Here is a 108254-nt window from a genome sequence, read left to right on the forward strand (position 1 = left end):
TATAAACTAAGATAAACAATAACAATCAAAAGATACACATAAATGGAGTGTGACAAAGAAGTGCTATTCATCATTGTGTGTTCTATATTACACAACCGGTTTATCAGAAGGACTGATCAGATTAAAGTTACCCAGCTTCAGTAATGTCTGGGAGAAAAAGCCTGAGTGAATGAAAAGCTCGTTTTCAGATGTAAACCCTTGCTTTTAGAGCACTTTTGGGAAGTAATTCTATAGGTGACTCATTGTGCAATACATTTTTTTCCTTTCACGAAATACGGTACAAGTTGCTCTTTTTACAAAATGCCTTGTTCAAAAAGGGAAATTAGGTAATAAAGTTAGACTTTACCACGACGAGATCTTCAAATCATAATTTGTGCATGATATAAACAATTATATTAAAAGAACATTCTTATTTGTCGTTTTTATTTTTATACATATACAGTACTTTATACCTACAGTAACTTAACCTCGCATTTCGCAATAAGAATGCATACGACAGTCGCAACTGACATACACATAAGGTATATTTGTTTAACCTCAGCATGCATTGGTGTTTACTGACTCATACTGTGATATGACATTCTGCACCCCCAAGATACACTGTATCCCGAAGCGACCAGCGAAACGGCCGCGAAGCTGATGTAGCTCTGAAGTGACTAAATATTCCTTACCATTTTGGAAATGGAGGGTTAGAATAATCCAATGTATTGCTCCATGGTTTGAACCAGGTTATGCGCTGTGCCGCACTAGCCCAAAAGTTTGCAGGATCACGGAGAGAAGTTCTGAAGGCTTCATCATAAACTGTGTTGTCAAAACGACGATTCGAGCCTGTTGCATCGTGTGTACTTCGAGTGGTTACTTTATATTGCAACAATCCCGGCGAAGTTCTTGAAAAGCTGCTGTCAGCGTGTGTTACTTTCCAGGTACTCTTGAAGACAGCTCGCAAAATCGTGCTTTTCCTACCTAAACTATTTTCAATACATAACCCATTAGATCTTTTAAAAGGAATAAAATGTGTCCCACGTTTGGCTTTAGTGACTGTTCTGTTATTCAAAAACAAATTATTGAAAATGCTTGACTGCAAAAAACGCATCTTTTTTGCATGTATGTTTTCAGCTGAGTTACAACTTGCCAGCGCTCTGTAATCATATAGAGCTACTTGCAAATCGCGTACAATAAATTACGTAATTGCGTTACGAAATCCCAGATCTGCAAAGGTCTGGACAAGCTGTACGAAAGTTTTATCCTTCGACGTTATAGAAGTAGTAGGAGGAGAAAACTGGCACACACTTCAAGTTGGTTTTGAGAACCTGATACTCTTCCAGCTGACCTATGAACTGGATATGAAATCATGTACTAGCTAAACCTTAAGTAAAGCATATCTTTAAAATAATAGAAATACAGTATCAAAGGACGGGTGAATGTGATCTCACACGAGACAAAGGGTTTTTTAGCATTGTATTATTTTGCACAATTGTGTGTTTTCCGTACATTGTTGTTTTCAAGAAACAAAACTTTCAAAGTAAGGAAATGCACATGAAATGACAAATGTAAGACGTTAACAGTTTTCGTTAGTTTAATCGTAAATAGGACAGCATTATAGCATTATACTGAATATACAGTACATACGAGATGACTGCTGTAATTCTTATATGTATCACTGAAAAATCATCTGTTATTTTGAGTCTAAAACAACTCTTATACTGAGCAAACATTACGAAAAATTACTACTGGCAGTTTCATGTTGCATTAATCCAAGAACATTTATGCGAAATATACCTTGCTTCATTAGAACAATACATTCACGAATCTTAAATCGAATTTACAGTTTTATTAATGTTATCACATAACTAATTACATTAACTAATCAAAAGTTTGAAGGCTGTCTTGAGAGGAGGTTAAGCTTCAATTTAAATATTTAAAATGAGACCTTCACTATGGTTACACGTAAATTTTAACAATGCAAAGTTGTTCATATTCCAAAAATGGATAAAATTAATAATGGACACTTAACATTTGACACAAAAATGTAGAAATATTAAGCCTGTAAGCATTCTGTTTTACATTTTAAAATAATGTCTTAAGTTCACGATAAGAAAAACTGTCCATTAACTTTCTTTTGCCATGTACTGTGCATAGCACCAAACCTGACCAGCTAGGTTTTCCTGGGTTCAGTTGTCTTAACACACTGAATGTCAATAGCCATTCATCTGTACTTTGGGCATTTATGCTGGCTTCTATGGCTCTGTAATAATTTTAAAATGCTCTTAACATTTAACCTTGTTACAAGTCATAGTGTCATAACATGTCCAAGGGAAAGAGGATAATTGTAGCTCACTGGAATTTTTTTGGGATAGCATTTTTACTGATAGATTAATAACCTGTAATCTGTAACAAAATTCTGTAAGCCAAGAGAGAAACCATATTCTTCATTTATTCAATAATTTGGATTTTTAATAAAGCAAAGCATAAAACAGGATGCATTTGTTTTCACTAACATGTAAAAAGACATTGTAACAATAGCTGCTTCTAAATTTCTCAGGAGTATTCTTGTCCACATTTTCTGAAAGGCAATGCTCAAATTATATATATACTGTACATTTATCACTCTTTTTACAGCAGGAAGCAAACAGAAACCTCAGTTCACTGTTATCAAGTTCTGTTTCAGTTCCAACTAACTCATTAACTCCTGTTAAACCATATCAGCGCTGCAGTATATCTTAACCTAGTCTTAGATTATTGCAGTCCAACTTTAAGGCCAAAATACATAACAGTAAAACAACTGTAACCAATCTTATATTCTGTCCCAGGATTTAGCAGCAAAACAATAAATTTGATGCAATTTAAAATGCAATTGCTTTTTATCTGTTTTAAGGCTTATATTATTTATATTCTACATTCTTGCCTGTACATTCATGCACTCACTTTATATTCTTATATATAATTCAAGCCTACCAGCATATTTATATTAGGTGTCATGTTAATTAAATCCATTATTACACATCTTGATCTTTTGGGAAAACAAATCATAATTTTGACTAAGGGTTACACAGAGAAGCAGATTAACATTGCACACACATCTGGATCAGAAAATACTTCTCAATCCTGAGAAAGAGAGCAGGAAATATGACAAGGAAGAATGATGCCAATTATATTGTTGTTTCATGCAGCCTAAAAGAACTGTCTTTTTTAGTCTTGAACAGACATATAATCAGACCTAATTAAAGTATTCCAAAACCTCAAAGGATTTGCTCAACTCAATCCAAAGGTCTTCTTCAGAATCAACAGTTAAACATAAACAAGTGGGAAATACATGGACGTTTATTATAAACTGAGAACAGGAGACATGTTTTTGCTGTGGGGGGCTTGAACAAGATACCCAGCCCAATTGTCAAATGGAAACCCTGGCTTCTTCTAAGCAACCGAACAAACTATAGTGGGTGGGCCAAATGTCCATCAGTCATCAACAACATTAAAGGATAAAGACATGTAAACTGTGACACCAAAAATTCTTAGTTCTGAAGTTAAGTTTTTGTCTTCCTTTTTCTCACTGCTCCTCCTCATGTTGTGAAATAGTAGTTCTCCTGATAAGTGTTCACACAGGTTTTTATTGCACTTCATATTGAATTTGTACAGGCAAATCTCTCTAGGTTGCAGATGCTCAAAGAGACTTGTGTGGCCATATCCTACACACAGCAATTTAGTATTAGGTCAAAATATTATTTTTGTTTCTCTAATGCTATTGCGATTTATTAACCTAACATTATTATTTTAAATTCGGTTTATTTGATACTCCTATAACGAAAAATGGATCTTAGTTTACTAGGTAAAATGTTTTTGCTTTCCTTTTGTGTCAGTGTGAATTTATAGCAACTGTGCATAAAACAAATGACATACAACTTCATCATGATGCCTGAATTCTTACAAGTGGAACCTTCCCAGTAATCAATGGGGTCAATACGCAAATGCTGTCTTTCCATTAAAAGGAGCTCTAGGGTGTTTTCTGTAGGAAGCAGAAACACATACTGTATCCTGTCCCCAGCATTTCTTTCTTTCTCTAGCTGGTATATAGAATCCTACACTCTGATATTAAATGGTTTTCTCCTTCAATATATGCTGCTGGCTACAATTATCATTTGTTATAATGCAAGAGTGGCTACATTCTGACAAGCGTAATTCAAACATCTCACTTGGGACTTGACTATGGGGTGAATTTCAAAGCTTTTTTTGTTCCTGAACACATTTTGCTCTCATTTTCTGAAAGTGAAAGTTTACAGGCACAAGACTACTAGGAAGTAATATAAGAATAAAAAAACGCCTTGATTCCAAAAGGTACATTTTGATTAAATTTAAGATGGATATCACACCTTTGAAATTACTCTCAAGAGCACTTCTTGTTTATGGCCTTTTCTATTTTAAAATTAATACCTCATTTGGACCACAGTACATACAGTATAGGTTTTTCAAACAACATGGAATTCATTTGGAATATACGTTTGTACTGAGCCAAAAGCTTTACAGCCCAGTTCGTTACTTTAGAATCCCAACATGCATGATTCATGGATATCTGAAATGTGAATTCATTCAATTTACAGCCTTTAAATGATTATAATAAAACAAATATCCAGACTCTGCTAGCATTTATTTGTAAGAAAATACTCTGAAGGGTTCGGTGTCAAAGGACTTTGATGGATGTACAGTAGCTTATACTGTATACGTGTGGTAAAAAAGTAAGTACACCCCCTTAAGATTTTATGGTTTAACTTATTTAGACATATTTGATCTTTACCAAGTCCTCATCAAGTGCTAATGATCCAGTAGGTAATACCAACTTTATTCAACAAATAACACAAAAAATCAATTATTTGTCATAAATTAATGACAAATAATTGTCATTATTTATGTTAAACTTCAGTATCTTTGTGTGACAATTAATGTAAGTGCACTCCAGTAACTTGTGGCACCCCTGTTAGAAGCAGGAACTTGAATTAAATGTTTCCCGTAATAGCTGATCTGTCACACATCGCCTGGGAGGAAGTTACGCCATCTCTGTGATGTTTGAAGGCTTTCTTGTGTGCACAGCCCTCTTTAGGTCCTGCCACAGCATCTCTGTGGGATTTAGGCCTGGACTTTGACTTGTCCATTCCAAAATTCTGAATTCCTTCTTTTGAGCCATTCTGTCATAGATTTATTTGTGTGTTTTTCATCATTGTCCTGTTGCATGATCGGCTTTCAGTTCAGCTTTGGTACCATACAGATGATCTCACATTTTCCTCTAGAATACTCTGATAGAGTGTAGAAGACTCAATGATACAAAGGCATCCAGGTCCAAAGGCAGCAAAGCGGGACCAAAACACCATCCCTTCACCACCGGACTCGGTGGTTGGTATTAGGTTCTTATGGTCACAGGCGGTGTTTGGTTTTTTCCAAACATGATGTTTTGCATCATCGCCATACAGCTCCACTTTTGATGCATCTATAATAATAATTGCTTACACTTATATAGCGCTTTTCTGGACACTCCACTCAAAGCGCTTTACAGGTAATGGGGATCCCCTCCACCACCACCACCAATGTGCAGCATCCACCTGGATGATGCGACGGCAGCCATAGTGCGCCAAAACGCTCACCCCACATCAGCTATTAGTGGGGAGGAGAGCAGAGTAATGAAGCCAATTCATAGAGGGGGATTATTAGGAGGCCATGTGGTAAGAGCCAATGGGAAATTTGGCCAGGACACCGGGGTTACACCCCTACTCTTTTCGAGAAATGCCCTGGGATTTTTAATGACAACAGAGAGTCAGGACCTCGGTTTTAATGTCTCATCCGAAGGACGGCACCTGTTTACAGTATAGTGTCCCCGTCACTATACTGGGGCATTAGGACCCACATGGACCGCAGGATGAGTGCTGGCCCCACTAACACCTCTTCCAGCAGCAACCTTTGTTTTTTCCAGGAGGTCTCCCATCCAGGTACTGACCACGCTCACACCTGCTTAGCTTAGGTTGCCAGTTGTAAGTTGCAGGGTTTTATATCCAAAGCACGTTGTTCAAGAAGTCTTGGTTTTCATTCAAGTGCTTAAGCAATGTTTTATTTTCTCTTGGAGAACAGGGGTTTCCTCCTATCACTCCTTCTGTGAAAGCCATTCTTATTCAATCTTTTCCTGATGGTGGACTCATGAGCTCTGACATTTATTAGAGTGAGAGAGGCCTGTAGGTCCCTAGATGCAACTTTGGGGATCTCTTAGATTTTCAGGAGCATTATATGATCCGATGGGTAAATTGGTAACAGTCTTGAATTGTCTCTGTTTGTAGATTATCTTTCTAACTGTGGAATGATAGGCATCATATTGTCTGGGAATGGCTTTGTAACTGATAAGCAGTAACAATTCTTTCTCTAAGACTGTCACAGATTTCTTTTGATCTGAGCATGATGTGTTACCACAAACATGAGTGCTTAAGACCAAACTGACAAAGTTTCATTTTTTTATATATATACAGGTGAAATTACTTCCTGATGATCACCTAATCATTTGCACATGTTTAGGTACACCTGGTTCTACATACCCTCTTAATTGAAATGGTAGAACTAACCGGTGCACTGATTTTTCACAGGAATATATGATTTAGATTGATTTTGATTTTTTTTTAAATAATCACAAAGTAGAACATTTGCATGTTGATTGTCAAATGAGGTTAATCTACTATTAGGATCTAGTGAGTAGTACGGTAGGTGAAGGTCAAATACAGTATGTCTACATAAGACATACTGTACATAAAATCTTAAAGTGGTGTACTTACTTTTTCAACACACTGTAAACAGCAAACATAAGTGAGTGCTTTTGTTTAGCACAGGATACAAAGGTGGAGGTACAATAAAACTATGTAATACAATTCCTTGTGGCAGCATTTCTGAAAACAGTGTCTTGGCATTCTTTCAATGTAATGTGTCTAAGATTCAGCTTGTCAAAAAAGCCAAGCCTGTAATGGAGAAAAGTCCTACCCAGAAAAGTAAACATTTATCTGGTTAAAAATTAACAGTTCAATTAAATCTTTTATGTTGTAATAAAGATATGGTGTGAAAGAACAGTCTGTCACTTAGAAGAATAGACACAAAGGTAAGTTGTCAAAAAGAAAATATTTTATTCCATGTATAAATATATTATAAAATAATTCAGGTGGGTAGCGGCGTAGGCTGCAAAGGAACAAGTAATAGGTTTATTCCATGCTGAAAAGAGGAGAAAGACAACATAACATTTTGGCCATGGAGCTGAAATGTTGTGTTTTCTTTCTTGTCTTTTCAGCATGGAATAAACCTATTATTTGTTTGTTATTATAAAATAAAGATAAAATACTAAAAATACACATGTAAAATAATGGTAAAATACTAAAAGACACTACAATGCAGTCAGTAGTGAGAAAAATATTTTTTGTACAGTTTTCTCAGAGTATTTAAAACAAAATAGAGAGCTCAGCCCAAAAGTGAAAGAATATAACAGTTTTTTAAAAAAATATTTGACTGACCTTTAAAAGCTATACATTTTACACAGTTTTACAGTCATGTTTTTTTACTTTTAAATTTCTTGTAAATTAACATTTATTTCACAACAGAATTCTCAAATACCATGATGTTAAGGACAGAAGATGTTTTCTTTTTGCTTTGTGAAGTGTATTAAAAATTAGTATTTTCATGCTGTCTAATTTGTTATTAGTAGTAATATTCCTTTCATTAAATAAGAAATACCAGATAACAGAACCACGTTGTGGAAAAAGTTCAATAAAATGTAAGTTAACATTATAAGATCTTACTCATGAACCGACAAGCTTCTTTTGTTTGAGAAATCTGTGACTTGTTCGAGACCATGAAGGGTTGAAAAAGATCACTTCAGAAGACACATAAACCTCCCTAAATAAAATAGAATTCAATATTCTGCTGATCTTGCTAAACTGATGAAGCTGTATGATCTGCAATGAAGGCCAGAAGTATTTAAAGATAATTGACAATAATTCTGCAGTGCCTGGGGAAATGAGATAATGACTATATATTTTAGTTGTACAGGTAGCATTTGGATATAAGATCAAAATGCCTGTAATGAACTCAAGTCTTTAATCAGCTAAAGTGCTGTATAACCTGTTTATGCCTGGAAACAACATGATGTTTATCTGACTAATGACTAAAAAAATGTCCCATAATCATAGTAGTGATAAGTGAAAAATGGCCAAGGAGGCAACTTATCCAGTAAATTAGGCTCTCCCAATGATGATGTATGAACTTAATCAAACACCCCGCAGTCAGACTACAGCAGTTTTACATAGAACACATCTGTGCCCAGATTCCTTGTTATTTATTTCTTAAACCTTAGTTTTGGCATCAAAAACGTCAGATCCATGATGTCAGATATGTTGGATTTGTAGCTTTCTAGATAACATACAGCGTGTATTGAAGAACTACTGCATGATGTATTCCTACAACAAAATGAACCTAGTTTTCTAAACTGGCTACTTTATACAAGATACAGTATCACATTTCCATCCTCCTGCAAGCAACAGTAACAGTGACAGCCAGTCTTTTGACATAAGGGACATTAAAATGGGGATCCAATAGACACATTATTTATTCCTCTGTACTTGTGATCTGACACAAATATAGAACTGAAGACAAAGCAACAAAAACTCTTTCTGCAGGCATGATAGAGTTCTGAAGCTTTAGAGTGAATTCTTAGTCTTAGTCCATCCATTTTCTAACTGCTTTATCCAGTACAGGATAGTGGGGGAGCTGGAGCCTATTCTGGCAAGCAATGGGCACAAGGCAGAATACACCCTGGATATAACTCCAGTCCATGACAGAATGGACACAGACACAAACAGACATACACACACTCACACCAGGGCCAGCTTTCCAATTAACCCACAAGTGTGTCTTTGGACATATGGGTAGTTGGTTATTTGCTGATTTTTCAAATTTGGATTTATAGTCCCATAAGTCTATATTTTGCTTGCTTAGCCTTCTTTGGTTGAAAAGTACAAAGCAAAAGCATGCCTGTTTTGCATTTGTGTGGCCGGTACTGAAGGTTTAGTAATAAGGCCATTCCAGCACTTAACGAGGATAACTTTAAATGGTCCTCAATTTCTGCAGAATACTGTATAATCAGAAACTGCATAGGACACACATATCGGTTATTATATTGTCATTTTGATTGACAAAATATACGTTGAATGGTTCTGTTCCCTGCAGGGAGAATTGTGAAGATGATATACTGTATAAAGTCAAACAGCTGTGACTGTGGAACATAATCTCATAGGGATTACTGAGAGGCAACTTATCTTTCTATGCTATTTTAAGAAAAAAGAAATCTTGAAATTAGTTATTGATTAAGAACTCTTATGTTTCAAGGAACCCCTGTATTTTAACACTCACTTTTGCTTGAATCAATTTTTTTAACTGACTGCCTAACAGTGGTATTTAGGTATATTGAATTGATATTTCTTAGATACATTGAACTTGCTTATTATAAAAATGTGTACTTTATGTGTAAACACAGGAATATTCATATATCAAATAGCAAACCTATAGGAAATATTTTCTTTTTATGTATTAATTTCTTGATTAAACATTCAGCATTTAACATTTTTGCAATGCCATACTGTATATAGAAGAAGAGAGTGTGTTGTTTTTGACACTATTTGAAAACTACTATACGCTTGAATTTTAGCCTAGTTGATATACAGTAAGTTAACCCCCCACCACCACCTTTCCCTGAGTAGCACATTAATGTGAATTCTGTTCTGCGTGTGGGTTTTTTACTCAACATGAAATATTTCACCATGATTTATGTATGGAAACATTAGAAAATAAAGAATTGTTGAGACCATGAGAGGACATTCACTGTCTGTAGAATGAAGAAGTTCATAGCATGGAACAGAAAAAATCAATAAACACTTCACAAATTGAAAGGGTCAGGTGAAACAGCTACTTCATTCCAGTTTTAATGGGAAGGTTCAGGGTAAATCCAGTTCACGAATGTCTACCTTTGTTGGAACCAAGGTTACATTTGCTATGAATGTATGCCATGGTCATAGATCAACTTTTTAAAGCTACCATAATTTTCATTCTTGTATCTGCCTTTGTGATTGGGGCAGCATAGTGTAGCAGATACAGTAAATCTCTGCACTCATGAGTAGTAGGATGTGGTCTCTCTGGTCTCTGCTGCAAATACTGCTGTTGTAACTTGAGTGATTTTGCCTCGATTGCTCCAGTCAGCCAGCTGTATTAAATGGGGTAGGCTCTGCAATGGAGTGGTGTCACATCCAGTGGGGGAGTCATATGCTCCCTTTTATATGTTAATTGCCAAGGTCTAGACCAATGAGCTGTGGTGGCTCTAATACAGAAATCACCTACTTTCCTTAGATCCCTGACATTTCAGCTTTAGAGGGAATTTAAATGTTGTTTATTGCTCAAATTCACATCTAGGGAATTCTGTTTCACAATTTAACATGATGCACAATGAAAAAATAACAGTCAAAATTTTACATCAGTAGCTCATTGGACACACGCATGATGTTATTTACAGTGCCTTGAAAGAGTATTCAACCCCTTCCTACGGTGTTCCACTTGGGGAAATTACAAAATGATGTGTACACATTTTTAACACTTAATATTTTATTCAAAAACCGAATACTCAGATTGAAGACTTCTAAGGATAAGAAAGTTATAGTAAATGGCAACAAAAACTAAAGAGAAGAAATGAATATGTTAATTGTATAAGTAGTCAAACCCCTGAACTGTACAACCGTGGTAGCCATTATGGCTGTCTTTAACACATTTATACATCGGCTTTTGTTCAAATTTCACTGGTTTTACAGATTTGCTCAAGCGCTCTCACGTTGCAGCAGTTTTCAAGTCTGTCCTTAGATTCTGAATATGCCACTCAAGAACATTCTGTTTTATATTCTGAAGCTACTTCAGTGTATCTTTGGATCAGTGTCTTGTTCTAATTTTGCTCCAGTTTTAATTCTTTAGCTGACTGAAACAGATTTTACCCTAGTATTTGCTTTTGCTTTTCCCCATCCATTTTTCCTTCAGTCTTAGCAAACATTCCAGTCTCTGCATTGGGGAAGAATAATTATAAAATAATATTGCCTCCATCATGCTTGACTGTGGGGTTGCTGCTCAATGTGAGATGTGCTGTGTTGGGTCTGCTTCAAACCTAATACTTTTCACTTAGACCAAAAAGTTCCAAGGTGGTCTTATCTGACCACAACACTCTTTCTCACATTGCCACATGAATATCACTCAGGTGCTTTGTTGCAAATCCCATGCAGGATATTAGATGTTTACCATGCTGTCACGCTCGTAAACCCCTCCTCTGAAGGACGCTCCAGCCCTTCCTAGTTTTGTACTTATCTCCTGCACCTGCCTCCGGTTCCTGCCCCCCGTCCTATAAAAGCCAGACGTTCCTGCCAATCTGGGCTCAGCTTTGGAAGATGGACGTCCGGAACCCCGCCTATCCACGAGTCCTGGAGCGACTCGATGGCATCAGCTTCACAACGGCGTCCTGACCATCTGGGTCTGGGACTGGAGCGTCTGCTCCCATTACTCCCCTTTTATTCCCCCGACCCTTCGCCGGATCCCGCTCCAGCTTTTAACTCTGTGTCTGGATGGATCTCCCGATTTTGGTCATTGGATCATTCTTGGATTTGCTACAGACTCCCTTGGATTGTTTGCCTCGGACACACCCCCCTGAACACCAGCGCACCTTGGACACGTCCCCTGTTTTCCTTCCAGTCTCTTTGCATGCCTTTTCCCCCGTGTTTTCCTCACTCCTCCCTGGATTGTGCTGTCTGCACAGGGTCCTGAAAGAACACTTCGTCACACATGCATGCCAACTTTGTGGAGTGACTGGGATATTGTTGACTGTCCATTTTCTCCAATCTCACCACTGAACTCTATATCTCTTTCAAACTTGTTTGTGGCATAAATGGATCTTCATGACTGAGTAGACTATGCTCAAATGGATACTTTTTCTTTACCATTGATATTTTTGTACCCTTCTTCTGCTTTGTGCTTTCAATGGGTTTTTCCCTGACTTACTTTTAAAGCTCTTTAGTTTTCACAATTCAGTTTTTGTCTGGAATTCATAACCTAAACAAGAGTGAGGTTTAGGTAATCATCTGTTAGCATCAGGTGTTTTTAAATCTGATTTCACAGGCCACTATTTATGAACACAGACGCCACTCAACTAATAATGTGGCTTGTTGAAGTAATTGTGTGCACCATAATTAATTGAGGATTTGAATGTTTATGCAATCATGATTTTTCCATTTTCTTTATTATTATCCACTGTATTTACTACTTTCTTTTTGTTTTGTTCCTTGCTAGTATGAAGCAGGTTGTGTATACTATGAAATTAATATATGAGCTATAGGATGCATGCTTTAAAGCATCAAAATGTGAAAACTGTGCAAGACAGTGTGAATTTGTTGTTTGTTTTAGATTGTTTCATAGTGTTTTATTCACCAATGAATGTTGACCTGCCCTTGATAGAAATGATGGAAAACAATGCTTTTCTAGACTTTGTGGCGAGTGCTATTTTGACTGTTGTATTGCACAAGTCAAAAGCGACTGGTCAACATTCTCCAGAAGCATAGAAATAGTGACATATTCCACAGCAGTTTGTCCACGGGCTGATCAGATCTATGCATCAGTGCCACCAGGACTGTGTCAATGCTGTGCTCAGAGAGTTTCTAGCTGATGCCAACTTTGAAATGTGTTTGTTTTGACAGTGTGCCATGTGTCATTCTGAAAACATATCATGATGCTTTAATCTGTATTTTTTGGCATCCTTGTTTGATATGAATATATTTATCCCAGTGTTGCATTTATTTTAGGCACCAATGAAAAAGTGTGGCAGATATTAAATCTTTCCACAATTCCTATTTCCAACTTTCAGTAAGTTTCAGTATGAAAGAATAAACATATATGCCTTTTTTCACATAGTCACAAAATATTCCCCAAAAAACTATTTGTATTATAACTATATGTTAGAACTTATTATAACTTATTTCCATTTGCTCACACATATAAAACTACTGGTGTTAAGAAATTCTAATATTTTCATATTTATCATTTCTAAACCTACTGTAGTGTATTATTAATCCCAGTCCACAACAAAATTTCAAATTTTCAAAATAAGACTAAGGTACAATTCAATTATATGCAAGTTTGTAAGTTTAATAAATAATTTAGTTCTAACTCTAGCAAAGGGTATACGATAATGCAGTCTGAAAATTCCAGTCCATGTCTTTGATTTAACCAACAGCTTAATCATATAATTGAATTAATTACCATGTCAACGATTTAACAGTTATACAAATTACAAGGTTATTATCAATTTCCCTCTTATTCACCCAAACCAAAAAGGAGTGATCATGTACTGTACATTTGCACAATTCAATAATGTCCTACACTCACCAGTTAAAAGAAGTGAACATTTTTATTCTACAACAGAGAAGAGCTATGAGAGGACTTGATTCAAATACTGACAAATTCAACAAAAGAGACTTCTTAAGAATCACTAATGATACATCATCTCAAAGACACAATATTACTTTTTTATAATGCTTTCCATTTCATAGGATCCCAAAGGGCTTCAAGTACAAGAGAGGATCAACTTCATCCACTACTGAAGTGCAATTGATTATGTGCAGTCATTATGCACGAACAGCCTCACACAGAGCAGGTGGAGCGTGGAGAAATTACTTGACCAGTTGTAATGAAGTAGTAATCAGCCTGGAGACTAGAGTAAGTACACCTACTCTTAAGAACAGTGATATAGACTCTTTGATGACCCAATAGTCTGGAGCTTGATTTTTAACATCTAATTTGAAGGACAGTGCCTCCTACAGTACAGTGACTCCTGCCAGCATAGGCTTTGTTTTTCTGGAAAGTCTTATCTAGAGGGTAGAATGCCACCTACTGGTCCAACAACACCACTTACTAAAGGTTCCAAGGTGATAAAGGTGTGCACAGTGTAATCACAATAAGTAATTTTTTATTTAGATGGTTGTAGAAAGTTAGAGAAGCAATCAAACCATATTTGTGAGGCTTGTTAGCCTTTGAAACATTTATTGATGAGATCCTCACTTTTCTTATCTCATAGGAACCAAATGAGCTAGTTGTGTGAAAAGGCATTCTCTCTTTTATTCTATTTTTAACGTTGATCTTCTAAATATTTTGTTATCTCCATACAATATGTTCGTAGAGGCACAGTATGTAACCAAGCAGAGTACAGTGCTACTGTATGTGTCATAGAGGTATTAAGGATAACTATGTAGAATACTGTAAACATTCTGCTGAACATTATAATTACTCCTCAGTTGTTCATTACAAGCCTGTCTTACTTACTTAATGACTTTTTGCCCAGCTGTTCCTTTATTTATTTAATACACAGTACACAACACACACCCAAACAATTTATAGTATTCCAACAGCTTTCAATTATTCGTTCCAATCCTAATCAATGCATAAAATGTGCACCGGCCTGAAAACACATAAACATGACATGAACTTTCAATTCAGTGAGTGGATCTGGAGAGCTATAAATGCTATTTTCCCCCCTTCGGTTATTTTTTTGCCTTTTTAATAATCTGCATGAAAATAATTCTTAAAAGGATAAACATAAAAGGAGAAATGTGACAGAGTAAATTTCAGAATGGAGCGGAGCAGTGGGGTTATAAGTGTACAGCATTATTATTTAGTGTAAACATTCTGTTGAAATCCAGCACAAATAACGAAAATTACAGACTCTGTCCTCTTCTTTTATAAAACCATGCTTGTATATTATCACCTGCCTTCTCTTGAGTGAAAGGCTAGAGCAGGTTTATGAGGACCAAACTGCATAGATACATTATATTGTAATGTTATGATAGCTTTTAATTGTAAAAACTATTTTATAGTTTAAAATTAATACACAGTATTAAGAATATCAATATATGTGAAAATGTCTGTTTGTAAGGCCTGCAATAATTGTAAATCTGTAAAACGTTTACTTGACCATTAGAATTTCACAGATAGGTTTGTCTCATTTTTATGCACTTGGGTCTTGTAAGCTGTGATCACCAACACTTTAATCAAAGCACTCAATCTGAGCAATTAATCCACCCCAGAACATATTGCTTCTGTAGAGCATTTGGAAAACCTCAATTTGTTTCTTTCACAACAAGTCAAAGCACACTTATCTCCTGAGGCATCATTCTTTACAGCAAATATGCACAAGATTTAAACCAGAAATGACACCTTCCTCTGCTCACCTGCAAATATACTTTTAAATTAGTCTGGAAACAACAAAAAGAGTAAAATCATACAAATGTGACACACAAGGGGTCTATTTTTATTTTGTAATGTGTCTGCCTCAATGTATATTTCACCAGCATGCTTAAATATTGCATAACATTGTATCTTTCAGAAGAAATTTATATTTCTTCTGAAAAGGTGAATGGAATTTTAAGTGACCTTTCAATGCTTAAATAGATACTTGAACTAGAAGAAAAGGTGTTCCAGACAAATACTAGAATGCAATCATTTCAATGTTTTTTTTTCATAGACATGATATTGAAGCATAGTTTGTTAGTGCTGCTACCTCACTGCTCTGGAGTTGTGGGCTAGGATCCTGCCTGGAGTGTGTTCTCTGTGATATTTGCTTGACCCCCCATAGTAGTGTTTGTTTTTACCAGGTGCTCCAGTTTCCTTCCACTGTGCAAAGACATATTGTCTAGGTTAATTGGTGTCTTTAAATTATCCTTTGTGTGTGTTTTCTGCAATGGACTAGAGTCACATCCAGGGTGAATCCTGTCTTGCATCAGTTGTCTGATAGGCTAGGCTCTAGCTCTTCTTTGGCTAAGTGGTTATTAAAAATGTATGTATATTCACAATTGTGACTTTGTATTAGACTTTATACTGATACCATGATACAAAGATAAGAATGTGATGCTTCATGACATCTGTATCAAGGATGCAACAGAAGATCAATGCAATAGAAGATAAAATAAATCAGCAGTTTCTTTGATTATAATATTTCATATAATATGTGACTATTGTGTATTTTCTTAAAAGAAGCTATCAACAACTTAATTTCTGACTGTGTAGCCTCAAGTAAAGGATGCCTACCTGCAACAAAGATGGACAGCCTTAAACCTTAATGCCCAGAGCATTTTTCTTTTACGGCGCTTCTGATTTTTCATGTGAAACCAGAAAACAGTGCAGCCATACTGTAAGACCAATTCCTGAGATCCTACACTTAGTTCTGCTAAGTCTTCCATAACAACCTTGCAGGTTGTGAAATTGAAAACCTCATTCACATGGATTGCACTCACAGAAAGCAATCTTCCCTTTCAAAACTGTTTTATTTTTCAGGAAATCTATCCCTGTGAAATACAAGTATTTTCATAGCCAAGTCAGAAAGAAAACTGATATATAGCACAAAATGTGCATACTGTAAATATGGTGTATCGATAAAACAACACATCAAGATATTAGTCAGTATTCATCATTTTTCCTACTTCATACATTCTTACATTCAATGTGAAAAATATATTCCCATAGGCCTACTTTATAAAGAGAAATAAGGTATCCCTCCTTCTCCTCTTCTTATTCAGTCCTTGAATAAGTAAATCATATATTTAACAAAGGCATATACACAATATAGGGCATAGTTCCTTGTACATAAAAATCTATGTTGAAATCCAAAAAGATAGCTCAACAGTAAATATTTTCTTGTACGTGTTTTGATTATAATTGAAATCAGAATTTAGTTGTTCTGTTCTGGATTTATTTTGCCTTGTGACCACTAGGGACTGAATGATACAATGAATCACCGATACTGTAGATGGACGGATCCAATTGCTTAGAGCAGTGTTCCCAGTCCAGATCCTGGATTGCCAATGTGTCTTCTGGCTTTCATTTCAGAAGAGCCCTTTATTTATTTAAGTTTATTGAACCCTTAATTAAACTATTTATTTTTAGGAATTAGCATGAATCCTGTGCAAGGTTTCAGAACCCCATCGCATTGAGAATTATGATCAGGCAGCGTTTAACTGCCTATATATACTGTAGGTCTATACATTACTCATTACTAAGAATGTCTATAAAATGAGTAGTTGCATAGGGGCGTTACAACCTGATTTCTCCTGAAAAAGCTTTGAAAGAGAAATATTTTGAAATCATGTTATAATATATGTGCTGTATTTCTTGGAAACAAGACATAAAAATGGTTGCAGAAAACAATCATATCAAGGGACGAGATATTTAACTAGATAAAACTAGAACTAGAGGAACTAGATATAAAAGAGTTATAAAACTAACAGTATTATAATTTTACATGTGCTCAAAATCTAGCAGAAAATTTCAAACAAGCACAGTAGAATGTTTTGCCTTCAAATACATACATTTGGAATAATGGAAGACTTTTTTCCATCCTTTCACACCTTTGCGATTGAAGTTCCCAACTCAGCCCGTCACTATATGCTTGGCAAGAAGACAAGATAATATATGTACTCTGAGTCTGGAATGTGAACAGGAGTAGGACAGGCTTTACCCTTGTTGATAATTCCACAGATCAACGGGTACCAATTGACAACTACATTTCCCAAGACCGATTCAAAACCTTCCCAAATGTTGTGGCACTTAAACATTTGTGGACTAGTCTCCAACATCTGTTTCTATCACCAGTTTTCAATTAAATCACCTTTTATTTCCCTATTTTAAATCTTCCCTCAAAAATAAATCACACTATTAAGCATCTCAACTTCATCCCTACAAGCCTTCTACTTCTATGCACATAGAATGAGGACCTGTTCACTCACTCTAATGACACACCCAAATATGGGATACACGTCTTATTTAATCCTATTTAATAATTCCTTACACTTACACAATGGGAAATTTGGCCAGGACACAGGGGTAACACCCCTACTCTTTTTTCCCAACTAGTGGGTTGCTAGTTGAGAGCTGCAGGGTGATATGGCTGCTGGTATTTATTTGACAAGGTGTAAACCCCACAAATGATATCCTAGACGTATTCCAATGTGACTTTCAGGAGTATTTACAATGTTTGGAGGAGAAGTGCACCCCTGGCTACACTGAATTCATGATGGCAAGTCCCAGAGGAAAGCCAAGGATTAGCCCAGATGTCATCTCGGCCCTGGTGGTGCTCGGCCACTTGTGCTTTACCATAGTGGATAATGACAAAGCCCAGGTGGACTGAGCGATGACCAAGTCATTTTGCCTATAACCAATACTTTAATTCCTAATATTTGCTCATTTGTTTCAACATATCTACAATATTGCAGTCGGCAATATTGCAAGTTTCTCATACTGTCACAAGTGTGGTGTAATTTATAAAAACATTTTGACTGAGAAACCAATTTAATTATAATACTATGAGCACACTAGTATAATACCAAATGCAAATAGCACAAAATGTTGCTCTGATGTTTTATAAATGCCAGGACATCATCCCATATGGCCACAAATACCTAATCTCTTCATGTCCTCTTTATCGCAGACTCTAAGCTATTTCTCCAACTCATTACAGACAACCATTTGCTGTTAGTCGTTCAGCTAGAATAACCCATCTCTTAATTCTTCAATGTCGACAATGTTGTATCAGCTGTCAACTGGATGCACATCCATGGAAAAAAAAAACAGTGTTGGCTTCTGCAAAAGTGAAGGATGGCAATAACGAATCCTTTAATTAACATTATAAAACAAATCTGATGATAATGGATTTGGTTTTCTAGTTCTTGCAAGAACAGCTAATGCCCTGTTATGCAGGCACATGAATTAATATGTAGTATGCAATTTCTTGGATAGATGGGTTTGTAATGTTTCCATCGTTATGTTTTTTATCAATTATTTCATTTGTTAAATAAATGAACTAAAAGTTTCAGAGTTTGTTTATTACTTGTGTAAGGATTTTCTGTTTTACTTCTTAGTTAGCAGAACAAGCATCGTTTAAAATATAATGAATGTAAATAAGAATAGGTGGAGTACCATAAAAATGACTATTTACAGTGTTCTGATGCATTTCAGCAAGATGGAAAGTTTACACTTATAAGTGTCCGATGGAGCCTTAGAATGTGCGTGGGGTTAAAAAATGCTTAACATTTGTCAGTAAATATTTTACTATTTCTGTAAAATTGCTGGAATCAATTAGAATTTCCCTTTTCCAGATCTACTATGCTTGCTTTGTTTAATATCACAAACTTGAGAGTGAGAGGCCAGAAATTTATGGCAAGTGAGGGAGACTTCATTTTCTTTAAATTGTCCTGACATACAGTATAATGATTTTCTACAAACGTTCCAGATTATTTTCTTACCATAACAAAAATCAATACCAATTATAGAGATTGATTGTAGTACTAACATCAAAGCTAACACGATGTATTACGCAGTCTGAAGAACAGAGAAATAGCTCCATTGCATTTTGAGGCAATATGTGGTACTTTTTCTTTTTATTTGATATGGGTTTTGTTACAAAAGTAAATTGCAAAGGCTGATCAAAGGCTGGGGTTTAAATCAAAATAGGGATGTCTATATATCTATAGTAATATATATTTAAGTTCCCACTGCATACTGACACTCCTTATCAAAAGGACTCAGAGAATAGAAAATAAAGTTAAAGGATTTAGCAATATAATGTCTTACTATGGGAAAAATGTCTCCAAAATAGTGTCAGCTGCTGTAGACCAGAAACATACACATTCTCTTATCATTACGACTACCATATCCAAAGGTATTGCCTTTTTAAGTACGTTTTTTACGTACTGTAAATGTACAATATGTACCAAGCAGATCAAGGAAAAGAAAGAGCACAAGGTTATTGTGTAAAGCCACTTAAACGCCAGATGAAGAAAGATGAGTCCTGAATGTATACAAAACACTTTTTTTCTATTATCAAAATAAGCTTCTCATATCAGATTCATCCAATATATCAAGTAGTAGGTGTATATCAGTCAAGCACAGCAGAAATGTCTCAATATGTATGCATGTATTTCTACAATATACTGCATGTAAGAGGGTGTTTCTATAAATAAGTTAGCATTTATTCATAGATAGTTACACTTACTGTATAAGCAATAATAAAGCCATGGTACACATTAGTTTTCCGCAGTCAAGTGTTGCACTGTGACACCAAAGCATTGTACCCAGTGTAATGAAAATCCCAAATATACATCTGAGGTTTCAGGAACTATACCTGCATACTGCTTTTTACTGTCAGTTATAAACTGCATGTTGTACATGTGGTTCTATAAGGGACTAAAGAGAAAAAAAACAACACTGGGTGGCCAGATCAGGGCAGTGAGGTGGTTGATTCAATGTCCAGTGCACCCATGTTTCATGTCCTATAACAGCATGCTGAAGGAACAGACAATGGGTCCAATACAGCAGAAAGATCCCCATTCAGGATGAACATGATCACTGGGGAGATGTGCAAGTATGCAGAAGATCGATACTTTGGAGCACCACAGCTGATAATGGATTACATCGTGCATGGTATCATGGGAAATGTTGAATTCATTAGCACTGATAGCAATTTTCATTTACCTCTTTTTATTAATATCTTATTATTAGTATTAATATAATTAATATCTTCAACGTAGCAAATACTTGTCAATTGCATAGTTGGACACCATTTTGCTGCTCATCAAAAATGACTGTCCTGATGTAATTAATTTTCAACTGCGAGAGGCCTTGTTATCTTACGTAAGGAAATGCTCCTATATGCGTTATCACTTCTTTAGGTAACCCAAAAAATGAGAAAATGAGCAATATAGAAAATATGAGTAACAAAGAAAAAAAGTAAAGCTGGTTATAAAATAACTGTTCCAACAGAATGTGAATGTCTAAAATGACAATGAAATATTCTGTAAACTTGCTTTACAATCAGAAGTGAATAATGCTCTGGCAAACTAAACTGTTAATGGTGAAAAGAGAGGAATATTTTTATTAACATTGTTTTAATATATGAACCCAGTGCTCCTCAAATGTTTTTAATGGCCTGTGATCTGTTATCTTTATAAAACATTGCATTGCCTGTGACCTGAAATTAATCAACCTATCTTCAGTAGTGCTCTTTCTTGAGCCTAGTGCAGCACCAGCACAGAGATCCCACTGTGCTTTCCTGTTAGCCTGTGAATCAAGTCTTAGAGGCAGAACTTTTATCTATATCTTGAAAGCAGAGCCCCTGTGTTTCTGTGTAACAAACCAGCTCTTTTATTTTTACAAAAAAACATACATCAAATCCTAAATTTGTTGCGGCAAGTTTTTAAGAACCCTTGTGCAGGTCTCCAAGAGAGGACGATGGCTTACGAGTCCGAGAGGGAAGAGGCAGCAGAGTAGCCAGTAGTTCCAGGCAAGGCCAAATCTGGATAGAGATAGGGAGAGTATCAAGGCAAACAAATCAGAGAGGGGCGAGACGAAAGATTTGTCGAGAGGTCCAAGTCTAGAAGAGCCTTTGTAATGGAGGTCCAGGAGAGATAGATTGGATATCAAGGGTTGAGGATGATGCAAGCTCCGATTCCTAATTAGATTCCTAATACCGAGGGATGACTTGGAGTGAACGGAGGGTTTAAATAGTGAAGGAAGGGGTGCGGAATGGAAATTGGATAATGAGGGTTAATTGACGCCAGCTGCACCCGTAACACTTTTGTTATCATGAGTTACAATCTAGTATTTGGAGCTTCTATTACAACACATTCATCTTTTATGAGAAAGAAGTTTATTCTTGCTAAAGGCAAGAATAATGCCTGTAGAAACTCAGATCCCATCCTTGAAGCAAAGGGAGCAAAGGAGGAACTGTACCCTGGACAGGATGCCGGCCACATTGCATACACACACCATGTAGGCCATGTACCATAGCCTGTATGTCTTTGGAAGATGGGAGAAAGCAAGAGCACCCAGAGAAAACCCACACCATGCAAAGTCTACAAAGAAGGTACCCCAGACTAGACATGAGCCCTGGGCTAAAGAACTATGAGCCAGTACAGTAGTACTAACCTCCACTTCACTCTGCTACTCAGAGGGTTGTTTCCTTTATTAGATACCATAACAAGAAAAAAACATTATTCAATATAGTTTAAAACCCAGGAAAGGCAAAATAAGCAGCACAGTTAATGTTTAACTTTTTTTTTCAAAAATATTTACAAGAATGTACGTTAAAGTCTTGACTTTAATGTAAAGATCTTTTTGTTTATGTCACATCGCATTCCATTTTACTTATATTTATATATTTATCTTACTTATCTACATGCATATTAAATAATGCATACATACAGTCCAATTTCTAAATATCAGTAACACTGGATGTAACATACTGTCATTTCTATAATAAAAAAATAACAGTTAATAATATACCGCCCTGTATTCAACCAACATTTTCCTCTAATGCTGTACTGCCATAATTTAGAAGGCTGTAATTGAACGTTAATAAAGAATTATTTATACATCTACAACGTCCGTAAATTAAATCACGTCAAAAATGCATTTGAACTTTGTAATTTACAGTACATACTAATCATTATTTAAAACGTGTTTGGAGTAGCAAATTGTCGGAGAGCCTTTCATGAATACAGGTCACTGTAATTTTTAGTAAATGATAATGTTTACTATTTATTTAATTTGGCTGCTTTCTTCAGTGTTGCAAAAAGTTATATATCCTTCCTAACACTATACACAAACGAGTCGGCAGAAAACAGATGCTACGACTAATGCTCAGGAATATTTTTTTGCGAAATCCACACAGCTTCGAAACGACCTAGGACTGAAAAGGTAATCCTGTAAACCCTGAGTCTTCCAGCCACTCCCATTGACTGGCTCGCTTCTCTCACTCGCTCGCTTTCGTGGAGTTGCTTCTGATGCTGCAGCTAGTCACTTTATCTCCAACAGCAGCAGACATGGCGACAGTGGTCCAACCGCTCACTTTGGACAGAGGTAAGCTTGGGACCAATTTATGCATATTGTTGCTGCTTCTGGATATTTATCTGAGACAAACTTCATGGAAAGGCAAGGGAGACAAATGATTTATCATATACCCAAATACCGAATATCGCTTTGCTTTTTTCCCCCCCTCTACTTATGTTTTCACGAAGATTCTCAGAAAAATGTATCAAGTGGAAATGATGCGCTCTGTACGATTTAAATGCAACTGCATTTTAACGATGAGTAAAGAAAACTGAAGGCAGTTGGATCCCTTTCTCTGTACTCTCTAAAATGTTTCAAATATTTTACCGTGATTATCCGAAGAAATAAAACATCAACTAATACTGCATTTTAATACGAGACATTTTTTTGGTTGATAAATTATAGCAAATGCATTGATCGTAACGTAGCAGTCAAAGTCGCCATTTGAGACAAACTGCGGAAATAGTCGCGCTCGTTAATATAAAATGGGCTAACTTTTATGTGGTTGTAGAATTGGTCGAAACAGACGACAACTGTTGGATGAATTTTCTGAATTTACTCATGACATAATGAAGCTCTTAGTCGCACGGCAGGCTCTTCACTTATCAAGATAAAACATGCCACTTGACTACAAAGTAAATGTGAAAGACTAGGATAGAATTAGACTATGGGCATATATAAATACTATAATTAGAATCACGAAGATCTGCTTGTCCGTTCTTACACGGACAGCTCATTTAGATAACACCGCCAGCGTTTTTGTCATTTGACATTCTCTGTAGGAGCTGTCATACACGATTGCATTAAGCGCAACGTTATAGGTTAAACGATGGAGCCAGATGTATGACGGCATACACATGATGAAGAAATGTACATGCTTACGATATTCTTTACATTTTCTAGGTAGTCATTAAAAAGAATTATAATTTAGCTAATTTTGTTATAGTTCTTGCTGTTTAATGATACTGTATTGACGCATTATCACAGCTTAGCTCTGATTTTTTTTAGTAGCTTGCTATAGTTGCAGTTGCTGTTTACTGATATTAACTCATGTTTTATATTTCTGCACAAAATCACTGTCAAATAAAAATTCAATTCGCACAACTACACAGGAGCATGCCACATTGACACCAAACTGTAAAGAAGCTAACTGATGAGATAAAGTAAAGGAAAGTATATCAGTCATCATGTAGCTGAGTATTATAAATAGCAAAAAGAGATACTGTACTTCAGTATTTCAGTCATGTTAAAGGAACCAGTGACTATGTGCTGTATACTGTAATGATCATTGGCCTCTTAAAACAGGACATACAGCAACACAACTTCCTGGGTTCAAATGAACAAAATTACCATACAGGAAGGATGGGAACCCTGTGGGATTGTTTTGGATGCTCTTGTGTTCTCAAAACTCATTGCTCCTACTTTGTTTCTGAGCAACAATGGTCCTGCATGTCATGTGTTTGTTAAACTGTGTATACTGAGGGATTTGGGGGTGGTCCCTCATCATTGATCTGAGCTATGAGCCCTTTAATTTAATTGTTCAATATAATAGAAAACCATTTTTGAACATAAATTATGTCTCTTCTTCAAAGCTCTCATATACACTTGTTAACAGAAATACAACTGTTAATGATATACATTTTGAAAACATTGCTCTCATACATAATAAAACAGGACTGCATGTCTAATAATAAACAGATCTGTGTCTCATTGAGTTATATAATATATGATTTTGACCAGGTTTTATAAACATGCTGTATGACTGACATTTAATATGAGTGTCCATCTGTTACTATTGTAGGAAAATAAGCAGTAAAAAAAAACAGTTTCAGGAAGTAGTGTGTTTTTATTCATAAGTCAAACTCAGTAGTAATCTGGTCATTACACAGAGGTATTAGGTTAGGTTACATGAGACCTAAATTAGAGAGTTTAATCAGAGGATCACCTACAGTATATGGTTTTCCAGCTATTGGTCTTGCTTAACTAACTTAATGTTAGAGTTACATTAAGAAGCAACAACAGCACTAGACTACACAGAGGGCATATGGTATGGTTCATTTAGGATTTGATAAAGTAACTCAAGAAAGATTAATTGTGTGAAATGTGTGTGCTTAATAGAAAACAGAGAGTAACGATAAATGTAAAGTGCTGAAGCTAGGGTGACTTGGGATGATGAAATTCTGAATACTGTATTACAGTACATGCAGGAACAAAGACAGAAACGATACAGTATATACAACATAGAAAATACAGTAGAGTCTCGCCATTTGAATCCAACTTTCGTGATTTTGTAAATATGCTTATTTAAGATCTGATCTGGCTGTCTGGCCAGCAGAGTCTTGGATGAAAGAAGAGTGGAGCAGGATGAAACCACGCCAAAGATTGTTAACTGCAAATTTCAAAAGAGAATAGGATCGCAAGATGAATCTATTGAGTGAGCCTCTCCCAGCCTCTGCTCAAGTACCCACTACCCAGCATCTGCGCCTCAGTGCCGTCTTGATTTTTCTTATTGTAACGATTGCTTCTGGTTCCGTGTCGGCAGCATGGGCAAAGACAGGCTGGAGATAACTTTCCAGGCTCACTGACAGTTTTACTGCCCTTTTTATTACAGTGGGGCATGCTAATCACACAGAGAGAAGTGAAGGCATCCTCTGGCCACAGAGGGATTCATATTGTTTGTCTTAGCTGATATAGGTTTGTGATTACAGCTGTTTGTTTTAGTTGATTAATGTTATTGTAATTAACTTAAAGCCAATGCATGAATACTTTAATTATCATAAAAGGAGGGTTACTTGTGTACTTATGTACATTATACAATGGTATAATTGGTGTGTGGTGGACTGGGTTGTATGTGGATTTGGCTACTGTGATGGTTCTGTTCACCACACTCTTGTGAATGCTGAGATCTTACTGTACTAAGCTTGTTTCTAGATTATGTTTCTTTTACAAAATTAATAAAAAAGCAAATAAAATGTTAGGATATTGTATAAATGGTTTGCATTTTAAATCAAGAGATTTTAGGTTTAATTTTACCGTGCACTAATAAGGTTTTGTTTAGAATATCGTATACAGGTTTGGGCACTGTGTTATAGAAATGTTATTGTGGCACAGGAATCAGTCCAGAGAAGAGCAACCTGAAGCATCCTGGGTCTTAAGGGAATGTGCCACATTGACACACAGAACGAGCTTTCTAGTCTTGAACAGAGACTACAAGGGAACCTGATTAAAATGTTCAAACTCCTCAAAGACATTTACAAAGTCAGCCCAGTGAACTTCTTCAGAATTAACAATGAATCATAAAGAGGATACAAGTGGAAATTGTGTGGATGTACATTTAAAACCAAGAGCAGGAGGTAATTCTGTTGATTGGGTACCCTAGGTAGCAGGTCCACCACTCAAGACATCTGCAGGCTTCCTCCTGTCACTCTCTACCTGCAACTCTTGGTTTTCCAACTATGCAGATTGTATATTGTAGTGATTTACCTGGCCTGTGGTTAGATTATTTATTGCGTGGTCTTGGAGCTTCACTCCTCTGGTACACTGTAACCCATAGTTCTCCATACTCTAGACAGAGCCGTGATATCTTTGATAACTCTTTGATGTTCAATGGTTACCAGGGGAACTTCAGTTCTCCATCACACTGAACTTATTTCTTCTTAACGCAAATTCCAGTTTCTCTCTTCATAATCCCTGCAGGGATTATTAATAACTGCATTTCCCCTTCTGGGGCAATTTCTCAGTTCTTGCACTGAGACAGGGTTTCCTTTCCCCAGGCGTCCTTCCAGAAGTTATTCCTTTCTCTAGCTCCACATCCCAGGAGTGCTCCCTGTCTACCAACTCTCTTATAACCAGTGGATTTAGGCACCACGGGGTTCCTTAGCAGCCCCTTCCCCACAAGGATTCCTTGCAACCGCCTCATTTATAACCAGTAGATTTATGCCTTATACTGTAGACGCATTCTCCCTCCCCACGGCCAGCCATGGGGTCTACAAGCCTTGACGCCCAAACCAGCTCCAGGATTTGTGAGGCATTAAACCAAACCCTTCTGGAAGAGATAAAACTCTGCCCTGATCTGTACTCTTGCCACATTCGCATTTGTAACTTTAACTTGTAATATAACCGATTGTTTAACTTAATCCGGCCTCGCTGATCTTGTTTGACCAGGGACAATTCTTGATAGCTAATCCCAGAGCCCCCTAAACAGCAGCAGTCAGGTTTGCTGATACTTTTCTCAAGACTTAGTCGACGCAGTTTCCTTATTTGTCTTAACATGAAGGGATTCCTTCTACCTTACCTAGTGGTCACAGACACCACTCCCATCTCATAGTTTCTAGATTCTCATGTAATTTATAGATACCCCCTCTGCAACCTCCAGGAAGAATTGTAACTCTTAAACATGGAATATACTGTACATTAGGCAGAGCAAACTGTAGTTCCCCCTAAATTCTTCTCTTTCTCATCCCGGAGTAAACCGGCTCCTCATAGTGCAATCATCTGGTGGTGGTTAAATGTAACCATAGGAACAAATAACCGTGTTTCTCCCCTCACCCATATAATTCCCCACTAGCAATGTATAAAATCCCTGTCTCTTCAAAACCCAAGGAAAATACTGTATTTTCTGTACTTAGTTCATGCCAGAGCTTGCCTGAGCTCAGCTCCTGCTTCTCAATTTTAGATCACTGCAGCCACATCTCCCTGTGATACTAACAATTTAACATGCAGGTTTACAATGTAAAAAATGTGAAGATATACTTGAAGCATAAAATAATGAATATAGACCATCATGATTTGCTGCGCTACTGATATATTGTGCAAGCTGCCAGTGTAGATTGCAGCATTAAAAACTATTGGGGGCATAAGAGCAGCACAGACAAGCATATAGAAAAACACTAGTGTAGCTTAATTGTGAATTTGCAAATGTGTGAAATCAAACCAGAAACAAAGAAAGTCCTGAGCTGCAGGCAGGTGTGAGTTATCCTACTGATGTGGTTGCAACTAATGATATATAATGATAGAAAATGTTCATACTAAGCCTGTGTAAAATGAGCTGGATGCACCAGACAATTCATCACATGAAGAGGATGTGAATCTGGGTAGAGAAACTCAGGTGCTTCCAGTCATTTGGACCACGAAAACTTCCATCAAACACAAACACCTACGACTAATCATGAAGAAAAGGAATCTAGCAGCACATATTAAAAGGTTAAAGAGTGGGTAACATGCACCTTGACCTTCTCAGCTCCATTACTGGTAATGAGTTCTTTATCCTCTGGCATAGCTCTGGTAAAAAAAACAATCAAAAATCTTCACAGACAAATATTTATTAAGAATTCACAATCTATACAACACAGAACATTAAACATTATTCTATATATAAAACCGTGCACCCCAGAGACCTAGTGTATGTTCTACAGACCTAGAAATCCTGAATGCTAGCCCTGTAAGTTGAAATCCTATGCAGCTCCTTGACAGGCCAACAAGAGAGCTAAAACCTGCATTCTAAATGTGACCTAGCACTGCATTTCCCTTCCTACAACATGGATGTGAATGGGAATCTACCTATATATTCTAAAAATCTATCACTAAACTAACCAACAAACATTAAAGAATTTCGAAATTTCCTAAAATAAATAGGACAAGCTCTCTATAAAAAAGTTCAATATGAACTGGTCAGAACAAGGTCCTCTCGCATGGCACAAACCTAGAGGAAGAAGAGGGTGCTGATGTCCCTACTGTCCCTACTACCCCACTATAAATTCCCTTTTGATCATGTCATGCAGCTGGGCAAACGCTTCAGATGAAACTCATTGTTATTAAATTGTGTGATGCTTTCAGCTGTAACAATAAATGATTTTATTAAATTAATAAAAAAGATGGGACTTCATCCTTAAATAAAACATATTTTCATCCGTGTGGTGACCCTGATCTTTACATGTAATGATTATACAGTACACTACCCCTGCCTTTTGGGTGGACGTAGCACCATTCCCTAGACAGAAATGAACTGTCCTTTGCCAAAAGATGAAGTCTTCTTGTTTTTCTTGTACAGAAGAAATCTAAAGTGCCTAGGTTTTAATGGAGATGACTTCACTTCTGTAGCATGTTCAAAGTACTGAGTACTGTTACTTATCCAGTATAGTATCATGCAATCTGTAGAGCAGAATTTCTAGAGTTTCTAAATAGCAGGTATGATAGTATGTCTTTGGTATTTGAAATGACTAATTAATAATGTTTTAAGAGTTACTTTGTTAGCATGTTATTGACAATCATTGTTTTGAAAATGTGTTAAAAGTGTGCTACATTGATACCTGTACATTATACACGTCATGGTTAAGTGTGTCCAGTACCTCTGTTTACTGTTTAGATGACACTACCAACTATGCACTGTGCATTCCCAACCATGGGGAATTCCAGCTTTACCAGCCTTCTCCCTATCCAGTTTCCCTTCTGTAATAACCCACACCTAGAGACCATAAACTGGCAAACCCTTTTAACCAAATAAGTTGAGGTTAAACCATCTGCAGTCCTGCATTACTTCCCAAATAACAAATCATAACTAGACGTTTGATCTAACCACGATCTAATAGCCCTAACCAAAAGCCTCTTCTAACTTTTTAAAAAATACAGTATTGATCCTCTAAATCATAACACTCTCCAGACGTCTTAAACAACCATAATCCCTCAGAGAAACAGGTGCTCTGCCACACTACCAAACACACCAGACTGGCCAAAAGGCCAGCTTAGTTTTGCGGCCTTTCTTATGTTCTCTTGTTATTCACTATGTAGTTGCATATACATATTGCATCATTTTTTAAAGGAAAACAGGTATTCAAAATAATTAAGGCATCAAAGATGCATAAGTATATAAGTATACAGTGTTAGAATGTTCCTTGCTTGTTGTAGGAGAGATCATCCTGGACAACAACATTTTCCATACTGCTAATTTCTCCATATTTCTAATCAATTCTCCATAATATAATCCAATTTTTATTAAACTGGAAACAAAATGTTTCCAAAACTACTAAAACACTCATAGGATTACCTTGTATATCTCTTTTGTTTGTGGCCATATGTTCATTAATTTCCCCTGGGAAGTAGTAATATACTGTGGTGTGAGGACATAGCACAGTCTCAGAAGGCAGAATTAACCCATTTGTCACCCTTTTTATTGTCTGAACTTTTTAGTGCTTCAGACCACTAGTATTAAGTCTGTTTCTCACAAATAATACTTGCAAAATATTGGATTTTGTGTAAAAGAGACAGGTATAAAAGCTGTCATTCTTTGAATTCATAGCTAGATTAATATCCAATTAAAGTTTAACATAATATACTGTATAGACCATGCAGATTTCATTAATGTTTTATGTACCTTTCTTTACTTCAGATGTAAGTGCATGAGCTAATTTGTTGTTTCCACTGCACAGTACAACTTCAAAAGAACAAACATTTTTCTTTCCAACATTCCCTACTGACTTTTATTGCTTCAGTTAAACACTTGAACTTGTTAACATTTATCACTAAGTTACTCAAATTGTATTTCTGGATTCATTGACGTATAAATTGGTGTTCCTTTACTTTTTAGTCTTCTTCATTTTAAATCAATTTTTTCTGCTGTTAATGTTATATGTTATACTTCACAGATAGTCAGTGTTTTGACTTATACTACAGGTATCTCTAAAGGATATGTGCATTTCCATACTGCATACACAAGAGCTGCAGTCTCAGTGTTTGAAACTGTAACCTTTTCCTCAATTAGTAATATATTGTAAACTTTCATAGGCTGTTCTCACCGTCTCACCAAAGGCAGTGCAAACCAGTGAAAACTGTGTCACACATTGGCCACCCCCAACCATGTCCAAAAGTGTCCTAGTCATTTTGCTATGACTCACTTTTGCAAGTTCTATGCTATGACTGGACTTCAGTAATTTGTGATTTACAGGAAGCAAAGGGTAGCACTACAATCTGTAAACCCTTCCTATTGCATTAAAAATACAACAAATGCATATGGATCCAATGACATGTGCTGCCTTTTAATGCCTCTCTGCACATAATGTATTTCACGTTGCAATTGTAAAACAATATTTTAATATTTTTCACTTGCAAACAATAACATTAATTTATTTCTAATATTTATATTGAAATTCTGTTTAGGATTGTGTGCCAAACTCTATCCAGTACACAGTAGTTTTTAAGTTCTGTGTTCAAAGAAAGATACTAACATTTATGAGATTCACAAAAAAAGGAAAGTACATATAGAGAAGTGACCCAGTACAATAAAATGCAGCCAAGACATTCAGTGATCAATACTTAAATCTCTACCCAAACAGGTCAATCATGTGGAAGCTTAGTGAAGACGTTACATTTCATAGATTAAGTCTTTGTTCATAGAATAATTCAAGATGAAGGTTTCTGTTGCAGTGCTGATCCCTGGAGGTCTATTCAATCTTTTTTCTGCTCAGTTCCTGATCGGTTTGGAAAATGCCCTTTCATTCAAAATATTTTAGACTTTCTTCTGCAACAAAATTGAAGTCTGATTAAATTTAGAGATATAATGCTCAAAATAATATTTTCCAAGTTAATTAGGTTATAAGAAGACAAATTACAGTACATCTTCTAGGAAAATGAGATTTTACATATTGTTGTATTCCAATTGTGTTATTCTGAATAACAATTTATATCTTCTTGTAAAAGGAAATACCTTTGGAAGTAGAGAATTTTCAAGCTAAGAAATTAACTTGAAAGTTAATTAAAGTTAAGTAATTTGAGTCTTGCTTAAGAGAGCTTGCCATCCTTTATTTTAGGAAATTATTATTTCTTTTGTTGTGAAATCCCCAGGCTAAAGAAGTTCTCTCCTTATTGGATACTTGTCTTTAGAATAGGGAGGTACAGTAAATCCCCATTCACTTTTGGGCATTTGGATTTATAGGAAGGCAGATTTAGCTCTGGGTTGTATTCTGTTTTTTTGGAGGATGAAGGTTATTCCTTGTTTTGGCCTTGTTGTGCATTATATAGGTGAATATCAGATGGACATTTTTGTGTTGCTTAAATTGTGTTATTAATAAATATTTGTCTCTCATTTTTTACTTTCACCAGAAATGTGCCAGAGAATAAAGGACTCATGTGCCTTGTCAGTGCCTAAGTAACTCCTGTCACTTAGGTATATATTTCACATAAATGTGGTTGTGTGTGGGGGGAGGGAGCAGTATTTATTTTAAATTATTTTTTATCCCTTTCTATTTTCTTAACTTACTGATTTGAAATGATATATTGCCAAAATCAAACAGAACTTATATGAATAAACCTCCAGTTCAAAATTTAGTGTAAGTCAGGACAGGTGAATTAGTTGTATGGTCTCGTTGCCAAGTTGGATGTGTCAAAACCATTCAAATTATATTTTCTTTGAATACACAAAACTGATTGGAATTAAATGTGGTGCTTTAGGTAAACTAAGGCAGGTATCCTTTCAAGATTGTTCTAAACAGGTTGGCACATTAAAAAAACATACAGGTAGCTGCTGTGATCCACTCGAATTTCAGGTGTAATTAATGTACAGATCATTGCCTATGTTGCAATATACATCTAGAGCAAAATTGTGTAGGAATTATTACAAATGACATTTTTAGCTTGTTACGTTGCTAGTAGCTAATTGATGTGAGTATCCTATCCAGCCATTTATTATAAGAAGGTCTCTAGACACCCTGTATTATGTTCTAGACACTTTGTGTAAAAATGTGCCTCTTGATCTCAGCTTTACATTCACTTCCCTGTAGTTTCCACTTGTGTTTATTGGTTTGTGTTTCACTGTTGATTCTAAACAGGTCCATTGATTAACTTTGTCACGGATATTGAATACCAAATCAAGTCCCCCTGTAGTTTCTCTGTTCAATCCAAGAAGGTTCAATTTTTTTTATGCTGACAGGATAGGATATTCCTTTAAGCCTGAAAATGTACTGTTATACTGTATGGAGTTCACTTTTTTGTAATCTGATGACCAAAATTGCGAATAACATTTTCATTTAAAGTTTTCATTTAAAGTGGAGTCTTAACTATTGAAGCAAGTTCACTCCACAATTTCTTGTAACTTTGTTGCTCCTGCAGCATACGGTTCTCCACATATGAGTATTATGTGATGTTTTAGGTCAGCTGTGGATCGAATTTCTTCAGTAATCCCGCAGCTCCATCATTTCTGCTAGGGATGCTTCTCCATCCCTAGGTATCAAGAGATAGGAGTGAGACAGGAGTGTATGCTTGTGATCCCCGTTTTATTTGGTGGCAGTCATGCCATCCAGAGACTTTTTCCTCTCTACTTCTCTCAGCCACTGTTTCAAAAATGCACACAATCCTGCAGGAATGGAGATCTCTTTCTTCGTCTTTCAGAGGAGATAGCTGTTCCTTTGTTCCTCTATCCCTGCTCCATTTGGAGTTTGATTGAGATCAGTTTCTCTTCTCTCACTTCACTTTTCTTGTTAGTCCTGTGTTCTCCTACTGATAACAATTCTCTCCGTGTGCTCCTTATTGTTATTCCGTTTTTTATTGTTCATTTTTAGTACATATTTCTCAAGTAGTGCTTACTCCCTCCTCCCTCCTTTGCATGTTTTCTGAGCTTGGTCACATAAAGTATTTAATTCTGGCAGGGTCTCTCTTCATTCCCACTGGTTCAGAGGTTGGTCAGGTCTTATGAGGTCCTCAGCTTCCTATGTGAGACTTACTCTTCCACGCACTTGTTTGTACACCTCGAGAGTGGCTACACACCTGCAGCCAATATTCTTCAGTGAAGCTTTATATTCTCAGATGACATGCCGAGATTCTACCCAATGTTGTCCCTCCCAGAACCACCTGTCTTTCTTCAGGGCCAATGTGCTGCGCTATACATCAACACTCCTTTTTTCTGAAAAGGACATATTGCTTGTTTTTCATTACAAAAAATAATCAATTAAAGCTAATGATTATAGATACGTTGAGCTTGTATAATACACACTGTATATTAACAAAAGTAAAGGAAGGTATGCAGTATAGTATTCATGCATTTTCCTACAAAATTATTCAGACCTGTAAACTCAATATTTTGTGCAAGCACCTTTGGCAGCAGTTGCAGCCTCTAATGATGTTTCGAATGTTTCAGCCTGCTTTGCACCCTGGCATGGTGCAAATTAGCTCAGGCTTTCACACATTGCTTGAGGACAGATTATGAAGAGCAGTTTTTATATCTTTCTACTGACTCTCAATTGGATTCAAGTCAGGACTTTGACTGGAGCTCTCAAGGACATTTCTTTTTTTTTTATTCTTAAGCGACACCATTGTAGGTCTCCTTTGTGTTTTGGATTATTGTCCTGAAAGGTGAATTTTTGTCCCAGTTATAGGTCTGAAGGAAGTTTTCTTCTAAGAATTGCCAGTACTTTTCTCCATCTACAATACTGTATGTTGACATGTACTATATCATGACAATCAAAACTATAGGATAATGCCACCGCCACCAACCTTAGTGGTAAGGATGGTGTTGACCGATATGTTTGCAGTATAACTTCGGTCCTTTGTTGCAAACCCCATGCGGTTAGTGAGATGTGTTTTTTTTCAATTATATACTGTACAAATCCACTTTGTGGTAAAACTGAGATATTGCTGGACCATAGACAATTTCTCTCTTCTCAGCTATTGAACCTCTTCTAAACACTTCACAGTGGCTTCCCTAACTATGTTTCTTCTAGCCCAGCTTTTCAGTTTAGAGAGGCAACCTGATCTAAATACTGTTTGGGTACCTTCCACTTCTAAATAATCGACTTCACCGTGGTCAAAGGGATATTACGGATTTTTTACACCATTCTCCCGATCTGTGCCTTTATTCAACTTCATCCCTGAGTTGTTTTGGAAGCTCATTGGATTTCTTAGTTGAGTCTGTGCTTGAAATTCACTACCTTGCTGTAGAACCTTATAGATACATGTGTAATTATGCCACTATGATTGCACACGGAGACTATTCAACTAAATGGGTGAATTTTGTGCTCCTACTTTAGCTTTGGTTTGCCACAGCAATGAGTTGGAATAGCTATACAATCATGACTTTTTATTTGCCTTTCATTTTAATTATCTATTTTTTCTGTTTGTTTTTGACTTTGAATGTGTGGAGTAAGCAGTACAGTATATAAAAAATATTGGTGCCTCAAGGTGTCATGATTTCACACTTTAAAACAACAAAATGTGAAAACTGTACAAAGGTCTGAATTATTTTGCAAAACACTGTATAACTATTTACGATAGTTAGTATACATCCGTCTGTTTGTTCTTATGTAACAAACTGTGTACATATGCTTTGTCGTTGTGTCTTCCACTGATGTTAATTGTAATGCAATGCCTGTGTACTGTACAGTACATCTTACTGCTCTCGCCTTTATTTTGTTGATATGGTTGATAATGCTATGACCAATTGAAGGTAAAAGATTGAGGCTTTGTGCTATATTTGTAAAGTATGACCTTTTTAATTTCTTTTTCACAGTGTCTTGCTTTTGTATCAAGACTTACAGACTGTCTAGACTTCTTACTTGTAGTGCTAGCAGGTGATGTTGATGAGCTCTCATAAGGCATAATGGAGGGCAACATGTTTTGAGGAAAATGTCACAAAAATAGCTGCCCTCTGAGTATGCTACAATACACAACAAAAAATACAATTCAAACATGACTGTGTTCGGCTGGCTGTGTGAGGGGATGATAGTCTGGGCTGGTAATATAGAGTACATGGATTAGTGCAAGATTTATTTGTAGTGAAAAACTTTCATTGTACCTGAACCTGAAAAACCTGAACAAAAACTCATTCAGTGAACATTTTTAAAATGAGGAATTAGTTTACCCAAACATGGTGTTTGCATTTCTTATTGCTTCTCCACATTGTCTTTTAGGAGATGTGAGTAATGTTTCTGCATAAACGCTTAAGTCTTGCATAACTAGCTGTTGCAAACTCAATGTTTGAACTTGCTCAATCTATTTTATATCTAATTTTCAACCTGCCTGTAACACCTTGCACTTGTTCGTGTCAGCTGCCAGGTGTATACTGAGTCAATTGATAAAAATCAGGAAGAACAGTGGTCCTGATATAGATTACATCACCCTGATATCTGCATTTACTGCTTATCTTTACTGTTTTATATCCAATTACCAGTTCTCAATCAAACACACACAATATTTTTGAAAGCTGGCCTGCAATCTTTGAAATTGATGAATTATGAAAATTTTACAAAGAACTTTATCTGCCCTGTGTTCTCATTACTGTAGTTGCTTGTTCAAAGAACTCCCAGCATTTCAAGCTAAGCTAGATCTACCTTTTCTAATATTATGATGTTTATTCCCTAAGTGCCCATTTACATCTAGATTAGTTCTTATTATTGTCTACCTATCTTTCTACATAATCTAAGATATATTGGCATACAATTGGTTGGTTAAATATTGCCATCTTTTCTATGTCTGGGCATCTGGGCACTACTTTAATAATTTTCCAGCCAATTGATATTATTCCTGTCTTAAGCAACTGCTAGTAGAGCTTTGATGACAGCCTTTCAATAGCACATCTTGTTTGCTTAAAAACAGAGTAGAATACCATCAGGCATGTGATAATCAAAATTAAATAGTTACAGTCTACACCTAAATCTGATTGGTCAGATGATCTGGTAAGACCTTTGACCTATCATACTATTCATATTACAATTTTGCTTTTAAAACCACAATAAGGATAGATATGAACATGGTTTCTTATAACACTAATAGGAACAGTAAGTGCTCTAACTTATCCCTGTGACCTCTGATTTTTCCTGAAGGTCACAATCAGAATCCTTTTACCTTCTTATTTTACCTTCTTACAGAGTGCAGAAAGGTACATGATTGTAATAGAACACACTGTATATACTTGTAGGCTCACACAGTATGTGCTTTACCAACAACATGTGTTATACCAGCTACTGTATGTCCTTATTTGTGAATTTTGACAATTATTTAATTTGTAAGCACTGACCTTTGTTTTGTTGTAGGCATTGCTTTAATATCAGCAAAATCTTAAACCTATGCACAAAAATGAAAACTAAATGAGCCAATTTTTGTCTAATATATTTATATAAATATATTTATATATATTTAAAGGTACAGAAGTAGGAATCCTCATATTCTCTAGTAACAATTGCCTTTCCCATGACCTTAGACCTGTTCTAAAGGTCATATGCAAAATCTTGTCATACCTATACAGTGCCTATACAGTAAGAACTTGGTTATTCTGGACTACAAAAGGTATAGGAAGCTGTTCATGCCATGTCTAATAACATAGTTCCCCATGAAAAGGTATGTTACCTTGGCTTCCTATGGTTACTGCTTGCAGCTGTACAGTATTTAATACTTTTTTCTTTTACATTGTATATGCTTTTGCTGTTGTTTCCTATTTTTAAAATACAGTGCTCTGGGATGTTTAATGGAAGAGGTTTTGTAAAATACAGAGATGATAATGATTGTGGTTTTTTATTTTTTTTAACAATGTTTGAAGGATTTATTAATACAAAATACAACATTATTACATTTGGAATCAGGTAAAAAAGGAACATTTACCTTTTGCACAACAAAATCAACATCCAATTCTGTTGCGATAATGATAAAGAACAATGCATCATTCTTCAGGTATATAATTAGTGTGGTTTAAAAATGAGCTGCCTCATGCTTTGTGAGTCGTTGGTGTTCAGTAAGCTATAGGGTTGTAGCATCTGCTGCATGCTGTCTGATAGGTGTGTTGCCATGTTATCATGATTGATCTCAGAATTATCATCATGCTGAAGAGAATACTTGAAGTCTAATTGAATAAATTAGAAATGTGGTAAATCTTAAAGATATTGTAAAGTAGCTGAGGGGGGAATAAAAATGTATTATGCTCATAGTCAGCAAGTAATTAATATTGAAAGCACAGTTCTTGCCAGTGGCACTCCATGCCAGGATGGTAGATCACATGACTAAACTTGGAACGTGGTGTCTGGGTCCTCTCTGGTTTGATTTCTGTCAGACTTAATTTATTGGAATTGTGCCTGGCGATGAACACTTTTTGACAAAAATTCTAAGTGGAGCTCCACAGGAGTAAAACAATTGATTGTTGAGTTTCATAAAGAAAGTCAAGCATGGAAAAAGCAATATCAGAAAATCTAAAAGAACAACATTTTGATTTTACAGTGAGAAATTTACAGTTGAGTGTTGAAAATCTTTTTTTTAAGTTATTAAATGTTCTTCATTTATATAACTAACACTGATTAACACTTTCCATAATGCAATAATCAAATATACAACAATGAAGGAAAAGTATATTTAATGAAGGAAAGTTAAATAATGTCATATATGATTTCTTACATACATTTTGTGAGTAATTTGTAGTTAATTTGCTAAATTAAAATAAAAATATAAAAAGGTAAAATGATAATAACTACAGACATGTCATGATAATCATTGTATATATTTTGACAAAGCAAAAGAAATCAGTGTTAAAGTCCAGTACTTTATAGATAGCAATGAAATATATTAATAAATGCAGAAAAATACCTTGCTCTTTTTGACTTTGATATTTAATAGTAACATTCACTGGAAATTGGGTATTTAAGTAATTAACAATCAGGGCTGAAATATCTAATGGCATTTTAGGCTAGGTTCTTGATAAAATGTGAGTCCCCATGAGGGTGCTTAGTTCAGGATGAATATATTAGTACCGTAGAAACTGATTTATATTGGCAAAAGCTTCAAATAAACCTACAGTATGCACAGTGAAAACTAAATGGGGCATTTTTTGTATTTTAGTAGCTCATTGGACATATACCAGTACATAATTTAGTTTACATTTTCAACTGGAATCCTTACTAAAATAGTAGAGCTGTTGATTGTACTGCTGATTAGTACTCTTTTTTAGAAAAATGAAATTCTGACCTGAATAATATGATTTTATCAAAATTATAGGAGCTTAGTATTTGAGTTCAATTGAAATTACCAAAATGACTGAATCAAGAATCTGTATATAGCCATTCAAAAGACATGAATTACAAGAATAACAGAATTACTACTATGACCCATTTGACTTATGAGGATCACCATTGTCACAGTAGGTTGCTATTGATATGATGGAAAGCAGTCTGTTTGAGAGAGAACATGCCCAGAGAATGTTGTTTTTCAGAAATCAGCAGCCTGTCCAGTGATGCCTTATCTGCATAATTATTTTCAGACTGCAGTGGCTCCAGTACAAGAAAATCTTGGAAGAAGAGACTCATGTGGATGACCTGCATGCTCTGAGGCTGTTCAGGGTTAACGTGTTAAGAAGTAATTGTTATCGCCTGTGAGCCAGAGAACATCTGAGCTGGCAGCACTAAGAGTGGTAGAGTGTTTTACACACTGATGAATGCTATCTAGCTGATGACAGACTAGGTTAAAGACAATATGTATAACATGCAAGACCATACTGTGCTATGACTAAAAACAAGACATAAAAAAAACGCTGTTGAGGTCTTGTCATGTCTGGATTCCTCTCCTAACACAAGTGTGTAGAACATCTGTCTTACCAAGTCAACAAAGCTGCAATGGACGCTGTGTCCACGAGGTAAAGGAAGGACCCTGTGCATTGTTCTGAGGGTTTCCAGGAGATTGTTGGCTCCTTTTCTAAATCGCTGGGCTGAAGTCAGAGTCAAGGGACGAAGGTTCGATGTCGAAGACCAGGGTTTCCGTCAGAGGGGGTCGAAGGCTAGATATCCAAATCGCGAAGCTGTAGTTGGAGTCGAGGGACGAAGGAAGATATTTCAAAGACCTGAGTAACAATCCAAAAGAGAATGTCTCTATAACAGTGGCACTCCAGGCATAGAGCCTAATACCGCGCACAGACCTGAGGGAAACGAGGGTTTAAATATCCTGGGAAGTGGAGGGTTTGGTAATTAGTGTGGTGTCGTGATTGGATAATTGATCAGTGCACTGGCGCTTGCTGGAATTACCCATAGCTGTGGTTGGTTTAGCGAAAGGTCGTTTACCGTTGCTGATGGACGTGACAAATGCCATAAACAGAGCAGGACTAACCAGCATTCAACATCCGCCTGCAGCTTCAAAGTAAGAGTGGCTTAACATCCCACTACAGCATGATGACTAGGTTTATGCTGCCAGTATTGTATTAATTATTGCTCAGGGAGGTTATACTGTACAACACATGCTGCTAAGTTTGCAATGTTTTCAACATGATATTATGTAAACTGTCAAGCACCCGCAAGTTGGAAGTATCCTGTTTTACTTATTGGGTTATTCCTGTCCAACGCTTTAACTTTACTGTAGCTCCATATCCCGAATTCACAGAATAGTCTGTTCAAAGTAATGTAGGACATTTTCATTATTCCTCTTCTACATTCAATCTCAGTTTTCATATGCTTTCTCTACTTGTGTTTTAAGGAAATGAAAAACAGATTAAATCTCCTGCTGTCAAGAACAAAACCAATACATAACATGCATCCTAATTTGGTAATGCACACTTCTCTGTGAGCCACAGTAAATTTAATTTTACACCAGCTTTGTTCGTGCAGAGTCAGTACATTTCACCAGAAATGCGTGTCTTATCCTTTACGCATGTATCTAGTTAAAGTAAATGAAGTTTAATTCAGTTATACTGCCAGACATAGAAGTAATCTTGTTCAGTGGAGTCAGCATTAGCAAAACATATTGTACATAACTTGTGAAACTGTTCGGCACAGCTCAAATTGAATAAAGATGGATGTCATCTCATCATCTAATTTGTTATTGCATCTCAAATAAAGATGAGTACAGCCAGAGAATCATTAGTAATAAATAACCTTAGGACAGGAAACATAAAATGGATTGTCCCGGTATGAGTTTCAAGCTGGCATAAACATTCCAGAACTCTTTGGCCTGCCTAAGGGTTATTTTTTTATACTACAGTAAATGTAATTGAAGTGTCAATTAGTTCTAAGACTTCTTGCTCTGCTGTTTGAAGGTTATAGATGAGCAGACTTGAAATGTTATTCCAGTGAGAGAGGCCATTTCCCATTGCCCTGATGTGCCGCACTCGGCTGCAGCTTGACACATTGAAACTTTTGGATATATTTGCAACACTGTTGAACCTCTGCTTTGAAGTCCAAACTGTGCAAGAATGCTGGAGTAACATTTCTCGTCATGCAGGGGGTTTTTCAGTTCTGTGGACATCCCTGGATGATACAGACAAGTTGTGACCTCATTGCATATTTCTTTTTCATTAGAACAGTGTGAATAAAGTACTGTAAGCAGTAAGCATACTTATCACTGAAATACTTTTGACTTTAATGTTGCACGTAGCCATTAGTATGGTGATTTGCAATCATTGAAATATGATCATAAGAATGATTTTTGTCTACCCACAGTTGCTACAATGGATGGCATGTTTTGTGGCTCAGGAGTCGACACAGAGAGGATTGATTTTTGACTTTGTCAGTATAGAATCATGGATTATTGCAGTATACAGTAATATTACACTGACACTTCCTGAAATGTAATTAGTACAGTTTATGCGTCAGATAATGAAGAAGGCAGTCAACTCTTATTGTCCAGAAGTTTTGCATTCCATTAGAACCTCTGTCTCAAGGTTTCAGACCAAAAATATTTCCTATAAAAATTAATAATATGAATTTCAATTTAAAAAAAAATGAAATTCTTCCTCACATTAATTTCTTATTTTCCATTATCCCCATATCATCCATCTTCCTATTGTGAGAACATCCCTTATTATTAGTAAGGTTCACTGCAAATTGGAGCCTATTCCGGAAATACAGGATGCAATGCATCCATTTTAGAACCCCTGCACACACTGACAATTTAAGAGACATCCATGAACCATGGTGTTGCATATTTTCACAGGGTAACTTCACAAAAGAAAGCACCCCAGTCCAAAACTGAACCCGTCAGTGAGGCAATAGCACCAATCCCTATCTCACTTCTACTAGATTATCTAGAAGAAAATCATCCTGCTATGGATTCACTGTAGAACTAAGCGAACAAAGGTCGGGCTGATGACCTTACAAAGCTTCAAAAGCTTTTGATTATTTTTAATATTGGACTTTTTAGTTGAGGTTGTTCAGGATATAGTTGGAGTATGCCCAATTAAGCCTAATAAACCCAAATATATTCCTGGATCTTTTGTTCTGTCTCCTTTTGAATAGGCCTAATAATTGCAAGCTCTCCTGACATTTGAAGGAAAGAAAAGTATTTTTCTGACCCTCAAAATCTCTTAAGATGGAAGTGATTAACTCTTACAGAGTCTAAGTCTTGTCTACATACAATATCCGGGTCTGCTGGAAATGTTCATTCTGGTGGTGCTATCTTTGATGAATACCGCCTGCACAAATGTCAGGATCTGAGGGAAGCTTGTTCTCAATGGTTTTCCTATTTTATGTACAGTACTGTATCTCAGACTTCACTCAGTTCTTTGTGCATGTAGAGTTCCAACATATACTGTTTGACACCATTCAGCAGCTACAAGGGGTCTAGTTTTTTTGTAATATATGTTTTTTCTCTAGTCTAAAATTAATTACCTTTATATAGGATTTGCAAGTAGATAAGCTGGATGTTTATCCCATTGAAATATTGTCTGAGGCAATGCTCTCCCTTCTTCTAAAAAAAAACCTTACTACACCAGCTTTTTTAAACACCATACCAGTGATTCTAGATTAAAATTGCTCTCAGCCTTCTCTGATCTTGATGGACTAAGCTTGTACCCTCAGCTACACATTTTACAGGTATCCTGTGATAGAGCTCTTTTGTATAGGTAATGAGGAAGCCTTCAAATGTGACTGTTATGACTGTTTCGCTATGTTCTCAAAAGTACAGTACCTTCTCAGTGATGGCCAAAAACATTATCTCGATAAATATTTTCGTATCAGTCGATATCGATAATTATCACGATAAATGTCAAATCATTATTTCTTTCAAGTTTAAAGGCAGATTTTTTCTCCTGAGTGAAAGTTGAAGAAACCAGACAGTTAATTGGTAAATTAAACAACTTTTTATTTTAAGAACACAACAAACACTTGCCAAACAGCAGAAACATTAAACAAATCTGTTAGCTGCCCGGTCTGCAACACGCACACGCACTCACGCAGTATTTTGTGCGCATGCGCATATCATGCGCAAAGCATAAACATATATATCGAACATTTATCGAACTTTTGTTAAAATATCGAGGAAAATTATATCGCGATAATTATCATTATCGAATTATCACCCAGTTCTACTCCCCGGTTATCATCAATCTTCAGTAATGGGGTCTTTTTGCCAAAAATGATTTTAAGAGTTTAGATGGAGAATGAAATGCCTTTAATTTTGCAAGTATTTACATTATTATGGTTATATTACATTTTGCTAGTGCAAGAGCTGTGTCAGTGTGGTCAGATACTATTTCATATCTTCAGAACATCATTAGCCCATCATTAGTAACTTTTTTGTATGAACTTGGTCTGTTGTATTTGCCCCAATTCCATTGTTTCAAAATTATGTTAAAATGATTAGATTTGGGTGGCATTCTTTTCCTCTTGGCCTGATACTTTGATTCTGGTTGCACATAATTTAATTAATTGTTCATGAGTTTATTCCAACCCAATTTTATTTTTTTTTGCATGTTCTTTTCAGATTTGTATAAATCTCTTCAGAAGGAAACATATATACTGTAATTGAGTCTTGTGGCCATCTGTTTAATGATATGTTCTTTTTCCTTGCATTTCCCTTATATGTATGTAAAGAATTTTTTAAGCATTTTCTTTTCTATTATTCTTAGTATACAGATATCATTAAAAAGCCACAAAACCTTAACATGGAAAGATTTTACTGTATATTTGCAACATACTTGTATTCTAGCTTTACATGTGAATTAAGAAGACAATCTTCAAAGATGCTTCAGCCTGTTGCTGAAAATTTATTGATTCGCTTTTAGTGTTATTCACAAATTGTTTAGAAAGGTGGATATCTTATTTTATGGAAAAAAACAATTGCATGCTTTTATCGTCTTCTTTTAATAATCATTTTCTATTTGTTTTTTTATACTGTGACACATGTGTTAATATTCAATATCACAGAAGCTTTTCAAAAACCCATTGACATTATTGCCAGAGTCAGAATATAAAATCTAACAGCTACTATATTGAATTATTTTAAGAGCATCCTGCAGAGCTGGAAATGCAGTCAAATTATATCTAAGAAAACAACTAGATTTAAAGAGGACACATCATCACCACTATAATATTCCCTATAAAAAGCTCTCTCTTTTATTAGAGAAATAACTAGAAGAAATTGGCAGTTGTTTTTTTAGAGTAGGCATGTCACATCCAATATTTGTCTTACCATGTGCCAGTGCGGTATGTCCTGCTATTTGTTGAGGCAAACCTTTGTAGTCAATGTCAGAACTAGCTTCATTTTGTCAGCAGTGAGTCAGATGCACATAAATGTTGTCAGTAGCTGTATTTCTAGCTTTATCAGCTTTTGCTTGAGGATTTCCACTTTCAACTGAATTGCTTTTGCCATCTTAAAGTGCTGTATAGAGAACAACCACCTGAGCTCTTTTAAAATAGCTTTGGCCTATAATTCTCACTAGCTCCTTCAAGACGGGAAATGTACTGTCTTATTGTATTATCACTGTCTTACTGCTTATTTGCTTTTCACTGTTACATAAGCCTAAAATGCTGTAATATAATACATAGTTTTGAATGGGGAACTGTGTCAGCATGCAGGTTGTAAATGAAAAGGCACCTGTTGTGTTTTGTCTTTCTTTCTATTTTTCATTAACCTCTACCTATTCCAATATGGTATACAGTGTTCACAATGTACTTTATTACCTACTCATTATTGACCTTTTCAATATTTTCAAAATATCATTTTTAACTTCTACCATCATTAAACATGACATTGCAATGCATATAATGATACGAACATTAAACGTTACTAAAGATGAGATACTTACAGACGTTGAAGCTTAAATATATTATTGTCATCATGAAATAGCTGATATAGCACTTGTACTGTATTGATAAGAAAGGCCACATACTAACAAAAAGAGTGTGGGTCCATACTCATTTTACAGTACAAAGTATATTGTTTTTATAGTACAAAGTATATTGTTCAGAAACAAAACTATAAACATTGTGGTAGTATGTGGACATCTTACTAAACAAGTAAGTTTTTAAGAAAGCATCACAGAGCAACATAATGAGCTATACAGTAGAACTGAAGTGTATATACAGTACTGTATATACATACATGGACTGGCTCTTCAGTGATAATTCAGTACATGATTCATCCATGCACAAAATTTCAAAGACTTAGTACTGTATGTTTTGGTTCTTCATAATAATCCTGACCCTACGATGCCCTGAAATCCATTGATCTGAACAAGCATAACTTTTCTTATAACAATTTCTGCATCTCTTACAATCCTTAATTTAGTCAAAACAAGTACTTTTTGTTGATTGCTTTCAGTCATTTGACATCAAACATTAAATTCACAGAAGCTTAACTAAATAATTAAGTCCAGATGTTCTAAGTTGCTTATGGTTCTCATAATGACTTTACCTAGGGGTATAAACTCCCAATTTTAACACTTCAGAAAGGCTGATAGAGGATACAGAAGTAAGAGACATGTGCAGAGAACATCCATACATTTTCTGCCTACTTCTATCAATTCAGGGTCGCGGGTGCACCGGAGCCTATCCCAGCAAGCAATGGGTGGAAGGCAAGGTACACAATAGGTCACCAGTCCATCACAGGACACACACACTGTATACTCACACCAGGGTCAAATGTCCCAGATGCCAATTAACCTTCAAGCATATTTTTGAACTGTAACTTATGAACTGTATGTTTTTGCTCATTTGAAGGGCAGGAGTACAAAGATGGGATGCTCAAAGTGCTCTTGTGAGAATGGAGAAACACTATGCTACACTGTTGAATGTTGAGTGTGGGAGGAATCTGGGGCAAGCAGAGGAGATCCATCTGAAGAAAGGGAGTGTGTACAAATTCCATGCAGAATTGAACCCAGGGCCCCAGTGCTGCAAGGCAGCAATGCTAACCACTGCACCGCCATGCCGCTCATGTAGAGAAAATGACAGAGCCAATTCAAAAAAGTAAAATATTTTTTATATCAAAAGTTTTTAATACTTTGTAATGATGTCAAAGACATATGCCTTGCAACAGTCTTCTATTACACGATACATTACAAAAAGGTGAATAACTGATAAGGGAGGATTATTCAGCAGTTGTTTTTTTGGATTCAGCAATGGCAGACTCTAAAGGACTTTAATTCTTAATTAAGGAGTGAAATACTACATTTTGGAATATATTTAAGAGTTTTGGGAATTCAAACCAACCTGTGAAACTAGTGCAAGCTTTGCGGTTATTTTTCTTAAAGCTGCTGAGGCAGTGTGGCACAGTATTTTACTTATATGGGCAGTCGAGTTATTTAATGAACATCTGTGTAATCAACAAGACAGCAGTAATGATTAACCGCATGCCACAGGGGGATTTCAATGATAACACAATTATAAAAGGAACCAAAAAATAACATAATAATGTTCAACAGTACAGCATTATAATGATAATCAGCCTTGAGGAAAAAAAATATATGTATTGAATCTCTATGATTTGAGTGGATGAAATTCCACTGGCTTTGTGAATGCCACTTCATAAACAATCATTTTAATTTGTTTGGCCAAATCTAGCTGTTTTGGTTGATACCTTTTATTTAAAATTATTCAGAAATTATACAAAAGCCTTTAGTTTTCAAATATTCAAATAGAGTTTTCAAATATTCAGTCCAGAATCCGAAGAGCACAATTTATCTTAGGAACTTGTGCAATGAATTTCCCGTATATTAGTTGCCAAGTTGTTCTACTTCTATATTCAATCAAGTGAAAATATTTGTATTACTCTGTTAAGTAAATGCAAGTTTCTGGCTGATTAGGAATGAAAAAGTTTAAAGCATTATGACATATGACAAATTCCTCTTTCAAACTAAATCAATCTTTATTTCTTCACAAAATGGGATTATTAATCAATACAATCTCCCGAAAATGTTCTTCCATTATAAAAATAATCACACCCTCTCTCGCAAACTGCATTTATGAGTCACATTATAATTTCATGCTGTTTTGGGACACACCATTATAGATTGGTTTAATACCCATCCTTTTTTAATCAGTGCTATATGATAATTGCTGTTTCGCTATAAATAAAGAAACCAATATCAAAACAAAATAACTGATGGAAAGAAGCCTGGTCTGTTTTAATCTAACTGTGTCATCCACCTGTATAAACTGAATTTTTGTTTCAGATTTACCAGATTAAGTATTAGTCTTAAATTAAGAAGATTCTGAATTACTGTTCAAATAATGCTATGACATTATAATTGTGTAACCTCAATACAGGCGTTTAAATCAAGAACTGATTTATGTTTTTTCCCAACCTGTCACCTATAATTCTTAATTGATTATTTTTGCAAAATAACATACTGTATGAATTGTTTGATTTCCACTGGGAATGTATAAAATAAGCAATGAAATTCACTTTTGTATTTTTGAAAATAAAACGCAAAACTTGTAAAAAGATTGAAATGAAAGATGGTATTGACATAAACCATTTCCCTTTGACTGGACTGTGTTTTACACTTGCCAGCCCAGGATTATTTTTAGCATATGGTCGATTTTGCCTTTGCTCACTCATGAACCTACACAACTTTTAACTGTCACTTAAGAAGATATTAAAACGAATTTAGTATTAATTAAAAGTAAGGTACTTTTGCTTGAATACTTCTATTTGCCGCTTCAATTGATTTTCTTCTCATTACCAAACCTTTCATAACTTCTGCATTATTTAAAAAATGTTTCTGTGAGGGTGCCTCTGGGTTTCATTATAACTACAGTATCTCAGCTTCAATATATAGTGCAACCTGGCAACATTACAAAACATAGACAAGTTCCTTTAGAGTGAACAAGTTCAATTTGCTGCTATTAAAAAAAATGCAGTAGCTCTATCTGAGCAAAGGTTTAGACCCTGTCTGACATTCTTATGAAACATAGTATTGTAGTGTACCATGTGCTGAGATATGATGTCGAGTTTAAAATAATATCTTGGCGATGTGCTCAGAATAAAAGATAAAAGCCTAAATAAAATTGCAATGGAGATGTTTTGCTTTTGAATGCAGTTTATATAATGTATGGCTTATTTAAATTGGCACAAATAGAAAACAGAAACATACTGTAGGAGTCTAACAAGCAACAAGTAACACATGAAGAAAGCCCATTAAAGAAATAGACGTGGAAAAAATAATTGGAGATTTATGCAACACAAATTTTATTTTGCAAATAATAATAACAATAATAATCACATTGACCTATTTTCATAATTCAGAGTTATTTTATCCGTTAGTCTTTTATTTTGAAATATTGAAGAGAGGTGTATTGTCTCTAGACTGTGACAGTGTTAAGATTATTTTGGTTCCATTATCACAATTAAAAGGTGTCAGACTTTGAGGCTGCTTCGTTTACTTCACAGAAAGGATGCACGCATCGTTTATCATACTTACTAATTGTTGCTAAACTGAATGCCAGAGTCACAGTCACAGAAGCTTCTCCGTTATTAAATAAAAAGTTGAAAGCTTCATTCTAAACACTAGTTTACGAAGACCTTGAATATACTGTAAATTGGATACAATCAAGTCAGCTGATGTGTCCTTTTTTTTTACAGTCCAGAAGCAGCACTGGTGTGTCTGGTTTGACACTTCAAAATGTGTTTCACTATCAATATATCACTAATGTATCCATCAATACCACTAATGTTTGTTTTTTTTATATTTGGTAGATGTTAAAAAAGGATTACACTATATATACACAGTATATTACTGGAAATTATTATGTAAAAAGATTAATGTGGGATATTAATCTAAATAAAGCCTTATTAGTGTTCTTTTCTGAAATTGAAATGTTAACTAATATGCTGTAGTATAATATTGACATACAGTTGTATAATAATAAACTATTTTATATAGCACCTTTAAAGGTGGCTTCTCAAAGCGCTTTACAGAATGACAACAGCAACAACAACAATTAAAAATAAACATGATAAACACGATGAGAATACACAGAGGAGACAGTAGATGGTGGTACTAAGTACAGTAGGAGCAGAGGGGTAAAGAATGGAATCAGTTAAGTAAATGCTCTTCTAAAGAAGAAGGTTTTGTGTCTGGATTTGAAGGAGTTTAGAGAAGGTGACTCTCTGATATCTTTGGGGACAGAGTTCCAGAGCTTATGGGCATGACAGGAGAAGGCCCTGTCACCCATAGAGTGTAGATGGGCTTGGGGGACAGTTAGGAGACCAGAATTAGAGGAGCAAAGGTTGTGAAATGGGGAGTAGGGCAATAATAGATCAGACAGGTACTGAGGTGCCAAGCCATGCAGAGCCTTATAGGTGAGCATGAGGATTTTGAAGTCGGCATGAAACTTGACAGTAAGCCATGCAAGGACTCCAGGATAGGAGTAATGAGATCACATGCACTAGACCTGGTCACCAGGTCTAATGTCACTTTTGTCAGGAAATCTATCAAAAGGTGATGATTACCACAAACCCTATATACAGTATGGTACGGATTGATGGTGATATCACTGAAGAGTTTTTTTTTTTAATATGTGGTCGACACTATAGTTTTTAGGAAGGAAACTCGTACATTAAAAAACTTCACTCATTTCATTCAGTACTCTACGTAACATCCTGGAGAGAGGTTTGAAATAGTAAACTGGTACTGTTAGTAATAGAAGAGATCTATGAAAATTCAAACTAATTTGAAATTCCTCAGTATGAATTATCTATATTACATTACAGATGCCATTCCAGTAGAACTTGGCCATTCTCAGCCCAACATAGCACATAAATTCAGTCTTTACTGAGGAGAGGAATCAGTATGGCAGGCTAGGAAAAACAGACAACGGTGATTTGCCACTAGAAGCCATTCAAGAAATCTATTACTACATTAGAGATGAATTATTAATTATTTAGGAATTGCACATTTTCATGTGTGTATTTAGGTCTCGTCAATAAATAAAAGGTATCATGGCATTAGTTGGTAGTTTGTTTAAAGAACAGCCATCTTTGTATCTGAGAGAGTTTTTCCACATTAAAGATTTTCTTTAGTGTACTTTAGTGGGCAGCCATATTGACAATTTGTAATGTGAAATATGAATTGGCTTTTTAATATTTTTTACATCTTTTCCATAACTTAGATAATTAACTACAATATCTACAATATTGAGTATATTTTATTGTCGATACAGTTTTAGTCTAATGTTCAGTATCCCACCAAATTTATGCTTTTATGCTGCTATCGCAATGTGAAGTTCCTAATAGAATGTGTTCTTACTGAGGATGTGATTCAAATGAGTTAATTCAGGCAATAATGAGCTTGAGCAAAGAGAGAAGAGACATTGTTGTGAGCTGACCCTCATCTGCCAATTAAGGAGATGCATGCCTAAACCACAGTGAGCAAGACAATAATTAAGAGTCTGCAATAATGAAAAAAAAACATTACTAACCAACACAGTTGTTTTGGAAGGACAATTCTTTGGAGGACAGTGTTGAAAAGCTATATCTGTATTATCTGCAACAATAACAATATCGGTGATAAGGACCAGGCAGTTTTATTTTTGCCTATTATTATTCTTTGCTAATAGGGAAAGAAAGGAACACAAGATGCACAGTAATAATAATTAATACATAATGACAAAAGGGAGAAGAAAAATGTTGTAACTTCTATCATAACGTTAGCATCATTAACACTATAGTTTACATTTTTTTTAGTTTACAGACTATGGAGATTTGACACAGTTCTCACAGAGATCTTGTGTATTATACAGTGTGAATGTGACTATGGGTGGTAAGATTTAATTATTTACAAAGAGGGAAAAAGAAACAACATATATGCTACGTACTGGCTTTCTATTGTTTGTGCATCTAAAATTGCTTTTACTATAAACTCATACATCATATTTACACTGTGCGGAATTCCTGGAAACTAGAGCCGGGATTTAAGTCAAAATAGTCCATTTAAATTGAAACTTTACTACAAAAAGTAATTTGAAATAACTTGATATCTATTATGAGAGATTTGAACATGAAGATACTAAGCACAAACATAAATGCTACCCAAGAAAAGATTTTCGCTGATGTTGAAAGTACCATTGTATGGTTTGGGGGAAGTACATTTACAGAGAATTTCATAAATTATTTGTTCTAAGATTACAGAAATAGATATATTTAATTCCTTACAATAGCTTATAGAATGAAATTAGTACAGTGACAAGGCAAAAGTTTGAAATGAGATCAGACCGAACATTTCGTTTTACAGTATATAAATATAGATTGTCTATTTATCAGTATGTAATTTGTCACAATAGAGAGTGGAAGTGGGGTGGAAGCACAATGAACCTCCCCCCCCAGCTCTTAGAATCATCTTTTCCCACATGCAACATGCTTTGCTCCACTCCTATACTTTGTAGTTCCAGCTCCATCAAGAGAATAATGCAGGTAGGCTGTTCTGTAATCCTGTAGCAGGCATTCTAAATATTGACTTTTGTTCTCCCTCAACTTCAGACTGCAACCAGCTATAAACTGCTCCAGACAGCATTCCCTTTTCTACACAGAGATCATCAATTCATCAAAATGTGGAAACTAAAAAAGCAATTGAAGGGGGAGTGAAAACATCAATTTTTCTTAACATAAGAAACGATACATGCTTCTGGAATCAGTTTTTCCACATATTAAAATCATGTGGGAATTAAAGTTCAGTGAATTAAAGATATTGCAAGTCACATACTGTAAATGACCTGAGAGCCAGGTTTGGCTAGGTCAGTATGATTTTAAGAGACATCACCTTCAAGGCACAACAAGTAGAGGATTTTCTGGGCTGGGAATTCATGCCTTAAATAGAGTTTGGTGTCAGCATTTTCCACCTTCAGTGCCATAAATGACAAAGACATTCAAGATATTCTTAACTTTTGAAAAGCTCTGAATTCCTTTTACAAATAACAAAACAATTGTGTCTGTATCATAGCTGTAGAATGGTCCTTCAGCACAGTGGGTTACATGTTTAATATTCTCAGAGTGCAGCTTTAATACAGTAAGTAGCACTGAAATTGACTTTTAATAGAAAAATGTCAGGTAGTTGTCCAAATATAGTTTTGGCTACATGCTGAGTTTATCACTGAGTTAACTTCATACTGAGCTGAAGTGCAGGTTTAGTATTCAGAGAATTGTATCAAGAAAACCTATGCATATTGTATTATACTGTACATTCAACATTTTTCGCTTTTTCAATCAGCTTGTATAAGAGAAAGAGAAATTACCATGTTTTCCTGCTTTGGCTAATTTTTTAATACCTTTGGCATCTGTTGAAATCTGACCTGAATAAGTTTTGGTGCCTGTAAAAAACACAAGGCTTGGATATTTACCACATAGAATTTTCTCCTATTGTTAGGCATTACATGTACAGACCAAAAACTGTACTCTGAGACTGGCATTTTATAATCATGTGAAGGGGATCTGTGGTAGTTAGCCTTTTCATTAAGTAACATTCAGTAACAAGTTTATATTACTTTGCTTTATTCAGTTACTCATTCATTGGCTCATTTCTGTTAGTTGTATATTGAATAATTGAATATCCAACATCTTGCATTTTAAATTCCATATTTTGTCATAGCAAGTTGTTACAGTTTTAGCCAGATGGGACCCTATGCGGTGACTGATAGCTATGCAAACTGCAAGAAGAGTCAGAAGGAAAGTCTGAGTGTACTTATCCGAATTATAGTTCAAATGCCATGGTCAAAGACAAGTTCGCAGGTTGGGAAGCCAAAGGTTCAGGAGTCAGGTAAGTCACAAGGAGAAATCAAGAGAGAGAAGGGTAAATCTGCTAGGTGAAAACCAATACTGAGCATTGAGGTCAAAGTGATGAAGGAATTCGGGAAGTGGAGGCTGTGGTGAGGAAGGAGAGGTCTGGTTGGTTGATAAATTAATGCAATGGCGTTTGTTGGAAATGGAAAGGGCTGAGGTCTGATTAGGATTAATGCAGGGTCATTTGCGTATGGTTGGATTCTGACTGTGGGCAGTCGGGACAAAAGTCTCAAGTCAGTCCAGTGTTAGTAAAGGATTATATACTATTTTTACATTTAGTTTAGACTTGGCTGGAATGTCCTTTTGAAAGTCCTAACATCTTCCAAAACTTTAGAAGCTACATTGGTTAAAATCTTTATGTCTTAATTGGTTTACAAATTATGAAAAGAGTGTTAATAACCTGGTAGGAACTGCCTACTAATAATTAAATAATTAACAATAATAATAACAAAATTTTGCTTGTTCACATAGGTACTAATGTAGTATCACGGTGTTAATAGTTTGTTTGTACAGTATATATTGTACATGGCAGATAAAGCAGATAGTAGTGTAACAAGGAAAAGCATGGCTATGAATTGTAGAAATGACAAACATTGTGATTGCTACTGTATTTGTGAAAGTTATTCCCCAAATAACTTTTATTAAAGAGTTAAACAAATGTAAAGGTAGAATTCAATACTTTATAAATATTACATCTCGTAATCCTAAAGTGATTTTATCTTCTATTGTGGCATTGCCTTCGTCCAATATTTTCTCATATTTATCCCATTGTCATGCTTACCACGGTCAAATTCAATCACAGAATAATAGTATTCTATGCCTCAGGCATAACTAATCCAATTCCATCACCCTCTGTATTGATTTGTTTTCACCACCATGAAGACTTTCAATAATGTATCCTATTGATGTTCTTTATTATTCTTCTGTCCATTTAGATGTGGCCAGAGCAATTGAACTTCTGGAGAAGCTGCAGGAGTCTGGGGATTTACCAGTTTCTAAATTGCAGTCACTAAAGAAAGTGCTCCAGAGTGAGTTCTGTACTGCAATCAGAGAGGTATGTCAATGTGCTTCTATCATTATGTTACTGGGGGCTTAATGTTAAGGTTAGAATGTGCAGATGATAGCGCCACTTACTGTAGATTCTGCAGAACTGAGGCATTGTCTTTTTTCCTATTGAATAAGACACAGAACATAAGAAACCAACAAATTCAGCCTTTTCATTCAGGCCTCCACACAAATGTGTAAAACCGAGAATGCCAAAGAAAATACTGTAAAGGCAAATGTAAAGTTAATCATTCTCACAGGTGTCATGCAGTCTTCTATCATATACTAGATAACATTTCCGTTTTTAAGACATTTTGTTACAGAGCAAGACATCCATTTTTCTGACAGCTACGTAAAACACAAAGCTATTGGAAAAAATAAATCATTAGGTATGACACAGAATTAAATGTTGTCAGTCCACTAGGACTTAATAAGGACTGGTTGTCAGCCAACTGTGAGACTGAGCCAGTGATATTATGCTTTGAGCTTATACAGTACCTTGCACTGGGCAGATGGCTTTTATTCGTGATGATTAAGGGACTACATAAAGCTAGGCATGCTTTACAGCTGTGCAGAGTGTAGGATGTGATTAGAGGTTGCAATTATTGCAGTTATTAAGAGAGTAATTATTGGAACCCATAGCTGTGTAGGACTTTAAAGCAGCTGCATTTCATATTCACGTGCTGTGATACCCACCTGTCATTGCTGTTTGCTTCTACAGGCACAGAACATGTTCAGAGGAAGTTGTATTTAAACAGCAATTCTGTTTAATTTATATAAAATCACTTAAGCAATTTTATTTCAGATAAACACAGAGATATAACGTATACAGGGTATCTTTCCATGCACATAAACAGGTAAAAATGTTTGGAAAGTTGGTTCTGGCCATAATACCTTTACATACAGTATTGTGAAAGTAAGTGTCTTGTTAATGATGAAATGCTCTCTTAAGTTCATAAACCTGAAGGCTGAAAACATGTTGCTTTTAAGATAATGGATTCTTAACTTTGGATTCTACTCAGCTAGATGTCTGAAGAAGGCCAGGTCCGTTCTCAAGGACCCCAGTTATCCCAGTCACAAACTGTTTTCCCTCCTACCGTCCGGTAAACGGTACCGAAGCATTCGGTCCAAGTCCAACAGACTACGGAACAGCTTCTACCTCCAGGCAATAAGACTGCTAAATAGCCAACCTGCAGCTCCTTTAGCAAATCACCTGTAATGGCTACATGGACACACAGTTTTCACTGTATTCAGCATAACCGGACTACCTGTATATATTGCATACACCATGGACACATAGCAGCTCTACTCATATTGAGTTTTATTCAATTTCTATTATGTCTATTATTATGTAACCTTATTTTCATAACCTCAATTTTGTGATTTTTGTGGTTTTTGTGATTCTTGTGATTTTTGTGAGCTCGCGGAAAAGACATTTCATTGCCAGCAACTACTGCTGCACGCTGTATTGTTGTGCATTTGATAAATAAACTTTGATTTGATTTGATTTGAATTGGGTTTCATAGTAAAACTCTTAACCAGGCAAATATGATCTGTATAATTTTGCTTTACATCACAAGTGTTTACTGCTTCATAGTGCAGCAACTTTCCATAATGTTCTTGCAGCGATTTCTTCCTTCTCATCAGTCAATACAGCTATTACATTTATGCAAATATGACAAAAAGCCCTCTCCTTGTTCTTCTTAATTTTGCTAAGGAAAATGGAATGTGACCGGGTGACTGGCACTAGGCCATCACTTACCATTTATAACTCTGCCCTTTTACTTGTTCTCCACCCCCTTTCAAACTCAGCAAAAACATAACATTTGTTGACCTTTGTAAAGCTGTATGGGGTATTCAGTAACTCAGCTGTTCTGGTACAGTACATTTCAGTACTGAAGCGTTTTTTATGCAGATCAACCAAAGACTACAGCCCGGGCTTAGACTATTTTCAAAATGATTATAATTCAGATTTCAAAGCAAATGACTAGTTGGTAAATCCACACTTTTTACTCAAATCAAAGGGAATCCCAGTATAAAGAGCAACATTTTTTTTTCTGGCTTTGACTTCTCCGTCTGTGTCTGCTCTCAGCAGCTGTCTCTAGGGCTCAGGACAGTTGCTGACTGCTGCTTAAAGTGTCTTTCAATTTCCAACTCACAAAGTACATATGGTTGGCCCTGGCTTCTTAAGGAGTATATAACTCAGCTTTTGGATAGTACAGTAAGTGTATCCTTGATATTAGCCATATTTCATATTTAAAAATGGTTGAACAGAGACCCCTAGTAAGCATATTCTATCTGAATTAGTTTTGGAAAACACAGATTTCCAAGTAGGATTAAGTTGGTTTCTTATAATAAATGAGTGGACTGAACAGTTAAAGAGAAAGATGTGACTTGACTTCTGACAGTAATTCATTACAGAGAGGTTAAACAGAACCATTAATGTTATTAATACATATACTGTATAATACAACTGCAGCAGACCCTGATATTATTTAAGCACACCTAATTTATTCACTTAGCTACATCAGCCTATTTAATGGACTGGTGAGCAAGCAAAAGTGTTAAATAGATAGGAATTATTGCTTTTGAAACATGTGAAGAAATATTGCACAGATATCAACAAGTTTATAAGAGGAAGTATTATTACCATGAGTATGGGTATATTATTTTCTGTGAATAATGAAGCCGCAAAATATATACTGTAGCAGTATTTGACAGACAGGCTGTTTTAAAGCAGGTAAATGCTGTTATATTGCAACAAATAGATATTGTAAAAATGATCATCTTAAAAAGAATCTATAATAACAAATACTATAATGTCACTGTCCATATCCTAAAAAATCTGAATAATTTTCAATGTGACAAACTACTTTGTATCATAAGAACATTTTATAAGAAACAATAGAAAGAAATATACTGTGGGCCAAGAAACTAATTGAGACCTGTGTTTTGGTGAAATTAGAGCATAATTTGTTTCAATTCAGTGGAGAAAATATGGCACAACAAACTGCTGCTTTACATAATACTGTGTGTATTATATTGGTACTCTGAATGGTACACAGAGTTTATTTTCACGTTTCACTGTTCATTCTGAAGAAATTAAATGTTATTGATTTCAAGGCCATTGAAGATTATGAATAAATCCCCATCACTTTCAATAACTGCTTTAAGCAATTCAGGGTCACAGAACACACAGATACAAACTTGACAATTAACCTACCAGTATGTCCTAGGGCAGTGGGAGGAAACTTCATGTGGATAGGACCCAAACAATTGAACACTGGGCCCCAGCACTGTGAGGCGGCAATGTACCAACTGTGTCACTGTGCCACCCAGATTATGAATACTTAATGATTAATTATAATAACTAAAATAATTCATTGCATTTATACAGCACTTTTCACCTCAAAGGAAATGACCCATTTCATTCACTCATGAAATTAAGTCCACACAGTTTTTATCTGAACTGATTCCAGCTAACATTTTCAAATTGTAAGCAAGATCTCATTATTCTGTTGTACAGCTTAATTTAAATTTCCTTGATTTAATTTTTTTGTATATGTCCTAAACACTTTTATGTATATATCCTAAAAGTCTGTTTGCTTTTTATTACTTCTTAGAGCCTAGAAGATGAAAATGATATTAACATGAACACTTTAGTCTTCTACATAAGCAGCTTCTTTATGCTTAACATTTCCCTTCTCATATTTCTAGTAGAGTGTTTTTTCAATGTGCATTTAATAATCCACATTAAATGTCATCAGCCAGATGTTTGCCCATCACTAAAGTTTTTATAAGTCTTTTTTTAATTTCCTTTCAATTTCTTCAGCATTTTCTATTCCTCTTCCTAAGTAATTTCAATGTCATAATAAAATTTCTCACATATTTTCTATTGATAGTGTAAATGTACAACATGTGTTGCTAAAGACTTCAGTAAGTCATTAAGCTCATTTGCATACTACAAACAACTGCTTAGGTAAAATCAAGGTAAAAAATTCCTTGCCAATGAATGAAAGATTCGCAATTATTTAATTTAAATAAAAGCAAACAATAGAGAAGTGGTTAAGTTAATGTTCGGATGTCAGAGAATCCATTCATATGGTCAAAGGACTTGAAATGAGTGTTAATACTGTATGTCTGCTTTTAGGATACCTAGAAACTAACCACATGCATACATAAAGTAGTACCAGGAAGATCTAAAAAAAGCAACCAAATATCTTAGCAGTCTCCTTACAGGTATTTGTGGGGTCATCATTTCAGATATTTACTGCATATATACTGATGGAAAAAAAAACACAACACCTCCTCCACCACACTCTGGCCCTCCCATCTGCGTGGAACAGGCTAAAGAGTGACTCAACCGTAAAGAGAACCTGATGCCAGTGCTGACAAATCCATCGTAGCCTCGGTCTGGCCCAAGCCAGTCGGGTGTGACGTCTAGGAGGTGTCAGCAGAGGGGCTGACAGGTCGCCTTGCTCTAAGGCCAGCAGCATGGAGCCTCACTGTCCTGTCACTGATGCAGGCATTGTGTCTGCCGGCAGTTTCAGCAGCAGTACGGGTGGCAGATCTGAAACGATCTCTCAGATGGACCAGTCTGATGTGTGGTCACTCGAGGGTGACCGGATCTTGGATGGTCATCTGTCCTGCTGGTCTGCTGAAATCTTCTCTGCAGTCGGGACACAGTGGAGTAGCTTACTCCATAGGGTCTGGCAACGCTAGCACAAGACATGCCTGCCTGCAGCATGCCAATGGCCCTCTCTCTTGCTTCTGGTGACATTCGAGGCATTATGGAATGCACAGAAAACTGACTTAGTATGGCCATTTTCTTGCAGTGACCTAAGCTTTGAATTGAGACCTTTTTAAAGGTGATCTGATCAGACATTGTTGCACCTGGACTTCGTTGGGTAAAAGTGCACCTAACAAGCTTTCGTGTGATTGGCAAGTTGTAATGCCTCACTGCACATGCTGTATTGCTGGTGAGAGGGCTTAAAATAAATTGACAAGTTTTTGTGAAAGTGCTGTACATAAGCTACTGTATAACTATACAGTAGTATACTCATTCCAGAAACTGTTGCATTTCTTTTTTCCATCAGTATATACTCAGATCTTGTAATTTCAGAAAACTTGTAATTGTTTTAATTTATTGAAGATTAACAATTAGAGTGGTGGTTACTGTAGGTAAAAATAAAATGAACTAATTCTAGTTCATATTTTTCATTTTTTGATCTTTGATTGTGGAGGATACGTTCATTGTGAGTTGAAGTGGAAAATTGATGGTTTGGTTTGTTTTTAAATGTGTAACAGTATCAATAAGATCTTCATTGTAAGATTTTCAGTAGTCTTTGCATCCAATTAAGTTTAATTAAGCAAATTATAAACTGATAATGGCATGAAACAGTACATTTAATATTTAAGTTACTTGATGCTTTGAATAACTTAAGTAAGTCATTATATTTGTATAAATTTTAGTCAAAGTCTTATATAAAATGTCAACAGTCATATATAATGTGAGCATAAGCTATCTGATACTATTATTTGCTCCTTCACTGATAATGATACTTAAGACTGCCTAAGGTTGTGGAAAATGCTGTAAGATTAAAAAATACAGCATGTTCTAGTATGACACAAATAGGAGGCTAAGTAAAACAATTGTTGCTGCAAACAATACTGTTTTCTTTATGACTAAAAAAGTTGTGTTAAATTGAACCAAAAGAGAAGCTCAAAATCATTGTAAATATCAGTGTATTTTATGTGGTTTATTTCCTATGATGCCTATAGTCTGTTGAAAAGAATTAGGCCCCACTGCACAGTCAGTTTGACCTACATTTTTTAGAGAAGCGATTCACTTCTCAGTGAGTTTCAATCAATCTCAGTACTGTAATTACTAAAACTGTAATTACTGACAGCAGTTCATTAGGTATTTAGAGCCACTGGAATAACTACAGATCAAGACATTTGAGAGTTAATAGTATTACTGACAAAAGATTATACTTCATCGAAATGGAAATTTTCTCCACATGCTGCAGAAATTATATTCAGTACAAAGCTGCAGATATGAATAATTTAAATGTAAAGCATAGATTAACACACTGAGTTATTATCAAAATATGTTTGTCTTGTATCCCCCACAAAATGGAAAAACTGTCAAATCCATATGTACTGTATATCTTTTGGCATTTCAGCCAGTAGTATTTGAGCATGTCTTATTCCTTCTATGGTTTTTTTCTGTATTTTTAAATTAAATGTTTATGTTAGATTGAAAAATTATGGCCGGATATTATTTTTAATGAGCCCACAAATAAAGTGACATCGACATTTTCATAGGTGTGATTTGCATAAACAATAAGGGATAAATGCCTGTATCTTCCTTTTCCAAATTAAACAGAATATGTATTTTATTGAAGTTGTTTCTGTTCTTCTGGGATACTAAGTGAATTAAATGTTGCAGCCAAACTATTCTTAGCACCTTTTGTGAATTTAAGGTCTTGCAATTATTTTTATCATGTATCTCTGGAGTTGTGAATAGCAATGCCAATGATATGGGAGATATAACAGTAAGGGAGATATAGCACATTGGGCTGAATTATGAGTTTGCAAAAAATACTGTAGATACACAAAGTAACAGAGTGCTAACAGGCCTGTTTGTGAACAGCATTAAACGCTAAAATAAGCATTAAAAATAAACTGGCCTAAGTAATAAAAAGTGGCTTTTGAGTTCCTTTAAGCAAGAAAATGTTTCTGAAATTGTACTTTTGCAAAACTATGGCATGTAATATGACATTCTACTGCACAAAGTTACAGTCATACTTTCATTTTGAAGTCATTATGTCAGTCACACAAATTAATATATATAATGTTTTTAATCCTATCCCTCAGTTCACTCTCAAACAGTAAAAAAGAGTCAACCAGCATACACTCACTGCTGTTTTTTGAGAAATACTGTACAGTCCAAAGTGTGCTTGGTTTGCTCACTAGCAAGTCAGTTCAGTGATAGGGCCATAGTGAATTTAGTAAAAGCTTACTGGCTTCTAAAAGAGAGGGGTAAAACATAGTAAAGCATTTTTAAACAGAATAATTGCAAAAGCAAAGTTTTTCTACTTAGTCAATGTAAGGCTATAGTCCCCAAATTCCCCACTATAGTCCATTTAATCAGTAAGCCAAGATGGTAGTCCAGACTGATCTCTACTCTACATCACAATGTAGAAGGTAGGTCCTTTTTCAGGCCATAAAGGCTCATGAGGAATGGGGGGCAAGGGCCACCATTTTACTTGACCATCCGACACTGGAGGTGGAGGTGATGTGTTCAACATCACACTCCGGCCGGCATATTACCCCTGGATGGATTAACCCCAGGTACTCATTTGGAAAGCAGGCTGAGTGGACCTGGGAGCCATCTGGAAGGAATTAGAGCAAACTACAGTACATTGCTTGCCCATACCTGGGATTGAACCCAGGACCTTCCGGTCAGGGGCTACCCTTGCCGTCTGAGCTACAACCGCTCCAATAATGTAGTATATCACATCATACTGTATATATTATGAATTAACAAATATTCATTCATACTCCAAGTTAAATGACCATGAAACAATGTCCAATGGTGCAACCTAGACATTTTGGTTAGACTCCTGGTTCTTTCTGCCATGAAGCTGAAACTTGGCCAAAAATGCCCATTCCAGCATGACATTGATTCAAAGCATTCAGCTCAGCCACATCGGCAAAGGAGTGGTTAACTGCACACAAAATAAATGTTCTTGACTGGCCTACAGTACTCAGTCTCCAAATCTCCAATCCAATGAAACGTTTGTGATCCAAACTCAAGTTCACTAACCTAAAATTGAGCATCTGAAGGAGCAATTTTACATGGAGGAATGTTAGTAGATTTTCTTTCCGAAATGCCAGAACTTATACAGCACTGCAGGAGTTGTGTAATTTCTGCCATACAAGGATATACAAAATTCTGATTACTGGGATGTGATGTCATTTTTTCTGGCGTTAAAATATTTATGACAAATATGACTTTGCTCTGTGCAGTTCTATCAATATTATTGTATAAATGTTTACGTTTTTTTAAGCAAGAAACCTTTTTGTAAATCCAATTTGTAAATCCTCCTGTTATTTGATGTTTATTATTCCTATTTCATCAGGGGTGTGAATACAATTAGGAGGGCACTGTACAGAGTACAGTGTAGGAATGCAACATGAATCCTGGTCAAAGTAAGGGAATGAAACCAGGACTCCAACAAGTAATTATAGGGTTCTAGATTAGGGTTCATCCTGAATTTTGTATGAACACTTTTATTGCTTAAGCCACTCAGAAGCCCCTTGGATTATTGATTTCTAACTGTTTCCTTTATTTTGTTATATTTCTATGCTTCTACTGTACATTTCATGTTACATGTCTAAGTGACATTATACTGTATTTAGACATTCTAGGAGGCATTACTAATTTTAACAGCTATCTCGACATTGGAGATTTTATGATTGTGAGCTTGTTCACATTCTGAGGTAAGGCTGAGAAAATACTGTACATCTTAAATTTTACTTAAGTGGCAGGCTTAATTTGAATGAACATTGCCTGCAAGTCATAGTGTTTTCTTCTCTTTGAAGGTTTATCAGTACATGCATGAAACTATAACTGTGAATGGCTGCCCAGAATACCAGGCACGAGCTACTGCAAAGGTAGGCCCTTTCCAATTCAGAAATGATGTGCTGTCTGTTGTATATTTGATTGTGCATATGTGTGTTTCAGGTTTTTTTCAAGTGTGTTCTCTGTAAGAATACTCAAATAGTGACATCCCAGACCAGTATAGCTGCTCCACAGGTCAAATAACCATAAGCACAATAATAGTCTGTGAAATATTTTTTTTCATGCACTCTAACCCAGCAATGAAGGGGTGCCTACTAAATCATGCATGTTTCTTACAGATGTGTAATCATTTTTAGTTTTGGTTTTGTCTTTGCCAGGACTGTGTGATAATAGCATCTGTCGATGTTCTTTAATTAAATTTAATTAAAATGACAATTAAATTGCTTTTATTTTGACTGAATATAAATTTACTGTGCTTAGAAATATTTAAGTGAACTAACTGTAGACCTTTTAAAGGACAGTTAAAAAACATTTTGTCCTTTTGATATAATAATATAAAAATTGTGTTTGTGCCCCTACTTGACACTACAGTATGTGTTTTATGTATCAGGATATGCATGTTAGAATGATTAAATCTGATGCCATAAGCAGTAGGTAAGGGAAACAAACACAAAATTTACTCTGAAATTGTGTTTATTCTAGTCGGTTTGAAGCTTTATTGTTGTTGATATAGTACTTGACCTTTTTGTTAAATATTAATTTACACATTTCTCTGTTATTCACCGTCAAACATTTTTATCTTTCTTATATTACTGTGATAGACAAAAATAGAAAGTGTATAAAGGAAATTAAATTATAGGTACAATGCTGCTGGATTTCATTTTTAATTAATTAGAATACAGAATACAGTATCTCAAGATTTTACAAATATAAGAGAATCAAAATTATGTCTGTTGCACACATCTCTGCACAGTTTTGTTTCAGGATTATCATTTTTATGGAGCACATTAAAAATAGGAGCTACTGTAATATAACATACTACACTATATAGTTCTGACTATATTCACCCCTTAAAAAAATAAAAATGAAAAAATTGAGTGCTCGTGCAAAAAATTGCTTCCAACATTATACCCCAACTCATTAAACCCTAATTTATTATGTGTAGAACACACTACAGAAGTACAGAAGACTCTTTATTTTGCACACCTTGGCAGTCTGTCCAGTCAATGCATAAGTTGTGACTAATTAGAAAAAAATAGATTAGGATAAAGCATTCATGGTCATTAAATAGCTTAGAGACCTAATAATGGATGTATCAATGACATCACAAAGTATTTCACTGAATAAACACATTGTAGAGTATTCACATTGTCTACTGCACATTGTAAGGTAAAACGTATGCACAGCCTGCAGTTTATCTCTATGACATTTGTCTGTACTGTATACATGACAGACACATATAGCATCACAATAACACACAAAACAAAAGGCTTTGATTAACAGTGGTGAGGTGCAGTTTCTGTAAACAAAAAAAGTGTATTGAATGAGCAGGGGAGAGCGATTCCTTATGGCTGTCAGCTGAGAAAGGAATATTTACCCCCATTTCCAATTCGCACTAGTAAGCAGTCTAAAATCTGATTTGAAATATGTTGTAGTGTGTCTGTAATTACTGCTAAGTATGTTTTGTACATTTCCTTTCTTATGCAAACAATACAAACTACCTCAACAGTTATATTACAAGATACTGTTTATCAGTACTCTATGAAATACTCTATTGTATGAGGGCATTGATATGTTAGTAGTCAAAAGTACACAATTGAGGCTTGCTGCCAAATTAAATACATTTGACATGTAATATTTACATAGTTGCTCTGACAACCACTGGCACAGACGTCACCTCAAATTCAACACCGCCAGTGTTTCACATTTTAAGTGGCCTGTTTTTATCTTTGAGATCTCCTCCTGGATGCTAGTTTTTTCACACTGTTTATCTCTTGGGGAAGGCTGCACAGTAACTCTCCCTTCTCAGTTTCTTGTCGCTTGGTTCTTCTCACACAAGTCACTAGATCGTCACTCTCCATCTTCATGGCACGTGTTCGTCACACTTACTAGATTACCGAGCCTTCTCCGTCAGCAGCACACTTCAACCCCATTGAGCCTGACAAATCAGCTGGATGCCTTTCCAGCACCTGTGACACTCCTCATTACAGAACTGAATTGTGTTTTCTCTTATATCCCTCGCTATGTAAGCTCAGGCCTGTAAGCCAGCCCAATCCATTGTCTAGTAAGCACTCCCTTCTATGGCTCTCACCCTCCCACCTTGCAGGTTGGAGCCGAGACACAGACCAAAACCATTTTCCGTCCAACTGTTCATATAAGGGGTGGCACAGTGGCGCAATGGTTCACATTGCTTTTTCTCAGCGCTAGAGCCCTGGGTTCAGTTTCTGGGGTGCTATCTGCTTGGAGTTTGTATGTTCTTCCTCACATTCTCATGGGTTTCCTCACAGTACTCCCAAAGTCCAAAGGCATGCCGTTAAATTTACTGGCTTCTAGGAAAATTGGCAGAGTCGTGTCCTGTCCTGGGTGTATCCTGCCTTGTGTCCATTGCTTGCCATGGCCTGTATTGGATAAAGCATTTAGAAAATGGTTGTCTGGATGTTCATATACTGTAAACCTCTTTATTATCCCAGAGGTATGGCTAATTCCACACAGAGCCTTTGCTGAATGCTTTTTTCCCTTATGTGGAATTTCACTCCCTCTGAGTGTTAATTACTCATTCAGTTTGTCATTCAGTGAGTTTTTCCAGTTAATTCTCTCTACTTCACAGTAGCCCTTTCCAGTAATATGTGGACAAATAATTTTCTAAAAGCAGCACAATAATCGTTTTTTAAACTTTCCCCAAACTCAAAAATATTTTTAAAGACCATCTGAGAGACACAATAACAGGAAAAGTGTATGTAAATCATTCTGGGTTGGAAATATGTGTTAATGATAAATAAAAGCATTTCAATACTTCATGCATTCTCTGAAGTGCTAGTAAATGGACATGCTACTAACACATTATGTATTATAAAGTCATGATTGGGGCTGGAGGATTTGCATACAGATTATTAAACCAGGCAGGACACCACTAAAACTATGATCTTAGATTCTTAATTAAATGATTTAAAAATATATTTTTTTGTGCATGTTTCTCATGCACACTCCTATACTGGTACATTGCCCACATTAATTGTCTGCTTCACACAATGATAAAGAAACTCCAATGATTTATTAGTCTATTAGCTTTTTATGAAACTGTACAGCAAAAGTAAAAAGTATTAATGTATAACAAAGATCATTAGTTTTCTTTTTTGACCCAACAAAACATTATCTTACTTCCTAAAATGTTCTTTATAAAAACATCTTCATAAAACCATAAAGCCCCTTCATAAAAAAAGCTTCTTACTGTACGCCTCTGATTCTGTGATGACGGTCACTGTTCTCGAGGTTTGAGCAGTGAAATCAGTGACCTCAACCATGTCCCTTAGCCTCAAGCTGTGTTCTGATGTGTTGGATCTGTCTGGGCTCATACTTGTCTAAAACCACTTGTAGGAGCTATAAAAGTTATCCTTTGCAATATATTTGTTTTATCTAAGAAGCAGTACAGATCACGGTTTACTTTTCATTCTAGAAAGCCAAAACATTTAAACATCCATATTCCTATGCTTTACAGTATATAGAGTACCATACAATATGCTCTGATTATGAATAGAGTGAATTACAGGAATATGTATAGTTAATCTTATGAAAATGGATGACTAATATACATTTCATTTCAAATAAGCCTGCTAATCATTTCAAAGTCTTTCAAGGTTGTGCAGCTGCCCTCAAATAGCTGCAGGAGTATTTGAACATAAAAAAGTGATTTAATCACATACAATTAATGTCTACACTGAACAATTCAGGCTTGAATCATTTTCAGAAACCTTTGGTAAAAAATCAAAACAAATTGTGATTTTTTAGCATCTGAATGCTATTCTGAACGCTATGCTCTTCCTATTTTTAAACAGGAACCAGATTTAATTAACTATGAAAATGTTAAAAAATATATTACAGACTGGATAGGTTTATTTTCTTTTTTAGGAAAGATGTCATTTAACCAGGTGGCAAAGGAACAAGTAATAGGTTTTTTTCCATGCTGAAGAGAAGAAAGAAAACACAACGTTTCGGCTGTGGAGCCACGCGTGCTGACCTACTGTACCCACCTGAACTAATTAAACCAGGTGGCATGGTGGTGCAGTGGTTAGAATGACTGCTCTACAGCCCTGGGGCCCTAGGTTCAAACTGTGTGGAGTTCTCCCTATGTTTGTAAGGGGTTCCTCCCATAAGTCCAAAGACATACTGGAAGATTAATTGGGATGGATGTTATTAAGATAAGAGGTGAATTAATCATTAAAATTGAGAATACATCACCATGGTATGCTTGTGCTACCTTAAAGTGTCTTGTACAGTACCTCTACTTGCATGAAAGTGTTTAAAAATGATAAATGTGCTATGTTCTTAATGCATATTAAACTTTGCCACCTGTTACAAACTAATTAGCATGGACCAAAACTACATTATATATAAATACTTCGGTACTCAAGGCGATGTGTTAAAGCTGCAGACACATCAAAGAAGATAGTATTTTGCCTTTAAGCTTCAATAGTCTTGAGAATTCCATCCAGAATTCATTATTCTGTCAAGTACTTATTTTTATGCTTGTCTTTAACAGGGCATTCTCTTAATGTTTCTCTGCTGAAGTGAGAAAATATGTGCTGCTAAGACTGCATATTCTTGTACTTGTCTTTTTTATCCTTTATATTCTTACTTTTTAAGCATATACAGTATATTGCCTTAACAAAGAATAAATTACTCCTTATAATGGGTCAGTTCCCCAGCAGTGATTACAGTTCTGCGGCACAGATTCCACTAGTTCTGTTCACAGGACCAGAACTGCTGAGTTGTTTTCTCACAAGATTCAGTTTATAGCCTCAGTTGTGCCTCCCTGTTGGTATTTTTTTTTATTTGCCAGCCACTATCTGTAAACCATTGATACTTTCATAGGATCATGCTTCAGCTATCTTGTCACTTTTAAGCCCAGTTACATCAGCCTTCTTTCTTATAGACTATGTAAGAAAGGCTTGCTCTGCTGCTGGTTTACATTCTACAGATATCTTGGGTCATGTCATATGCTCAGTCATTTGAAACATACCATTCAGCTCATTCTGGCAATTTTAAATAGCAATCACAAAGCACTTTATTTTATATTATGAAGAAAAAACATACAGTCCTAGTCAAGCAACCAACAAACCAATCTTCTTCAGAATTTACTGTGTGAAAAACATGTTACTGTATGTAAGAGTCATTGATGTGCATTTGTATACTGATTGCTCATATACTGTAGTAATATGTCAAAGTTTGGAGGTTTGTGTTTTCTTTACTGAGAGATTAATTGCAGAGGAAATTGTTTTTCTTTCTCACAGAGCTGGTGTTTATAGGATCTAGTCTGCTTAATTTTTCCTTTGGTCTGTATAACTTAAGTTTTACGTGGGTGGAGTCTGTGTTCATCCCAGACATTGCGATAAGTCCCAGGAAAAGGCACTGATACCTTTGCCTGAAGATAACTGGAACCTGTTAGCTGAACCGACAAAGCAAAACGCTCTCTTAAATTTCATAAACTAAATTGTCATAAATACACCTCTACCTGTGATAAACATGAACAAGCTTTATCTAGTATTATACAAAACTATGAAGCTCATAACATCAGCAGAAATGATATGGACTTTCTAACTGGCAAGATTTTGTCACGCCCTCTGCAGCCAGAGGGCGCTCCTACTCTGTGCTGTCCCTAGTTTCCTGCTTTGCTGTCCTTCCGGTCTCTCTCTTTCCCTGGGCTATATATTTCTGGGTCTTTCATTCACGTTAGCTCAGCATTGACGTTCTGATGTCCTGAAACCCTCCTAGCACCAGATCGCCCCACGTCCGCTACCTGAGGGCATAGATTTCTATACGGCATTCCCTGAACAGCTGAGCCCGGGGTAACCCCCGTCCCGCCGCTACGCATAGGGTCTTTTCGCTCTCCACGGTCATTCCACGGTTCGTCCTTTCCGACATCCGTGACAGATTTGGCTGTTGATAAGACCTTTAATATGAGGAGCACCTGGTCGCTCAACCTACAGTATTTGAGTTGAAACAAAAATGTAGTTAACCAATTGCTTAGTGAGCTGTCTATCATCATTGCCAGAAAGCTGAGCAAGTGCTTTGTACAGTAATTCACATTTTAAAGAAATAAAAAGGTCAGAAGAGAAGCTTTGCAGCTTCTTCAAACAAATCACAAAATAGACAGAAAAAGAAGTTTCTTTTTCAGAACATCTGGCTTTAGTGAAGTGAAAACATTGTATTTAAGTAATATGAAAAATACAGATGTTTTGGTAAAATGCTTTTGACAAATCTGTTCCACTTTTGTAAATAAGATATATGATCATAAGTGTTCTTAATATAAGACATTATAGAAAAATGCTACAGTAAGTTAAATTATTCTTGCAAGGGGAGGGTGCACAAATTACTGAAACCAGGGGTATCAATACCTTTAATTGTGATGATTTTTTTAGAAATAAATGTATAATTTGTGAAATGTGTAATTCTGATTGATTCTATTGAAAATGTAAAAAACTAAAATATAGTCCACATGTGGGAAAATTACAATATAGCTCACTAACAGTGCTGTTTATTTTATTCAGCCTTTTTTGCACATCTTTATCAAGGGTGCCAATAATTTTGGAGGTGATTGTAACCTAAATGCAGGTAAAATACAGCATAACTTAAAATCTAGCATGGGTAGATACTCCATTGTATTTATATGGAATTTCCCATCTTTTCAGTTGTATACTAGATAGCAAGACATGCATGACTTCTTTTACTAGGCTTAATGACTGTCTAGCAGGTTCTCCAATCCTGGTCCTGGAGGGCCTCAGTTCATTAATTCATATAGAATACCTGAGGTATCTATTTGAACACTAGGAACACTTGTTAAAATGATTAAATAAGCAAGCAATGCTTAAATAATGGGAAAACTCATCCTTGAATGATGACTAATACTACGGTTTTTGCTGCAAATTCATCCATTCCTTTTTGTAACTGCTTCATTCAATTCAGGGCCGTGAGGAAGCCAGAACCTATCCCGCCAAATAACAGGCACAAGACAGGGTACAACCTGGATGGAACGCCAGTCAGTTACAGGGCAGACAGACACAACCACAGACACACCCACTCAGACCTAGGGCCAATTTTCACAGAAGCCAATGAACATACCAGTTATCCCAGGACTCCAGCTCTGTGAGGCAGCAGTGCTAACCACTGCACCACTGTGCAGCCCTTTTGCTCCACATGATTTTGAAAATACTTAATTGAACACACCACCTGTTTAAAGGATCATATGTACTGTGAATTGTTTCAGGACTTTAGAAATTGATTATTGAAAGGCTACCTATAATACCTCAACTGGTACTCTCCAGAACGAGATTTAGAAGATCCCCCTACTCTGCAGAGTATTATGAACTCCCTCTACAATGTCTGACATGTCACTATAGCATTTCACTTCCAACAAGCATTATAGACACTTGAATTCCCATCCTAGATGCCATAAATAAATGCATTTAAACAAATGTGGTAGGGTCAGACCAAGAAGTGCAACAAACACATCTGTCTTACTGTAACTAACTGTATAACTCTAATGGTTTATTCTGAAACATTTTTTGACCTACCGTAGAACCAAAGTCTGAAAAGTATCACTTGGTTACTTGCGTTTTCAAGGAAACCTGTAAAAGTTTGAGAAATTAATCTGAGATGGAAGTTAGGGAAAAAAATGAATTTAACAAATTATCTTTGCTCTCTCAGTAAATGCTCCAGTGAATAAGTTAATGTCATTCTCTGAAATGTAAGTGCAGGTAATTAGCCTATAATTGTTCCTGGACACCTCTGCTTATTTGCAAATTTTCCTTCATGAAAGGGCTTGTATTATCTGATTCCCTCCTCCCAGGCCACAGTAGCTGCATTTGCAGCCAGTGAAGGTCATTCACACCCCCGGGTGGTTGAGCTGCCTAAGACAGAGGAAGGCCTGGGTTTCAACGTGATGGGTGGAAAGGAGCAGAACTCTCCAATCTACATCTCGCGCATCATTCCTGGAGGAGTGGCAGAGAGACACGGAGGTCTAAAGAGAGGAGATCAGCTCTTGTCTGTCAACGGCGTGGTAGGTCTGCTACACTCTTGTATTCCAGCATTCTGCTTTTCTCCTGCTGTCCCTCTAAGCATTTGTTTCGGAAATGAACAGCAATTAAAATAATTTAAAACCTCATTATTTATAAAACTACATAACATCCTTGCACAAATATTTAATTCAAAGCTTCAATATTTAAACGTCTTTTCAAATCATATTAGAAACTGACAGAAGCATTATTTATTATTAATCTGTGGAGGTAAAGACGCTCTGTTTTCACAACTCATGTAAATATTTTAGTTGTCCAAATGCAAATCAATTTAGGCGTTTAGAGTTTAACAGTAAACGATATTTATAAGGACAGTATGAATTGAGTGAATCAATATCTTTGAGAATTGATTTCTTTAGTTAATGAATTACTAATGGCATTAATAAAGTAGTCCAAGAAAAATATTTTCCCCCTTTACACAAAGAAGAATATACCAATATGATTTATACCTTTATGGAAAGTGTCCTATTTTTCAATGGTCTATAAAACGTTTGAGTATTTGAGTCATGAGTCATTCAGTAGTGACGAGACACAAAGGAGATGATGGATGTAACAAAGTCAGATACACTGGTAGTGATTTCAACTGGCTTCATGGTTCTGTAAAGGCACAATTCAGTTTCAGCTGGAATGATGTGTTGTAGATATAAAGAACTGTAAACTCACAGTTCAACACATGAGCAAAGTGAACCTGGAAAGCTGGACTGTATGCCAAGTGTAAAATTAAATTGACTTACTTGAGTTTAAATTTGTTTTGTTATAAACTTGACTGAAGTGAAATCTGCACTTTTGACATTGCTCTCCTTGCCGATGATCTCTACCATCAATGGCTATCCTTTGAAATATATGAGTTATTAAATAATCTAGATTTAGAATGCCTCATTTTTGTCTTTCACACAATGTTCCATCATGACTTAAATGTCTCCTTCAAAGTGATTCTGGGTTAGCAACTAAAATGAATAATGGTAGGCTGCCCAGAGGATTTAGTAAAAAATGTCTGACATTCACAAAATATAATTGGTAAATATTTCATTAACGAGGCTTTCGCAGCAAGTATTTGATGTGTAATTCCCATTTATAAAGGAGAAAGAATGTTCCTTTGTTTGGCCTTACATTCTGTTATAATTGTGAACCATTAAGCTTACAATCGTGCACATTAAAATTAAATTATTTTGTAACTTCTTTGATGGTATTTATCACAGCTCACAGAGCAGCACACTAAAAGATACATGTACAGTTCAACCGTTCAACTGTACATAATGCTATGAACTGCAGTTATGATTTTGTCTTTTAATTTGTTTTAAGTACCAATAATTGTGGGGAATAAAAAGCTTGTTTATAATTATTAAAATCATTGCACCCTTGCTTCAAAAATAAATTATTCATCTGACTAATCCATTTCTACCACTCTTAACTGTTATGTACTTATATACAGTATTTTCAGAATACACTGTCCCAGAGCCCAATACAACAATTGTTATTCAACGTGGTGTCATATAGTTTGAATGGAAACACGTCATGTCATTTACCAAACCGCTTTACACCATACGGTGTCGCGGGAAGCCGGAGCCTTCTTGGCAAGCAACGGGCGCAAGGCAGGGTTCACCCTGGACGGGGCGCCAGTCCATCGCAGGGCAGGTGCAAGCGAATCCTACATGGGGACAAGCAAGGTCTGGGCATCAGTGGAAAAGGTCCTGTCTGACTACTGGCTTCTGGCAATGAGTGGTCCAGAGAGCAGGGGCGTAGTGGAGGGAACCTCATTCTATAAATGCGAGGCAAGGAGTGGGAAGATGTGCCAGGTGAAACTGTAAGTTAAGAGTAAAATTAGGGGTGATTGGGCACGAGGGAAATGCGTGGCAAGTCTACAGCTTGGGGCACAAGGTTATGGCGTCAGTGAGGTTGTGTGTCATTCCTGCGAGTGTATTAAGTCTGAGAGCGAGAGTGAGGTGCTGGAGACTGTAGTAAGTGTTGTGTGTGTACACTCAGCCTGGTCGCCCGAGGTTTGACAGGTTGAGAGTGAGAAGACCAGTAGCCATCGTTGAGCAGCATTGTGTGACAGCACGGGGGCAGGAAGCTCAGAGTGAAATGCGTGTGACGCCGGGGTTCATGTGTGAGAACTAGGAGCAAGGAGGCTCCAACAGTATTAAGACTCCTAGTAGAGTGAGGAGCAGGGTAGGCTTTGGGGTGCATCAGGGAGCTGGGGGCTCCATATGTGAATTAGAGAGAGGAGTTTGAGGCTTCTTGTGTGGTGGGTAGGGACAGGGAGACTCCCAGTGAGTTAATGTCTTCGAGGCGCCATGTTGGCTCGCTGGTAAGATAAAGACGGCAGTAGAATGATTCTGGCCAAAAGGGAATGACCAGGACGAGGGTCTTCCACTGCTACTTTCTGAAAAAAAACTTTCTAGCATAACAGAGAAAGAACTTGAGGTGGGGTTTGTTGAGCCTGGGTACCCAGACAGCGAAGTGCTCTGCAATATGAGTGAACCTTGAGAATGATCTGGAGGAGATCACGAAAGGACAGAGGTGTGCATGAGTAGAAGGTCCACAAGCCAAGGTCTCAGAGAACATGGCAACTATATGCTTGTCCTAGACACCCCGGACAGGGGGCCATGGAGCAGAATGCCTGTAAATTGAGGGAAAGTGAATGAAAAATTGCCCAACAGGTCATGATGGGCATATGGGTGTATCTGTTTCTTTCTGTAATGGTGCGGCCATGCATCATGGCTTCACAGTATGTAATATTAAGGGTTTAAAGATTGTTGAACAGGATGTTTATATGATTTTGTCAGGTACTGTAGGTGTCAATATTAATTTCAGCATTCACTTTCAGATTGCGATTGAATGCGCAGGACATGTTGAATATATTTTGAAATGAAGGAGAAACTTTCCTATATTGTAGCATAATTTACATACCTTTTTGTGTTTATTACTTAAATTATTAATATTATAACTGTTTATAATGGTTAGTTGAATGAAAATTCAACTAACCATTGAATAACCATATACTGTAATATATATTTTATTGAGATATTGATGTATTCTTCTAAAAATAATTCAATATTTTTGTTGTCTGGTTGTAGACATTTTGAATAACACTTCCCTGGTGTTTTATATATATTTTTATACTCTGATAGTAGACTTTCACCTCTATGTGAAGATATTATTAACTGTTGCATAACTGGCACATTTTCAACAAAGGTAGGGTTAGGCCTAGTCAGCAAAGGCTCTCTGCTCTCGATGAAACAGTGACGCTTTTTTAGGCAACAGCCAGATTACAGTGATATTGGTGTGAGTGGCTTTGCTCGTTCAGTCTGTACTTACACAAAAAAGAACTGGGATACACTTACCTCACAAGATTTCAAAAGCAAAGCAAACCAAATACACCTGCAATGTTTCTTGTAACTTCTCAAAAGCTATCACAATTTGACCCTAGGAGGTTAGGTACATAAAACTGTTTTATTTTTATCCATCTATCCATTTTGTAACCACTTTATCCAATACAGGGTCACAGGGGAGCCAGACCCTACAGTGTACCAGCAAGCAGACAGGTGCAAAGCAGGACACACCCTGGATGGGACACCAGTCCGTCACTGGTTACACACTGACATAGACATGAAAATACTCACACCAGAGCCAGTTTTCCCAGAACTCAATTAAATTACTAGTATGTCTTTTGAACTGTGGGTGGCATGTCACCCTTTTTCTCCACTACATCACAAATCCTTAATAGCTACAATGCCATTAACAACTGAGTTAACCAAAAGAATAGTACTGTCTTCTTATAATTAGACTGAAAGACTGTGTTTTTCAGTTGTAAAATTACTATTACTATAGTCTTATCACGTGTGTTGTCCTGTTTTTTTTACTGCCTTCAAACTGATTAATTATCAGTTCACTGCAGTTAAGTTGCTTGTCCTTGTGTGAATAATGACACCCCGTTCAGATTTTTGTACAGTTTATTCTCTCCTTTATTGTGCTGAATAACGAAAAAGAAAATTCTTTTTTTCCTTTCAAACAGAATTTGAGTTATACTGACAGCTTTCATTTCATCCTTTAAAATCAGGTTCTTAATTAGTTTTTTTAAGAAACCATTAAGTTTCTGTACAAAAATGTGGTATGTTTCACTACCTGTATGGTTGATTTCAGATTTGAATGATAGAATATATTAGTAATATTTTTTTTCTGGTGCTCACTTTCATAATCTAAAAATCTGTTACATAACTGAACATATGGTAGGATAAAATATTAACTAGACGTTAGTTTTTAATATGCAAATAAAATGCATTAAAATTGATGTTAAGTCAGTATATTTTATAATAGCACATTATGTTATCCAATACATGAAAACATATGACGGTTGGATGTTGTGTTAGATACACCTTTTCACTTTAATGAAATGTGTGATAGAAGAGAAAGAAGCAGGAGAAGGAACAAATGCTTACTGCTCTTAATGGAGATGTTAAACAAGTTCTGGAGGAGATGAAATAGTAAACACACAGTTCTGCTTTCTTAAATTTAAATATTCACCCGGTGAGAATGAGCCTCCCTTTCTAGCACTTAGTGTTCCAGTCTTTTTAGAGACAGATTTCTCTCCTCACACTCTGCATTGCTAGACCTTATCTTTGTCACTCCTACACCTCTTCCACCAACTCAACCCCTCTGTCTTGCCTGCCTTTCTAACTCGCCACCATTTGCCACATCCAGACCACAACGGCAGTCACTTTCTCACCTCCCCACGAATAAGCAGCTCTTCAAAGAGAAAACAACGGGCTCCCTGCACCCGCCATGCTGTCCTCCCTTCTCCAGTTCTCCTGACGTGATCACCACTCCCTGGAAAGCCAGAACAACCACAGCCACTTCCTCTCCGACCCTACATTTTGTTTCGTCTAATGTCCAACCCATGTCGCAGGTCTCAGCCTGTCTGTATTTTTGTCTGTCCCCCTTCCCCATTCCTCGTTTTCCCTCTCCTAATAGAAATCCCTCATGGCTAATGATGCCCTGGACACAAGTCTCACTGGGCTGGGACTCCTCATTCTCCACCTTCCCTGGCCTTGGTGCCTGCTCCAAAATTTCATAATTGTATTTTGAAATTTGAAGTACTTCAATGCATAGGGTATTCAGTGATCAATTTGTTTTGGAACTTTGACCGTGTAACACTACTTTATAGAAGGAAAAATAATTATTTTTTCCTTCCTGGTACAATCTAAGAAATTTAACAATACAAAGGGTACAGTATTATCAAAGAATTAATCAATACCTACAGTATAAAACTGAGAACAGCAAAAGATGGCTCTTTCAAATACTGTATGGAATTTGGTTTGACAACAATTATCTCATATCTAAGGTACATCCCTTTGCCCTTAGGACCTTTGTTCAAATAATATACATGACATTTTCAAAGATTTTTTTTTATTTTCTTCCCATTACATCTCTGCTAAATCACTTTTTATTGCCGCTCAATGAGCTGTGTTATTTGAGTTTACCAAGATCCAGAAGGTCATTATAGTAGTCCTCTTGGACTTGGGCATAATTGTTTTAGTCTGGATGCACAATGGGTGTTAATCACAGATAATCAGAAATAAAATTAATATGATGCAAAATGTGCCTGATGACCTTTCCTTATTGCTTTATTATATTTAAAGTTATAAAAATATACAGCAATATGAGTGATGTACATCTCTCTGGAGCAGAATGAGTTCCCTATTTAAAAAAGAGGAAAGTGCTTTTAAAAAAATAAACCAAAGCTCAAACAAATATTCAATGTGCAATCCATTGTAGTGTGTACATTTGAAATAAGCATTTAATTTAGCGTAGATTATTTGCAGTTAGAAAAAAATAAGCACATTTTGTAAAATGGGCAAAAAGATTTGAAAGTTACTGTATATTGTTTGTGCCCACAGACTGACTGAATGATTTATTTCATGTGCTATAACCCCAGTGTTATTATATACTGCTTTTTACATTTGTAAATTAATTATCTGTCTTTATTCTTTAACAACACCCCTTTAACACTCTTATGAATAGCAGAAAATCACCCGCTTTCAGCTTCTGGCATTTTTTAGGTACCTTACAGCTTGGTAAAATAGAACATTTCCTGAAGATGACTGTTGGTCACATATTTGTGTTTTACTAAGCAATTGTACAGGGTTTGTTCTTTCTTTCTTGTTCTTGCTACCTATTTGTTCTTCTTGTAGCAGCCAGGTTACACAGAGCGAGGCCAGTGAAGTTGCAGCGTTTTGTGTCTTTTGTTTCTTGGGATGTCAGAGTGTCGAAGGGGAGCACCATGAGAAGGCAGTGGAGCTCCTGAAGGCTGCAAAGGACACTGTGAAGCTGGTGGTGCGGTACACCCCCAAAGTGCTCGAGGAGATGGAGGCCCGCTTTGAGAAGCTAAGGACGGCCCGGCGCAGACAGCAGCAGCAGCTCTTGCTACAACAACAGCAGCAGCAGCAGCAGCAGCAGACGCAGCAGGCCCAGCAGAACCATACGTCGTAGGTGAGGCTTTTCATTGCTTTGGCCCCTAAGGAAGGCAAGACCCTTGGGTAAGCCCTTTCCCCCCTTTACTGTACTTGCAAGGTGACAGCATGAGGCCGAGCACTTCATATCATGGTATGAGTGGATGGGACTCATTTGAACTTTCATTTTGAATGTTTTCTTTAGAATCACGATTCATGTAACTTATCTGAGCATTGTTTGAAAACTAGATTGTGTAGAATGATTGGTCTTTTGGTGCAGTGGACATCTAGGAAGTAGTGCTGTGTTTGCTCTGACCCCATGAGCGACTGTGATGGAGTACTGGAAGGCGCTGAACAGAACTGTACCCGTCGCATTAGCTCCTCACCTCTTTAGGCATTAGACTGTAAAAAAAAGTTTCAAAGACACTAGAATTTCAGATTTATTTAATTGCAGAGACCATTATTTTTCACCAGATTTTTATAGATAACTATGAGTGCTTGTGAGTCTATAGCAAGCTCTAACACAAACACAGCAATGCTAATGGTGTTGCAAAAAGATATTTGCAACAGTTTGTGCTTTTTTTCATAAAGTATTATTATTATTATATTATTAGTATACTTTTATCTAGGCTGGTTTATTTCTGAAAACTACTGAGCTGTAAAAATTCACTGCATTAGTTCTATAGTGTAATGGCACGAGTAGCTGTATAAATCAATATTATACAGAAGGTATTGCAATGAGCAAAAGATGATGTAGCATTTACTTATAGATATGTCTAGAAGTATCCTTATGTGCCAAGTTATCTAGTTTGACAACATTAACTCTCCTATGGAGGAGATTAATGGGCCTCATTTACAAGAGGTAAATTAGTGCAGAGAAAAGGGAATGAACAACTAATTGAGCTTGAACTTGAACAACTACATCAGCATCAGCGTGGCGAGCAGAGATGCTCAGGTTTTTGGGAGGTGTAAAAAGAAATGACTGAAATGAATGGACTGAGAATGGGAGAGGGCAGAGAGGTGAAGACAGTAATCCAGTAGGTGTCAGGGAACCAATGGGTAGAATGGGAGGATTCTTGTGCATAGCCGTGAATCCTGCAGAATGTGGGATAGCACAGGGACAATATCCAAAACACGTTATCCAGGGGCTTGGTCGATTGGAGAAGCAATGAGTCCGGTCAATGAGTCAATGAGTAGCCAGGGAAATCCAAGAAAGATTGTTCCGAAAAACTAAATCCAAGGAGCACGGTCAAAAAAGGCAGGAGCAAAGATAAGGAACCGGGAGATCAGTCAAAAAGGTTGAAAGAGAATACTTCGGGAGGCTTCTCAATAGAGAACGTGGGTTGGTGAGTGAGGGAACTTTAAATACTGAAGGGAAAGGGACGTGGTTGGATAATTGGTCCGGGAGGGAGAATTTGTGGAATCTGGTGCATGTGAGAATGTGATGGGTTCAATTAGGAATGAGATCGTGAAAGAGTGCGTTCGGGAATGTAATGGTGTTTACAGGGGAGAGTGTGGGTCTTGACAGTAGGTAAGGACAAATACATGAAACTGGGTGATTGCAGAAGTAGGTTGCCCACGAAGAGCATGAAGAAGCACAGTAGGTGTCATACTGGGAAAATGATGAGAAAATATTAAGAAGTAGCAGCAATGGAATGAACATATTTGTTTTCAAACTGATGTAAAAAATGTAAAGCATTGACAGAATAATATGACAAATCGTAGCTTCTTGTGAATTAGATGTTTTCAAGGCATCTTCTACAATGGCAGTCTAATTATATTCTTGAGTGTTTGGCTGCAGCCCTGAGATGCAACAGAGCAAGATATTGAGTGGAGAATCAGATGGCCCATTGGCCTGAACATTACTGTTGTGTTGTAACTATTGTAGTTATAGAGATAACTCTGTTTCAAATTTTATCTCTACAACATCTTTATGTTCTCTAAAGTAGGTACAGATATTCAAATGGGGGTTATTGATTTGTACAGAGAATTCTTAGAGAACATTGAGGAGTGAATCCATTCTCTCCTGCTTAAAGGAGTATTAAACTCTTTTATCATGATCACTCCGTGATCATAGCAGAAATATATCATTTTCTTACCTAGCCATCAATCATCTGCACTTATGCCAAAAAAGATCTTATTGAATGCTTTAATAATACTTTAAAAAACCTGAGATTATGCAATCATACTACTGCAATTTTCCTTCAGAAATAAAAAATTGCTGTGGTAGAGATACAAGATACATTTGAAACATTACAACATTTATTATGTCAGTGAAGAAATGTTTGATTTATGGTTGTATTTAAAATAGTTTCTACTGCCAAGAATACTCTACTGTGACACATTTACAAATGTTAGTATAAAATTGAACAGTGCATTTTATGTGGAGAAAATGCAGAAGATTATTTGTACATCCAAGGGGAAAATAAAACACAAATAACTCATAAGTAGTTACTATTATTAAGGAAACAGAGAAATTTCTAACACTGGAGGAGAGTTGATTTTCCAGCCTGTCAGCAGAGTGAAGCCCAACAACACTTGTCATCGACCTCAGGGTGAAGACCTGTAGAGCAGCAAGTACTGCACAAGTCTTAGGAAGACACAAAACTTTAATACTGGTATGAGAGCTGGAGGCGACAGTTATCATGTCAGATTGTCGGAGATTGTCAGATTTCTAATCCCAACCTCTGGCCAAACACTATCAGCTACGTAACCCACTGGCTGTAGAACATTGCAGAGTACAAGACTTAGGTCTATTGTGTCTGCTGCAAGGAGAGTTACCAAGAGGAGGTTAGGATCCTGAGGGAGAGTAAAAGGAAATACTGGACTCCATGCAGATAGTACCCTAGGAACTGAACCTAGAGCAACAGCCCCGCAAGGCAGCGATGCTAACCTCTGCAACACTGTGCTGCTTCTCACACCTACGTAAATCTCTGTGAAATGAATTCTAACTAAATAGGAACATATGGATTTCCCAACTAGGAAATCCAGAAATCAATATTGTCAAAATACTCTCTTCCTTAAAGTACCTTCCTTTTAAGTGTTCAAATTACCTGGACAGATTCTGGTCTCTTAGTGAGCTGAAAGAGGAAACTGACTTGCTGTGCAATTGCTTTTCTTTCCAGGCTTCTCCTGTCTTACTGTTTCTTTACCTGTGTGTGTGTGCTTGTTATCCTCGCTTTTATTTCTGTATGTGTGTTCTACGTTTGTTGATTTACTAATTGAACTCAGAATTAGTTTAGTTTGAGTTGAAGATTGTGTGGTCACCTGGATATTTACCCATTGTTTCTGCTTCAGTGAGCTGATCCAATAAAGACAATTTACAGTAGGCATTCTTCAAGCCTGCCATTTGTAATTTTTTTTTAAGAACAATAGGTTTATTCCATGCTGAAAAGAAAAGAAAGAAAACAACGTTTCGGCCGTGGAACCTTCTTCAGCTATGAGGGTGAGCTCACACCTGAAGAAGGCTCCACAGCCGAAACGTTGTTTTTTCTTTCTTCTCTTTTCAGCATGGAATAAACCTATTACTTGTTCCTTTGCAACCTATGCATGCTGACGCAGCTACCCACCTGAGTTATGTTTTTTAGAATGGGTTGCTACTTATAAGAAAGGCATATTTAAACATTCAGCCATCCCCAAATTGCAACAATACAAACTGGTAATTCTGCAATAGTGTTCCACTTATTTACATCTCACGGCTATTAAGTTTGCAAATTATTCTGAGCACCTCAGTAGCAATTCCAGTTTGTGTCTGTTTCTTGTGTTGGATCATTATTTACATTATAAGCACTAACAAGAAATCTGTTTTACTATTCAAAGATTTGTACTGAAAATCAGTGACTAGAGCTTCTACCAGGAATCACGGCCAAGTCATCATGAGCCAAATGACACATGTACAGGTATATTACTTAGCACCCAGGGAGCTCATCACAATATGTACTGCATTAAGATCATACCTGTCCTAAAATTAAACATGACAGGTCCTTCATGTTGGCTTGCCAGGAGTGGAAATCATTTTTTATTTGGAATCAAAATTTACATTTTTCTCTGTGGCAACAGCAGGTGCAACTGAAGAGAAAATTAATTAGCTAACATTGCATGGTTTAAAAAGACAAAATGAGTCTTTATAAAGTAGTATGTATAATAATAGGAAACCATAGAGATACAGATGATTAAGTGGCTTTAGAAAAGTCCAGATTTTTGTTAGCTTTCATTTACAGACCTCTGATTTAGATAAAGATGTACAGTATATAAATACATCTAGTAATATGATGGTGCAGTGGTAACCATTGCTGCCTCACAGACGCTTGAGCCTAGGTTCAGTTCTGGATCTGGGATGCTATCTGTGTGGATCTTGCTTGTTCTCCCTGTGTCTGTTTCCTCTGGTTGCTCCAGTTTTCATCCACAGACAGACAGACTTTTGTCTGGGTATATCTGTGGAAGGTTGTGTTACTCTCGAGTTATTTCCTTTTTGGACAAATTCTTATTGGGTTTTAATAGGACAACAGACAACAGCCAGCTGGCAAAAAAGAAAAGCAAAAAAGGGGAAATGTAAGGACATAAACAGATTTTGTAAAAAAAACAACAACATTTGTCTAACCTGTAATAGTGCCAAGCAGTCTGGTTGCTCTTGGCTGCATTGAGCAGCAGGAGTTTTGGACAATCATACCGTTTCCTATATAAAGATGACTCAGAGCAGTCTTAGAGATGAGAAAAAAAGTTCCATGGAGATAAAACTTGTCCTCTAGTACCTGCTACTGAGGCAATTTAATGAAAGATCCTGGTGCCTAATTGGTTTAATTAATGCTTGCTTAATTAAGACCCACGAGCCTGTTGTGATTTAGAATAAACCTGTCCTAGATGAATTATTACAGCTGAAAAGCCCAGATGTAATATTTTTATTTAAAATTAATTTTAAAAACTCATAAGGTACTTCTGGGGCATTGTAAGATTGCCAACTGAACTCCCAGCTGCTTTCCCCCAGATAGATCTACTGTATGTATGATGGAATTAATTTATAGTAATTTATAAGTATTGTAGTGAAAATGAGATGGAAAATATAAAACAACACAAGGTAGTGAATTCATTTTTATAATGGAGATCTTATACATGTACTATAACCCATGAAGAGGATCATCTAACTGGGTCAATTTTGATTTTATTCAGAAACTCAGACATTCTTTTTGTGAATTTGATGAAAATTAGAGGAGATATTAATGCTTAAACAGGTGAAACCTGAGGCTTGTGACTGTATGGGCACATGGTTGGAATAGAAGCAGTTCCAGTGGCAGGATCAGAGGCATAAACACTGATTTCCACTAAATTATTTTGTATCCAGAAGCTCTATATTTTCCAAAGCTATTACATTATTCCATGAAATTGGAAACTGAGGTGGAAATATAAGACTGAAGCAAAATAAAGCGTAAAGTGATGTATTATGTTGGAAATCTGATATATCAATGGGAGCAATACTGGCATGCTGTCTGATAGCCTCAGCTATTGGTTCTAATGATTGAACAAGCAATAGAGCTGATAATAGGTATCCCTAACACATTTGTGCTGAAAGTGAACTTGAGGAGCATAAATAACACAGTCTGAATATATGCCATATGATCATATGGACAAATGAGTGGTCAAAGCCAAAGTATCCTAGTATTTAGCCTTGTACTCCTGAAGTTACATTTTATTTTTAAGGAGCAAAAACACCCTTTAAAGGCTTTATTCGGGAATAGGAATGAGCAATTATACTGTACAGTATATATGGTGCTAAAGAAAAAACAATAGTATGGCAGTAGGAACAAATAACAGAGAATGAAATTTCAGTACATCTTTGACCACATTTTTCTCATTTCTTCTTTAAATCTCACGCAGGTATGAAAACTTTCAAAGACAGAAGAGAGAAAAGTGAAACATCTGAAGAATATGTCTAGTTTGAGTTGAAAAATTCTGATTAAAGTCATGCCCCCATAACAAGTTCATAATCTTAATATTCCTACAGTGTAGTCTTAGTAGAGGTCGGAACCTGTGGATCAAAAGTATTAAGTGTAAAATGGAGTCAAAGATAAACAAAATAAAGCTTAACAAAAATAAAATAACTTTTGTTCAGAACACAAGTAATGATTCTATATTGTTCTGAAAACTGTAAACATCAGAAGATTTAAATTGCTTTAAAATGAGTTGTTTGCTCTTTAATCAGCCAGTTTAGTTTGTTTCATTTATGATACAAAAGAAGAGAAAGAAAATATTACATATTGCAGACATTTTAATGGCATAGAAATATCTCATGTAGAAATGTTGCTCTCAGATTGTCTTTTGTTTTCTCTTTGCAGCTTTTTTCATAAGAAGAAAACCTAGAAGACATTCAACAACCAATGATGCAGTTTCTTCAGCGTAAGCAGCAGATTCAGTGAAAATACCAACTAGAAGAGTTGCGTAGTTGCGTAGGAGTCTGTTTCATTCACCTACTGTGTAACCGTAGTTTTTCAGTTGTGAAATGGAAAATTTATGCCACTTACCTAAAATGTTTAAAATGGTGCTTTTTGAATCACCCGTTAAAATATATATATATACACATTATACTGTATATGCCAGACAAAGCAGTATGGGAATTCAGATAACCTGCTTTGACTTCAAAGATTAATTTGAACTGTTTAACAGATGGAGTTACCAGCCTTTTCAACAAACTATACTCCATTTTGTATAGGGTTGTGATATTTCTTAGTTCCTGTTTCTAATTAAAAGTAACAAAACTGTTTTTGCCAGGATTTATATATATACAGTATTTATTTTTTGAGAACATTTTTTGATGTTGATGTCTGAAAATATATAAATAGACATCACCTCTTGTGTCTAAATTTTGTTTCCAACGTGGATAAATGCAGCTGTTTCTTAAATGATGTAGCATGTGTTTGTATAATTGACAAAATTAGATTTTATATCTAAACCTGCAGACCTAATTCTATCTAGTAAGAAATATATGGATTACTGCTTTGTTAATCAATAAAAGTCAACTATAATGTCATGGAAAAACAAGAATATGCTCTGTAGAACATGTAACATACAAGTGTTTATCTGTTTTATAAATCAGCAATGTAAGTGTGACTTTTATTTGTATAGGCAGTAATTTATATTGCTGAATTTCTTTTTAACAGTTTTTGTTGCTATTACACATGAGCCTGATTTATTGTTCGCCACATCTGTGAAATTGCTACATTTTGCAAAGAGTTTGTCAAGTTTTGTCCATGACTGCTCAAGATTAGAAAGTCTATTCTTCCAGTCCTATCAATGAAATGTACTCAGAACAAGGAAAAAAACTTCTAACATTTGAAAAAATATGTAACATGACATTGTTGAAATTTTGCTCTTCTTTTTGAAACATAGCTCCACATTACCTTTTGTTGTTGAAGTTTTGAGGAATGTTCTATAAAGATAAAATACTGCTTTGAGAGTTTAGTGTAGAAAAGTAAGGTAACCAAGCTTGCCAGATTTTTATAGCTTTTTCTGTGTTTCAACGTATATAAATATATTCCAACATTCCTATTTAAGAAGTACATTTATAAATATATTAAAATATAAAATGAGCTTGAATAGGCTGAGAGATTCACTCTTTATGCATTAAGCTTAAGATCATCTTGTTAAAGTTTTTGACATTTTTTGTTTATAGTCCCATTACTCATAGCTTATACATAATACATATACATTTGTGTATATTCATACTGTAAAACATATAATATAAAGTTCTTATACTGTATCTTACAAATTACTTGTAGCAAAGTGCATTCAGAAGATAAATTAGACACAGAGTCTATGTGCTGTGTCATGTCCTGTGTTCTGGATACAGTTCAAGGGATAGATCAAAACCTTTTTTAACTGGATTGCTTGAAAAATTACAGTAGATGAAAAAAATGTTCCACATATTACTTTATATAAATGAGTAGCATTGATACAGTGGGTTTTTATAATGAGCATCAAAATAAAGATCACTTTTAATTGCAACAAGTTATCAGGAAAATGACAAAAAGCTTATCCTTGATAGGGTTGATTGACATCATGCTTTGCACCCTGTTGTAGATATTGCCTTGTGGGATTCTGTCCCATTCTCATCTCAGACCCAGAAAAAGCATGTGCCTGTTCTTTGGTCTCAAATGTGGTGAGTAGGGCATCCATGGCACAACTGTCACATTCTGGTCTCACAAGAAAACCATTGTTCAACAAGCAGGATAAGGATGTGTTTTGTCCTGCCAGAAAGTTGTCACAGTAGAAGGAGCCTAAGGGAAGGGCAATAAGTAAGATCCCGTACTGAAGGCATTCTTCTGTAGAACTAAACACTGCTCCCAGACTCTCTCACTCTTGGAACTCCATATCAAGTGGTCTGTTGTATACAATAGTTAGCATATTGATCTGCACATATGCACTGCACACACTAACATCCATAGGCATGGTCTACACAAAACCTCCCAATATAGGACACTCCACAATAATCCACTTGAGGTGTAACTTACTCCTTTTCACACAAACTGTGGAGAGAATTGGGCCCTTGTGTGGTCTTCTGGCCCATAGATTTAGCTGAATCGCTGATGTGAGAGGTTGTTGTGACTTGACTTTTCAGATGCACTAAAACTGGTGGTATGAAAATGATCAAGAAGATGAAATATGATGATACTGTATGTCAATTTTGCTGAGGTATCAGGTGAAGTATATTCTTAGCGTCTGTTACTGAAGAACTGTGGAACATCTTGACTGTGAATACCTCAGATGGTAAGCAAATGTGCACCCACTTCATCATAAGTGAATTAAATAGTTCTTAGAAATTCTGTGAGAAAAACTAACAGCAAATACTCAAATGTAAAGCACACAATAGACAAATAGATGTTGTTTATAACGAATACATCATAAAATATACATACAGTATGCACTACAGTATTTCTTTTTTAATTACAGTCGTGTGGGAAGTGCTGGTTTCTCATAGCTTCTCAGTTCTGCACTTCTACATTTTGTTATTTATTCACTTCATTGGTTGATACTAAAATCACTTTTAATTTGAGAGCTTCAGTGTTGTGAATCACATAATTCTTGACCATCTACAAATCTATGGAAAAAGCTTTTTAAGGTATGCAATAAACTAACTCCATCAAAACTACTTAATGTTGGTCTGTGAGAGAGATACTGTACAGTTAATCTCAAAGATTACAAAAATTAAAGAGGAGTTTAATTTGACATGAGTCGCTCTCATGACTCGCTTTCTGAAAGACTCAGAAAGAAAACTGAAAGAAAGAAAGAAAACTGAAGTTTTCTTTCAGAAAGAAAACTGAAAGACTCGCTTTCAGTTTTCCTGGGAAATGATTAATTTCATTTACATTCCTGATGAAAGAAAATTATTTTTAAAAAAATAAAAGTTTTCAAAATACTGTACCTGAATAAAATAACAGCTTTAGAATTCTTTGAAAATAATTATACTGAAGATTGCTAAAAATGTTAAGGAACCTTGAAAGTCAGTGAAGAAACGAGTTACATTGTTTACTATACTAATGAAGACTAGTTTTAGTTTCTAGTAGGCAAATTATAGAAAATGCAATTGCTTGATTTTTATTATATAATGGATGATAAATAAAATAAGGATATATGAACTGCAACACCTTTTAGAAATAAAGATATGGAACAATATGTTCCCTACATTAACACGAATCCTGTTTCAACAATACTATAATAATATACCCCTGTAATGTACTGTAGGGTCTGGTTCACAGACATTGTATAATTACCTTAATATTGTTACATTAATCTCACCTATTTAGTCCATTTTTTTCCTCACTTTAATTTTTGAAGAAGCACTACTCAGCATTATGCAATTGTTTAAATGTGTCTTTATATAGAGATATGCTGTACAGTATGTATTAAAATATAATATTGTGTATTTAAGTCAGCTACTCTACGTGTTTGCAGTTTGGTTTTACAAATGTAATTGGATCACTGACCCCCATCTATTAAGGTTAAGAACTGGAAGTTGTGGAAGTACTTCACAAGGAATTAAATTCACTTTTGCTCCTATACAAAGAGGTATTGTTTTTATCTTTTGACACTGCAAGCTGGAGCAGTGAGAAAAAACATGAGGTTAGAAATGCCTCATTAAAAAAGTGAATCTGATTTAGCTATTCTCTTTAGAAGCATGATAAATATAACTCAATAGCTTATGTGTTCTTGCAATACATCTTTTTTCTAAACATATGCCTAAGATCTATGCTTTGATTGCATAATTAAATTATTGTTTAATAGATGGGGTTTGGTAAATAAATGCACAGTTCTGGGTAAACATGTGAATACCATTTAAAAGCAAACACTTGCTTTGCCATAAACAGAACTGAGTCGTGTGATCCTGAAGATGCTTACAGCTTGATATTTACATCTTTCACTTTGTATCATTTCTGTGTATCATGTTATTTTACCTAAATATTGTATTTTCTCATTACTGAAAACAAGCATGGGAATGTTTGCAAGGATGAAGACACTTTCTAAAAGGCTGTTCATAATGAAGGTTCAGTAGAAAGATAAATCCTAATGCCCACGTAGCGCCACCTCACTGTATATAACTTTCAGACTTTCCAGTGTTCCAACCCCACTGCCACTGCAATATAAACCTTTTTGTTCATTTCATAAAATAATCTGACTGCCTCACCCACATGACCACATACTTATCAGTCTTTAAATGCAAATACATTACCATCTGGGGCATTGTCAGCATCTCTTGAATCAACTTTATCTAAGTGTCTAGCTGCATCAGGTTACTTTGACATTAGTCCAGTCCCATCTGTACATTTTTTCATTTATTTTATACAGGTAAGTATTTTTAGAAAACATACATTCTTATAACAAAGCAATACAATATACAGTCCCTGACACATATCCTAGAAATGTATAAATGTGTAACCCTGTCCTAGCGCTTCCCAACAACAGACAGCAGTTGCTAGTAAGTGGTTCCAGCCTGGACACACAGGTTAACATAAGTGACTTTGAGCCAGGTGTAGAAACTAGCTAGTACAGCTAAGAGATGCTGGATTAACTACAGGAACTACACTTCCCAAAAACTCACTAGGTAACTTCTCGATATGCATCTTCATCCCTAAGCTACCTGTTATTGTAATGTCCTGCCGGTCCCTTCTAGCGCTGGTGGCTTCACTGGTTGTCTGTTGTGACAGGAGTGGTCTGAGATTGAACTCACGCAGGATCCCTTAATTTCTAAACAAATAAGAAAATCCCATGGGGGGGGCACAGGACAGCAGCACTGCAGCTGATAGCAGGGAGCCAACTACCAGTGTGCACAAGGACACTTCTCATGACTCCTGTGCCACCACCTTGTCACTTGCTTACAAACGCTTACTGCTGTATTCTTAGATTTCTTAAATTACAATGCCAAAACACACCACCTAAGAATCATGTTTTATGTCTATGGAAAACTGAAACAATCCAATTTCATTTTTCAGTCCTTGCCTAAATTAACATCCACCCAATCGCACATGTTTCTCTGGCATAGCCAGAGTTGTCAATCTTTAACTTATCCTGTGCAAATTAATCCAAATATTATGGTGTCACTATCCATTTCATACCCTTTTTACTCTTTCCAAAACTGTGCTAACCGGGTTTCTTATTAGTTGCTGAAAAGGTTCAGTGCTCTCTGTCCTTTATCTTGATAATCACAAACTAAAACTACTATGTATCATGGCATGTATCCTATGCTTTTGTTCAAATCCCTGGGATTGTAATTATGACTTTTTTTTAATTCTATTTAGTAAAAAGTATTATTTGACAGGTTTTATTACTTAGAAAATGCATGCATTCATTAGTAAATACAGTATATAGGTCAGATAGTGGAGTACATTTTAATATGTCCTAATATTACTTAAACTACACAAGCATAAATACAGTTGTCCTTTGAAAAATATAGTTCCTAGAGAATTATTCTAACCTGACAGTGCTCAAGGTAGGACTACACCCTTGATGGGATATCAGTGCATTATAGGGTACACAGACATACACATTCACTCTCATGGGGCACAAATTAGAGATGCTAATGAATCATAAGACTGTGGAAGGAAACTAGAGCACCCCAACAAAACCCATGTAAATATGGGGAGAACATGCAGACTCCACACAGAAAGCACCCAAATCTGTGTTTCACAACCCAAGGGCTATGAGGCCACAGTGCCAAGTGCTAACCCACTGTGCCACCCTTATAGCATTTATATCATAAACTGTGCTTAAAATGAAATTTTATTTAGCTGTATGTGAGTACATTACAATCTTGGTATTCTTATTTTAAAGTGTTTGGTTAATCCTGGTCTTTCCCATATACTGCACTGTATACTTCACAATGAGAACATTTTTATGAGTGTGGAAATTCAGAAAGAGAATATTACAAGTGTTTTGAGAGTTATTCCATCTATATACATTTCTATATATTGTGCTTAAATCAGTGGGTGTCCCTGTTGTTGTATGTTTTTAATAAAAAATACTACAATATAATTCAAAAGGGCAATAAATAAATTTCTCTTATTTAAAATCTGTTAAACCTTTTGAGGATGTTCTTGAGAAAATCAAAGTATTTCAGAGCAAATGCACATTAGAAAAATTAACCTGTCAAAATGCAAGTTTAGGTTTGAAAGAGATTTGACACTTGATTGTACTGGACAGCAGATTTCTTCTTCCCTTCATTCGGTTTGAAATCTGCAGGCAAAAGCAAATGATATACAGAAAATACATCTTCTGCCGGACATCGATGAAATGTACTATGAAAACCCAAAGCAAAGTTTATAATTCAGTTCAATTAATTTTTTGGCTTTTTACCTACATTAATAAGTCTCCTGCTGGTGTAACAGCCTCTTTTCTGAGACAACTTTGTTGCCACTGAGCAATGGAATTTTTCCTTTAGAAGTTTGATTCAAACAGGTCTTAGTCTTACAGAAGACACTTGGCTCAAAGCCATGAGGTGATATTCAGGTATTTAAAAAGCTGAAAGAAAATAAACCCGGGGAATCATAACAGAAAATAACGAAACTTGTTATTTTCTTCTGACAATTTTTAAATTGATAAAATGGCTCTTGGATCCTTCAAAACTATGAAATTCTTAGTGCCCTCCAAAAGTATAGGGACAGTAAAGCCTAAACTAATTTTCACATTAAAAAAATAAAAAGACAAATAACAAATTCTCCCCTCTTGGGTTCATTAAACAAAGTGACAGTGCTGAACCTCTATTTTTGAAGAGAGAAAGAATTAAGACAATGGGCTGACAGCTGTCTTTTGTTGGTCAGCTGTTTGTTGTTGGGAAATTAGGCACTCATAAAACATGTGTGAACATTCTATTCATCCTTCTTACTTTCACTTCAGTGTTTGAAGTCTGTATTCAAAAACCAAAATAAGCACCAACAAATGTTGATAAAAGCAGAGAATTCTGAAACTGAGAAAAACAAACTGTCAGATTCATCGCAGAAACATACTGATTAATTCAGAATATGCTAACACACAGAGAAACCAACAAAATAACTACCTATCAGCCAAGGCCAGACTAGCCAAGAAAAAGATCTGCAACTGATGATAAATGATCAGAATTGTCAAGGAAAATAATAAAACAACAACTTCCAGAAAATGCTATCACATCCTGTACAAGAATTTATACCATTAATTTTTATATAATGGGAAGGTGTCCAAATATTTAGTCACTTGAAATCACAAGGTTGAATGCAAAGTATGTTTCTTCTTATTTGGTCAAATACATGCATAGAATTATCTGAAAACAAAACATTGTACTTATCATTCATATTAAGCATGATAGAAAGTGCTTTAATTTTGGAGGGCACTGTATATAGGCATCCAGCAACTTATTAGTCACCAAGTACTATAACAGTCTTGTTTGCTCCATGATGCCCAGTTTCTTATACATATTCTTCACTCTCTTCTCTCTCACTAACTACTTCAGCTGATCCTGTCTGGCCAGGTACACTTCCACAACCAGCACTCCATCCCTGACACACATCCCTCACAGCAGCAGCTGGTGTTGTTGCCACTCATACTGTCCAACACTGCCACAGTAAGGCTCAGGGAATACTTAGGACTCAACCAGTGCCATCTAGCCTCCTCTCTCAGCTGTGGAGAGAAGGTACACTGCTACTTTTCCAACTGGTGTGCCAGGCTTCTAGGTGCCACAGCCTCCAGTCAGTCCAGTTAGGTTGGTTCTACTGTCCAGCGCTTTTTCTCACAAACTCGGCCTGACAAATGACCTACCACATAACCTTTCTGTCCAGCATCTGCAACACACATCAACACAAACTAAGATGTATTGTCTCAAGCATCCCTATCTCACTGAGTCTCATAGGCCTGTCAAGTTGCCTATTCTGCCTTCAGTTTTAGGGTTTTTGTAATTTGGCTCCCCCTGCTGGCCATTTGTGTTTAAACTGACAGCATTTACTCTGTAGCACCAATTGCTCTTCAGAGATGGGAAGTAACAGGAAGGCTTGTTATCACTGAACACATAGTTAGTAGTCAGCAGACAACATATTGATCTGTTGTCATCCACAATGCTCCTGCACTCAAAAGCATTGACTTAACACTCCTTATTCTAAAGTCCCATGCTTAGTGTTTGTTTAATAAAACACTGATGCTTGGATTCCTGACTCCCATGTAACTTTTGAATGGAGCGTGACTGGCTGTCAAAATGTTTTAGAAACACAAGCACAGTAGGATAGTACATAGCTTACTCTATTACCAACAAGCATTCTCCCTACTGCCAAGCTGAAGCCTAGACACAATCTGAATAACTTTCCTCTTAGCTATTCTTATAGGTCTCTTAATTAGACTAGAGGGGTAACCAGTTACACCCAGAGTCTGTCCTGATTGCTGCTTTACAGTCATGGAATTCACTCTGAGTCCTAATTAGTTACTCAGACCTGTGAGCTGTGCCTCATTCTGTAGGTTTTTTCAATTATCAGACAGCTTTCTCATATAGCTCTCTCTCCCTACCTCGCATGGCCGTATTTGTTAAACCTAATGTCTGACAAGACCTAGTTTGAATAAGATTGGTCAGAATCATCTTTGCCATCCCATCAACTTTTCAAAGTTAGTCAGTATTGAAAGGAGGAATGCATTATGGAAAATAATTAAACATCATAAAGTTGCTTGTGGTTCATGCAGATATTTAAATGTATTTTCCCCTAAAAGTAGAAATGCTTTCAATTTGAGCATTCAAGTTTTGATTAAAGCAACCACTTTAAAACAAATGTGTATACCTCTGTAATTCAGCAACGTAGAAAATCACTGGAAGATGGTAAATACTTTTGCAAGATAGTGTATCTTATTATCTTTGCCCAGAGTTGTGATGTATTTTCAGTCAAAAATAAAAAAAAAACAGTAAATGATGCAGGACAAGTTGCTTTTACTTTTGAGATGTGTTCACTTTCAAGCTGAGCTAAATGAGCCAGGTTCTGACAGCAAAACATATTAACTTACCTACATATTGTAACTAAGCAGACTGTTCTGCTGAGATTTTCTACATGTTCATGTTTTGTATAATGAAAGACTTACTGTATATATTCATTACCACTTTTTCCAAGAACAGTGTACAGGAAACATTACAAAATGAAGTAAAGTGTTTTTTAATTTGGTAATTATGCTCATTACATATACAGTAATTAAAATAATATAATTGTTTTGCAGGAGATTTTTATTCTGTCAGTGGAGTATTTAAGTTAATATTACATAGCAGCAAGATGTATAAATACCTCTTCATGAGTGGCATCCAGTATACCAGACCTATGCACACTTTTTAGCAGAGTTATTAAACTAAATTCAGAGGAGAACTGATACAAGTATTTGGGGATTGCATACAAGTATTAGAAACCTGATACAAGTATTCAAAATCCTTTCTTCAGAACGGACAGTGAAACATGAACCAGAGGCTGCAAGTGGAAAGTATGTGGAAGTGCATTTAATACCAAGACTTGGAGGCAACAACCTCCCCAGCCATGTTGCTGTAGCAGATACCCTGGCTTCTTTCAAGAAACTGCTGAATAAGAACATTGGATCAATTAACCACTGACTATCAAATAAGCTAGATGGATCAAATGGCCTTGTCTAATTTGTAACCATTCTAATTTGGCAATTTAGCAATCTTATTAGTATAATACATTCATCATTAGCAATATAAAAACAATGTCATTGTTTATATACTATAATTACAGTGGGGAGCTCCACATTTTCTGATCCTGTTCCCTGGATTCACTTTATGGTGGCTCGAATAACATTTGGTGTTATTCCTGGAATTATACTGTCACATATTATTTATTTTAAAAATGAAAAATCATTGAAATAAAAAAGGGCAGAGAAATGTGGAACTGAGGGCTTGCAACAATTGCAGTCAAATTTTTCTGACACCTACAGTACATAAATATGCTAGCAGCCATTGGTGTACACAAAGAAGAAGGTCACTGCTATTTATAACATAGCAGAATACTAAATAGGTAGAGGCCTTGGGTTAGAGCGGTCTTTAAACTTCTTGGTTTTTTTTTAAATAAAACAGCATTTCAAATCCATTTGAAACATAAAAAAATCATGACTAAAACTAATAAATTCAAGTTTCTATACAGTATATTGATTTTCTAACCACTTGCTCCAATACAGGGTCATAGTGAACACCAGAGACTAACCCAGCAAGCAACAGGCACAAGGCAGGATACACCCTAGATGGAACACCTGTCTATCACAGAGCACACACAGAAACACACTCGCACCAAGGCCAGGTTTCTCAGAAGCCAATTAACCTATCAGTACATCTTTGGGCTGTGGAAGGAAACTCACACACACACACAGGGGAAACAGACATACTCCTTGCTGACAGCACCCCAGGTGCAGCATTGATCCCAGGGCCCTAGCCTTGAGTTTAACCACTGCCCCACCCACAAGTTTCTTTACTGGTAAATATCAGATCCACACAGTTGCTCAGTGTCCCTTAGGACGTTGGTTCAACTGAATTAATTTTGCAGTGCTGATCAGCTGCCAGAAAATTTGAGGGCATAAAAGAAAAGAAGGGCAAAGATTCTACATGTTGTTTACACTACCCGCAGTGCCTATTGCTTCTATGCCATATGGTCATTTTGCTTTTTCTCAATAACGTTACTCTAACAGGTCAGAAATGCCTCACTGGCACAGGTTTTAGTAGTACTGTTGACACTAAAAATGCAATACAGTGGTCACTTAGAAATCTATATAAAGGAATATTTTAGACAACTGGAATTTCATTGTATCTATAATTTTGTTTTATAGCACAACATATTACTGCTATAGTAGATGTACTGTATATAGTAGACATAGTGTACATATAATAGATACCTATATACTGTAGATGAAATACCTTGGTGGTTTCTGGTTAACACTAGGTTCTGGCCCTGGAACTCATCACTGATCAGTTGGCAGGTCATTTGTGGACATCCTCAGTGGAGTTTCTTAGTGCAACATCAGAAAAAAAAACAATAAGTAATATATACAATATATACTTTTATATACAACAAAATAATTACAGTATACAAATGTGTATGTAAGTGTTTATATACCTAAGGAAGTGTTCAACTACAACAGTAATTTAATATCATAATTGTTGAAAGCAAAGTGCCTCATAATGTTTATTGTCTGTCCTTTTCAAGAGATCATAGACTTTATCCAGGTTTATGGATCCATCTACTTTTTTAAGTGGACTTTATCCTCATGGGCTGGTCCAAATAGTTGCCCTTGAGGTAGTTATGCAATTTGGTCTTGATCTCTGAAACAATGTTCAAAGTCTGCTCTAGATATTTGGAAAGTAACCACAGAACTCCCAGTATGATACCAACTAATTTCAACATTCAGATTATGTCAGCAAATTGCTCCCAGTTTCTTTCTCTTCCAAAGAATACATTTGACCTCCACGTACCTCTGGTGTACACGTTCACTTGCCGACTCATTCATTTGCATCAAGACTGATTGCAACTTGCAAATCTCGTTGCTTCATTTGTCCCCAAAATACAATCCTGTCTTGAACCCAGTGCTTCTATGTCCAAAGCAGGCCACTCATTGAGCTCATTTTTAGAAGTTAAGCATCTAGATGATCAAAAACTTTGCAAACATAGAGAATAATATCTGTTCTATTGACTGCATTGTTGGTTTCTAACTGCTTTTTCACTTAGTTGCTCCAGTGACTCACAGTTCTGCCTGTAATGGGGATAAGCACAGGGCTCGAGCTGTATGTCAGTTTGCCACCAGCTGTGTCTATTACTGACTCATAGGCCATGACAGTGTTGGCAGTTGGCATAAATTGTGCCAGTAAATTCACACAACGCTACAATTGGTTAGATGGAAACTTTAATATCTGTAAGGTAACATAAGCAGGAATAGCCAAGACTGACAAAACAACTGTGTTTCAAAATTCTCAGTGAAATATGCATTGGAGCCATTCATAAGATCATCCCTTTATTTAAGATACCCTTGTAGTTATTATAAACTAAAATACTATGGGCTTTCTTTTTCTGGCTGGCAGGAATTTGCCCAGCAGAAGGTAAGCTGCAGCGAAACACACAAAGGATTGGAATGGATGAATAGAGATCAGCATCTTCATAGTGCTCTGAAAGGACAAAGGCACCATGATGCGAGAATTAATGAACACTTGACCGTAAATGCTAGTAGTTACTGTGTGTGAACTGACCAGATTGGAATGATGAGTCATGACCACTCCTGCTGGTTTTTAAATCCAGAAATAATGATAAACAATGACTCTTCATGCCAACCATCATTGTCTTGATGGGCAATTATTTATTCAATAACAGAAAGCAAAAGAAAGTTTCAAAAACATTAGCTTTGCTATAACTATGGCACCTATGCCCCTAGAGATTGTTCGGAGAGAGCTAAACTTAAAATTTCATTCAAATGTTCATTCTTCAAAGCCTTTTTTCCAATAAAGTATGGTAGTTGTTTTTTTTGCAATAATGTAATTATTTTATATTTTTTCAACTTAAGTACTGTATCACCACTTAAATTAAGGATTAAAACATTCTAATAAAGTGAAGAGCTTTTTCATGCACATTTCTCATTTGAAGAGCACACAACAGCCTTTAAAATAAATCCAATTACATTTAGCAAAATATTTTACGTTAAATAAGTTAATTTCTTAATAATTCTCAGCTCTTGTAAAGAAAGCCATCTGCACAAAAATTACATTGTATGATGTTTTGATATAGATGCTACATATATTTGTCCACACCAGTGTATATAGTATATTGTTCATTGCATAAAACTGCTACAGGTAAAACTACTGTTCTGTGGAAAAGACACTTTTCCCTGTTCTCTGTTAAAGCAAAAAGAGAACAAGCTGATAAACCTTCATTGTGAAGTATTTTGATATTAAGAGCAGAAGATAAGAATAAGCAGGTAAGGTAAAAGGTCCTGAAAATATATTAGAATAATCTATTGCCTGCTGTTGATATGGTATTTAATTATTTCTTAGCTACCGTCTCATTGAATTGGCTGACAACTTGAGGTTTTGATCTGAAACTGAGGTTATTGTGGTCATTCTTGTTCAACCATGAATTTCCCAGAACCCTTGTTGTGAGATATGTCTTCAGACACATACGCTATATAACAAAAACCTTTTGAGGCCTAAAGCATAATTTCACCATGTCAAAGAATTTGCGGATTTCATTACTTTGTGTGGAAACTCTGCCGGCAGTAAAGTGAATGCAGGTCTGCTGTGAAATATCTATTTACATGCATCCCTCTATTATCAGATTGCTGCCTTTTCCTGTTAGGGGTCAAGGCAACATAAAGCCTATCCTTGAAAGACAGGGTGCAAGGCAGGAGTACACCTTGGGTGAGACACTAGTCTATTGCTGGATATATCGATTTCCTTATGCAATACATTTTCAAAACAAGGTTATGCAGTTTAATAGCAATGTCAAGCAATGTTCCAGTTCAAAATACTCAATCTACTTTTACAATAATGTTTACAAAGCACATAGACAAAAATCTAAAAATCATCATATTGATTGGCTTTATTTTGAAACTAAATATCACGTCACAGTCACCGTGGGCGTACATTTTTTAGCAGCGTGCAGTTCACAGTGTAAGGTATCATGGCAAATAAAGAATGCGGCACAGCTTAGCTAGGGACATGCAAACTGTCTGCATCGTCATCTGTACAAGAAAAAACTAAGAACACCTAGATTTCATTCATGAAATATTTGAAAGAGTGAAGAAAGATGGAAAATTCATGAGGTCTGTACAAAATATGTTTTCTCACTTTAAGTAATACAGACCATTTCAAGCAAATCTACTAGGACGTTTGGATGCTATAAATACATAATGCTCAGTATCGGAAATACAAAACAAAATACAAATTGCATATTATAAATTACATTTTATTACATTTTAGTTAACACTTTTTTATATTGATATGCTGTCAAATATATGCTGTCAGCTGTCAACAAATAATAAGACAGTACCACTCCATCTCAAGTCCTACTGTGTCACAGACACCTGAAAGGCCAGCCATGGAAATGAACAGAAGTGCAGCAGAGACCCTATGCATAGCAGCAAAAACGGAACAAACACAGAGGTTTGCTCCAGGCTCAGGGGTCAAGCAATGACGGGGAAAGAGGCCTATGCCCTCAGGACATTAACGTGGGGTGACCTGGTGCTAGGCGGGCCTCGCAACATCCGTACCCTAATGCGTACCCTAGAGCAAGGAACACTGGAAACACAGGGACTAAAGAGGAACCGGAAACAAGGCACATGTATAATCACACGAAACTAGGAACAGTATAGAAGTGGAGTGTCTTCTAGGGGTTGGATGTCCACTGAGAAAGTATCAGACGTAGAATAAGCAGCAAAGCAAGGGGGGCGGTGGAAACAGGAAACCTCCTGGAGTCTGCAGCTGAGAGCTACTCCTCCTCCAGGGTTATACAAATAAACTTTATTAACATGAGGTTGAGGGAGCTGATAGAGTCTCTCGTGGACCATAACACTATGTACATACTTTATACAGAGTGAAGTGATGCCATTGAAAGGTTTTCAATCTCTGGTGGACATACTGTCTCATTTGAAGGAAATCTCGTGTGACAAGCGTATAGAAATAAATGTTTTATTAAAACTGTGATTGTTCCTATTGACAGATGACAGCCCATCTTCATTTTTCACCGAGCATGGGGGTTTCAGTGTTTGGTGTGTCACTGAGTGGTTCTAAGTCTTTAATATGTTCAGACATTTCAAGCCAAGTTATTTAGATTGTGGTCTGTCATAAACAGTAACGGACGTGAATGGGATGTTGTCTCAACGGGCGATGAAACAATGTTTTCTGAACACCTGTGTATGGAGTGTAGTCTGGCACATCCACATCCTGACAGCCAGTGGCATTGTTACATGACAGTATAGCTTGTATTAGTTAGCCTACAAGAAACATATCAATATATAATGTGCAATAATGTGATAAGATTTAAAATTACACATTTACTGTAGTTGAATAGCCTCTGTCTGTGTGCAATAATAGAGGTTCATATGATTTCAGTATAAATACAGATTTCTCTTCAAGGTCCCTCAGTCTGGCAGTGAATGTAAGGGAAAGATTCAACCATGAAGAACAAGCATCTTTCGAAACTGTAGAAAGACACTAATGAGGAAAAAAATATTGCAAAATTACAAAGAGACTGAATATCCATTTAAGCATGGTGAAGTTAATCAATGAAAAGTAGGAAGTGTAATATACCACCTACAATAGGAAGTGCCTAGTTCAGGCTATCCATCCAAACTGAGCAGCCAGGCAAGGAGGAAAATAGTTAAAGATACCATTGTGAAGCAAAGTGTGACTTTGAGAGAGCTATTGAATTCAATGGCCAAGATGGGAGAAAATATAAATGGGTGTTAAATGGCCTTTAAGGCAGGGTGGCAAGAAGGAGGCCATTACTGAAAAGAAAGAAATGTCAAATCCCACAAAGAGGATGTGGCAAGAGGTTTTGTAAGATGCAACACAGTTGTAACTTATTTGGCTAATTTAAAGCGTTATTTCTGACTCAACCCCAACACTGTGCACCAAGACAACACCATCTCTGCAGTCAAGTATTACAGTTTGTTCTGGGGCTGTCTCATCAGAGAGAGACTGGGAAGCTTCTCAGGACTGAAGGGGTTGTATTTTGATTTTATGTCATACACCAATACCATTGGAAGTACAGTAACAGTGCTAGTGCCTTACAGATCTTTGGTCCTTAGTTGCATTCCAGACTGAGATGCCTTTTCTCTAAAGATTTGCTCATAATCATATACAGTACAGTGCTTTCAGAAGGTATTTGAACCCCTGGGCAATTGCAAATATTGTGTTAAGACCAGAATTTCGAATACATTTAAATTATTTTTCACATGATTCACATAACATAAGAAACATTTGAAGGGATAAAAATAATTATGCTGTGTAACAAAAATTTATTCTAAATGAAAAATGGAAAATCTTGTTTACTAAATGATTCACCCCAAGTCAATACTTTGTATTTAAGCTCTAAGACGTCTTGAATATGTATCAGGTTTGCACATCTGGATTTGAGGATTCTTCCTTAAAGATTTGCTCAGATTTGGACCTGACTGCGCTCCTGGCAGCTCCTAACATTTCTATCACAGAGTTGTACACAGCTCCAAGGTCTTCAAAGCAGAGTATACACTGACATGTAGTGTCAACTGAGGTACCTTATATACGTAGACAGGTGTATTTCCTCTGAAATCATGTCAGCTAATCGAACTGATCACAGGTGAACATTCATGAGTGATCTCACCAGGAAATTCAAAGCATCTGGGCTCAACATCAAGTGTGACATCAAAGAGGGTGAATACTTGTCAGATCAAGACATTTCAATGTTTTCTTTTAAATCATGTAACAATTTTCCAGAACGTTTGTTCCACTTTGACATTACAGAGTAATTTGTGTAGATAAGTGACAAAACATCTGATCTACAGTAAATGTATTTCTAGTTCAGTTTGCAACAAATTGTGAAAAAAATCCAAAGGGGTTAAATACTTTCTGAAGGCACTGTAGGTTCTGTCTGGATGTGAAGAAATTGTGATTCCTGGATTAATTAGCATTTCTTGTCATTAGAATATCCATGTATGTGGGTGTATTCCTTGATGAACCAGAGTCCCAGCCAAAGTGTATGCTCCCATACACACATCATCTACTAAGGTAGATTCATGCTCATCATGAACCTGTATCAGGCTAAGTGATTATTGCAAATGAAAAGATTTAAATGAATAACGTCAGTATATAGTACCATATAGCTACCGTATCTTTGCTATTTTTATTCACTTCCTTATGTACAGAATACATACACCAAGAAGAGGACACACATAGAAACTACATGGGTGTGCATTTAAAATCAAGAACAGGAGGCACTTTTTTCAAAGAAACAGATACAGTTGATCACATTCTTCCATCAATTAACCTCTGAATTCCAAACAAGCTAGATGGCCTCTTGCCACATCTGGGACTGCTGTGAATGGAGAAAGAAGTGGAGCTACTGTAACTGTGTTTTACAGTCAAGGTTGGACATTTTGTGATACACAGTCCAGTGCAAAAGGAGGCTTTTGTGCACAGTAAATGAGCAAGATTGTAAATAATTTAAAACATATAATACATTTTGCAGTCCTGTAGCAATAAATACATGTGAGTCTTGGGTAGGCTGATCAACTCCACTGGTAACTGCAAACATTTACATGACAAAGGTTATCTACACAGAGGACACAGATCGCATCTGAATGGGGTGGGCACCAATCGGCTTGGGGCAAGGATCTACAAAGAATTTCAAAAACCTTTCAATTAGAATGAAAATGACAAAAATCCCAAGAAAATCTCTAAGGGATAGGGAGCAGTGTCAAAATGACAACCCAAGGGAAAAATGCCAAAGAACCAGATAATTAAGTGCTTATATTTAAATGCCAGGGGTATTGGGGAAAAAAATACAAATACAACGGCATTAGCAGGCAGTCATGCTATAATTGAAACTGCTGAAACAGAGAGTGATGGTAATGAATATAACATTAGTCTAAGCCAGCATCCCGGGCATACAGGAAAGTTGGGAAAAGTGGAGGTGTAACATCATTCAAAGGTCATAGCTTTAGTAGCAAATTCAGTAATTAATTATGATGCTTTGTGAAAGATTCCTGCTTTTTATACCAGGGAAAGGGGGACCTCCATAGATAAATATAAAAATCAACCTGACTGTATAAACAAGGCTTTCCTTTCCCAACACCATGTTGAGTGTTCTTATAAAATTACTGGTTATGCATTGATGCAATTCTCTTCATCATGCGTTACTGTTTTCCCCAATTTTACAATTCAGTAGTTCAACCAAATCCTAATTAATGTGACACGGAGACAAAATAGATTGAAAGTTTATTTGCCGTAACTTGTCTGGCTGAAGGACAAGTTAAGGCTGAAGGAACAGCAGCCTTCCCGTGAGGTGCCTTGTCCTTGAAAAACAAAAGTAAATTGAACAAAGTGTTCAGGCCTGGTGGCAAGATTACTGGCGTATCCATGGACTCAATAACCCGTCTAATGGAGAAACATACAGTATTATTAATATTGTTCACTTTACCGGGAGCCAGTCCAGGCTCCCGTGAAGAATAGTTCAGGACCCTATGCAGATGGTATAATCCGGAAGAAGGAAAACAGGGAAGAGATGTAGAGGATCGGGACGGGTTGACAGACAGGGGGGCATGACAGCGGTGATCCGGTGCTCGGGGGGTGTAGCATAGGCAAACAAATCCAGACAGTCCAAAGGTAAAATCCGGTGCGCAGTCTAGTCCCCAGGAACTGGGGGATCCATCCATGATGAGACAAACAAGGTTAAAATCCGGAACGGGATCCAGAACAGGAACGGGGGATAAAAGGAGGGTAACGAGGCCAGGCGCTCCGAACCCCAGTCTCAGATGGTCAGGACGCCGTGATGAAGCCTATGCCGTCGGGTCTCTCCTGGACCCGCTGGTAGGCAGGGCTTCCGGCCATCCATCTCCCAATACTGAGCCAGGAAAAGCGAGAGCGCCAGGCTTAAATAATGACCCACAAACTAGGGGGCGGGTGCAAGTAATAAAGTAAAGTACAAAAGGGTCGGAGTGCCCTTAAGAGGAGGGATGACAATTGTGACATACATTAAATCTTAAAAGACCCCTCTCATCCACTCTTTTTAGAATATACTCTCCTACCACTGGTAGATGGTACCAGATTCCCCTGTATAAAGATTAAGAGAGCACCTACTTCCTTTATTTAAAAAAAAACATTCAATTGCTGAATAATGAAAAAAATGTTTACAGATAGGTATCTCATTTTTATTGTTTTATACTTTTTTATAAATTTTATAATTTTTTAATCATTTTTGTCCTGGAAGAGTTCTGTTTGTATTGAATTGTTGTTGTATCGTATTATTGTTGTATAGGTCATATGTTTAAGAGCCTTTAATGCGCAAGACAAATTCCCTTAGGAGGTGAATTCAGTAACAGGTTGACATCCTGCTCTTTGGGAGGGGAGATGCCCTGAGGTCATGGGTTGGTCGCCCAGCAGTGAAATGGGGCAGAAGGGGGAGAGAGTGATGTGAGGGGAAAGCAGAAAAATACGAAGGAGAGCAGTTTTTCCAGAGCTGCCATGAGGGGCGACGACTTCAGGTAGCGAGGGCAACAAAAGGCTGCAGAGATCCAGTTGTTTTAACTTGTAGCAAGGAGAAGTAGGGATCAAAGTGCTGTTTTTTCATGGAGGACAGAAAAAACTCGACTTCTGACCATGCTTGGAGGAGGTGAACGGTGGTTGGACCGCCGAGTCCGTTTAGAGGAGTCGTACAGGAATGACGATGTGTGAAAGGTGTGTTCAGTCTCTGTCCAAAAGAGAAAACACAGAATATGAGAAACCGACATCTGGGCAAAAGCAAGTGCCAGGTGAAAGAAAGAAGTGCAAAGATAGGGTACTCAGCAGGAGAGAGAGCTGTTCTTAGGAGAGAGAGGAAATGGACATTTGGCCTATGTAAAGGTTAAAGTAATGGGTGATTACAGTACATCTTTTTAAATAGCATTACTGAGTTTCTACTTTAATAGAAGACTTTTCTCTCATATTAAGAAATGTTTGTTTTTCAGCATTCTGCTTTGCTTTTTGAATTATGAGTAGTGATATCAGACAGGAAAATTCTGCTCAAGCAAAGGCTTGAGAAGAAACAAGTGGCAGAGAGAAGAAACAGGAGAAGGCGAACTACAGCAGAGAATTTCTATGGTGAAACAAACAACATCCTATTTCTGAACTTTGCCAGTTTCTGCAAAACAACTTTGTTATTGTAATTGTGTTATTTTAGTCAGTAAGAACACCACCTTGAAACCACAACTGTTCCACTGTCATGGGTATTGTTACTGTATTTTTCAATAAAATTATGGATCTAAACAGTTTTTTTTCTAACCATGTACAAAATTGAATGCACTGCTACTCTAAATAATTCCTTCACATTATTCCTTCAATAAAATGTCGCTGCCACTGTAGAAAACTGTGTTGTAATTGGCTTTTCTTCATTGTGCCATCTTTCTTGCAAAAACATGCTGTCATAAGTGATACAACATGATATACATCACTTGTGCTGGAAGGCTTTTCTATCCACCCATTTTCAATAACCACTTACTCCACTTCAGGGTCATAGAGCACTGGAGCTTAAGCACACAAACAATAAGACAATTTAGAAATAACTTAGAGATGCCAACCAACTTACACAGCATGTCTTTTGAATTTGGGACGAAACTAGAGCATCAAAAGAATTCAGAGGAATTCAAGAACTGTAAGACAATAATGCTAGTTCCCACATCACTGTGCAATTCCTGAAAGAGATTTTTTAAAATAAAACATCATCCTCCACGCACAATTTACTGAACAGTAGCTGAGTTGACATCCTTCTATCTGGAGTTTGCAAGGTCTTCCTGTGCTCATGGGATTTTCTACAGGTAGTCATGTTTCCTGCCATGGGCTAAAGGCATGCAGTCTATCTTAATGTGTATCACCAAATTGTTCCCAATGTGTCTGTCCACTGTGATGCTATCTTGCTTTGCATTGCCAGCAGAGTTAGGATCTGGCTCTCTGTCACTCTGTTTTGGATTAAATGGCTAATGAAAATGTATAGAAGAAGTTTCTTATTGGCTACCTTCTTTGAATTTTTTAGTTGACAAATGAAAAGTGCTTTTTCAATTTGTTAGAAGTAGTTTTAGATTATAAAAAAAATCCCACCTGGTAATGGCAAACTACCGATCCAGCATTTAATGTCAAACTTTGGCTAAAAAACAGTCACGATTAAGAGACCCGAGTCTAATGGCCAGTCAAAGTCTTGTTCCAATAACAGTTTAGTAAAATGTAATGCAGAAGCACAGAATATGCCAAAATTCAAGCAAGGTGATTATTGTGTGCCACCTTGTGGCAGAATGATGTTACTTTCATTGTGTAGTGTGTAAAATGTTAAAGAACTTTAATCTTTGTTTGACAGGCATTAACATCTACTGTATGTCAATCTATTTATTTGTTTAGGAAGGGAGATCTATAACCCCAAAAAGTGAGTTAAATCAGTTAATTGTATTCCCTTGATGTGAGAATAAATGTGATTAAAATGAAAGAAGTCACACGGACCTAAACGCCATAGTTATTCACAAAAAAATATTGCCTGAAGTTTCTATTTCCTATATATAAGTAATGTATCCAGGCTGTAGTATATCTGCAACTGCTTAGTACTCAGCAATAATAGAAGAACTCAAGTCCCCTAAGGCAATACGCAGCCACATTTATTCTAAGTGAAGAAAGCAAAAAGATTGTGTTGAAAACAAAATAGCATTCTTTGTCATCCTGCATTCAAATAATATTGCAGACAGGGCCTTTCAAGTCACATTAACTTTATTTTGTTTATTGGTGACACATAAAAGTCTTATTCTTACTGTATATTTTACATTTCTTGAGAATGAATGACTTATGAATCATGAACTCCGCTGCTGGAGTTGAAAAATGACTTCAATGAACTGTGTTTTACTGGCTGGAGCATTATATAGTGAAACAGAAGCCTCAATGGAGCATAAGCCATGCTGAATACAAAAAGAAACCAGCACTGAGGCAGACATGTTGCTAATGTCCTTGTATCTAAAACCTTCTGTGACAACAGATATGAATGCAGCTCAGAGATTTGAGGCTGCAGGGTGTCTTTAGACTGGATCAAAATGATTTCTTTTCTTGAGTTGTGTTTCCTTTATAGCACCAAGTCACAGTTCCCATCTGTTCTTGACATACACATCACATGAATGCCTTATTGCCCTACTACTGACTAGGATTACACAGCATGACATCACACATAATTTCTTCTCACGTTTATATTACACTGAAATCAAATTACAGCTTACATCTTTTAAAATCAATAACAAAAATAGTCTATTTCTGTCTCTACAGCAATGATCAGAGTAAAAAGCATCCCTCTATCATAAAATTACTTTGCTGTGAGAATTTAAATAATGCAATTTTACTTTAGCATGTTTTCATGCACAAATGATGCTATTTGTACTGACCAGATTTGCAATATCAATGCCCACATTTTCTAGGATGAGCATCTCCATATCCACTCAAATTTAATTCCTATAAATTGTATGCTTTTAAAATCTTAATCGGTAACTTCAGTGGAGGAAAGAAGTTGTCATCCATTCTTTAAGGACTTTAGTGCTAAAGAGCGGGGCTGAGTAGGGTGAGCATCCAGCCCTATAATCCCATGACAGGATTTGAAAGTTTTATATTGAAAGCAATTAACACATCAGTTCCATGGCAGCAGAAAAGCAGTATACATTTTGTATCATTGCCCTCTTTTCACAGAAATACAATTCTATGGTGAGTTTATAGTAAACTCTTAATTCTTTTGCTTTACAAAAACAGTTAATCTTTTTTTAATTGCATCTGATATTACAAGAGGTAGCCGTTTAGCTTTATGTATATGTAGAGAAGAATAAATGAAGTTTATTGGGAACAACAACAACATCTAAGAAGTGAATGCTTTGTGAATGTTTTGAATATATGGTGAGATCGATTTGGCTTAACCTACTCGGTTATTGGGTGGCCTCCTGGCTATGGGATGAGTAGACTCGAACCCCATTCAGACTGAGTGAACCAAGGGTTAGCTTCAAGGTGAAGATGGGATGGAGGAGGAATGCTGTAGACAAATACAAGGGGAGGTGTTTGTGTTCAATATATACAGCTAATTTCCAGGATGGTAATTAGGCACATCTGTGTGCAATTGACTTGTTGTTGGTATCCCTCCTGAACTTCATTAAACTTCCATTTAATGATAAGGAACAACTTAATCAGTCATTGGTAAATGTAATAGATCAGCTACTACAACACTTTATATTGTTAATGTGTATTTTTACCCTGAGATGCTGTGATCACGTTTTTCAGGATTAGAATCAAAGTTTACCAAACTTGACATCTTCTTACCTGAATTAAGCTGTATTGATAACAGTCAAGTTCAAGTTGTTAAAAAAGTAAAAAATTCACTTGTAATGAGTAAATTGTTGATGCTCAAAACATCCAAATAGTACACAGCAGAGTAGCTGTTACACTTTCAATTTTGTTGTGTAATTACTCTTCACTGACAATGAGCAATACTAACGCTGGACTGCTGATGTGTGTGGAATATTTGATCTGGAAGTCGTCACAACAAAACATTAAATAACGTAAAAATCAGCTTTAATATACAGGTTACTTATTGCAATAAAAATAGTATTAGCATGGATAATTTTCTGCTATATTATCATATTGTTCACTGTAAATCAAGTCAGGACATTCAAGTATGAAAACATGTGCAGTAAGACCTAATTGGTTTAACGGCAACTTTAAATTTCTGTCCTGGCTCCTAGATACTAGATCCTAGAATAAAGGAACCAGGTGGCCAGCCTGCTGTTGTGATTAGCCTTTTATAAATATAGCTTTGAATCTTAATTCCATATATTATGGCTTTTTTTTCCTCAGTAAGGCCAATACGACTGTTCTTCAGTTTGTGACAGTTCTACCATGAAGAGACAAAGTATGCTAAGGAGAGACAGCAGCTTAGTCAAGCTTAGACTGACAGACTTGATTGCACTCATTTAAGCATGAAACAAGTGAACTTCTACACTGTTTATAGACAATCAAGAGGAAATGAAACATGAAGACATTACGTGAGCTGTAGTAATAGACACAAGACTCATTTCAAGGAGACACAAAGGAGAAGAAGTTCACATCCTAGCCTCAAAATAAATTGGGTCTATTCTAATCCAATCAAAATAAGAAAAGAGGTGGCTTTGTGAACCAGAAGAAATCAAATTTATCAGTGGAAAAGAGCCACCTACAAAAACCGTCTGGCAAAAATAAGCCGTCACAATTATGTGGCAAGTTTCCAAGATTCAGTAAATCGCTTTCACATAATTAGGAAGAACTAGCTAAAATACCTGAATTGTGTGGTGCTTTTTTTAATGTACGATTTATTGAACAGTCAGGCATAATAGAATCGCCACCTTCATCTAGGGAATTTAACCAGTCAACCTAATTCATTCAGATTTAGACATAACTGGCTAAAGGTCAGATTCTTCCAGCTCCAATTATGCAGTTTCTTGAACTATCATTGCTCCTGTTTTTGGCATTTTGAGAATAAAGGTTCAGGATGAGGGCTCACCCCTATTTTCTCTCTATTTGCATTAATGATGCAGTGGTTAGCATTGCCTCACAGCACCGGAGCCCTGGGTTCAAGTCTGGACATGGGGTGATATCTGTGTGGAGTTTGTATGTTCTCATCATTTCCTCTGCATGCTCTAGTTTCCACCCATAGCCTAGATATATACTGGTAGAGTAAAAATGGCTTCTTGGAAAATTGGCCCTGGTGTGAGTGTGTGCATGCTTGTGTCTGTGTTTGCCCTGTAATGGATTGGCATTTCATC

General features: G+C 36.3%; 2 protein-coding genes across 4 annotated transcripts in view; one reads left to right on the top strand and one right to left on the bottom strand.

The window, feature by feature from the left end:
- Positions 1-1236, bottom strand: part of acss3 (acyl-CoA synthetase short chain family member 3) — an 89770-nt gene extending 88534 nt beyond the window's left edge. For all 3 annotated transcript variants that reach the window (XM_088922705.1, XM_088922704.1, XM_088922706.1), the window contains exon 1: positions 672-1236. In XM_088922705.1, the coding sequence (XP_088778831.1) occupies positions 672-1093 (422 nt within the window). In that variant the 5' untranslated portion in view covers positions 1094-1236. The remainder of the gene's footprint in view (positions 1-671) is intronic.
- Positions 1237-22910: 21674 nt separating this feature from the next.
- On the top strand, positions 22911-85256 carry lin7a (lin-7 homolog A (C. elegans)). The gene is made up of 6 exons (XM_088922707.1): positions 22911-22986; positions 53826-53944; positions 62545-62616; positions 70587-70796; positions 77074-77301; positions 83591-85256. Exons 1-5 carry the CDS (start codon positions 22911-22913, stop codon positions 77299-77301), a joined length of 705 nt encoding a protein of 234 aa, XP_088778833.1. The 3' UTR covers positions 83591-85256.
- Positions 85257-108254: the final 22998 nt, after the last annotated feature.

This window comes from Atractosteus spatula, chromosome 8 (genome assembly GCF_055471065.1).
Source record: "Atractosteus spatula isolate fAtrSpa1 chromosome 8, fAtrSpa1.hap1, whole genome shotgun sequence".
NCBI lineage: Eukaryota > Metazoa > Chordata > Actinopteri > Semionotiformes > Lepisosteidae > Atractosteus > Atractosteus spatula.

What these genes read in the sequence shown, in the direction of transcription:
- lin7a (XM_088922707.1), top strand. Translation starts at nt 22,911, where the DNA reads ATGCTGCAGCTAGTCACTTTATCTCCAACAGCAGCAGACATGGCGACA. An exon ending in ACCGCTCACTTTGGACAGAG is followed by an intron (nt 22,987 to 53,825) that starts GTAAGCTTGGGA and finishes CTGTCCATTTAG; the next exon opens with ATGTGGCCAGAGCAATTGAA. An exon ending in TCTGTACTGCAATCAGAGAG is followed by an intron (nt 53,945 to 62,544) that starts GTATGTCAATGT and finishes TTCTCTTTGAAG; the next exon opens with GTTTATCAGTACATGCATGA.